Genomic DNA, 141,837 nt, shown 5'->3' with positions numbered 1-141,837 from the left:
TAAACATACCACTGCAACAATAAGGAAGCTCTACTGCATTGACCATGCTTACCCTAATTTGTAGGATAAACCCTTACACCATTGAATAGTGCACCAGATTGCAACAACAAACTCAGTAAGCTTATGAAAGATCGTGTGAGTAAACTCAAACAACCAAAACAGAGAGACAAGGTTAAGTCATCTCAACCTAAACAATCGATAAGCATATGTCACAACATCAATTTTCAATTTCTCAACATTCAATAGCATGCATTAGCAAGTCCACTCCTGACTAAAATGTATATGCTCAGACTTCAATTTAGCATTCAATTTCACGATCATAGTCAAACAAAACCACTTCAAGATATGTTTGAAATCATTTTAACGCTCAAAGGCGAATTACAAAATCACACTAGCCAAAATCATAGTAATGCAACCCAAGGAAGCAACTAATCGCAAGAAATCCACCCTTTCACTTAAGGAAGCAACTCATGCAAGAAACTAACGTTTTGATTTCTTTCAAAAATGTCACAAAGGAAAGCAACAAAAGCTTGATTCTTTTCAAAACACGTTAAAAAGAAAAGCAACTAAAATCTTGATTTCTTTCAAAAACGTCACAAAGGAAAACAACTAAAATCTTGATTCCTTTCAAATACGTCACAAAGGAAAACAACTAAAACCTTGATTCATTTCAAATAAGTCACAAAGGAAAACGACTAAAATATTGATTCCTTTCAAAACATGTCACAAAGGAAGCAACTAAAATTTTGATTCCTTTCAAAAATGTCACAAAGGAAAACAACTAAAACCTTGATTCATTTCAAATCATACTCATGAGTTGAAAGCAACCATGCACCGTTACTCCCCATGAGATATCCTGGCAGACAGACTAGAGCTCTAACTGAATCCTAACCGTTAACCTGGCCAAAGGCCTAGTTACTCGATTTTCTTGCCTTAGGTCACAAAGTGACCTCAATCCTCAGGCCTTTCTGGCTCTCGGAGTAAAACATTTAAATAAGTAGTGCAGACTCAAAAATGTTACACAAATCTAGATAAAAGATGTCACATGCTTTGTCACCATTAATGATTCCTGATACAAGACAAAAACATTTAAATAAGTCCCCCAAGACTCAGAAATGTTACCCAAATCTAAATCAAAGATTTCACACGCTTTGTCACCATTTGTGATCTCTGCTACAAAGACCAAAACATTTAAAGAGGTCACACAGGACCCGAAAATGTTACATCAATCTCAATATTTTTCAAAACAATAGAAATCATCATTTCACAATATATTGTTTCCTGAAAAGTAGCACCTCAAGACAATAATATGAACAAAATCATGCATATTGTTTTCATCACACATCAAATCCACAATGATACATATATTTCACGTAAATATATCTAGACATGGTCATTCACTTAGGAATGCCACTAATACCATCTACAGTCACAGTTAAATAAATAAGTCAAGACGATAAGGTAACTTCGTGCGTAAATGAACATTGTGAGATTTACTCACATCTGAATCTCGCTGCGTCTTCACACACAAATTGACATAAGCACTAATCGCCGCAATCCGTTCAACACAACTCCGTCACGTACCTAATCACATCAAGGTCACATCTTAATACCACGAGGTACGAAAGCATCTAAGCTTCGAAACACACAAAATAAAGCCCAAAATCTACGTCAATCGAGACGAAACTTCATCTGAGACTACTCAAAGTCTCCGGAACACTCCTACAGTAGATATGTCGAAACGACAAGTCGATCCAACGGTCGGATCCTCACGGATCTAAAACTGAACGAACAAAACTACAAAAACCTTTTAATGCTCAAACGATTGCCAAATGATACAAACCATATATCAAAATGCTCGTATCGACGAGTAGATGATAACGGAGTAAGGATTTGCTACACAAGCTGCACATAAGCCCCACGTGGTGCAGTGTCAACCTCAGAATGACGTCAATCCAACCGTCCAGAATGAAGATCTAGGTGAGAGAAGCAACTTTCATACCTGGGGCTAAGGCCAGTTCGACCTAGATCGGCCGGGATCAAGATCGAAGGCTAGATCGGCAAAATCGATCGTCGAGATTCAAAGTGTGATTCCGGTCACCTCCGATCGAATCGCTCAACAAGGGTACTATAGATGTAAAGAGGGTGCAAAGCTCTACCAAACTCAACCAGTTTCAAGCTGAACCACCATCGGAAAACAGAGAAGTTGTTGGTCCGCTGTCGCCGACTTCCCTTGCTTCGATCTGCCGTTTCTGGTGCAAGTCAATGCCGGAGAGTGACGGAAAAAGGAGGAGGAAGGCCAGACGAATCGATCTGGACGGGTGGCGTCGCTAGATGTCGCCGATATCGGGAGATATCGCCTGTTCGGATCGAGTCACCTGGATTTCAGCCGTAGTTAGGGTTTCGGCCGAGAAAGAAAATGAAGGGAAAAGTTTCCCAAATTGGAAATAATGATATTTTTCAGGAAAAACTCTATTTATAGGAAAATCTTCAAAAATATAAATAACTTTCATTGACTATAACTTTCTCATACGAACTCCAATTTATGTGTGCCACTTATCTACGAACTCGCATCGACGCGCTCTACAACTTTCGTGAAGGAAGTTTTAGGAGAAATTCAATGGATAAAAAGTCAACCCTCGAGCTCCCTAAAACAACGCATTCCGAGTAATTATTTGTCCGAAAATAATTCCACTTTACCCCCAAACCACGTAATCGTCCTAACAACCCACTTAATAATTTTTGGAAAATTATCAGAAATTAGTAACGAATTTCTGGGATATTACAAGCCTTCCTTAACTGCTAAAGCTAAGTATCCAGTTGCTAACTTTGTGTTATAGGTTGTCCAAACCTTATGCCTCATTTATGAATCAAATATTCTCTATATCTGTGACTAACAAAGTGTAGGAAGCCATGGAAGACTCGAAGTGGGCCAAGGTAATGGATAAGAAAATGGAGGCATTGAAGAAGAATCACACCTGGGAACTGGTCCCACTTCCACGTACATGGGAAGAAGCCTGTTGGATATAGATGGATTTACACTGCGGAACATAATGCAGATGGCACCATAAGCATATATAAGACAAGGTTGGTGGCTAAGGGGTTCACTCAGACATATGGGATTGACTATGATGAGACTTTTGCTTCTGTAGCCAAGATGAATATTGTCCGAGTATTATTCTCACTTGCAACAAATCTGAATTGGCCTCTCCATCAGTTTGATTCAAGAATGCCTTTCTTAATGGAGAGCTTACTGAAGAAGTGCACATGAACTTGCCTCTTGATTATGTACTTGACATAACACGTAATGTTGTGTGTAGATTGAAGAAGTCCCTTTATGGACTCAAATAGTCTCCCTAAGTGTGGTTCGGTAGATTTACTGAGTCTATGAGACGCTTTAGTTATAAGCAGAGTAATTTAGATCACACCTTGATCATAAAACACCAAAAGGGGAAGATAACTGTGCTCATCATATATGGACGATATGGTTATTACAAGGGATGATTTGGCAGAAATTTGAAGCCTTGAGAAGAAGTTAGCGTCAGAATTTAAGATGAAGAATTTGGGCGACTTGAAATATTTTTTGGGGATTGAGGTAGCCAATGGGAGAGATGGCATCTTATTATGTTAAAGCAAGTACATACGTACTTGATCTCTTGGCAGAAACGGGCATGTTGGATTGTTGTCCAATTGATACTCCGATAGAGCAAAATCACAAACTAGTAGAATATCCTGATCAGGTTCCAATTGATATACCTCGGTACCAAAGCTTAGTGGGATGTCTGATTTACTTATCACACAATAGACCTGATGTTGCTTATGCAGTAAGTGTTGTTAGTCAGTTTATGCATAATCCAAGTGAAAGGCACATGGATGCTATATATAGTAAGAATTTTGAGGTACCTGGAAAAGGGTTAATGTTCTCTTAACATCAACACCTTGATGTTAGTGGTTACACAGATGCATATTGGGCTAGTTGTATCACTGACAGGAAGTCTACATCTGGTTACAGAGGTATGGCACATGGAGTGTGTGAGCTCTTGTGGCTTCGTAATTTGCTACCAGATTTGGGTTTTCAACTCAAGTTGATCTGCTATGCAACTATTTTGTGACAATCAACCAAGCTATAATCGAAAACTCTCATAATCCTCTGCAATATGATTAAACAAAGCATGTGGAATTTGATCAATATTTCATTAAGGAGAAGTTGGATGCGAAATTGATCACCTTTCCTTTTAGTTCCACCTGAAGAACAATTAGCAAGTATACTTACAAAAACAATATCTAGCAAGTTGTTCTATGACTCACTAGGCAAGTTGGGTCTTCGAGATATTTATGTCCCAACTTGAGGGGGAGTATTGACTTGTGAGTCATTATTAGAATTATTAGGAGAATATATGTATTTAGTAGTTACATTATAGAAATAGGTTTCCTATATTTGGTTGTACTAACTTGTAGTACCATTGGTTGTGTAGTACTTTAGTTTAGGGTTGTATATACACCCCTAACACAATTGTGAATAATACATCAAAAAATTCTCTCACGAATATTTCTCTTCTCTAATTCAATATTTGGCTCCCTCCACTTAATTAATAAATCATAGAATCAAGAAAATTTTCCAAAAGATATTAAATAAAATTGTATGATATTGTTCCACGAAGATAGAGAGCTTGATTGCTGATCCCTTAGAATCAAGAAGATATAAGCATAAAAAAAATTAGAGGATTCAGAGCACCGACGTGCACTTGCACGAACATGAATGAGTAGTTGAATTACATCAAATATAATATTTGATTACTAAAAATATTATTGATTATAAATATCAGGAGTTAAGATTCTTTTATATGTATATCACTTGCACCATTGGTGCATAGAAGAATTTTTATAAAAAAAAAAAAAAAATAGAAGAATTTTTATAAAAAAAAAATGATGGAGGCCATGTATGATCACTATCATGTATATACCTAATTAATTAAGCATTAATTAACCAATGAGTTCCTATACATTAATTTGACACTTCCTATTGGCTGCAGCAAGAATGTTGGATTTGTATGGTCTGTTCCATCATCAGGAGTCCCTGCTCTGATTTCGACTTCTTTGGCTGGGCTCCTCCTCCTTTTATGACGACTGTAATCCCTCTCATCTCTCGATTCATGTTTTATTTGAGGTTTGAATGGGATATTTGGAAGTATTTGCTAGGTTTAATTAAACACGTTAAATATAAACGGATTGTTCGATATATTTAGTTTTGTTAGGTTCAAGATTCTAAAATCACGATGACTAAAAGTCTAAAACTTAGTAAGAACCAAAACCGATGTTTTGTTCCTTGCCTGGTCGATCCTGCTTTATTTTGTCGTGTCATTTCTAGTTTTATGTCGTCGATCTGTACGCTGCTTCCTCTCTTATCTTCATCAGCCAACTAGAAATGGGTTTTGAGCAAAGATGCATATAAGTGCCACAAATTGTATGAGAGCTGGCTGGACCGCTGGATCGACCTAACGATTACCATCGTAGGTTGCATATATCTATGTGATCTCTAAAACCGGCGAGAAGCCAAGCTCGTTGAGGGAGTAACAGTTGTGAATTTAACAAGTTGGTACTGTCTGAGTATGGTCTCGATCAAACGTGTTTCATTACCTCTCTCTATCTCTCTCTCTGTCTGACGGCGAAGAAATTCTACGGCGCGTAAATAAAAATGTCGCAGTCGGCACACTACAGCTTGCATATATTCTGATGGGTGTGTGTTTTCCGTGCTTTGAGGAGGTGACTTGTGGATTTTGGTTTAGGTTTTGACGGGTTTCCTTCCATGTTACGGCCAGTACAGTTGTGGTGATCTCGTTTAGTTTCTTTTTCTGCGTTATCGTTGCAATATGGTAGGGGTTCAATATCCGTAATAATTCTACATGAATTGAACATACATGCATGGGAAAGACTTTATTTTTTATTATTTTTTTAAGGGATTGAAAGGAAGAAATCTTCATTAAGAAAACATACAACAAGCCATGCTATCATGGGAGAGTGATGCACAGTTGTGATTTTTGTTGGGAATACTGCAAGGTAGGTGGGGATTTGCAGTTGAAGGTGAGTTTGTCGCCTTCAATTAATGCGTACCAACACCAAGGAATTCGCTTAATTATGTTGCATGCAGAGCATACTGTATCGTTGGGAGAGTAACAGTTGTGAGTTTAGTTGGTATTTTTTATCCATGTGCGTACCACTTGAACGTTTATCGTCAAGGTGAACGAGGCTATGTGATTGTACCCCGATAGAAATGATGGTGTTCCTCTGATGTCTCCAATCCAGCCAGATAGGCGAAACAACCAGTAGCAGTACTGTTCTCGCTCATTAAACCGGAAAAAGTTAGGAATTTGATATGGGATGCGTTCCATCTGTTATAGATGAGGAGCCATGTGTTCCAAATTCAATATAAGTGAGACTGTACGTCAAGACTTGTGGAACGATCAACAAATTCATCTTGGTTTTAAGTATCAAATTAGTCTAGAAACTTGGGAATAGGCTGAAAATCATGTGAAAGATGTTGGTGCTCCTAATTAGGAAAAGCCTAAAATGAGTTTCAGGGACCGATTGCTGGCGGATACCCGTTCGTCATTCTTTCTAAACCTAGCTACTCGAACATAGTCCACAATTACTTGACGATCAGTGACACCAAAAGCAGTATACTCGATGGCCAATTGTTGGGAAAGTAAAGTTAGAACTATGCCCATTCCCAGCCCCGGGCTGTGTTAGGTTCACGGACTAGACTAAGAATTATGTATCTAAAGTGCACTAAGAAGCCAAAATCCTTCTCCACTATAGCAAACCTTGAAGTGCATATAGCACTCTTCATGTCACGCCCCTGATTTTTAACAACAATAAAAATCTATATATATAATCTCATAATTATACATGCGTGAACGTTCAGTCATCAATACAAATACCTGGAACATCTTTCCCTTAAAACAAGTATATACTGATGCCATGAACTAATCCAAGTTAATATACACTCGCTCTACAAAGTTATATATTACACAAATTTACAAATTAAATTGTCATCACAAAATAAAACGTAAATGCTCCTCAGAGCTTACTACATAGCGGAAGTCATACACTGGCAAAGCCAACAAAATTTGCTTCCTACCCGTTCTGCTGCCAACAAGCTACCTCAGCTTCAGCCACGGATTTCCTGACCTGCAGGATTAACCTCTACACCGTTTGAATGGTGCACTGGGGTTGCCAAACAACAAACCCGGTAAGCTTTTGCAAGCCCATATGAGTAACTCATGAACATCAATCAACAACTCACATCAATCTACTTAAGGAACACATGCAACCATGATTCCTTCTAACATTCCTTATCCTTTCCACAGAAAGGACAACATGAGTCACCGCCGTGACAATGTTCTATTTGCTAACTTAACCATCAAGTAGCAATTCAAGTCACATCTAGACAATTAAAGAAGAATACCATCGGAACTCTCCTTTAAACTACATACCTATGAGTCTCCAGCAACCTCGACCGTTACTCCCATAAGCTATCATGGCAGACAGACTAGAGCTCTATTGAAATCGAAATCACTCGTCCTACCAAGGACGTGATTACCTATTTCATGTCTTAGTCACCATCTGCGACCTGTCACCATCTGTGACATATGATTTCAGACCCCGTCTGATCATGAAATCAAACATCAAGGTCGCCATCTACAACCTGTCACCATCTGTGTCATATGATCTTTAGACCCCGTCTGGTCTCAAAGTCAAACGTTAAGTAAGTCACACCTGACTTAAAACGTTACAAATATCTAATTTCGACTTTCCTATCCCTGCTCACCATCTGTGACCCTTGGTACAAAGACCAATACATTTAAATGAGTCACGCTTGACTCAAAAATGTAACATCAAACTCAATACATTTCAACAATAGAAAACATCTTTTTCCACAATATTGTTTCCATGAAAAGTCACATTCAACAATAATAAAAGCATCATCATGCATATTATTCAACAAATACCATCCACAAGAATATATATATTTCGCGTAAATATATATATACGTAGTCACTCGCTCAGGAATGCCTACTAATACCAACTATAGTTTGCAGTTAATTAATTAACGCCAAAACAATAATGGTACTTTTGTTCATAAAGATCCGTGTGAGATTTACTCACCTCGAAATTCCTGCGGCGTCTTCAATGCAGAATAAGTAGTCAAACCACAGAATAACCGTCCAAATACTTCGTCAAGTACCTAATCACATACGGTTTCCACTTAGTAATGATTCACATTTGATTTAAGTCCGAAACCCCTGTTTTGAACTAAAATCCCCAAAGTGGCGCCAATCGAGGCGAAATCACATCCAATACCTCCCAAGGTCTCTGGAACACTTCCACGATCGATGTGTCCAAACCACAAGTCGATCGGATACTCAAATCCTCACAGATCGAATAAATTCACCGATATGAAACGGTAAAAATCATAACAAATCCATTCGAACTCCAAAATTTGCATATTATATATCGAAACGCTCGTATTGACGAGTAGAAGACATATAATACCAGAAACAATCCCATACATGGCTGAAACACCGCCGAAACGCCGCCACATACGAAGGCGCACCGCCGCCGGCCAAAACTCATTATTTCACAAAACTTCCAACATCAAAAAGCTTCATCTAAGCATGCTTGTGGATTTTCATAACTAGCTCGAAGTCAGAAAACAAGCATAAAGGGTCGAAAACTACCTCACAAGCCATGAACAGTAATCCAATCTGAGTTGAACCGATTTCCACGTAAACCGATCGAAACAAACACCATAGATCGATCAAGGAGCCTCCCACGAACCCAAAGATGGAAGCCTGAAGCCTTGACGTCGCCGGAACTGTGTTTTCCGGTCGGGTCCGAAAACACTAGGCTGCACCACCTTTCTCCGTCACACACAGTAAGAATCGACGTTAGAGAGTACCACAGGGAGAGCGCACGGAGGAGGCGAACTGATCTGGGCTCGTTTCACCGGAAGAGGTCGCCGGAGCTGTAAGTTCTGACCGGGTCGGAATACTGGGTTCGGGTCGGGTCAGCAGGATATTTTCATTTCTGAAGGGGTCGACCGAGAGAGAAGAGAGAGAAGGGAAAGGGTTTCCGGAAAAGGAAAGGGAAAAATGAAATAAAATTACAGATTTTCCCCATTTATACTAAAATGGAAACTTCTTCCAATAGCCATAACTTCCTCATACGAACTCCGATTTATGCGTTCCGCATGTCCACGAACTCGTATCGACGCGCTCTACAACTTTCGTGAAGGAGGTTTTCCAATAATCCCAACATATAAAAAGTCAAACTTCACACGACCCCTTAAACTGTGAAATTCAAATAATTATACGTACAAAACCCATTCCACTCCACATACAACCTACGAATAAAGTACAATAACAAATATTCGTACAACTGGTCCATTATAAATTACCAAAATTAAATAACAGAAAACCAGGTCATCACACTTCAACTGCCGGCTTGAGATCTCTAGGTTTGGAAAACTCCCAAAGAGGCGACTGCAAATGATGCTGTTTGGCTCCAATTTTGTTACAGCTGGTCAACAGTCTCTTTTATGCGTGGGCGTGCCAGCACCGTTCGGGTGCGGTCGTCGGGGGTGTCCCTTGACCTGACTTCTATCAAGCGATTGTAGACGAGGAGAGCACCAACCTCGTTGTGGGATTCTTTGTGCCTCGTGGTGAGGACTTTGCTGAAGTTTCTTCTTGTTCACAAGTAGATACTCAATATTGCAGATTGAGCAGAGCGAAATCACCGGGAAGTATTGAGATCTTGCTAAAGCGTGACTTTAGCTTGGCTGGGTTGCTAGGGCGTTACCCTTGCTTGGCTGGTTCTGTAACCGTTGTGGTCGTGGCACTACCGTCGGCTCCCGAGGAGACTAGGACCGAAGCACGTTGACAGAGGGTTTGGTGGCACTGAAAGTCGGCTTCTGAGAAGACTAGGACTAGGAGTGTGATCACCGATAAGAGAAAGAGAAGGAGAGGAGTTGCTCTAGAGAGAACTTAGATCATCTTAGAGATGTTGTTGAATTGTGTTGTTTTTCTTTTGGTCGCGGCACTACCGTCGGCTCCCGAGGAGACTAGGACCGAAGTACGTTGACAGAGGGTTTGGTGGCACTGAAAGTCGGCTTCTGAGAAGACTAGGACTTAAAGTGTGATCACCTATAAGAGAAAGAGAAGGAAAGGAGTTGCTCTTAGAGAGGTTGCTCTAGAGAGAACTTAGATCATCTTAGAGATGTTTTGATTGAATTGTGTTGTTTTTCTTTTGGTCGCGGCACTACCGTCGGCTCCCGAGGAGACTAGGACCGAAGTACGTTGACAGAGGGTTTGGTGGCACTGAAAGTCGGCTTCTGAGAAGACTAGGACTAGGAGTGTGATCACCGATAAGAGAAAGAGAAGGAGAGGAGTTGCTCTTAGAGAGGTTGCTCTAGAGAGAACTTAGATCATCTTAGAGATGTTTTGAATTGTGTTGTTCTTTGGATACTTGTTGTAGCCTCTATATATAGGCTACCAAGCAACACTATTTGGCCTTAAACAACTCATAATGGGTTAGGTTTTAGCACTTACACATTAATGGAATGTTAGGTTTAAGCACTTAAAACACTAATGAAATGTTAGGTTTAAGCACTTAAACACTAATGGAATGTTAGGTTTAAGCACTTACTGCTCCAATTTTGCTGCAGCTATATCTCCACCAAGAACTCAAAATGGGCCTTCGACTTCTTCATATCAAATGATCCACAATGAGTGTATATCATTGTGACAAATGTTCAGAGCTTTCTTCCATGTGGTTGGGCCGAAAATGCTGCTGGACCTCTTACAGGTCCAGTTTTCCAGTTTTGCTTCTGTAGAAAATTGGACTGATTGTTTGAAGGCCTTCCACTCAAAACTAGCTCCGGCACTCTTCATAAGAAATGATTCTTGGGCTGTCTAGAATGGATCTGCAGAGTTTCAGCTCATTTCGAGTTCATTTGGTCAGTCTGCCACCCTTCCTTCCTTGTTTAGCTCGGTTTTTCCTAGCCGAAGTAGGAAAATGTGCTAAAGTTGATTTTTCATGCTTCCATAGTAGGCTTTATTTAGCCTCTAAATATATATTTCTAACTTGTCGACAATATATAGCTTGAGCCACTGACTTTGGCTCAATTTCTCCAAGACGTGCCTTGTCAGGCAAAAATGCTCATTTTGGGTCCAAACAGATGCGTAACATCATCTTCAAACAACCTCCACCGCGGTGCGGCCACTAAAGAATTGCTTAGGCACTAAATAGTTGTATATATACGCTTATTCGCTTAATAAAAGAATGATTTTCATTCAGCGTTACATTAATAAAGAAAGATGTGTCTAAAGTGCATGCAAGCTACAGACGCTGTGGCGGGGATATGTCACATGTGATTTTTCGTCATCCCTATAAAGCGCAAAAGATCACAAATCGGTCTATATGAACATGTTTTCAGTGCAATGATAATTCTGAATCCATTTTTTGCGCCTTGTATAGAGTTGTCTGCAGGTTGCAAAGCTTGGCATGCATTATCCAAGTTTTTAATCTATTATGTTTTGATAACAATAATAATTTTGGAGGAGGTCGAAATAGAAATTTGGCAAGGCATGCATTCACAAGCCCCAAGCTTTAAATAACATCAGTACCTTTGGGCGGCCACTAGGGTTTCTCAATGTTTGATGGAAACCAATCTTGATGGTGCATCAATAGGATAATTTAAGGGTGCTTGTTGTTGTTGCTGCTGCTGCTGGGCTTGGTGGCTTGGGGTGTCCACTAGGGTTTCTCAATGTTGGGCCTTTTGGGCTCCTAAAGTTATTTTAGGATTTTAGGTTTTTTAGGGCTTTATTTTTTAGTTTAGTTTTGGGTCTACAATCTTTTTGTTAAAAAAGATGATGGGCCTGTTTTTTTCTTCTTTTGAGGGGGAAAGATCGACAAGAAACTGGTAACTATTATTTTGGAATTATTTAGTTTTTTATTTTTTCCCTTAATTAAAAGAATAACAGTTATAAATGGTCCCTGTGATTTGGGTGATACTCGATATTAACCTTATAGTTTCAAAATGTTTAATTTTACCCTTGTGATTTGCGAAATTGATCAAAGTTAGTCCAAAAGTTAATTTTAACAAAAACTTTGTCATGTGCAAGTCATGTATAAGGATAAGTTTGTCATCTCAATAAAATAAAATAAAATAAAGATAATAAAAAATTCTAAAAAAATAAAACGAAAACAAAATAAATTAGAAAATTTATGGGAAATGAAATTAAAAATAAATAAAAACCAGAATTCCATAACCTCCTATTTGTTTAGTTTCATTTTTCAAATACTATTTAATTTAATTTCTTTTACTATTTTAAATTGAAATGACAAATTTATCCTTACACATGAGGGGTTTTTGTCAAAAATAATATTTGGACCAATATTAATTAATTTCGCAAACCACAGGGATAAAATTAAATATTTTTAAACCACAAGGTTAATTTTGAACATCGCTCCAAACGACTATTTATAACTTTTACCCTAATTAAAAATGATAGGGTGTGCTAGGGGTGTGTTGAGTAGTATGCTTGTGTGAAGGATATGCAAGTGTAGTGTGCTCTATGTAATTGCTTCTTCTGACGGCACTATAGGCAAACTGTTATTATACTGCTTGCTGAAATTAATAAATAGATGACATTTTCAACCAAAAAAAAAACATTATAATAATGCTTTCAACTATATAATTTCAACTATCTAGGATCAATCTGAAATAGTATATTCCTGACCTGAGTCACATTTCTCTCCTCCTCTCCGTTCCCCGTGTCGTAGACGGATACTCCCTCTTCTTCGATGAGGTAGGCAGTTAGGCACTCATATACACTTGACATGCAGTGCCACTAATTTGGGAAAATCTTCAATTGCATTACAGAATATGTTGATACCAATCATATATGTTGAGTGTCTGTTTAAATAATGATGGACTTGGCGTTAAGATCCATGAAATCTCAACTAAAATTGGCTTCTTGCAGATCATGTCCAGGGAGGAATCTGGGAAATGGTTTGGAGAGGAGGGTCCTCGTATTAGCAAATTTGCTTTTGCAATTGCCGTTTTTGTTATGTGGGGTTATTAATGGTGTCAAAACTGGTCTCGTCTACTTGATTCTTGTTAATGCAATTGGGTTTTCCATAGTATAAACTGTTTTGCTATTCTATATTTCTATTATTGATTTGAGACCATGGATTGGCCTTTGTTGCTGTGATATATTGATCTAAAGTTGGTAAAGTAATATTGAAAAAAATAAATTTTATATAAATATATACTATAAAAAAAAAAAAAAAAAAAAATACAAAACCGCCTAGGTGTCATCTAGGCACCTGCCCGCCCGACTAGCGCCTAGCGATTTTTAGAACTTTGGTTATAGTCAGTAAAAGGTTAAAATTAAATAATTAAACTCAAGGGCCTAATACCGTCGCAGCTTTACTCATGAGAGGCATGCAAGACGTAAGGCTCTAGAGATTTTTTCCTACAATTAATCCTACCTTTCTTGGAGACTTTTGGTTTGTTTTTGACACTTAGCCAACACTTGAAGTCGGTAAATAAAGTAAGGAGCCGACCAGTTGTATAATCCTAGAATAGTTGTGATTAAACAACTGGTGTGCCTCACACTTAGAAATGTGTAAATTAGCTATCTCTAAACAATTTGAGTTAAATCTGCATAATTCAAGCTTAAGAGAAGTTCGTTACTACTATATCTTCGACAGCTCGCCAGCTCGGTATGGACATCTCATCCCGAACAAAGCCGATTCTCTATCACTGAGCAACCCATTACATGACTCGATAGGGTAGACCTTGATGGGAAGAAAGGCTTGACGGGATCCATGGAATTAAACCTCGAACCAACCGATCCATCAAGTACAAGGACAACAAATGTAATTTTCCATTATTGCAATTTGGCATTAGAAGGACTTCTTTTTCTACAGAAAATCCATAATGAGCCAATTTGAGTCAGACTCGAAGACTCACATCCACGGCTTTCACTTTTCACAAGAAAACCGAAACCGAAAACCTCGAAAAGCGTCAAACGCCGGTAGGCGCGTGGGCTATCACGCACAAGTAAACAAAAACAAAAACCAAGTAAATTGTCCAATTTGCCCCCCTTCTCTCTCTTTGTGCCAAATCTATTATTTATGGTAAATTTTTATTTTTATTTTTCTTTTATATACTTGGATGCCACTTTTCCTCTCTCTCTCTCTCTCTCTCTCTCTCTCTCCATCAAAATTCTGCTGTAAATCTCTCGGGAGATAAAAATAGAGTCTTTGGCTCTGTTGTGAATATGAAGGACGACCCAGAAGAGAAAGCTTCAGGCATGCACTCTGCATTTTCAGGTTTTCGTCTTTTTTTCGTTTTCCTTGTGAAAAATTTGTGGTGGGATTTATATTTCTCTTCTGCAATTGATTCTGGTGTTTTATTATTTACTCTGTGATTGTTTGTGTTTAAGGACAATGTCACTGATTTTTTTAACTGTTCTGCATCTCTGTTTTGGCTCCATTCGTTTCTTGTGTGTGATTTCCTTTTAACCCTTTTGTTTTTATGAGAGTTTTGTTGCTGTGATTCACAATGTGTGTTGCCAAGTGCGTGAAAATTTCTGGGTTTTGGTTGTTTATTTTGATAATGTATCATGTTGGGGATTCGGGTTATCTGTATGTATCTGGGGTTTTGGGGTTGTTGTGGTTTTTGATGTAACCAGACTTGGGTGTTGGTGACTCCATAGAGTGAGACATTGTTTGTATTGGTTATGGTTTATACACAAGGGAAAAGAGTAAGGTGACTAATGGCAACTTCCCGCATTGCGTATTGCGATTTTGGGATCATTCACCCCTCGAGAGACAAGACTGGTTTATACAACTGTATTTTTCTCTTGGTGAATGATAACTGGTTTTAGTGGGATGGTAATTTGATTAGAATAAGGTCTGTTTCTTCGACTATACATTTTGAGTGATGAAGTTTAGGTTTATATGGGAGGGGGTGACTGAAATAGTGGGTGTTCATCAGTTTCAATTTGCTACTGACCGATTTGTGCTAGTATACATATATGATTTCTATGTTAGGAAGAAACAATATATTTGTGGGGCTGGGATTTTTTACCCACCTATATGAAAAATAAAGAACAATATGTTTGGCCCCTATGGAGATGTCTACCAAGTGCAACGGCGTATCTCAGTTCCTTGTATCATGTTTTTTTACCCCTATTTCAGAACAGTTTTACTTCTGTATTCAGTTTATGTTACCAGGCGTGTGAGACTTTCTATTTTAATTGCTTATTTGCATAATGGTATCATGTTTGTGATTCAGGTTATCTGTATCTGTTCTTTTTTTCTTTTTCCCTTTCAATCTTGTTGGTTGCTCCAAGAAGCATATAGGGAGTCATTGTTCGTTTATTGGTTATGATTTATATGTATGGGAAGAGAGTACGGTGCCTATTGAATTGATGAAAATGCACATTGCCTATTGGGATCATTGACCCCTCAAGAGACAAGACTGGCCTATAGAACTTTGTCTTTTCATGTAGAATAGTTACTCATTGGTCGTGATACAATTAATGTTCGTGTAACAAGTTCTTTTTCTTCGACAAGTCTTATAAAGTTCATGATCTTAACGGCGTCTTGAAAGAAGTGTAGTTTATATAGGATAATAGGAGGGTGACCGACCAATTTATGTATTTTGTTATGAAGGAACAACATGTTCGTGGGGCTTTGGATCTCTAGAGGTAAAGAGTATATAGTTATTTGCCCACACACTTGGCTAGAGTTGAGACGGTTATCCCCATTTACTTCCATTTAAAGACAACATCTCCGGTCTCTACGAGCACAGCATGGTGGAAAAGTCTACCAAGGTCCAAGGTCTTATCTCATGTACAAGCCTGGCTCGTGGTCCAAAGAGTTTAGAATTACCTATTAATAGAAAAAACATGCGAATGAATTTCATGATCTAGAAGAGAACAATTAGAGAAAACCTAATGAGTAGTTCTTCCTCAGCAGACTTACATGAGCCTTATCCTTAAGTAATTGTCACAGCATGGATCTTCCAGAGTTGTGCATGCTCTATTATGGTGTATGTTTGTTGCTTAATATGAAAAGCCAGGAATATAAACTTGAATTGTATAATTTCCTTTACAAATTTCTTGAGTTTCCTATGTTCAACTTCATCTATTTCTTTACTTATAAGACCTCCCAAATTCAATTTTCAATTGTTTTTTTTTTTTTTTTTTTTTTCTCCTTTCCCTCAGGTTTTGTGCTGGACCCTGAAAAATGTAGCAGGCTAAGTTTGGGAGAGAAGAGAGAACTAGTCCATGAGATTGCCCAATGGACAAAAGAAGCTCCAGAGATGCTTAGTTCCTTTAGCCGTAAGGAGCTTGTTGAAATGATCTGTGCCGAACTGGGTGAGGAAAGGAAGTACAGAGGATATACGAAACCTAGACTGATAGATCGCCTGCTAAAGTCAGTTTCTGAGAAATCAAAGAGTAATACTAACAGTAATCCTGAATTTTCTCCAGTCAAAGTAGAAATTGGAAAGAAAAGGAAACAGAGCACAGAAGCTTCCTTTCAACCATTCACTGACCAAGGTCGTGTTTCCATGGTGACTAGTAAAGAAGAACATGCTAAATTCCAACTTTGTCAGAATGCAGCATGCAGAGCTCCCTTAAGTTCAGAGCAATCTTTTTGCAAGAGATGTTCTTGCTGTATCTGCCATCTTTTTGATGATAACAAGGATCCTAGTCTATGGTTGACTTGTGACTCTGACACTGTTGATGAGAATGGTCCATGTGGAATGTCATGCCATCTGGAATGTGCTCTCAAACATGAAAGAGCTGGGATTGTGAAGAATGGTTGCTGTCGCCAGTTGGATGGAAGCTTCTATTGCATTGCTTGTGGAAAGGTCAATGATTTATTGAGGTAATTATTATTTCTTAAGCACCTGTGGATGTTTAAATCTCACTCAATTACATACTTTTTAGATGCATAGGCAATGTATCGAGTGGTACTAGGTCTGGTCTGAACTGACCAGACCTAGAAAATCAAGCAGCTATTCATCAACTTTTGCAGTCGTCTTTGTGTGTCTGTGAACGCATGCAGACACATAGGTACTTGTACTGCAACATTGATTCCACATTGCTCAAGCACAGAATCTCTACAAGTTACTGAAACATGTCTAACTATGTACTGTCATGCCTTCAGATAGATATCCAAACTAGGATCATAGATATTCAACATCTTAACATACATGATGATGTCCAAAATGCATACCCAAGAGTGTCTGACAATGAATCTCCATTTCAGGGAGACAAAGGTGTTACTAACTTAAGTTTGTCTTTGTTTTGCGGAAATGAAGGAAAATAAAGTAAATTTGGGTGAAATTATATTTATGCCGTGGTTGTTTGACCTTAACTGATCATAGGAATGACATCTCAGATATTAACTTGAATTATTTTCTCCAGCCACAGATGGCAAGCATTTAGGTTATGATAATGCATTTGAAACAATTTAGAAAGAAACATTTTAGTTATGTCAACCTTTCTTAGGAAGTCAGCCTATCTATCTTTTAAGTGCTAATCTTTCTTTATTGTTATAAAAACTTCTATTAAATATCAGAATGAAATAATAATTATAAGCCATTTGTGAAGCATATCAGTTTCAATCTCGAACAACCTACCCAACTTAAACTGCTGTTAGCAGCAAGTTTTGACTGTGGCTAATTGGATGGTTGGCTTTGTGCAGAACGTGGAGAAAACAATTAGTGATTGCCAAGGAAGCTAGAAGAGTTGATGCACTGTGTCTAAGGGTTTCTTTATCTCACAAAATTCTTTTGCATACCAAGAAATACCAAAAATTGCAGAACATTGTAGAAACTGCCATAAAAAGCCTGAACGATGAAGTAGGGCCGCTAGAACAGGTTTGTGGAAAGATGGCACGTGGAATTGTTAACAGGCTCTCTTGTGGTGCTGATGTTCAGAAACTGTGCGTTTCTGCAGTTGAATCTTTTGACTCGATGTTTTCTGATCCTTGTTCTGTCCATATGGAAAAGAAAGAACTACCAAGTAAGTTTTTTTTGTTCTAAATTTTTGTTTTCTTGTTTTTGGTAATATTCAAGTCCTCCTCCACATCTGCAGCATCTAGGTTGACCACAGCATCAACAAATTGATTCGGGTACATTTGACTACTGTATAATATGCAAACTACTGGTTGGTAGCATAACCATAGTTAAGTTATAACTAATTGAGATAGGGTGAGAGTACTAGAAATTCTGCTAGCTTAAGGAGAAGAAGAATCAATGTCATTTGGGTTTTAGTTTGAGCCTCCACATGCTGTCAAACAAAATGATTTCTCAGATTTCCAATTCAATTTACATGTATTGTTCATTGTTGCTGCTTATTAAATTCTGTTCCACCAGCTTGCCGCATCCAGTTTGAAGAGTCATCCCCTTCTTCCGTCATCATTGTGCTAGAATATGAGGATCATCTTTTTAACAATTTCTTAGGCTGCCGGCTGTGGCATCGCAAGTCTGATGAGAAGGATTATCCAGACCAACCTTCTTTCATTGTTTTAAGGCCAGAGAAGAAATTTGCTATTGCTGATCTGCATCCTGCAACTGAATATTTCTGCAAGGTATCTTTGTTTAGCAACACACAGACATTGGGTGTTTGGGAAGCTAAATGGGTGACGCCTGCATTGTATGATAGCTCTGTCGCATTAGAGAAACAGACAGGGGAAGAGAATACAGTAATTGGTCAAATTCTTTCCCAAGAAGAATCAACCAATAGTAGTGACATCAAAGGAGATCATCCTGTGAAGTTTCAGTCATCAAATGGGATCAACAAGAACCAGAATAAAGGGCTCTACGCACCGCCTCGTTCAATGGAAACTGCTTCATTGATCAAAGAAGCAGTGTCTCCATTGACACCTTGCAAATCCAATGGAATATGTAAAGCACCGAGCATCAAATGTACAAAGCGAGTGGAGGAAAGTGATTATGAATATTCGGTGAGGGCAATCAAATGGTTAGAGCATGAGGGTCACATAGATGAAGATTTCAGAGTAAAGTTTCTAACTTGGTTCAGCCTGAAAGCTACTATGCAAGAGCGGAGAGTGGTCAGAGTGTATGTGGACACTTTCATTGATGATCCGTCAAGCTTGGCTGGGCAGCTCATCCATACCTTTGTGGAAGAGATTTGTTTTCAGCCAAAAGAATACCAGTTTCTCAGCCTGGGCCTTACACAAGGTTGTGCCATCAAATTTTGAATAGGGAGTTCGTTTTTATCCAGAAAATTAGTGGATAGGACATGGTTTAGAAATGTAGGTTTTTCAGATGGAAACGTAGTCATCTAACTGATCATAGAAAAGAGTTCGCTCTTTGATTTTCATTTCTCTTTTGTTAAGGTTAGGATTAGAGGTTAAATTGCATAATCATCAAGTTTTCTCTATTTTAATTTTTTAACATTTAAATGGAAGGCAAAATGATATAGTGCTTTGATACTCTCCACCTGTGTTTTGGTCAGAGGTTTCACAACTACCGTCTGCAAAACAGCTTCGTGAAATTTTGAGAACCCGCCCAAAATTTTGGTATTTTAAGTTTTTAACAATTGAAACTTTGTTATTTTGCCAAAGAGTTGATTATATATGACAGTTCTATGGAGGTAACTCAGGTGGGTTGATTGACTTCATTTACTATCTTTAAATTGCTCACCTTCCTCACAGTTGTAAGCGCAAACATCACATTGTATACAGAGAAAAGAAACCAGTTTCTAAGTAACTTTAAGGGGCACTGGGTTGCAAAAGCGCAACCGGGTTTTTCCAGTACAATGTTGAACATAAAGATAAAATTGAGAACTCCAACTGCAAATTGATCCTCCATTACAGCCTTGACTGAAAAAGCATGCCATCTAAAATACTAGCACGCCATGTTATAACAAGTTCCAAAAGCCAGCAGTTAGTTTCTAAGAAAAAGTTACAAGCCTTTTGATCCATCCAATATCCAGACTATTGACAAGTGAATGCACAGTGAGAAATCTGATTCCAGAATTGAGTGAATTGCGGTATAGTATTGACACTGGATGATGGGAATGAGATGGCCAAGTACTTCCCAACACTGAATTTATGTTCAACCCTTCTGAATGTAGCTTTGCATTTTTCTGATAGGTGCATTGTACAGCATTCCTGGAACTCAGGGCCAATTGCTACGAGGTTGATGCCTCATTAATAGTTTCATTCAATGAGGCAGCCAAGTATTCTGCCAAGTTTGGCTGTGGAGTGGACCTGTTTGAACCTTCTGAAACGCTTGCTTTATTTTTGTTACCATTGAAGGGAGTATCTACCCCCTTCCGGATAACAGGTGGCAGAGCTTTCCATGTAACAGGTGACAAACCTTTCCATGGATCTTCTTCAACCATGGAAGCATTGTAAAACTGTTCTGGACCCAATGGACGACCATCAGAACCCCGCCCACGTCCACCTCGCCATCCTGACCCAGAGCGCCCCCTACCTCTACCTGAACTTGATCTAGGACTATGACTACCTCCATGTACTGAATGAGGGCTTGGACTATGACTGACCCAGTGCCCCCTACCTTGCCGAGTATTGGAACCAAACCCAGGGCTTCTAGGTGGTCCAAATCCAGGGCTTCCTTGTGGCCCAAATCCAGGGCTTCCTGGTGGTCCAAATCCTGGGCTTCCTGGTGGTCCAAATCCCGAGCTTCCCGGTGGCCCAAATCCTGGGTTTCCCGGTGGCCCAAATCCGGGGCTTCCCGGAGGTCCAAATCCGGGGTTTCCTGGTGGCCCAAATCCGGGGCTACCTGGTGGTCTAAATCCGGGGCTACCTGGTGGTCTAAATCTAGGGCCAGGAAAACTGCTTTCTCTTGAGGGATCAGGAGGGAAATTATAACTCGCCGGACCTTGAGCTCCATTCCAGACTTCAGGTGGATTTGTATGATGCATGACAAAAGGTCTCACCATTCCTGTGGGATTTCTCTGAGGAACAAAGTTTTGTTGGTACATTCTCTGGTCTGGTGAGTAATTGCTCTGAAACTGATGAGGTGGAGGAGGCATTTCAGGGTTCCTTGGTCTTCCTAAATCATCATTCAAAGAACCAAAATCAAGAGGAAAGCAAAGACTAAAAAACAAAAAAAAGATAAAAGGACAGGTAACAAAGAGGAACTCTCAGTGTCGAGTACTTTGGCATGAAGCATTCCAAGCATGCATCACATATTACAAGATGACACTTCTTCTGTTCGAATAAGTTAAATGACACTTGCAACGGAATGAAATTCCAACAAGCGCAATAAAACTTTTTCCAGCACACATAATGACAAAACAATCCATCATGTTACCCATAGTTTCCAGTTTGCCAAAGGTCTCCAAGAAGAGCTTAGAAACAATTTAGTTTCACTTTTTAAACCACTTTCTTATACACAAAAGAATACAAGAACTTATTCTCTATATCCCACACTAATACAGTTCATTAAATTTGAAAAACAAAATCAAATGAGGCAACCATGTATGATTATATGACAGCCAGCAGAAAGCAAAACGTTTTTAACATAATACAGTACCTGAAAGTGGTGGAGGAAACCTTCGCATAGGAAGACCACCAGTATCTGAATGTTTGAAACTATTTGACGCAATCTGATCACCAACTTTACATCGCTTAGTGTCTGAAGAGAAGCCCGCCATAGGGTCTGTATAAAAACCAAACCTCGAAGGAGCACAGGGCTCCTCCTGCACCACATTCACATTATCATCAGCCAGAGGATTGGAAAGGTAACCGGGTACATCTGAACTTGTATCATTATGAGAAGCTTCAGCTTCTAGGCGCATTGCTCTTAGTCGTTCCTTTCTCTTCTCTGAAGTCTCCATCTAACCTGAACACTTAAACATTGTCACAAATCCATTTGAATAAAGATTTACTTATCGATTTCAAACCTTTTCACTTTCTTTCAAGCAAAGCTATACGCGGTCAAAAAAACACATTTCAGCCTCAACCTACTTGAACAATACTTGAATTCAAAAAAGAAAATACCTTCAAGAAACATCTAACACTACAACATTTTAAGAAAATTCCCAATTAACTTAACATTAAGAACCCCAAAACCCTCATCAATTTCGTCATTAAATTGTAAAATTCCAAAAGTATTATTAACCCTATCCCTAAATTTTGTAACTTGACTCATTCCCCCTCTTAATATGCTTCACCTAAGCTTGATTCCCATGACCCGCATAGCCCTAACCCTATGTTCGACATGGAAATCGTCACAAAATAACAGTAAAAGTAAGGAATTAGCAACAAAAATAAAACAGTAAAATGTAGAAGCCAAAAAGTTTTCAAATTACAAGTAGAAGCTTGGTATATACTGGAATCGAACATTGCAACAAAATTAATCTCAGGAAAAAAAAAAAAAAAAGTAGAATCGTAAAGATTAATGTGGAGTTAAACCCTAGTAGAGATAAGAGGGAGAAAAGAGAGTACCTGACGAGTTCTGGGCGAAGTTCTTGAGCTTGATCGTTGGGTACAGAGAGGAGAGAGGAGAGAGGAGGAGGAGATGTTTTCTGCAAATTCTGAAACTTTGAGTCTTGGATTTAACCTAAACTGGGCTCTGGGACGATGAAGTCTTGTCAAAATAGGATATGTTGGGCCGGGTTGAGTTGACTTGGGCCCATTTTGTAAAATGAATTTGTAATTCACAACAAAACTGTATTTTCATGGATGGAGCTATAGAATTTTGATGTCAAAACTTCACTAAAATATTAGTTTTCTATAATGTCCTTTACAATAATTATTAAAAAATTCATAATAAATCATTTAAATGAAAACTTAAAAAACATAAATATATAAAATTGAAGAAGTTAGTATAAGAAATCTTTTCCCGTTTTTATTATTTTCAACAATAATACATGCATCGCACGGGTATGAAGTTAGTACCTTTAAAATGAGATTTCTAAGTGAATTTATAAATTGACGGTTGGATGCTTATGTGTTGAAGTAGTAATGCTTCAACGAAAATTTGGACTACTTGTCAGTTATTGATTTAAAAGTCCTTGTACTGTTGTACAGTTCTAATTTTAAACTACTCAATCCTCGTAGTCTTTTTAAAGTCCTCACTAGAGACTCTCTCATACTTAATGAAAAATAAAAAATTTACCCACTTTTTTTGTAACTTAGAGACATGTAACTGAACGGCAATAGAGAACAATAAACTTGATTATGATTGTAGAATTGTGTAAAGATAAAAACCAATGCTCCAACCAAATATGTGTGTGTGTGTGTATGTGGATGAGAGCGATGGACACATTGATTGATCACAAAGTCGAAAGTGCCAAAACTTGTATAACACATTACAAAATTGGACAAGTTAAGGGTACGTGTACGGTAGCATGATCCAAATGAAGATTCTAGTACAAATTACAAACTTTACATCTACCAGGGCCACTTGGCAAGGTATGGAGGGTAAAATGGGTCAAAGAATGGTCGACTAATTATCAATTCTTTTGGTCTTGTCGAATTGTTTGTCTTTTTTTTTTTTTTTAATTAAACCGAAATCGGGGGACAATATCATTAAACTCAATCTAGGTTCTTATTGTAATCTGGGGTTTAGGCTCAATGTCCCCCCCTTGTCTTCGACAGTTTCATTTATGGAGGCTTGAGGGCAGCCACACCGGCCCTTATTTCAAAAAAAAAAAAAAAAAAAAAATGGTCATTACATATTTCATTCGCTGCCATCACAGACAAGAAAATGTGTTATAAACTTTTTAGCTTTTTTTTGTTGAAGGGATAAGCTTTCTAGTTATAGTTATATGTAAATTACATTGAAAAATTAATATTTACAAGATATTTATGCCTGTGAAATTGATAATCTTTCTATCCATATACAAATCACTTTGTTAGTAATTTCAAAATTTTCTCCATTAAAAATGTACAAAATAAATCTAAGACTAATTAATTCAATAAAGTTTGACTCTTTTGGGTTCTTGATCGAGTTTGACTCTATTTTTTTTTTCTTTTTATTGCCAATGAGTTTGACATTTTCTTAAGACTCCTGTCTCCTCACTCTGTGTACTACAGTCAATTAGCAAATGTTGCACCATGTCCTTGTGTACTTTTGCAGCTAGCCTCAACCTTACGTCATTTTCAGTTTTTCACAGTAAGGTCAAGATTTTTTTTTTTTTTTCTGGTCAAGATTAAATTCTAATATTCCTTGTTTGTTTTTCATTACTGAAAAATAAAAATGGGAAGTGAAATCTACATTTTCTAATTTGTAATCCACATTGCCTCTTTCTTTCTTTAGTCAAAATTCTTATAAAAGACAAAATTTAAGTTACCAAAAAAAAATAAACATAGAGTGTGGATTGTAAAATAAGAAGTACAAATTTCACTTCCCATAAAAATTGAATCTTTCTACAAATGGCTTTGTGCTGTTTTTAGAATTAGGGTTCATAAATTAGGGCAAAATATGAAATACATTACTCTTTTTTTTTCTTTTTTTTTTTTGTGTAAACTGAGGTCAGCCCTTTATTGAAATTGAAAGATTACAATGAGATGATGCAAAAATACATCAATAACCAAAATAAACAATACGAAAGGAAAAGATGCAAAAATTGCATAAGAATATAAAGAAGAATAAATAAGGCAAGAGTAACAGCGTCGAAATGCATGATTGATTTTACACTACTGATTACAGCCGTGTAGTGAATTGAGTAGTCGGTGGTTTGACTACCCATGCAAATCCAATGCACAAATTGATAAAAGTCAATTTGGCGCAGAATTGAGGGCACTCTTCCACCTAAAGATCGAAGCCGGCCAAGGGTGTGAAATACATTACTCATGTTTTTCCTCCAAATTTGGTCAATCAGGAAAAAAGTAATTTCCAAAACAGAGAAAACAACTCTAAGCTGTATTCCAAATATGCATAATCTAGAAGGTCCAAAAAGTAATAAAAATAAAAAAGGGCGTTCATTTTAAGGAAACAGACACAAAGATCCTCCCTGTCCCTGTCCCCTAAAGAAACAAGACCCTCTTGGGAATTTGGGATAGAGTTTAGAATCTCTGAGAAATTTACCATATGAGCAAGTCTCTCTCATTGTATATATTTTCACAACACTGGGAGTGAAACTCAGAGCCATTTGGAAAATGGGTTTGGAGGAAAAGGTTACCAGAAGCATGCCCAGAAATTACTTAAAGAAATGGAAAGCTCGGAGGCCACTCACAATTTGCAAGCATGGCTTCTTTGACCTGAGTCATGTGTCTCCACTGGTCTTCATCTACCTGTTGAAAGAGTTTTGCTCTAGGGGTATGCTACTTTTTCCCCTCACTCTCTGATTTCACTGTCTGTAAGCACATTCTGTTTCTGCTGTGATGATGTCTTGAATTGAAATTTACTCACTTTTCTGATGCTTTAGTTGCCAATAGAGAACACTCAATACTGTGTGCTTTAGTTGTTCATAGAATTAAGCATGGGAGGGACTGGCTTTGTTGGCTTATACCAAAGATTTGATCTTTAATTTAGCTTGTTCTGCTTTTAATTCAGTACTGGTAGTCCTTTACTCAAATCACTAGTTTTTGGCTAGTTATAATCCAAATTGTCTTCTGGTTTGTGTTGTTAAGAATACATCTGTTAGGTCTATTGACTAGTTGTTCCACCAAACTTATGTCCTGGAGGCAGGTATAGGCATACAGAGGGTAGAAGCATTTAGGAGGTTAAGTATTCATATGACTACATGTTCAGTCTTACCATGCATCTAGTCTGTGTGTCTCTCAAATATTTGAAAGGCACTGTGGAAGATGAATGATTGCACAGTTCCATTGCAAATTTGAAGAATTTGTTATGAGATCTTAGTTCATGTGTAAGGTTTCCAGAATACTCTTGTTTCAGTCGATTTCCAAATGAAATGAGTTTCGTTATGCATGATGTCTTGTGTTTTTTGTTTGGCTAGTCTTTCTCTGAAGGCTAGGAGACTCATTTACCTAATTGCACTTCTTCGTGTCTGCTCTCTAGGTTTCACAGTATTCCATATTTAGTTCAAGTATAGAGAAGGAATCTTTCTACAAATACTTTGCCTAACTTTGAACACGTAATGATGTAACGGTCAGTATGGGATTTAAGCACTACATTTCTATTGCGGTGTGATGCAGTAGGATTACCAGTTCAGGAGTTCAAATTGGGACAAATATGAAATGCATGCCTCATGTATTTGGTCTATAAATGCACAACTCATGTTGTTTCGTTAATAAATGTAATCATTTCACCTGAAGAAAGAACAAAATATTTTCCTAAACAGAAATAACAATCACACAAGGCATTTATTAATGAAAAAAAAAAAAAACTATTTCTCTCCTTGAAATTGTTGCACGACAAAGGTCAGTGTCAGAACTTTCATGACCTTATTTACTCAATTTCAGCCTGTATTTTGGAGGTGATGATTCTTTCCTGTTTGTGTTTTTCTCATTGGTTCTTTCATCTAATAGGCAAATGTAAGGCAACAAAGAAGTTCCAAGCTCTTGAAGAACAGGTCCATATAGTGCTACACAATGACCCCCAACCTGGACGAGCTACTTTTGTTGTTCAGTGCCTCTATGTCTTACCTATAATTGGAGTGTACTCTCAAGGATTCAGTCATTTAATTATATCTGCTCTTTCTCGTTTCCTAAGAATAGAAGCTTCCATGGGGGACTCTCTGCAAGCAAAAGACCTTGCTGCCCAGTTATTTCTCGACATTGTTGGTGGATATGTCAACCATGATAACAGGATTGTTGAGAAGATATTTGAAGTTTTTGATGTTCAGTTGGAAAACATTGAGAAAGTAATGCGCCAGAATGCAAAGAATGATTGCATTTATGACATTGCAAAAAAATTTGTTGAGCAATATATAATTAACTTGATTGAGTCTGAATCATATATGACGGCTGTTAGTCTATTAAAGCACTTCTCTATCCGCCAGTTTGGGAAATCTTTTCTTCTTAGTATGATACGAAGCAAGCAATTTGAGGCAGCAGAAAAATGGGCAACATTCATTGGAAAGCCAATGTTATGTGTTCTTGTCCATGAGTACATTGACAGGGATATGCTAAAGAATGCTAAGGAGGTTATGCAGAAAAACAATTTCGTGCAGGATTTCCCTGATATTTATTGCAAGTATGAAGAGAGCTTGCTAAAGAAACTAGCAGATAAAGGATGCTGGGAGATGGCAGAAGCAAGGACAAACTGTAATAGGCATCTTCTTGAATATCTGGTTTCTTTAGCAATGGAGGCTGGTTGCTTAGAGAAGGTTGATGAATTATGTGATCGATACTCGCTCAAAGTGCCTGAGCCAAGTCTTCATTGTGTGCATCAGGATGAGGTGCTTGTAGAAGATATCATTTGTGTTGATAAAGTTGATGCTTCTAATGAAGCAACCTGTCAAATTGAGGAATCCAAAGTCGTAGGTCTTGATCATGAATGGAAAGTGTATTATGTAGAAGGAGGTACAAAAAATATGGTTTGTATCATGCCAGTTGCTTCAGGGAAGATGGAGGAAAAGGTTACTAGCAGAAGGCCCAGAAATTACTTAAAGAAGTGGAAATCTCAGAGGCCACTCACCGTTTCCAAGCATTGTTTTTCAGACCTGAAGTATATTTCTCCCCCGGTGTTCATCTACCTTTTCAAAGAGTGGTACTTTAGGGGTATGTTACTTTTCCTCATTCATTGTATTCACCGTCTTTAAGCTCATTCTGTTTCCTCTGTGATGTCTTGAATTGAATTGAGCTCATTTTTTTGATGCTTTAGTTGCCAAGAGTGAAAACTGTGTGCTTTAGTTGTTCATAGATATAAGCATGGGAAAGACTTGTCTTGTTACCTCTTACCAAAGATTTGGTTTTCAAGTTAGCTTCTGTTTGGAAAGCTTAGGCTCAAACAGCTTCTTGTGCTTTTAATTCTGTACTGGTAGACCACCTGATATGAAGGTCATTTACTCAGTTACTAACTTCTGCCTATTTATGTTCAAAATTATCTACTACTTTTTGAAGAATTGACATCTGTTAGCTGATCTAGCTGTTCCAAAAACTTACGTCCTTAAGGTGGTAGGCATACAGAGGTTAGATGCATTTAAAGATCTTTAAGTACTCGTGGAACTAAAATGTTCAGTCTTACTGAGTCTGTTCTCCAAATATTTTAAGGTACTGTCCCCTCATGAGAATGGTTGCACAATTACATTGCAAATGGAGTTGAAATTTGTTAAAAGACATTAATTATGGTGAACAAGTGTTGCAAGGTTTCCAGGATGCACTTGTTTCATCGATTTGCAAATAAAATTAGTTTCATTATGCATATCTCTTGTGTGTTCTTTCCGGCTAGTATTTCTCTGAAGGCTAGGAGTCTTAGCCTGATCAGGCACTGTTTGTGTTTCTTCCCTCTAGGTTTTGTTGCTTCCTTTTTTGTTTTCAAGCATTGAGAAGGATTTTCTACATAGTAATTTGCCTAACTTTGAAGACATAATGTTACAACGTCCATTATGGGCACCAAACACTAGATTTCTATTGCAGCGTGGCTGTAGGGTTACCAGTTTGGGGGTTCAAATATAGGAAAGATATGAAATTCATTTCTCACGTATTCGGTCATTTCTCAGTATGCATGTTTTTTTGTTAATAAATGCACTAATTATTACACTCTAATAAAGAATGAAGTATTTTCCAATATGAACATGACCATAAACTGTTTATAAAAGGAAAGAAAAAAAAGAAAGAGAGAGAGAAAAAAAAAAAGATCTTCCCTCAAAAACTGTCATGGGGTTGAAGCTGAGGTCAGAACTTAGAGTAACAAGATCATCAAATTTGGCACTTTTTTGTAGGCAATGCTGTTTTGGTTGCTGGGAGTCTAGTAGACAGGAAATGTCTTTCATTTTATTCTATCCTTTTAGACTGGAAGGCTGTTGTTTGTTGATGGTTATTGTTGGTTAGTTCTTGGGTAGTAGATTTTTTATGTTACTTTTCAGTTTTTCATCTCTAGTTGAGCTTTCTTCATGTATTATAGGAACCCTTTTTAGTTTTTAATTTATTTATTTTTATTCATACCTCTTGAAAGAGAATTTTTTTTAGAATTTTTTTTCTCAAGGTTAGGGGTATTATTAATATTCCCTCAATAATGAATTTCACCGTCTCCAAGTGCCATTCTGTTGTGATGTCTTCAATTGCAGATATCTCATTTTCTCCGGCTAATTTGGAAAGCAAATAAATAAGCTTTAAGAGTGCGAACATTGGTGAATCCACACCTATAGACGGATTTGCTCTTCACCTCTTGATGATTTAAACATGAAAATTTGATTGTGTCCCATACCATATATTTGCTTCTTAAATTAGCTGATAGTTTTGCTCCACATAATGGTGGTTTGCTTCTGTTTTGTTTTTTCCTTTTTTCATCATCAAGATTACTTAATTACAGTTTTTTTGTTGCAAGTTACCCAAAAAAAAAAAAAAAGTATTGAATTGAGACTTTGTTCAGGACCTTATTTTCTCAACTTTTCAGCGAGTGCTTTGGAGGTGCTGATTGTTTCCTGTTTGTTTGTTCTCTGATAGGCAAATGTAAGGCAATGAAGAAGTTCCAAGCTCTTGAAGAATGGGTCCATCTAGTACTGCAAAATGATCCCAAACCTGGACGAGCTACTTTTGTTGTTCAGTGCCTCTATATCTTGCATATATTTGGATTACACTCTGAAGGGTTTAGTCATTTAATTATATCTGCCCTCGGTCGCTTCCCAAAAATAGAAACTTCCATGGGGGACTCTTTGAAAGCCAAAGACCTTGCTGCCCAGTTCTTTCTTGACATTGTTAATGGCTTTGTCAACCATGATGAGAGGATAGTTGAGAAGATATTTGAGGTTTTTGATGTTCAGTTGGCAAACATAGAGAAAGTAATGCACCAGAGTGAAAAGAATGATTGCAGTTTTGACATGGCACAAAAGTTTGTTGAGCAATATATTTTTAAGTTGATAGAGTCTGAATCATATATGACTGCAGTTACTCTATTAGAGCACTTCTCTATCCGCCAGTTTGGCAAATCTTTTCTCCTCAGTATGATAGAAAGCAAGCAATTCAAAGCAGCGGACAAATGGGCAACGTTCATCGGAAATCCCATGTTATGTGTTCTTGTCCATGAGTACATCGACAGGAATATGCTAAAGAATGCTAAGGAGGTTATGCTGAAAAACAATTTCCAACAGGAATTCCCTGATGTTTATCACAAGTACAAAGAAAGATCACTAAAGAAACTAGCAATAAAAGGATGCTGGGACGTTGCAGAATCAAGGACAAAAGGTAATAGGCAACTTCTTGAATATCTGGTTTATTTAGCAATGGAGGCTGGTTACTCAGAGAAGGTTCATGAAATATGTGATCGATACTCACTGGAAGGTCTCCTCAATGTCAAAGTGCCTGAGCCAAGTCTTTGCTATTTGCGTCTCGATGAGCTGGCTGTAGAAGACATCATTTGGGTAGATCAAGTTGATGCTTTACATAACGCAGCCTGTCATATTGAAGAAGCCAAAGTCATAGGTCTTGATTGTGAATGGAGACCAAATTATGAAAAGGGAGGTGAAGAAAATAAAGTTTCTATCATGCAACTTGCTTCTGGGAAGGTGGTTTTCATCCTTGACTTGATCAAGTTATTTGAAGATGTGCCTGATGTCTTGGATGACTGCTTAACTCGCATTTTTCAGTCTCCTAAGATACTAAAACTTGGTTATGCTTTCGTCTATGATACAAGGCATCTAGCTGATTCATATGGAGAGCTAAACTGTTTCAATCACTATCAGATGCTTCTGGACATTCAGCATGTATTTAAAGAACAAGGGGGTGGTCTATCTGGGCTTGTACAGAAAATACTGGGAGTTGGTTTGAACAAGACAAGAAGGAACAGCAATTGGGAGCAACGGCCTTTGACGCCTAATCAGCTGGAATATGCAGCCATCGATGCAGCTGTACTGCTTCACATATTTGACCGTGTTTGCAGTCATTCTCAAACTGCTTATGGAGAAAGACTTGGAAAACTCGACTGGGAATCCTGCATCTGTCCCCGCTTGGATAACATCAAGAAGTCCAAAAAGGGACACCAGTGAGTTGTCAGAAGCTGAGGACAAAGGAGCATCAGCAATTTTCTTTTTATTGTAAGTGCATTAGCAATCTCATTTTTCTTTTCTTGTTCTTGCCTTTCAGTCTCCTCATGCCGCCAGTGAAATCACCGTGGACCACCTTGTGGACTTTAGAGATGATTAGACTCTAAAGGCAACATGCCAGGGCTCACATACACTGGCCGAGCATTAGCAATTTAGCTGTGTAGTTGAAATTTTCCTTTCCATTGCATTTGGCTATAATCACCTGTTTCCTTTCCATTTAGTTATGAAAGAGACTGTCTTATTGTTGGTTATGCCAAAAGTAAAACGTCTTAATTAGGAGTGTTTGAATTACCTGTCCAATGTGGTTTTTTTTTTCTAATGCCACTGAATATATCCAGTGGATCCTTACAAGTTTTACTTGTCAAGCTTGTGATACTAACAACCTCGCTAAAATTCTATTAATCTGCTAGCAAGTTTTGAAGTTGAGGAATAATTGGACTTTCAGATATATTAAATCTCATCCTACTCGAGTTGTTCTTCCTACTCGGTAGGTCTTGTTGTACCAAAATTACACCATGTGTTGAAATTAATTTTGATGGTTTTGTTTCATGAGGAATCAAGCTGCACTTAATTGGTTTTGTCATCAGATATGATCAAGTTCCTGATTTATATTGGAATCAGCACAAAAGCTGAGTTATAAGGGTTCTCTTTGCTGGGGTAATGCACTGATGTGGTTTGCTGAAAGGAAACCCAATGGATTGGCTTTCCCCTGGGCTTGGAAAATTAAAAATTCCCATGGAGTTCCCATTTGAGAGGAAAGTTATTAAGAAATTCTCAGTTTTCTTGTGAGGTAATCCTCCCATTCCATTTTTTCTTTGTCTAGAAAACTTGTTTCTATTCTTCTGTTTACCCAACATCGAAGAATTTTCCAATGCCTCAAATTCACGAACCAAACGAGTAAAGCTATTAATGAAGCTCTTTCGTGCACCGAGTTGTGGAATGTAACACAAAGTATTACCAAAGAGAAGCGTTCCATTCCTTAGCAGATCGAAGTCTCAGATATTTGTCATCGACATGCAACTTCTATTCTTGAGAAAAAGGACTTCAATTTAATTCATAAAATTTCGCTGTTATGATCAATCTCGAGGGCATGACAAAAGAAGTTAATGCTAAGTAATCTCACATTCGGCGATAAGATCTTATAATTGAAAATTAAAAAAAAATGAACTCAAACATAAATTTTCTTGTGACATCCCTAAGACAAAATAGAGGAATAAACGTATGCAACAAGTTGGGAAGGTAAAATCTAACGTTTCCATAAAGGAGTAGGCAATAATCTAAGGATTTCCTTTTCCAAGCAAATTTCTCCTTGATACTAAAGGAATGTATGTACTCCAAGGAGCTAAGGGCTATAAATAGGGGCCTCAATCACTGATTCCTTACAACACAAACTTGCAAGCACGCATTCACATCAACACTGCCTTTCACTTATTTGGGTGCTCTTTCCTATTATTATTATTTTTTCTCTTTTACATGATTCTCCAATAGCCTTCTGAAACATGGTTTTTCCAAACATGTCCTATGTGCCTAACTAGCAAATTTAAGACATTTCTCATCGACTTATTAAGATTAGGCTTTAATTTCTCAAAATATGCTTCCTATTTCAATTTACTTGCTGTACAATAAAAGCGGCTTCTCCTTTTTGTGTAGTTGAGCACTTGTTCGTCAAGTGTCTTTTCCTATACAAAGAAGCAATTGTGTTTTGGTTGGCATTCTTGATTCAAGTATTGAAGCAACTTTGCGTGTTTTGTTCTTTCTGATTTTATTTTTTTAAAATCTTTTTTCTTGTAAATAACAAAACCTTGTATCTCCCGATTTAATTAGACTATTTTGATTTTTTGAAAGAGGGAGCTGAGATGGCTAGTTGGGGGTTGAGAGAGATGCGAATCCTTATCCCTTGGGAGAGGGTGGGTGTAGATCTCTACAACGTCTCCATGAAAAGAGACTAGGCTCTAATGTGCCATACAATGTGTTTTCATTTTGAAGATGAATCAATTTTTGTTTTTTTAGAAAATTACATATAAGTAACAGACCAAAGATTGAAAAACAGAAAACCCACCTTTTGTAAGTTTTATACAAATAAGGACAAGGAGCCCGGGCCCAAAGAAAATAAAGCAGGCTTAATTCCTGGTGTTTCATCCGCAATTACAAATTTGAACAATTTTTTATTAATATTACAATGACGCCACTGTAGGATGGAATAACCCCAAAACAAAGGTCTGATGTGCAAAGTACCGTAAGCTGGCGATGAGCTCCCGCATCGTCTCCTCAAGGCATCAAAGAAGTCCGCCTCGTCCAAGCGCTCTTACGCCGGCGACAGGAACAGAGGGATGGCGGCGTCGCTGCTGATGATGATCGCCTCGTTTCGGATGATTCCGACTTGGTTGTGATCTGCGAGAAGCTCTGATTGGTTTCGATCAGTGAAGATCAACTGAATCGACGGCCAGGAACATCAAATTTCTGAAATCCGATGAGGAATTGGTCAGTTGCTGTTGATTTTGGGCTATCACTAATGTTTAGTTTGTGGTTGCAACTTGTTGTTAAGGATGAATTGAGAGGTTTTATGAGATGGGATATGGGATTTATGAGAATGAGAGTTTAATTGTTAGTTTGGCTATTTTCTGGGATTCAAAGAGTTCTGTTTTTAATAAGAAAAAGAAAAGTTGAATGAACTGTAGTTTTTTTTTGTTACAAAACGAACTGTAGTTTAGATTTGTAGATGAAGGAATATGATTTCTGAAAGCAGTTTAGTTTGCTGCATCAATTTAGTTTTGGATGATAGTTTGTCCTAAATAGTTTAGCTGCTTGTGTTTTTTTTTTTTTTTAATTTCGGTTAAGCACGTAATCTGCTAAATATGGGTTGAACTCGAGTCTGTGGTGTGATCTCATGTTCAAGTTTTAGGAGTAATTATTGGAGTCAGCTGTGGTTGATCAAAGGTCTTGTTATATGTTTACTGAGTCTTGTAATTTGAGACTTTGACACACTAACTTTGGCACATACAGTAGCAGCATAAATTATAGTCTTCAGCATCTCGTTTGTGCAGAGAAGCTGGAAATGATATTTGGGTTTGTTTGGTTTGTAGATAAGTCGGTTTTTTTCTGATGCTTACTTGAGTTTGCTTTTGCTTGTGGTGGGGTTATACTTAAAATGTGGTGTCACTTGTTGGGACTTCAGATAATAGCTGTTGGTTTGGAGTAGTTGTGCTTTTGCTTGTGATGGTGGTATTATAGTTGCATTTCAGATTTTTTTTGAAAGACTTGTTGTTCTCAGACAAAAGTAGTGCAGTAGTTGTGCTACTGTGTTCAGTTTATTGTTGTTATGTGCTACTGTGTTATTCTTGCATTTGTGCTACTGTGCTACTGTGTTATTGTTGTATTTGTTATGTGCTACTGTGCTACTGTGTTATTGTTGTTATGTGCTACTGTGTTCAATTGAAATTTCTTTCTGCAGTTTATTGTTGTTATGTGCTACTGTGTTCAGTTTATTGTTGTTATGTGCTACTGTGTGCAGTTTATTATTGTTATGTGCTACTGTGTGCAGTTTATTTGAAGTTTCTTTCTGCAGTTTATTATTGTTATGTGCTTCTGTGTGCAGTTTATTTGATGTTTATTTGTGCAGTTTATTATTGTTATGTGCTACTGTGTGCAGTTTATTTGAAGTTTCTTTCTGCAGTTTATTTTTGTTATGTGCTACTGTGTGCAGTTTATTTGATGTTTATTTGTGTGCATTTTATTTGAAGTTTATTTGTGTAGTTTATTATTGTTATGTACCTGCTACTGTGTTTAATTGAAGTTTCTTTCTGCAGTTTATTGTTATTATGTGCTACTGTGTAGTAGTAGAACTGAACGAGTATGAGTGCAGCGAGGGCAGTAGCAGGATTGGACAAGTGCAGTAGCAGAACTGGACGAGTATGAGTGCAGTAGCAGAAAACAAGTAGCAGAACTGGACGAGTATGAGTGCAGTAGCAGGATTGGACGAGTACAGTAGCAGGATTGGGCGATGACGAGTGCAGTAGCAGAACTGGACGAGTATGAGTGCAGTAGCAGGATTGGACGAATACAGTAGCAGGATTGGGCGATGACGAGTGCAGTAGCAGAAAACAAGTAGCAGAACTGGACGAGTATGAGTGCAGTAGCAGGATTAGATGATGAGATGAGAGTAGTAAGAGAGTGAGATTTTGTGAAGTAACATAAATGGATTATTATCAAGGAAATAAAAGTAACATAAAGAATTATTCTCAGAAAAAAAAAAAAGTAACATAAGGGAATTAGAAGTCAAAAGAAGTAGTTAAGGGTAAAAAAGTAAATTAACTCATGGCATGAGGCAAGTGGAGAGCAGATTGTCCTTACTTGTAAGATTTGATCTTTATAAAATGATTAGAAGTTAAAAGAAGTAGTTAAGGATAAAAAAGTAAATTAACTCATGACATGTGGCAAGTGGAGAGCACATTGTCCTTATTTGTAAGATTTAGTCCTTATATGTTTAATTCAATCTTTAGATGATTTATTTATAAAGTCATCTTTTGTCAATAACTTAAATGTAATTTGTTATTGTTTTTTTTCCAAAGATGGATCAATATTTTTTTGGGACAACTAGCCATATTAGCTTTCAAACTTCTAAAAAAGCCAAAAGTGACTGTGGCAAACGAGCCCGAGCACGATTAAGAGTGGGCCGTGCTGGCGGGCTGGGCCAAGGTAAATTGATGGGCCCGGCCCAGAATTTTACTCATATACAAGGGGTAGAATTGTAATAGACTAGAGGTATACAATACGGCGCGGCCGCGCGGGTCCTTCCTCAGAAAAAATTTAAAACCTCTCCCTCATTTCTCTTCCGTGGCGTACTGTTTCTCTCCTTCACGAACCCAAAAGGTGAGTGAGCTTCTCCAACTATCATCTTCGTCTCCTTTTGGAAACCCTAGCTCAGTTTATTGATCTAAATTATCACGCAGTAGCTACGTACTGGTTTAGTTAATTTGTTTCTTAATTTACACACTAGGTCGAGTTTGGATTTTCACACTCGGGTGGGATTATACTGTTTGTTTTTGAAGTAGCAAAGCCCTAACTTCGCTTCACTCCTTTGGATCATCAGTCCAGTTCTGATTTCTTTTGTTTCGAAAATTTAATTTCCGCTAGAACTAACTAATTAACAGCTTATTACAGAGAACCAATTGAATCAATGGCGGAGGCTAGTTCCCCAAATTACGATGACCTCAAGAACCATGTAATGAAGGTTTTTGAGGATGCGACCAAAGACTGTGAGGACAAGGACATGAAAAGAGTATTCGATTCGATTGGGGACTACGACTCCTTTAACAATTATGCGATTGAAATGTTCGGTGCTATGGAAAACTTGGGCCTCGGTGACGAAGCCAGAGAGCTGTTCAAGCCTCTCTCTGACCGAGCCGTACTGCGGGACGTGGCTGTCCACACTGTGGTCATTCGGGCATACGCTGTTGCCGGCAAGACCAAGGCTGTTCTCAAGGCCTACCAGCACATGATAGCCACTGGTATCGCTCCCTCATCCCTCACTTACACCATACTCATCAATGCACTTGTAGTAGACTATTCTGATTACAGTTTTGTTGGCTATGTGAAGAACTATATTCTAGAAATGTTGGATAAGGGGATGAAGCCTCATCCTATATGCTATTTGGGTCTGTTTGGAGTCCTTGGCTGCCGGGAGTCCGTGGAGAAGGCCACTGAGTTCCTTGTGCTGATAAATGCCAAGGGGTTGAGCCCCGAGTCCAATTATTTTAACATTGAAGAAGGCCACTTCAAAAAGGCAATCAAGGTGTACACTAATGTCAGCAATATAACAACTGACAAGGATGCGCAAAAGGTGTTCCGGAAGTGGCGCACCAACGCCCCTGGCCTCAAGAAAGAGTTAATGAAGATGATCAATGCTCTGGTGAAGGATGGCAAGCTAGATGAATCCATGGAGATGTATAGGGACATCATTGAGACAGGAAGAGAACCTTTTGTCCTACTCCACACCTGCGTTATTAAAGCCTATCTCAAGTCTGGCAAGACCAAGAGTGCTTTTGAGCTGTACCGGGGTATGTTAGCTGCAGGTGTTTCCCCCAACTCATACACTTACACAGTTTTAATCAAGGGACTCGCTGCTGACCCCAACTTCTTTGGAGAAGCCAAGAAGTGCTTGCTTGAAATGATGGACAGGGGGAAACGGCCCAATGCTGCTACCTACACTGCTGTGATAGAGCTATTTGCAAGGCAGGAGAGCAAGGCTGCTGAGGAGGAGGGTAAAGTGTTTGTGGAGGTCATGATGGGGAAGGGATTTGTGCCTAATGCAAAGGCAATGAGCGAGGTTTTAAAGGGCAGACCAACACCTGTAATTAGAAGGGTCATGAGTATAGTCCTTTCCAAGTTGAAGCACTGATGCTTTGCTTCATCAATGTTATTCAGCAGCTTTAGGATCATGACGTTTCATATATGGAGGAGCAGTGAGGGTAGAAGATCATGGTAGAAACGGTTTCAACATGGGATTTGTTGTTGTCATCTATGATTGTGATTGCTGACCTTGAAGTAGTCTGTTCTGCTAATTCCTGTAGTCTCTATGTCTCACATTCTGCATTTATATTTTTCCTTTTCAGCCACAATCTATTATCTGCTTTTTGACTGGTTGGGCATGAACAAAATATAGTCAAATACCAAAATTTCACAAGTTGCTTTACTTGCTGTGCAAAAACTTCTCTTTGGTACATCCAAATGGTTTTGGGGAAACAATCTGACATGTCAACTATGCTAGATTCACAGTTCTATATAACACGTAACAGATTGAGGGAACGAAAAGAAACTTGGAACTTGGAATTCAGCTGTTGTGCTTTATGAGCTCCTTGCAGCATTGTATTTTAATTGTTGGTGCCTTCTTCTCTTCCATTGAAACTTAACGACCTCATGAACTTACATTCTTCAAACATCTCTAGGGTCGCATAAGTCACTTTGGTAGTTTGCATTTCCATTTGAGTAGAAGAATAGCAATCCCAGTAAAGTAAAGATAATTATTTCAGTATGGATAAGTGAATTTTGAAGTTCTTTTTTTTTTTTTTGAAAGATTTGTGTTGTTTTACTTTACTATGAAAAATGTGAATAGTGTCCTGCTTCTGCTTCCTTTTCTCTAATCAATACAAGGTAACACATGCATTCACCTCATTCTTACTTGACTGTCTGAGAATATATGCAAGTTATTTCATTTGAGAATAGTAATGCTTACTATTAGATTACAGGTACATACATTTATTAAATTAGATTACAGGTACATAAATTTATTATATCAAATTAGATTACAGGTATATATATGTTTCCTTCATCCATTATGGTATGAATTTAACATTTTTTCCTGGAGATTTACCTCATGTATTAATACTAGTGTAGAGCTCTATGCTGTTTGTAGGATTCTGATGTCTTGTGGAATTGGAAAACCCTAATGAAGCAAAATTTACCAACACTAATTGTCACGCCCCGAATTTTGAATAACAAATTCAAATCCGAAACATGAATTAATACAACTCACATAAATACAACCTGAATTTTTTTCTCAAAACAACCACACCTCACATCGCTCGATATTACATAAACCAAATCTCAAATTTGTTTATTACAGCACACTCTCACCAAATTATATTGTAAGGCTCAAATGAGCATAACTCACCTCACAATTACAATTGCTGTAAAACTAAAACAAATTCTCTAACCCGCACGATCACCGTCCTGATTCTCCTGACCTGTAGGATTACCCGCTACACAATTTGAATAGTGTACCGGGATTGCAACAACACAAACCCGGTAAGCTTTTGACAGCCCGTATGAGTAAACAAGGAATTGCACGATTTTAAAGTAACAATTCAATTTCAGTATCTCTTAGCATAATAATTGAAGTGCACAACGTCACTTCAAGCATCAATCAACACACGTCTCATCATGACTACTCAAAAACAAACAACTGTTTACTCAATATATACTCACAGGCTTATGATTAAATATATTAATCATCCCATACCGTATATTATACTCACGTCTCAACATGACTACGCAAAAACAAACAACTGTTTACTCAATATATACTCACAGGCTTATGATTTATTTATATAAATCATCCCATGCAGTATATTATACTTACAGGCTTATGATTAATTATATTAATCACCCCATTCAGTATATCATACTTACAGGCTTATGATTAAATATATTAATCACCCCATTCAGTACGTATATCATACTTACAGGCTTATGATTAAATATATTAATCATCCCATTCAGTATGATGGCAGACAGACTAGAGCTCTAACTGTATCGTAAAGTGTCACCTGGGCCAAGGTTCACCTTACGAATGACTGCTTTCCTCAATTCACTCGACTCCTCATTTAATTCATCTCAACGACTCAACTATCGCACTTTACTCAATTACCCATTATCATAGACAACACAACATCTAAGATAAATCACATATTCCAAAGGGTAATGCTCAAAATATAACTCAGTAAATCACATCAATACTTCACCCGATGTCACACCATCCAATATATATTCCACGTAAATATATATATACGTAGTCACCCACACAAGAGTGACCACTAATACCAACTATAGTTCACATGCAATAAAATCTAGAAATTCATTTTTATAGTTTAAATACATTTTACTTACCTATGGACCGTAGTCGATCAAGTCCATATAATTTAAAACAAATATTTATTTTCATAAAACAATTTCCACAATTTCCCAATTAAATAAAATCACCGAATTTCGGTTCGTGAATGAACCATGTGCGATTTACTCACCTCGATATTCCCGCTGCGTCTTCAATTCAACACAATACACACCAAAACCGCTCACCCAAGGAAGACCGTCAATCACCTAATCAAACATGACCTTAACTTAGCCAACAACTCAAAAACATACTCAAACAACAATCCAACGGTCGGATCGAAATTAAATGATGATCCAACGGTCGGATCCTCACGGATCGCCTTTAGGATCACCCTCCAAAAATCATCACGAAGATCCAACGGTCAGATCTTCCTGAATCGTCCTTACTAACATCTTCACAAATTTATACGAAAATCCGACGGACGGATTCTCACGAATCGCCTCCCTAATCACTGTTTTGCATTTATACGAAGATCCAACGGTCGGATCTTCGCCCATGACCACACAAAGCCACTGGGACAGTCATAAGATCAACATATCAAAACTATAATTCCATCGGGCGGTCCGATCTTCACAGATCACAAATTGAACGATCGAAATCGTAAAATTCATAACTTAAACATACGATCTCTAAAAATTATGAATTATATCTGCAAACGATCGTATCGACACGTAGAACACAAAAATGGACAGAAACTGTCCTTAAGGTGGCCGGAGGTCGCCGGAAACCACCATCACAGTGGCGGCGCCGCCACCCATCCAAAGTCAAAATTTGACAAAACTCCCAACATCAAAGTCCTTCATCTCAACTCCAATTTCACTTTTCATAACTACACCAAAGTCAGATTATAAGCCAAAAGAGTCGAATTTTACCTCACAACATTTTCAGATCGGATGAACCCTAGTTTCCAAATCGTGCGAATTTGATCACCACAGCTCGATTTGATGCAACCCACCTTAGGATAAATGATCTACATCCTCAGGAGTGCAGAATCCCTTCAAGAAAAATGGCAAAAGGTGACCGGAGGAGGGAGAACAATAGTGGCGAAGTGAGGCGATTTCCAACTCGGCTGCACCATGTTCTTCGACTTGCAGAGACCACCACGATGGTTATTTCCCATCGATGTCTTCTTGAAAGTTTTAAAGGACTTCAGGGCGAACGAATTTTCTTTTGGAAGCAAGTCGATTAGAGGTCTGTGGAGGGAGATATGGCCGGACAAAGGAGAGCCCAGAAAACGGTGGGGGAAGAGCGATTTTGTCGTTGGCAGTCCCACTTCTCGGTCTCGATTCTTCTTCTCCAGCTCGTTTCAAGTTCGATTGGTTGCCCAGACTTCATGTATAGACCAAGGCGAGCAAAAGCCCTCCAAGAACTCGGCCAAAGGTGGCCGGAGTTGGGAGAACGATGGAGGCGAAAGGAGGAGGCGCGGCTGGGCTCGGGAGAGAACTGGGGAGGGATTTCTGGAATTCTGGAAATTCTGTCCTTGTTTGCAATTTCCGGAAATAGAAATGTATTTATACCAAAATGGAAATATCTTCAAAAATCCATAACTAATTCACACGAACTCCGATTTTCGCGTTCTACATATGCACGAGTTCGTATCGACGAGCTCTACGACTTTCATGAAGGAAATTTTCCCAAATTCCGTAAGCATAAAAAGTCAACTTTTCACTAGCCCCTAACTTATGTTCGTTTTCGAATAAAACTTGTTTGAACTAATTCCACCACTCCTCCAAGCTTCGTACTCGCTCCTACTATCGTGAAATCATTTCTAAAAATCCATGGAATTTAATTTGGATTTTTCGGGGTATTACACTAATGTATGGCTGTCTGGTTTATTTTGAAGTACCCATCTTATGGTTGTTAAATGTACTTGTTCTAATTCTTGGAAGAACACTTATGCTTCTGATATAATTCAGTTTGATAATATTTTAATTTTAATTTTTTTTTATCTCCTGCAGTATATTTGTAGCTGGTTCACTGCCGCCCATCATTATTAGTTTTAGTTTCTTGCAGCTGATTGTTCTGGACAGTAGTAGTTTTAATTGCTTTCATTTGGGCATGTAGATTGGGAAAGGTACATACAGCTTTGTACTCAGAGCATTTGAAGTGGGAGAATTTGTGCAGTTGAAGGATCCTCCCACTTTAAAAAATGCAGTTTTTGTTGTAGTATACATGATTATTGTTGTCATAGTTTATATGTCTATTTCATGTATAGGATATATATACTTGAGTATATAGAGAGATGCTTAAGTGTAAAGATAGGTATAGTGACCTATATGATAAGCTTTATGCCAAAGAGGAACAAGCATGGTTATCTCTATCATCACAGCCACAATGCCACATGAGAAAGCTAGAAATGGAGCTGTCATCCAAGTTGTATCATTTCTTTAAGCATTTCACACCTCAATTGTATTCCTATAAATACCTCCTTGAATGAGATGAATAAACACACTTGAATCTCCATTCTCTCTGCAACATTACTCTCTCTATCTCTCTGTTAATTTATGCTTGTCCTTAAACACGTTATCAGCACGAAATTGCTCTAGAATTAGAATCGAAATTGAAAAGAGTAGAGGGAGTTCAAAATCCGATCGAAGTCATTTTTCCAAACCAACAAAAAACCTCCAAACCCTAGCAAATATCAAAGCCCCTGATTCAAGAAGCTCAGAACCGGCCTCAGAATCTCAAGAACCGGCCGGAAACTACCTGAACCGGCCACCGGAAAATTTGGAGTGCTGCCGGACCGCTGCCGAGTCCTGCCGAGCAGCTGCGCAGAAGCTGCCGAGAAGCCCTGCCGAGTCCTGCCGAGATCTGCCGAGAAGCTGCCGAGCGAGTCCTGCCGAGACCTGCCGAGAAGCTGCCGAGCGCATCTGCCGAGACCTGCCGAGCAGCTGCGCAGAAGCTGTCGACAGCACCTGCCGAGAGCTGCCGAAAGAATCTGCCGAGCTGCTGCCGAAGACCTGCCGAGCCCCTGCCTAGCAGCTGCGCAGCAGCTGCCGAGACACCTGCCGAGCAGCTGCCGAGCTGCTGCCGAGCTGCTGCCGAGCAGCTGTCGACACATCTGTCGACAGATCTGTCGGGCACTTTTCCGGCGACTTTCGGGACACTTTTCCGGAGACTTTCCGGACACTTTTCCGGCGACTTTCGGGACACTTTTCCGGCGACTTTCCTGACACTTTTCCGGCGACTTTCGGGACACTTTTCCGGACACTTTTCCGGCGACTTTCCGGTGACTTTTCCGGCAACTTTTGGGCAACTTTTTCGGTCATTTCCGACAACACTATTTCAAGGTATTCTTTACTAAAAGTTCCCGCTTTTGAGTTTTTATTTATTTTTCTCCTCCTTTTTCTTTTTGGGAACTTACAATTAAAAAACGGAATTATAGAAATTCACGCTAAACGAACTAAGAGCGTTCGTAGTCAATGAACTAAGAGTGTTCATAATATTCGGACTAAGAGCGTCCGCAAGCATCGACTTATGACCCTATTAAACATCATTGTTTCGGTCTAATCCAAATATTCTTGGAAATTGATTTCTTGGTAGCATAGCTCGGAAATCTTATTGTTTTAGTTTTTCGTGGAAGTTTTAAACTCCGAAACTAATACATCTTTTTCTTCTTATATTTCAAGGATGTCGAATGAACCTAGACTCGAATTTCAAATCCTTGACTCAACTGGTTCGGATTACCATAGTTGGAAAACTGACGTTGAGAACCATCTCACATCAAAAGGGATATTGCCCATAATCCAGGAACCAAACGCGGGCCTTGTGTTCCAACGAACACCCATAAAGCATGCACAAGCAATTATCTTGATGCGACGCCATATGGACAAAGCACTCAGATTAGAGTATATGTCCATCAAAGATGCAAGGGACCTATGGGTAGCGCTAGAAGAGCGCTTTGATAATATCCAAGATTCCCTCCTCCCTGACTTGAAGGTTCAATGGAACAATATACGCTTCTCCGACTTCAAGTCTGTTGCTGAATACAATTCAGAAGCTCTTCGGCTAAAAGCCATGCTGAAGTTCTGTGGAAAACCTCTCACAGAAGAAGAGCTAATTGAGAAGACTCTCTCCACCTTCCCCGTCGCAGCAATTATACTATCAAAGCAATATCGCACTGAATTTAATGCTGGACGACTTACGAAGTTCAATGAGCTTATCAATATTTTGTCGGTGTTTGAGAAGCACGACAATATCCTTGTGAAGAATTATAATTCAAGGCTCGTAGGAACCAAAAGCGTTCATGAGGCAAATTATAATGCACCCAAGAAAGGGCGCAAGGAGCGGTACCCTACTAATAAGGGGCATGTATACCCTAATAACAGGGGACATGAAGGACGAACGGGTCCATATAACCGCCCCAACAAAGAAGGCAGCCGCAACTATAGTGCGGGCACACGTGGTGGTAACTACACACGTGGGAGAGGTGGATATAACAAAACCATGGGCCGTAACACTGTGGGCCGTGGAGGTCGCACCATACGCCGTGGTAGTAGCAGTAACAACCCGCCCAGGGAATATCCACAACGTGCACCACCTGCACCTCAAATCAAGGGAGGCAACCACAATGACATGTGTCATCGATGTGGTTCAACCGAGCATTGGTTTAGGCAATGCCAGGCAAGTACTCAACTAGCTGCACGCTACAAGGAGTACAGGGAAACATGGGAGCAAGAAGCCAACCTTGCTGAAAAAGAAGATGGTGAAGATATCACTCTCACCACTGAGGACTTCAAAGCTGCAGATAAAGAGCACGAGGATGCCGCAGACTTTGATTAGAATAGTCCTTTCTATTTTCCAAGAATGGCAAATGTGCCTTAGTCAAATGACAATTGTATTAAAACTCTTTCTCATGTGGCGCATCCAATGTAGTATGATGTCTAGGAAAGTAAATGAGATCGGGGTACTTAAGCGAGCCTCGCTCCACCAACATCTCTCTACTTTCCTGGTCATATTTCATTAGAGTTACCAAACGGATTGAGTAACTACAATTTGTCTAAAGTTTGATTTTATTATGGAATAGACTTTGGAAAACTTTGATGTAATCATTGGCTATTTTCCTTATTAATAAAGTGTTGTTAAATTCCGAACTTTATATAAAGAGCCAATAGTTTTCATGTGGAAACACATTGTGAGAATGGACAAGAATTCCTTTGCATTACCTCTAATGACTACGGACATTAACGAGTATTAGAGAAACTTATGTGTCACTCTAGTGGGTTGTATGCAACCACTATTCGAGCCATTGAATCAAACCATGTCATAAGAGATGACTTATGGGATTCCGACACATATAGGCTTTGGCAAGACCGTTTGGGATATCCAGGTCGTGATATGATGTTCCGTATATTAAAGACTTTACGAACATCTATTCCTCAAAACGAAAAGAAGTACGAACCAAAGATTGGTCCAAAGAGTTACTTCGTTTTGCAAAACTTGCTCTTTAGCAAAGATAGGATCGAGACCATCCTATGCAAAGGACACTAAATAAAATATACCATTCTTGCAAAGAATCCTTGCAAAGAATCCAAGGTGATATTTGTGGACCTATTCAACCAACTTGCGGACGTTTAAATATCTCATGATGTTGGTTGACACGCAAACACACTGATCACGTGTTGTGCTATTATCCACTCGTAAAAGCTACGTATGCTATACTCCTAGCACAAATCATATGACAACGGGCTCACCCCCCGTCATCCTTAGGTCAATTGGGTTTGCCTATGCTAGAGAGTTTACATCGAAGACTTTTGATGGTTATTGCAAAGGGACTGATGTTGGACATCACATTCCCATATACACGCCCAAAAGGTCTCGCGGACATAACTACGATGGTAGTTCAGACATTGGCGATGCGCACCAATCTTTTTATATCCGCTTGGGGTGATGCAATATCGCATACAACTATGCTAATTCCTCTATGACCTACCGCCACTCAATGTATTCCTGCGTTACAGCTACTGACTGGGTACAAATATTTTGTACTTACGCACATTCGAGTGAGCCATTTATGTGCCAATTGCGCCGCCACAGCGCCTATGGTAGGTCCTTAAAAACAAGTGAGCAACTTAGTTGGAATTGAGACTCCAACAATCGTCCGCCACTTAATGCCCTTGCAAGGCGATCTCCTTACCGTCTGATTTACGGATGTCACTTTGATGAGACAGTCTTCCCGTCGTCAGGGGGAGATAAGAACACGAATGTTCAGCAGGAACGACAGGAATTGTCGTGGTCTGTCCCCACTATGTCTCATCTCGATCCCTATTAAAGTGACGAGATCACACACATTTACTGCAAAAATGCCTGCAAGGAAGGACGTCCCTATAAGAGGACGTAGCGCCACCCTACACAGAGGTAGGCAAGGCGCCAACGCCATAGAAAGTGGCACTCTGGTGTTACAGACCATGGGCCCAGCTAGGATGCGTGGGAAGCCCGTGGACTCGAAGGATATTTTGGCATCCTTAGATCATCGACACTCAACATCCGTCTCATGAGTATCTTCTGGATTATGGTTATCGTTGGGGGACGCCTCAACGTCAGAACCTATTCTTGAGAATATAGAGCTCTATGAAAATTACACTAGTGTACATAAGACGTGGAATAGAAACTCCATCATAATTGATGATGTAGATGCGCATTTTGATGCGCATGAGTTTGTTGAGATTGATGATATCGAACCACGCTCCGTTGAAGCATGAATACCAACGTAGAGAAATTTGGCCTAAATGGAAAGATGTGATCCAGGTTAAACGAAGAGGAAGGTCTTTGAGCCAGTGATGCCAACACCTCCTTACATAAAACCTATTGACTAATGGGTCTTCGTTAGAAAGCGTGTTGAGAAAAAGAGATGGCAATCTCGCCTTATGGCGCAAGGCTTCTCACAGAAAGCCCTGGAATTGACTACGATGAGACATATTCTCTCGTAATGGATGTCATTGCACTCCACTACCCTGTCAGTTTGGTAGTTTCCAAATAACTGAACATGCAGCTTATAAATGTGGTCACTACGTATCTCTATGGGGATCTAGATACGGAATATACATGAAAATTCATAGTGAAACTTTAGTTACCCAAATCAAGTGGCTCTAGACCACGGAGCGCGTTTGCAATAGAATTGAAACGCTCACTAAAAGTGACTACTTGATTGGGAAGGGATATGCCCGCGCGTTTCCATAAACAAGTTTCGGATTCTATCGCGGTTTTCATGTTGGACATGATCTTCATTAGAAGCCCTTAAAGAGTTAAGGGAAACCGCTGAACACTTGAAATCTGAGTTTGAGATGAAGGATTTTTGGGGAACACGATTATGCCTCAATTTGGAACTTGAGCACCGTGTTGATAGATGCTTAGGCATTTTGACAAAGGTCAAGCCTTCAAGCACCCCATGATCGTTCGTAGTCTTGATCCTGAAAAGGATCCTCTTCGTCTGAAGGATGATCAGACGAAGATGTGCAAGAGGCAGAAGTGCGAATAGGCGCATTATTGTACTTAGCTCAATGCACAAGACTGGACATCTCGTTTTGACATAAACTTGTTAGCTAAAGGTATAGCTCTGCGCCAACGCGACACCATTAGATTGATATCTTTCGATACTTGAGATGTACGATCGATATGAGCTTATTCTATCCCTACAAAGAGATGATGGAATCAGACCCATCACACACCAGAAACGCCGCCAAACGCTGGCCTGTGTTTTCTATCCCTACCCCAAAACGACATAAGTGTTTTGGAAGGTTTTGCTGATATTGGGTATCTGTTGACCCATATAAAGGCCTTCCCAAACTGGTGAAGTGTTCACCATGGGTAAAGACCGCGATATCTTGAAGGTCTACAGAATAGACCTTAGTCGCTATATCTTCGAACAATGCAGAGATTATTGCTCTTCACGAAGTAGTTCGTGAATGTATATGGACTGGATCCATAGTTACGCATGTTCGAACAGTTGTGGTTTGAAGTCTACCACAGATGAGCCTACAAGCATTTAAGATAATGCTGCTTATTTTGAAACAAATGAAGCAAGACTGCATCAAAAGCGACAACATCAAGCATAAAATCAGCAATAACAGACTCTCCTCAAAGATAAATCAGAGGGGGAGATGTCTACATATATGGTCTCAAAACGTGAAGAGTGTGTTGTGCTCTTTTTCCCTTTCGACCGAGGTTATTTTTGTCCCACAAGGTTTTTATTACTCGGCAAGGTTTTTAATGAGGCAACGAGATAAGCACCACGTTTGGGAGACACAAAGAGATGTTGAAATCAGGGGGAGTATCCAGATGCATACCTACTTGACCATCATGTACTCTTTTTGTCCTTCGTCCAGGGTTATTTTGTCCCACTGGGTTTTGTTACCTGGCAAGGTTTTAACGAGGCACATCCTTAGCATGGTCGCCCCACTTATGCTACATCCTGAAGATGTTTTGATTCAACATATATGCGTTGTGCTCTTTTTCTCCTTCGACCAAGGTTGTTTTTTCCCACAGGGTTTTATTACTTGGCAAGGTTTTTAACGAGGCAATTTCGAAGCGCACGGCCTAGACAATACTATTGACATGAAATATCCAAGGGGGAGTGTTGTAGTATACATGATTATTGTTGTCATAGTTTATATGTCTATTTCATGTATAGGATATATATACTTGAGTATATAGAGAGATGCTTAAGTGTAAAGATAGGTATAGTGACCTATATGATAAGCTTTATGCCAAAGAGGAACAAGCATGGTTATCTCTATCATCACAGCCACAATGCCACATGAGAAAGCTAGAAATGGAGCTGTCATCCAAGTTGTATCATTTCTTTAAGCATTTCACACCTCAATTGTATTCCTATAAATACCTCCTTGAATGAGATGAATAAACACACTTGAATCTCCATTCTCTCTGCAACATTACTCTCTCTATCTCTCTGTTAATTTATGCTTGTCCTTAAACAGTTTTGATGATTTTTAACCAGAGAGTATTAGATTTATGGCCCCAGATATTATGGTTCTCTGTAAGCTTGATCATCCAAACATCAATTTGATGGGGAGGGAATATCATCTAGGTAGTAGCTGCTAAATATATCAAATCCAATGACATGCAGGTTAGGTTTTGCTTAATGTCATTAATAGGCATTTGCAGAAAAGTATGAACTTTACTAAAGCATTTTCTTTTCTCACCATACAGGTCAATGAATTTGGTTGAATTTGTTTCTGTGTAATTACATGTGGTTTAATCCGCAGTTGAGCATTGCCACTTAAATGGTTTATGCATCAGGTATTCTGCATCGAGACATCAGAGTGTCAAATGTTTCATTGGTATAACAAAATGATTTGGTATTTGCATCAGGTACTTTTTTTTTTTTTCCAACATTTGTTGAGTTTTTTGTTTGGTTACTGTCTTTGTAAATGCTCATAGTGATGTTTGTTTCTAACTGCGGATACTCGACCAAGACCCCAGAATGTAGGTGAGTCTCTAATCTTGAGACACTAGCTTCCCATTCCATTAGCATGAAATCAAGTGTTCAAGGAGATTGGATAAGATTGCTTCTCTAATCTTGGGAAACGATTATCATAGGTTCACCCTGCAATTGGCATTTCAAATATCTGGTTTTATTGAGTATCGACGGTTTTGAAAATCTAGAGAGGCTGGGGATTTGGAAGCAGGAGTTCAAGATTTGTTTCATGGCCTCATGCTTGCCTCTGATCGATCTTGGTTAAGAGCTGTAGAGGTGGAAGTCTGGAACCCAATTTGAGTTATGTTGTTTCTGTTGTTCAAACTCTCTTGTAAGTGACATCTTCTCTGTTGCCTTATATACAGCTACAAAGGGTTGTTGGGAAGGAATGAATTAGTCTCCTGTGTCTTCTGCGCCCCATACAGAAGCAGCAAATCTGTGTTGCTCCACTCCTAAATTTCCATTTTAGTTGAGCCTTTTGGGATCCATTGCTGCACTGCACCAGCAAGAAAAAAAAAGTATTGAATTTTTGGTAGTTTAGGTATGTCAAAGATATCATCAGACACACTTAAAAGTATAGAATCATTATAGAAGGATTGGACCATTGGTATACCTGACCTAGTGCAGTTGTGGCTATACTTGGGCTTCCGGTAGATATTAGAGATTCTAGAAGGGTCTGACTCGTGTTGTCTGAGTAAACCAGAGCTGCTATCCATCATTGGACATCTAGGAGATTGACAAGATGACATGTCCCTATCAGAAGCTAAGATCTTGTGGCTAATGGTTTGTATCTATAAATTTCTATTTACCGTCCCTTGTGTACCCCAAGGATGACACTAGTAAATAGCTGATCCAGCATCTTGTTGGGGACAATGCTGAAATTTTCTTACATTGCTCTGTGTGCACCAAAGACTTTATTTTGACAAGCTGGTTGAGATGTTTCTTAAATTCAAAAAAAAAAAAAAAAAAATTGTCTTAAATCAGCAGATAAAGATGGTGGCAAACTGATAGAGTGATGGTAAACATTTTTATGTTCTTCAAAAAGCTTCAGTTCCACATGCTAGAGAGATGTATAAATCGTCATTTCATTATCAACTAGAGTTTTTAGCCCTATGATTGCTCACATATATGGATAATAAGAAGTACAGTTTACTTGAACTGACATTTTTGGATGTATAATTTTCAGTTATCCTAATACTGCAATTTTCTGATCAACAAATTCCTGATCTTTTATCATGTCTATCTATTGCAGCTTTATGGTTGCACCGTACATTTGTACCCTGTGGTTTCCTCTATAGGCCTGCATTCAGTTGGTCCAAGAATCTATACATGCCAGGAAGTTATAAGAATTTGCCCTGAAAACTTGCGACCAAAAGTGGGGCTTATGGCGACATACCATCTTATATAAATTGCACTGGATAAGCTTTTTCCTCTGGGTTTGCACTAGCATCTAGTATCTAGAAAGATACAGTTTCCACTTCTCAAATTTTAGTTCTCTGGTTATTAAACTAATTTAACATTTCGTTTAGACATGACCTTTGTTTTTTTTTTTTTTTTGGCCCATGGTTTAGACATTAGTTGTGGACAATATATACTTGCTTTTCTGTAGAACACTACATTTTTAGGATACTTTGTCCAATACCAGTATACCACTATCATTTTGTTGCTGCTTGAATAATAAGACCTGGTGCTTATGGTTTAGTATCACATGTTTTGATCATGTAATTTGGGAATTGGGAGATTTCAACTGAAGTTCAATTATACTCTTTAATTTTGCAGATGATAACATCAGAAACAGCTTCTGCTACTGCACCGGTTCCTCCAGGTTTGTGATAGTTCAATCTAAAACAGTATTCAATTTCGACTTCATATTTAAGATAACCACCTGAAGTAGTTGAATATATAGTTTTAGTTGCATCTGATGCCAAAGGAATTGGGTTAGCATTTAATTACATCATTGAACTGTTTGGTTCTGGAAGAATATGGACAGTTGCCTTAAATATCTTGGCCTTCTTGCCATTACACAAACACCGGGTTATGCTTGCATAAATGATGCACTGATACTTGAGGAAGTTCAGCATATTGTATCATGTGGTATCCAGATATGGGATAGCGCGCTGCTCCTCTTGCCTATATCTCCTCTCCAATTCATTTATAGATCAATCTGTATCGAATTGTGAGTTGCTTTAGAGATAGGTGTGTCTCTTCCATTATTCTCAAGCTAGCTAGCTATGATCCGGTGTAACCATTGAAGACCAGTGCCTCCAGTCCGTAGCTTCTGATGAGCAGTTAATTGAGGAGGTTAAAGGGTCACTTAAACAATTCCATGCAATTTCTTGCAAGCTCTTTAGGCTCATTTATATGGCCGCCAGTCATATTGGTGAAGTCTATTAATAGATGGAGGGAGCGTCTCCGGCTTGGCTTCTACCTCTTCTCTATTATAATGTTGATGCACTCTAAGCAGATATTGTATTTTTGTTCATAACCTCGTTGATTAGTGCAATTCTACTGAAAATGATGAAGTATATATTTACTAGTATGCACAGTTCGATTCTATCAATTCAGAAAATACATGCATCGATATCCAAAAATTGTCTCTATGTCATATAACGGTAGAGTATGCAAGCACTCGATACAAAGTGTTCAATAAATTTTTAATCAAAAGAGGATAATCTTTATTGATGAACTATCTAGTACAAGAAGACAAGAAGTAGAAAAGAGTCCATCAAGTTTCGGAGGGACGCCTACTCCATGAAGCTTGTACTCCAGACAACAAGGCTGACTTAGCTATCTTATGAGCTACCTTATTCGATTTTGGATAAACATGAGAAAATAATGACCCTGCCTATAGTAAAAAAGTAGTATCATCAATAATCCATTAATCCTGCCAAAGTCGGAACTGTCATCGCCTTCACTCGCCAAATTTCACACTCCCCAAATTTATAATCTCATAAACATTGACCCACATGTTTCATAGCATGGCTTTCGGTTTCAATCCATGTTATGTGGCATTATTGGGGTCAGACCTGTAAATGGATCGGATTTTGATCTGTATCAGCTCTGAATCCATGGTTATTGAATGAGTTTGGATTGAAAATTTAATCCGTTGATTTGTTAATGGACCGGATTAGTACGTTAATCCGTTTATTTAATAGATCAAACACAGATTTAGGTTAGTCCGATCCGTTAATGATCCGGTCCATTTTTATAATAATGAAATATTATTTTTGTACTAATAAAATATTATTTTTCAGTATATTAAATATAAATTATTAAGAATACTTATTAATTTTATACATAAAATTAAGAAATATAACTTGAGAATAGGAATGTATTTGAAAGACGCAGCCGCTTCTCTCTTTCTAAACTAGGGTTAGGGTTTTCAACTACGTAGCCTCTCTCTCACGTCAATGGCAATTGATGCAATGACAGCCCGCTTGGCCTCCTTCCTAGCACTGGATGATGGCAAGAAACCGGTGGACCTGCGTCCATCCAAAGGATTGAGACAACCCGAAGCATTCATGGTGGTCGGGGAAGCTGCTCACGACTCGGGAATGTTCCCGTCGCTCTTTCCTTGACATGTTCCGATCTGCATGGAGGAACAATGGCAGACTAAGTGTTGAAGAGATCGGAGAAGATGACAGTGTTCTGTTCACATTCACAGATCCCTCTGATGTGGACAGGGTTTGGAAAGGAGGACCGTGGGGATACAACAGGGCTCCTATAGCCCTAGCGCCGTACGACTGTGTCAGTCCGGCAAGGGAGATACCACTGAAGAAATCATCTTACTGGATGACACTGCAAGGTAGGGCTGGGCACGGGCCGGGTAGAGCTAAAACTTTACTGGGCCCGGGACCGGCTAGTTTTTTACGGTTCGGGCCCAAAGCCCGTTTTGCAACCATCAGGGACCGGCCCGAGACCGGCCCGTTTTATTTCGGGCCGGGCTTCCGAGTTTTCGGGCCCAAATACCCATTTTCCATATATTTCCAAATTTTAGCATATTCAAAGTTCAATTCAAATCCATTAAGCTTTTTCAGTGCCTCCATTAATTTTGGCTGAATAAAGTTACCTTTTATTTTCCTTTTCTGGGCTTTAGCCTTTAATGCCTCCATTCACAGAGAAGAAAAAAAAAAAAAAGAGAAGAAGATCAGTAGCGTGCTAATTCCAAAACAACTGAACAACATAACAAAGTCAAAGAGTACCATGTTCATATAGCTATCAATGAACAACATAACTAATCAGATCTGATTTTTACAAAAAAAAAAAAAATGAAGATCAAATCAATTAACTGCTCCAAGCAAAGGACCACGGCGGGCAGGAGAGGAAGACCGGATCGTGGGAGCCATGGAAGTGGACGATCCAATTGGAGAGAGGAAGAGATTTTGGAAATCTGAGCGGGCCAAAGCGAAAGGTAAGGGATGAGTGAAGACAGGGCAATGAGATCGGTGAGATGGTAGCCGTGAGGAAGGTTCTGGATTTCAAATATGGGAAGTTTCAAAAGAAGAAGAGAGAAAGGGAGTTCTTGCAGTGAGAAGAAGAGAGAAATGGACTTCTCACCTTTGCGGCAAAGTGAGAAGAGAAGAGAGGAGAGAGAGTAGGTTTAGGAATTAATATTAGGGAGATGATTTGGTGTGGTGGAGATCTACATAGACCAACAATATAAAAATATGATGCCCTATTATATAGAGACATTTGTCTCGTTTAATGTAAAACGGGCCTAACGGACCTTTTCATATCTGAAAGTCCAGGCCCGGGCCTGAACCGTATTTTGAAAATTAAGGCCCAACTCGAACTGTTTTGATTAAAAAAAAAAATTGAGCCCGAACCGTACGGGTCGGGCCTTGACAGGCCGGTCCGGGTTTACTGGTTTTCAGGCTTAAATGCCCAGCCCTACTGCAAGGAGTACAGCTGGCATTCTGGTTGGAACGTATTATGCGCCTAATCGGAAGTACACTGGGCGAGTTCAAGGAGTTTGATCGTCCGGCTTTTCGGACCCCAGTCCTGCGAATTAGAGTCGAGATCGACTATGCAAAGCCTCTCTTGTTTAGTCGCCGTTTCAGTTCATGGTACAATTCTGGTACTACAAGTTGTTTGGCCGATGCGGCACCTGTGGCTTCGAGTACAAAATAAAAATTAGTTAAAAAGTGAAATCAAAACTTCACTTCATTTACCTTGAGCCTGAAGTTTCGAGCACCAAATTTGTTTGAACCTGAAGTTCAACATACAAAATCTTAGAACCAGCAGTTCTAATAGTAAAAAGTTCGAACCTGAAGCTTCAATTACACATGATTTATTTCAACTTTATGTTCATTTCGAACCAGAAGTTTCGAGTAAATTTTCATATGTCGATTGATACATTCTTTTTTATGCCTGCTTAAAGCATTCCACCTTAGAACCTGAAGTTCTAATTGTGCAGACTCGAGCCTTAAGTTTTGAGTGGATATATGGACAATTTATCGAAGAGTTTTAATCTTGGTCAACCTCAAACCTGAAGTTTTTGAGGGAATTATATTGACACAAATTTAAAAGTAAAGCATATATTTAACCGTTGGCTTATGACGAATGAGTATGAGTATACCCCAAAATTTGTGATCGTGACTTCTGTAATTAAAAGAGATCAGAACCTGTAGTTCCTTGATCCTTAATTACATGAGGACCTGAAGTTCCTCAATGATCATACTAACTAGATGAGCACATGAAATTTCTCACTTAAAAGTTATGATCATGAAGTTAAACTCGACATTTAGAGTACATCTTTTTTTTTTTTGGCCAGAAGCTCAAAATGAATTTGAAATGAACCTAAAGTTCATTATAAATTGGTCCTCCCAAGCCTAGTATAAAATGCCAAACTAGAAGTTTTGGATATATCTAAATTGCTCAAGACCTTGAAGTGTCATATATAATTGAGTAAACAATCAAGGCTTGGATGTGACCAAATGGATGTTCATGATTCGCTGAAATTATTGATATTTCGTACAATTAAGCTTATGTAACAAGCTTTTCTGATCCTAAAGACCTTAACAAATGGCTCCAGAAAAGCACATAATATTATTACCATAGATGTTCAATCTCGCACTATCATGGCCTCATTGTCTGGTGAGAAAGCCGATCGACATGGCTACACCAAAATGCCACCAGAAGTGGATCATGGCAAGAGAGAAATCATGATTCAATGCAAATACTGCCCTAGCATTCACACATGTGAGGAAATTGAGAAATGGGCGTGTGTCTATGGTATACTATATGGTGGATTTTTCTCAAGCCACTTTCAAAAAGGCATTGTTCAAATTAAATTGCATTGACTAATAAGAATATTGCGATTCATCACATATGTCTTATGTCTTTTGCTTACAATAAGCAAATTGAAAGCACTATTATGTTACTCCACTGATTTATTGTAACCTCTTGATTTTCCACTGAAACTAAATGTTTCTTAATCCGATTATCTAGGAACCTGATGTTCCTTAAGAGGTTTTTATAAATTGAAAAATTGAAACCTCAAGTTTCTTGGATCTCCAATTATATGAGGGCCTGAAGTCCCTCCTCTTTATGACTACACATTTATGTGTGTGAGGTTCTCCACATGATAAAGTTTTATGGATTGTAGTCTTCAACTCGAAATTTCGAGTATATCATTTTGGCCAGTAGTTCAAAATAAATTTGGTGCATTGCAATTGTTGATATTTCACAATTGATGTTTACTAAAGTTAAGGTAACACTCATATCAGGAGTTGTAGATCTTGTTTTGTGGCTCCGAATGAACTACTATCATGTTACCTAATTTGAAGTATTGTCCCACTAAGTTCCTCCAATGTGGTTAGAGAATACTATTTGCTCTCTCATGTCAAATTTGTATAGTAAATTGAGGCATATAATGTCATGAACCAGAAGTTCATTGAATCAAATACACTATTTTGGCATGTAAAGTTGCGTCATCTTTTGTCTACTATGTTGCGTGGAATCACTTACAAGTTTTGATGACTGCTAACCTACACACAAGGAAATTGTTTATTTATCGCATATTTGCGAGTTGTCACTTTAATGAGACAATCCTCCTGCCATGAGGGGGAGAAAGATTGTTCCTGAAGAACGACATGAATTGGTGTGAGATATTTATCCACCGTCTCATTTTGATTTTGGGAAATATCTAAGCTAGTGATTTGATAAAAGATCGATAGTGACAAAATTATATGCTAAATGCAAAGGCATATGCATGCTTGGGTTAAAGTCCCTAAAACCAACCATATTAGCACAAACAATCTAGACCCCATTTGATTTGTGGGATGCAAGTGTATCCAATTGACATGGTTATCCTGAAGAGAATGTCATTAAACAATATCACAGCTCTTAATATGGCTACACATACAGAGGGTGTAGGTACGCCATTAGGAAATGGCGTCTTAGTGATACAATAATAAATCAATATGGTTGATGCTAATGAACAAAACATTTTTGACCTAAAATTAAACTTGGTTTGGGTTCGCCACAAGCCAATGAACATCTTCACTCCAAAGAAAGTGATAGATTTTTGAACGCATCTTTTGAGCATGGTCAAAATAAGACAGTCTTCCCGCCATTAGGGGGATAAAAGACTACTGTCATTTGAATAACGGCGTGAATCACCAGGTCTAAAGTTTTAAGCTCCCAAAACAGGGAAGATTATACAAGCCCTATAAATGCTCATACACGAGATTATAAGTAAAAAGATCCACATTCGCTACATGACTCATCTATGAGAGATGATTGTCCTAGAAGCGATAATGTATGCCCCAGAAGTGGCATGGGTACCCAATATCAATAAGCTTATTATAGCTAATGCATGCATATAAGAATGTGTGGGATCTATGATTGTTGATCATCGATGATAATTTACATTTGGTAGCTACCAAAAATCTTTAAGGGCTGTATGGATGCTATACCACGTTTCATTATGAATGTCGACAAAGTATATTACTGGCCAAATTGGAAAGAGGCAATTCCAATGAAATTGAATATTTGAAACGTGATGAAATACTTGGACCCTACAAGTTACAAAAGGGTATTTATCAAAAGTGAAGATAAATCACTATGACACAATGTCTATTTATAGAGACATGAGATTGTGAACATCTTCCCTTATACGAATGAAAATTTTCTATAAATACAATGTTACATATAGCTGTTATATTGACGAGAGATTTATGGCACGTTGTCATCGTATATTATGAAGATCTTAAAGACACATTGCTAAAAGCAAAATCTCAAAAGTAAAGTGTCATTATAAGCGTATTGCTTATCAATCCTCAAGGGATTCAAATACATGAATGATTCAAATGCAAGTTCATGAAAGGTTGAAAGAGCCTGCAGCTCACTCATGGAATCAAAGCGTCTACAACTAGCTCATATGTACTCATTTCGTTCTAGTCAACGAGATCTAAATTGCCTTAATGAGTACTATGACGAGAATACTATCGAATTCGAATTATGGTTATTTTTGTCCCACTGGGTTTTTGTTACCTGACAAGGTTTTTAACGAGTCAACAATAAGCGCGTCCAATATCATCATTCATTGGTGGACATTCAAGGGGGAGTGTTGTAAATATTATTATCTATATGGCTGTCCACGTAAATACTCATTAGTTGTGTACTTTGATGTAAACCCTACATCTATATAAAGGAGGCTAATGAGACTGAATGAGATATACTTCTACTTCCTCCCAACTATTTTCTCTTCATCTTCTTCCTACTTTATAACAACAACCATTATTTTAATTTTAAAAATATTTGTTATTATAAACGGATCGAATAGGAAAACTGGATCGGGTATCTGTTAATCCGCTGAGTACGGATTTGGATTGAGTTATCAACGATCTGTCAGGTTATCGGATCGGATTGGGTTGACAATTTTTTTCTATTAAATAGATTCAAATTTAGGTCGATCCGCTCCAAATCCGGTCTATTTACAGGTCTAATTGGGGTAAACAAATATATTTGATTTTGTCATCGTCAGTAATTTGGTAAAAGAAAGTTAAAAAAAAAAAAAAAAAAAAGAGGAAGAAGAAGTGGGTGTTGCCATGAACCAAAAAATAAAAGAAGGGTTTAGCGGATACAAACAATAAGGCGCGGGTAAAGACCACTAAACACCGTCTAATATTTTTGAACTCTCATTTTCCTTTCTTGGCTGTTGGCAGTTGGCAGAGCTCCCTTCCTCGCAATTCATCAGAGAAAAAAGGTGAGTCAACTTCTCTTCTTCTTTCTTTTGGAAACCCTAGCTCAGCTTATTCATCTATGTTAATTTCTCAGACAGTATCTACTAGCTATGTTAATTTCCTTTTCTGCACTTAAATTTTAGTAAAGTTCTGATCTTTACACTCCGGCAGTGGTAAATTTAAGTTCCTTTCTGAAAGCTCTTGAGTTTTCAGTTCAAATTTAATTTTTGATGCAGTTCATGGATACATCTTTGTCTTTTCTACACTTAATTTTGGTAAAGTTTTGATTTTTATACTCCTGGTGATAAACTTCACTGATATGGGTCTCTTATCTGAGCTCTGGTTCTGTTGTTTCCCTTGCATTTGATTTTAATTTCTGCTACAGCTAACAATCAGATCAATGGCGGACTCTAGCTAGTTCCCCCAATTCTTTGTTTTCTTCAAATACAAAACCCTAACTTTACTGATTAAGGTCCTGATTTAAGCTTTTTTTTTTGTTGTTTCAAAGTTAAATTCTTGTTTAAATAAAAATTACAGGGAACAGTCAAATCAATGGCGGATACTAGTTCCCCCAATTCTGCTGCCGATGATGACCTAAAGAAACATGCAATGAGGGTTTTCAAGGAAGCGACCAAAGACTGTGCTGACATTGTCTTTGAAATAAAATTTGACATGATTCGGGACTACGAATCCCTTCATCAATGTGCGGTTGGTTTGTTCAAATCTATAGCAAATACCGGCCTGGTTGACTTCCCCGAAGAGCTTAAGGCTCTCTCTGAGGCGGCCATACTGTCCGATGTGGCTGTACACACCATTGTCATTGGGGAATACTTCACTGCACGAAAGACCAAGGCTGCTCTCAAGGCCTTTCAGCACATGATAGCCACTGGTGTCGCCCCCAAATCCTGCAGTTACAGCTTGCTCATCACGGCCCTTGCATTAGACTTTTCTGATCCCAATTTTCTTGTGAATGCCAAGAAGTACTTTATGGAAATGTTGGTTAAGGGATTCAAGCCCAATTCTGGGTCCTACATGTTAGTGTTGGATGCCATTTCCTGCCGGGAGTCGGAGGGGAAGGCCAGGGAGTTCCTTGACCAGATCAAAGCCAAGGGGTTTGTCCCTGCACGTAATCTTTATCAATTTGAAGTAGGCCACGCCATAGAAGCGATGAGTGCAATGAAGATGTATGATGATCTGGAGGACAGCATAACTGATGAGGACATGCAAAAGGTCTTCTCAGAGTGGCGCACCAACCACGATCTCCTCACCAAAGAGTCGATGAAGATGTACACGGCTTTGATAGAGGATGACAATGTAGAGCAGGTAATGGAGATCTTTAGGGTCAATGCTGAGAGGGGCATACTTCCCATTGTTGTAGTCCACACCTGTGTTATTGAAGCCTACTTCAGTTTTGGCAAGACCAAGGCTGCTCTGGAGGCATATCAGGGGATGTTAGCTGCTGGGGTTGCCCCAAATTGCTACACTTACACTGTTTTAATCAAGGGACTCACTGCTGACCCCAACTTCATTGGAGATGCCAAGAAGTGCTTGCTTGATATGATGGACAGGGGGATGAGGCCCAATGCTGCTACCTACACTGCAGTGTTAGAGGGTTTTGCAAGGAAGGAGGACAAGGCAGCTGAGGAGGAGGGAAAAGAGCTGGTGAAGGTGATGATTCGTAAGGGGCATGGGCCAAAGGCAAAGGCTATGATGGAGGTTTTGAAAGGCAGCCCAACACCTTTAATAAGAAGGGTCCTGGACATCACCTTTTCCAAGTTGAAGGCCTGATGCTTTTATTCATTGATGTTATGCCAGCAGCTTTAGGATTGAATGGTTTCATATATGGGGTAGGAGTAAGAGTAGGAAAACACCTCTAGGATTGAGTTTCAATAGGGGATTTGGTGCTGTTCTGTATCCTTGTGAATGTTGACATTGGAGTAGAAAAATCATGTAGGATTGAGTTTCACTGTGGTATTTGGTGATGTTCTCTATGATTATGACTATTGTCATCCAAGTATTTTGTGGTACTAATTCCGTTAATTTCGGTTTGTTTTGTCCAGGTGTTCTATTTTCATTTTTCTTTTTGTTTTTCTGTTTAACTTGATAGCCTCATGAAATTATCTGCTGTTGACTGGTTGGGGATGAGAAATGCTTCTCTGGTATATCCAAAAGGACAAAACAATCTGAAATTACAGAATGTGACTAAGAATCCTCTGCAGCTTTTGTGTATGTTTAATTCTTGGTGCATTCTTATCTTCCCACAAAACTTCATCTTCATCATTTGCTCATTTACTTTTACGGTTACATGAAGTCATATATGGTTGTTGTCATATCCATTTGAGTAGAAAGGAATAGCAATCCCTGTGGTGAAGTAAAGACGCTTATTTAAGTACGATAAGTTTCAAGTGTATTGTTCTTCTAATTGTAATTTTGCTTTACTTTGCAATCAGAAAGAAATTTCCTATGCTTGAGCTTCCTTCTGTATCTAGCTATATAAGGTAATATTCAGTCATTTTCTCTCTTATTTGACTGTTTGAACAAATGTATATTTTGCAGATTTCAATTTAATGACATAATCTAATATTGTTAGATTATGTGAATAATATAAGCTTAATACTATTAGGTTATGAGTCAGATTAGACCACAGCAGCCCGATAAATTTTTTCCTTCATCTATAATGGTTTTGAATTTAGCATTACTTACCTGGAGATTACCAGTGCTTGAGCTTATACATAAATTCTAGTTTGGAAATCACTAGGGAGTTCCTAGGATTTGAAGTCTCTACGGAATTGGAAAACGCTATAAAGCAAAGTGTATCTCTAGTAACTTGTGGCTATCTGGTTGAAATTCAAAGTTCCCAATTTTTTTTTTTTGGTTAATTGTGTTAGTGTTCAGTATCTTGCAAGAAGATTTGTGTTTCCGAGGTGATTCAGTTTGATGCTATGTTTTCTGTATGTCTGTGCGGTATACATGTAGCTGTTCAAACAACTTATTCTGCTGAATAACGGCTATTTTCAGGAAAAATCCTGCTGCGTGAGCACAAGATCCAGCATTAAGGAAATCAAGGATAGTGCATAACATCTTGCAGGAGGTGTGTGTGTGTGTGTGGAGGGAAGAAGCAAGATGCAAGATTCTGCAGGATGGACAAGATGATAATTGTAGTCAACCTTCTTGTAGAAACAATGGCTGTTACGTGTAGGACATAATCTAAAACTGGCATTAATTTACAAGTTTAGGGTATCACTTTTCTCTAGTCATCGTCATTGTTCTGGTGTGGAAATCAATAGTAGATTGTAGCCTATGAGATATATGATTGTACACGTCATATGCACCAATATTGTGCTTTTTCTAGTTAGGCCACTATGAATGATAATTGCGTATAGATGACAAATGTGTAATTCAGCTTACTTTATTAGATATTTTCTGCAGCAGTCTTCTGTTAGAAGCTACTGCCGAAAACATGGTATTCATATACCTCTAGTGGTAATTCAGCTGAGAAGTTTCTGATTTCTTGTCAGGACATTCTAGTAGTGGTATTCATATACCTCTTGCACAATGTTATTTGAAGGATAGGGGAATCACAGACAGCTCATTTTCTCATAGCTTATTTGCCAAGGGCAAGATGCAAAAAGGCCCATGTTGTGATCGACCATGTTAATTCTACATGAAAATATACGTCGAATATTCGAAGGAAAACTTCTTAAATCTTGTCCATTTTGTCAGAAATTGACCAATTTTGTTTTTTTGCACTAAAGGTATTAAAAAAAAATTAGAAAGAAATGTAAAAATGTTATAGTGGAATCACCTGGTGTGATAAAGTTAGTCGAGCAGCCTATGTCTAATGTTCGAGTCCCAACTCCTACCATCAATTTGTGGCCGATAGGTTTTGAGGGGCATTTGAGTTTGTGCATTTGCGTTGAGGTATTAGTCTGGCTTTGTTGAGATACAGTCGTGGACCTTGATCCAAATGCTAACCGGATGAGTGTGTTACTAACTCGCTAATATAAGTACATAACTGAGGTGGAATTTTTTTTATTTTTTTATTTTATAAATTTTTTAAAGAAAACCCATGACCTTTATAATATTGAAATTACAACTTACCAACAGATCATAACTCACCGATATGTAAACTCACTCCTGATAATAAAAAAATAAATAAAAAAATAAATAAAAGTGATAGTGGGATAAGATAAAGTGTGAGCGGGTATACAATACGGTGCGAGTCTTCTATTTTGTAATTTGAACTCCCATTCTCTCCTCTCCTCTCCCCTCCTCTCCTCCTCAAAAGTTTCCGGCAGAGCCGCAGAGCAATCGTCGCAAATCATCACTGAAAAAGGTGAGTCAGCTTCTTTCCTTATCTTCATCGTCTTCGTTTTGCGAAACCAAGCCCTGCTTATTGATCTAATGTCACGCCCCGAATTTTGAATAATAAATTCAAATCCGAAACATGAATAAACAATTAATACAAATAACGTTCTGAATTTTTTTTTTTTTCTCAGAAACAAACACACCACTCGCCACTCAACACAAAACTCGAAAAACCTCGAGTTAATTATTACAATTCACTCTTACAAAGTAAAATCGTAAAGCTCTAAATGAGCATAACAAACCTCACAATATAATGTTGTAATTCACATAACACTACTCTAAGCAGCCCGATCACCGTCCTGGTTCTCCTGACCTGTAGGATTACCCGCTACACAATTTGAATAGTGTACCGGGAGTTGCAACAACACAAAACCCGGTAAGCTTTTTACAGCCAGTATGAGTAAACAAGAAAGAACTGTTGATTTTAAATTACAATTCTTATAACTCAACAACACAACCAACAATCTCAACATCCACGACGCAAACGTCAACCAATTCAATATCACCACTTTGGTCCTATCACACAACACTATCACCACTTTGATCCCATCCCATAACACGTTAGAGCTCTAACTGCCTCGTTACCTCTGACACCTTGGCCTAGGGTCAAGCAACGGCAAAAATACTTCGGTTAACACTATAACCGTCGCGCTTTGGACATCCCCGTCCTCAGCACCATATACTTCGGTTAATAATAAACCGTCGCGCTTTGGACATCCCCGTCCTCAGCACACAACTTCGGTTAATAATAAACCGTCGCACCTTGGACATCCCCGTCCTCAGTACACAAACACTCCGGTTATCCTTAACCGTCGAACTTCGGACACCTCATCCTCAGAACCCTACATTCTCTAACTCTATACATCCTCCAATGTAAATCATGAATATTAACAAGAACTCATCAATCATGTTCATCACATATAAATATGGTAAGTCACATGTCAATTCATAATAATTTAATCTTCCCAATTCCACACTCTTCAATGTCACACCATTCACATATAATCACGTAAATATATATATACGTAATTATCCGCTCAGGGATAATCACTAATACCAACTATAGTTCACATGCAATAAAACCGAGAAATTCATTTGTATAGTAAAAATCATTTTACTTACCCATGGACCGTAGTTGATCAAGTCCATATGATTTTAAAACAAATATTTATTTCATCAATATTTTCACGCAATTACGACAAAATAAGGTAATTAAATTTATTCGGTTCGTAATATGAACCACGTGAGGTTTACTCACCTCTAATCCCGCTGCGTCTTCTTAACAGCTCAAAATACGATTCACAATCGTCCGCCAACTCAAACCGTCAATCACCTAATCAAACATGACCTTAACTTAGCCAATAACTCAAAAACATAATCAAACGACAATCCAACGGTCGGATTGAAATTAAATGATGATCCAACGGTCGGATCCTCACGGATCGCCTTCCTAATCACTGTTTTGCATTTATACGAAGATCCAACGGTCGGATCTTCGCCCATGACCACACAAAGCCACTGGGACAGTCATAAGATCATCATATCAAAACTACAAGTCCATCTGACGGTCCTAACTTCACAGATCACAAATCTAACGATCGAAATCGATCTAAACTTAAAAATTCATAACTTAATCATACGATATCCAAAAATTGCGTATAATATATCGAAATGATCGTATTGAAATATAAAATCTGAAAATGTACAGAAACCATATTTTTGATCCCCGGAGGTGGCCGGAAAGGGCCGCCGGAGTTAGTGGCAGAGCCGCCGCCGACCACCACCAATGGTGTCGGGGCCGGGCTGCTCTTCTTCCTCTCATCATGCTTAACAACTTTCATAACTAGCACGAAGTCTGAAAATGACCGGAAGGGGTCGAAAATTACCTTGAACAGTATGAAGGTGGCCGGAATTTTTCCAGAAACCGGCGAGAAACTGCAGAAAACGGCGAGCTCCAATTCGACGTAAAAACGTCAATTTAAGGCTTCGATTCCTTCTGAAGAGTTGTTAAGAAACTCAAGAAGAACTCACTGGTTCAAGAATCACAGAAAAATATGGTCTGTAGCTCGAGATATACCGATCGAAAGCTTCGGTGGTCGGAAAAATTCCAGAATTTTGCAGAATCCGGCAAGGCTCGATTTCGACGTCAAAGATTCAATTTCAGGCCTCGATGCCTTCTAGAGAGTTGTTAACAACATCAAGGGGAACCTACTGGAAAAAGAATCAATCAAAACGATGCACTACAGCTCGCGATATCTTGATCGAAAGTCTTCGTGGTCGGAAATTTTCCAGAATCCGGCGAGCTTGAATTCCGACGTAAAAACTTCAACCTCAGGCCTCGATCCCTTCTTGAGAGTTGTTAATAATCTCAAGGTGAACTCACCAGGCCAAGAATCACAAGAAAAGGTGGTCTATAACTCGAGAAAATCAGATTCGAAGGTGGTTTTCGAATTAAAGCCGGCCGAGCTCCGACGAACGTGAATCCGGTCACTCCAGGTGCGATCCTTCTAGGATGATGATCAGCATGTTGAGGTGAGTTCAGGGAGCTAAGGATCGTGAGTTTTGGTGGCCGGAATTAGGAGAAAACCGGCGTTGACTGTTTTTGGCTCAAACCTTGCAGCTCCGGTTTGCCGGATTTGAGGCCGTTCCGGGGAAAGTGGTCACGTCCAGTAGCTAGACGACGTCGAGGCGAAGCCGTGGACACCTCGAGAGCGGCTTGAGGTGGCCGGACGGTGGCGCTGCTGGCAGAGGAAGAACGCCCAGAAAGAAGAGAAAAAGGTCGGGGGAGAGGAGAGAGAAGAGAGAAAACCGGGGGAGAAAATAGAAAGAATAGGAAATTTTGGGATTTAAGAAAAATTCCAGAAATTCTCCATATTTATAGAAAAAAAATCCCGATTTTCAAATATTCATAACTTATTCATACAAACTCCGAATATTGCGTTCAACATACGCACGAGATCGTATCGACGAGCTCTACAACTTTCATGAAGAAAGTTTTCCCAAATTCTGTACGTATAAGAAGTCACTTTTTAAGACCCCCTAAATAACGTTCGTTTTCGAAATAAAATCGTTCGAACTAATTCCACAACTCCTTCAAGCTTCGTATTCGTGCCCACGCCTACGAAATCATTTCCAAAATGACATCGGACGTTAATTTGAATTTTTCGGGTATTACAATCTACCCTCCTTAAAGAAATTTCGTCCCGAAATTTAAGCGCAAGTCAATTCCTCTCGATTAAGGTTGACCTAACCATAGAATCTCCATCTTTTCCAAATCTGTAGTAATCTACAGAGCCTCAGCTCTTTGTATAAAAATACATTCCTATGGCCACTAAATCCTTTCATCACAAACGTAAACTCACACAACAACTGCTCAACAACACTCCACATCACATACACAAAATCGTCACATGGATCATCTCATAGATCCTCACATAGATCAACACTTTGTACTGGCATACAAGCACAGTAAACACTCCCACAAAGTGTTTCGCTACTCAATTAGCATCACGGTAAGTCTCTATAGTAAAACTCAAGCATGCACCATTCTACACAACAATAGAGATGCATCACTCAAAACAATTCGTCCCCAAAAGCATGCCAATAAAATATGTTACCCAGTGATGATGACTTGGGCTTGCTCAATCCTTGGGCTAAGCATTAGGGCTGGCCAATTGGGCCGAAGAAACCGAACCATCCACATTTCGAACCGGCCCGAACCAATTTGGGTTTAACATTTGGGCCTACCATTCGGGCCGAACAATTGGGCTTAACATTTGGGCTTACCAATCGGGCCGAACAATTGGGCTTACTATTTGGGCTTACTATTTGGGCCTACCAACTTCCAGCTCGGCTACGGTATGAAATTGTACATACCGTATATAAGTATGTATACCGTACAGACCGTATATACGTATGCATACCGTACAGACCGTATATACGTATGTATGCCGTACATACCGTATATACGTCCGTATATCAAGCATATACGAGATCCAAAAATATTTGTAAGAGGTAAGGTTCGAACTCCCGACCTCGAACACGAAGGTTTTGCTCCCAACCACTGAAGCAAGAGCTGCCTTCATTAATATATGCTCACGTGTTATATTTATTATGTCATAAGCGACATAAATAAAATAACGGGAGAGGCAAGGTTCGAACCTCTGACCTCTTGTACAAGAGCTTTGCTCTTCAACCACTAGAGCACCAGCTGCACTCGTTATTCTCCATGCAACTCCTTTTATTTATTCTATCATAAGCGATAGAATAAAAACAAACTGTCGGTACATTCCACGTGCCACGACACGTCGCTTTCGTGATTTACGGAAAGCAGATCCCTTTCGGCGAAAGCTGTCTGCCACAGCGTCTCGAGATTCGCTCGGTCCCCCTACACGCTCTCCACGCGCCCACAACTTTTCCGTGTTTTTGGGCGACTTTAATCCAACGCGTAGTTTGAATCTCTGAGATCGTCCATCCAACGGTGGAGATCTGCTCACCTTGTTCTATAAATAGGTGCATTCGGGGAATGAGACTATTCACACCAAAGAAAAGAAAATTTCCCCAGAGTTTTAGCCATCCTCTCTCAATTCTCTTCTTCCATCCGATAACTCAAATCTCTTCTTCCATTCTCACATTTTCTCAACCCTATCTTGTGCTCTATATAAACCTCCTTTTATCTCCTCCAGATTTTACTCGGTTTTGTCTAAGCGTGCAGTTTCAAATTCCTTCTCCTTCATCATGGTTCGAACCAAGATTACCGCTCGCATGAGCGTCAATCAACGCTGTGTTCTCTCTTTAGAAGAAGAGGGTCGTCAAGCGGCCGCTTGCGCTGGCCTCACTCGTCCTGGAGACCATCGTCCTATACGTGAGCGTAGCCGCAGTCCCCCTCCTCTGCCTCGTCGTTCTCCCAGACTATATCCCAGCGAGTCCTCTTCCTCCCTAGCTGCTCGTGCTCCTCGGCCTGTGGCCACCCTGGAAAGCTTGTCAGACTCAATTGATGCACTGCGTTCCTCCCTCCGTGATGGTATTATGGTGACGGATTGGCGAGTCACATGTATGATCGATTACATCACTGACATGAACCTCTCTTTGATCCGTTGCCACACCGCAATGAACAAGCTTGCTCAGGAGGTCAATAACATGCAGTGTCATCCTCCTGGGTTTCCTTGCAAGGAAGTTGTTGCGTCACTCCACAAGGACCCTCCTCCTGCGGCTGAAACCAGCAAAAGGGCTGCCACTCGTCCGCGCACCGCTCCTCATGTTCCTTGGGAAGATCTTGACTCAACCAGTAGTGACTCGCAGGACAGTGAAGAGGTCGATGATCAAGTCACCAAACTCAGGGAGGAGATTGCTGAGCTTTCCCAATCAAAGGGGAAGAAGTAAAAACAATTCATCTTTTAGTTATTGTATTTCTTTTTCTGCATTTTAACTTTCGTTGTACAATAACTTTATTTTGCTTTTGACTTGTAATAAGACTGAATGTATGTGGTAGTCTTTTCTTTAAAAACAACCAACAACGCCACCAAGAATCGAACCTTGGTCACCCATTGCTCTTTAAAAATTAGCCAGCTCTGCTGCACTCGTACTTCTAGTAATTCCTTGAAGTTTTCTAGATTAGTCTCCAACCTTACGTAAGACATATCTTGATTCACCAATCAATACTGGTAAAGCACCTAATATCTCACCCTAACTATACCCCCGTTCAAAATCCTATTCTCACAACATCTGTTCCAATGCATTGATAATACAACACTAGCACCCCTAGGGTTGCAAAACAACATTATCACCTCAGCTCATATGTCGACACAATGTCTCTTCACAATCAACCCTATCACAAGGTCGTATAAATTTTTCCATATGTCAAACCATACACAAAATCTATCATAGAGATATATCCCCAATAATCACTCTCAAAACGCAACTGTAAATCAAGTCACACAAAGGTCTAGCTAAAATCAAGGAATAATAAAGCTAAACACTTCCCAAGCTTTGCATACAACTTTTCTTTTCTTAGAATCTCCAGCACACACCATAGATGCTATTGCTACAGGTACCATACTTTTCCTCACATCGATAATAAACTCTACTACCCTCCTTATAGGTAACCTAAGTATCTCCCAAATTACATCACTACACTCAAAAATCAATATAGTCTTGAGAATTCTACCCCATAATCTCTCACACTCCTATCATCTTGAGTTAGTGAGATCAATTCTCATTCCAACTGCTCATATATTCTCAATTTATACTAATAACTCAATCTCACACAAGATTAGTATAGTTACCTCAAAGCCACTTTAAACACATCACCCATGCCAATTACCAAAACCCCACTAAGACATCTCGTTACAAAACAAGATATCTATTATTTGACATGTACATCTCATCCAAAAACATATGTACGTCCAACTTAAGAAGGCAAACTTTCTATCCATTAATACTCGTATCCACACTAGGTACGTGCATAGGTCCACACCATGCCTTCAACCAAACACTTCAACAATCAAAAGAACCTCATTTCCATAAAACAATTCTCACTGACTCAACAGAGTTAAATCCGAAGGTTTCCATTCCTTAAAGATTATAACTCGCGGCAACTGAACTCATTCTAATACGAACTTCCAAAACAACTTTAAGGTTCAATGTACTACCCCTTTCGAATATCCATCACCTAAGAAGTATAGTATGCTTGGCTAATACACGTATAGCACTTAAAACATGGCATGAGTCAAATACAAGTCCATATTAGCCAAGTCAATACTACAGGGAAGGTATTCACGTTCCTAAAACGACCTAGCGGCCTAAACAACTCCCAACACTCACGCATACCCAATGACTTAGCCAATACCGAAGAGCACACGATGGGGATCCGCTGCAGACGGGCCATCACTCGGAAAGTATTGACACATCACCAAATATGCACCTTACGCTCTGATACCAAACTGTCACGCCCCGAATTTTGAATAATAAATTCAAATCCGAAACATGAATAAACAATTAATACAAATAACGTTCTGAATTTTTTTTTTTTTCTCAGAAACAAACACACCACTCGCCACTCAACACAAAACTCGAAAAACCTCGAGTTAATTATTACAATTCACTCTTACAAAGTAAAATCGTAAAGCTCTAAATGAGCATAACAAACCTCACAATATAATGTTGTAATTCACATAACACTACTCTAAGCAGCCCGATCACCGTCCTGGTTCTCCTGACCTGTAGGATTACCCGCTACACAATTTGAATAGTGTACCGGGAGTTGCAACAACACAAAACCCGGTAAGCTTTTTACAGCCAGTATGAGTAAACAAGAAAGAACTGTTGATTTTAAATTACAATTCTTATAACTCAACAACACAACCAACAATCTCAACATCCACGACGCAAACGTCAACCAATTCAATATCACCACTTTGGTCCTATCACACAACACTATCACCACTTTGATCCCATCCCATAACACGTTAGAGCTCTAACTGCCTCGTTACCTCTGACACCTTGGCCTAGGGTCAAGCAACGGCAAAAATACTTCGGTTAACACTATAACCGTCGCGCTTTGGACATCCCCGTCCTCAGCACCATATACTTCGGTTAATAATAAACCGTCGCGCTTTGGACATCCCCGTCCTCAGCACACAACTTCGGTTAATAATAAACCGTCGCACCTTGGACATCCCCGTCCTCAGTACACAAACACTCCGGTTATCCTTAACCGTCGAACTTCGGACACCTCATCCTCAGAACCCTACATTCTCTAACTCTATACATCCTCCAATGTAAATCATGAATATTAACAAGAACTCATCAATCATGTTCATCACATATAAATATGGTAAGTCACATGTCAATTCATAATAATTTAATCTTCCCAATTCCACACTCTTCAATGTCACACCATTCACATATAATCACGTAAATATATATATACGTAATTATCCGCTCAGGGATAATCACTAATACCAACTATAGTTCACATGCAATAAAACCGAGAAATTCATTTGTATAGTAAAAATCATTTTACTTACCCATGGACCGTAGTTGATCAAGTCCATATGATTTTAAAACAAATATTTATTTCATCAATATTTTCACGCAATTACGACAAAATAAGGTAATTAAATTTATTCGGTTCGTAATATGAACCACGTGAGGTTTACTCACCTCTAATCCCGCTGCGTCTTCTTAACAGCTCAAAATACGATTCACAATCGTCCGCCAACTCAAACCGTCAATCACCTAATCAAACATGACCTTAACTTAGCCAATAACTCAAAAACATAATCAAACGACAATCCAACGGTCGGATTGAAATTAAATGATGATCCAACGGTCGGATCCTCACGGATCGCCTTCCTAATCACTGTTTTGCATTTATACGAAGATCCAACGGTCGGATCTTCGCCCATGACCACACAAAGCCACTGGGACAGTCATAAGATCATCATATCAAAACTACAAGTCCATCTGACGGTCCTAACTTCACAGATCACAAATCTAACGATCGAAATCGATCTAAACTTAAAAATTCATAACTTAATCATACGATATCCAAAAATTGCGTATAATATATCGAAATGATCGTATTGAAATATAAAATCTGAAAATGTACAGAAACCATATTTTTGATCCCCGGAGGTGGCCGGAAAGGGCCGCCGGAGTTAGTGGCAGAGCCGCCGCCGACCACCACCAATGGTGTCGGGGCCGGGCTGCTCTTCTTCCTCTCATCATGCTTAACAACTTTCATAACTAGCACGAAGTCTGAAAATGACCGGAAGGGGTCGAAAATTACCTTGAACAGTATGAAGGTGGCCGGAATTTTTCCAGAAACCGGCGAGAAACTGCAGAAAACGGCGAGCTCCAATTCGACGTAAAAACGTCAATTTAAGGCTTCGATTCCTTCTGAAGAGTTGTTAAGAAACTCAAGAAGAACTCACTGGTTCAAGAATCACAGAAAAATATGGTCTGTAGCTCGAGATATACCGATCGAAAGCTTCGGTGGTCGGAAAAATTCCAGAATTTTGCAGAATCCGGCAAGGCTCGATTTCGACGTCAAAGATTCAATTTCAGGCCTCGATGCCTTCTAGAGAGTTGTTAACAACATCAAGGGGAACCTACTGGAAAAAGAATCAATCAAAACGATGCACTACAGCTCGCGATATCTTGATCGAAAGTCTTCGTGGTCGGAAATTTTCCAGAATCCGGCGAGCTTGAATTCCGACGTAAAAACTTCAACCTCAGGCCTCGATCCCTTCTTGAGAGTTGTTAATAATCTCAAGGTGAACTCACCAGGCCAAGAATCACAAGAAAAGGTGGTCTATAACTCGAGAAAATCAGATTCGAAGGTGGTTTTCGAATTAAAGCCGGCCGAGCTCCGACGAACGTGAATCCGGTCACTCCAGGTGCGATCCTTCTAGGATGATGATCAGCATGTTGAGGTGAGTTCAGGGAGCTAAGGATCGTGAGTTTTGGTGGCCGGAATTAGGAGAAAACCGGCGTTGACTGTTTTTGGCTCAAACCTTGCAGCTCCGGTTTGCCGGATTTGAGGCCGTTCCGGGGAAAGTGGTCACGTCCAGTAGCTAGACGACGTCGAGGCGAAGCCGTGGACACCTCGAGAGCGGCTTGAGGTGGCCGGACGGTGGCGCTGCTGGCAGAGGAAGAACGCCCAGAAAGAAGAGAAAAAGGTCGGGGGAGAGGAGAGAGAAGAGAGAAAACCGGGGGAGAAAATAGAAAGAATAGGAAATTTTGGGATTTAAGAAAAATTCCAGAAATTCTCCATATTTATAGAAAAAAAATCCCGATTTTCAAATATTCATAACTTATTCATACAAACTCCGAATATTGCGTTCAACATACGCACGAGATCGTATCGACGAGCTCTACAACTTTCATGAAGAAAGTTTTCCCAAATTCTGTACGTATAAGAAGTCACTTTTTAAGACCCCCTAAATAACGTTCGTTTTCGAAATAAAATCGTTCGAACTAATTCCACAACTCCTTCAAGCTTCGTATTCGTGCCCACGCCTACGAAATCATTTCCAAAATGACATCGGACGTTAATTTGAATTTTTCGGGTATTACATCTAAATCTCACACCGTAGCTAACTAGTTAACTTAAATTCGTTTCAAACTGAAAACCTAACTCCATTTCACTGATATCAATCAAGTTTGATATTTTTGGATTCTATGGTGGTGTACTGTTTGTTCTTAAGTAGAAACCCTAACTTCACTTCACTTATTAGGATCTCTTAGCATCAAGTTGTGGTTTTTGTGGTGTCAAATTTAAGCTCTGCTAAAATCAATGGCTGATGATCTCAAGAGACATGTAATGAAGGTTTTCGAGGATGCGACCAAAGACTGTGTGGATAGAGAAGTGAAAGAACTATTCGGCATGATTCGGGACTACGATTCCCTCAATCGAAATGCGATTATCATGTTCAATTCCATGGCAAATCACGGCATGGTTCACGAAGCCAGAGAGCTCTTTAAGCCTGTCACTGAGCCGGCCACACTGCCGGAAGTGGCCGTATTCACATTCGTGATTTTGGTGTACGCCCATGCTGGCAAGACCAAGGCTGCTCTCAAGGTCTACCACCACATGTTATCCACTGGTGTCACTCCCACCGCCTACACTTACACTGTACTCATCACCGCATTTGGAAGAGACTCTTCGGGTTTCAATTTTGTTGGATATGCTAAGAAATTCTTTTTGGAAATGTTGGATAAGGGGATGAAACCCCTTTCTGCAACCTACATGATTGTGTTGGACCTCGTTGCCTACAGAGAACCGGTGGACAAGGCCAAGGAGTTCCTTGAGCAGATAGAAGCTAAGGGTTGGTTAAGCCCCGGCTCCAATGCTTATCAATTCAAAGAAGGTCACCTCACAGACGCAATGCAGGTAATCAAGATGTATTCTGATCTTGTCAACAACATCGTGGATGAGGATGTGCAAACATTCTTCCGCAAGTTGCGCACCTGCCCAGGTGGTGTCAACAAACGGTCGAGGAAGATGCAGAAGGCTTTGAAAGAGGATGGAAATGTAGACGAGAGCATAGAGATTTTTAGCACCATTCTTCAGACGGGCATGGAGCCCATGGTCCTACTCCACACCTCCGTTATTGAAGCCTACTTAAAGTTTGGCAAGACCAAGGGTGCCCTGGAGGCGTACTGGGGCATGTTCGCTGCTGGGGTGGCCCCCAACTCCTACACTTACACTGTTTTAATCAAGGGACTTACTTCTGACCCCAACTTTTTTGGAGATGCCAAGAAGTGCTTGCTAGAGATGATGGACAAGGGAAAGCGGCCCAATGATGCTACCTACACTGCAGTGATAGAGGGCTTTGCAAAGCAGGGGGGCAAGGCAGCTGAGGAGGAGGGAAAAGAGTTTGTGGCGGTATTGAGGGATAAGGGGTTCGTGCCTAATGCAAAGGCAATGAGGGATGTTTTAAAGGGCAGACCAACACCTGTTATCAGAAGAGTCATGAGTATTGTCCTTTCCACATTGAAGCAGTGATATTCTGCTTCATAGATGTTACACCAGCAGCTTTACGATTAGGAGGTTTCAGATATGGGGAAACTCATGTGTGATTGGGTTTCAATATTGGTGGATTTGGTACTGTTTTCTATGATATTGAAATAGCTGTAGTTTCTGTTTTTTTCTTTCCGGTGTTCTGCACTCGAATTCTTTTCTTAGCCACATGAAATTATCTGCTTTTGACAGGTTGGGCATGAAGAACTGCTTCTACTTAGGTTGATACAAAAAGAAAATAAAAAAGAAGTTGCTTCTACTTTGGTATATCCAATAGGATATATAACTTGACTCTTTTTTATTTTTTTTGGGGGCAAATAATTTGACATGTAGTTATGCTAGACTCATAGTTCAGAGATTAAAAAATTTGAAACTTCGAATTCACTACATTAGCTCCTGTGGTTTTGAATTCCTTGCAGTTTGTATTTTTACTTCTCACTGCATTATTGTCTTCACTTGAAACTCAACGACCTTACCTCCTAATTTGTGCAATTATTTTAAGGGTTACATTAGTTCATTTAATCGTTGGTATCTCCTTTTGAGTAGATAGGAATAGCAATCCTAGTGCTTGAAGTAAAGATGTTTAATTCATTCTAATAATGGGTTTGTTGACAACCATTTCTGAACTGTTCTACTAATCATGTTCTTACTTCCCTTCCAAATCAGAAAGAAATGTGCGCTAGTGCTCAAATTATATGAGGTAACATTCCTTCATTTTCTTTTGCTCTTATTGGACTGTTACAGAATTTAGGTAAGTTTTGCACATTTCGGTTTGTTGAACTAATAATCTAGTATTATTAGATTATCGATTAATAATAAATGCAGCTTCTTAATAGTTTTAAGTTTCTTCTATCAAATTAGACTTCAGGCAGATAAAAGTTTCCTTCATCCATTATGGTTTGGAATTTAACATAAGTTTCCTGGAGATTTACCTCTGCTCTCAAATGCTCACTATAGGGATTGTAGTTTAGACGCACAAGGTAGTTTCTAGGATTTTGATGCCTAACAGTATTGAAACAGCTAATAAACCAAAGTTTGTCAACAGTAACCTCTGACTTTCTAGTTGAATTTGAAGTATGAATCTTGCAAGAAGATTTGTGTTTTTGATGTAATCCATTTTGATACTAGTTTCTTTAGCTGTGCGGCAGACATGTAGCTGATTCATAGCACACTTGTTATTAATTTAATATTTCTTACAGTTTATGATTGTGACAAAGGACAACAGTTGTTTTTCATTTCTTTAATATGGCATTCATCATGAATGGGCAAGGTACATATAGCAGTGTTTTGAGAAGTTAAAACTGCGAGTATTCTTGCACTCGAGCTTTTTGACAATGTTCTACCAAATGTGTGAGGTTTATGGTATGATAAGCTAGGTTCATGTCCTAAGGACAAAAGCAAGTCTTCTATGTGGAAAGTCTCTTACATTGGTATTTGGTATGGTTTAGGTCTTTAGGAGAGTTGTGAGTTGAATGCAACCCAACGAGTTAGTACATTCTCTTTTGGTGCAGGAGCAAACTATCAGGAGCAAGCAGCTTTTACAATGAAAAATGGAAAAATGAGGAATTCAGTACTAGAACTGTAGTTTCAAATGGCTCGAAAAGCAAGTTTTGTAAAAGATTCGAGTAGCCTTCCTTTATTTCTCAAAGTTATGGTTGATACATGTTTGGAAGAATGGTAGATATATGGTCAGAGGCATTGGATAGACTTGATTAAGATGAGGATAGATACTTATAATGTGCTTGAAATAAGTTATGATGGATTCAGGGATAAAGAGAAGAGTGACCAGAAAGAACATTGGATGCAGAGAAGAAGATTGCATGTTTCTTCAGAGGCTTGTGAACCTGCCTTATAAAGAAATGCACTTGAAAGTTGATCCTTCTCAAATATGTGCAGCCCATTATTGTTTAAGATTTGAAACGCGAACTTTCTAGATGTGCACTTTGAATTATCCTTAAAAACTAACGGGTTTTGGAATGCCGTGAATGCCTTCTAGAATCCCTGCAATATTGTTTTCAACCAGATCAAGGGTGCCACATTTAATTACTCTGGATGAAAGTGTGAGGTTATATTAATTTACTTGCACTGGTATATTTTCCTTGCATTGGATTTGTCCCAAGTGGTTAAACAGTTGGTCTTGGCCTCAAAATGTTGGTAACTCTCATTCCTCAAACTTAGAAACCAGGCTCACTCAAAAATTGAAGGTAGATATCCTTTCCACCAATCTATTGTGTGGCCTTACCTTCTTGTTGGCTTTGTGAAACTGAATGTGGATGGCAGTAGTAGTAGTCTCTGCCCTGGGATGTCTGGTATTGGTCTAATTAGCACTTGGGGGATGTAATCAGGTCTTCTATCATTACTTGTCAGGTTTTGGGGATTGGCTTTGGGATTTGTTCCATGACCTCAGACTTACCTCTGATCTTGGTCATAGAGCTGTGCTGGTGGAACCTGACTTGAGTTCCATTGTTTCTGTTGTTCCAACTAACTAGGAAAAGGTGCATCTTCTCTATAGCCTGGTGCAAAGAGTTGTCGGGAAGGAATTGAACTAGTGTCCTGCCCCATACATAGGCAGAAAATCTGTGTTGCTGACTCTCCTGCATTTCATTTTATAAGAGCCTTTTGGGAACCACTGCTGCTCTGCACCAGTAAGAAAAAAAGTGTTTCATTTTTAAAGTTAGGTATAAGCACTGTAACATTGGCATACCTGATCTAGCACAGTTGTGGCTATACTAAGGCTTCCAGCATACATTAGACATTTTAAAGTGAATCCTTTGTAGGAGTAGACCTGAGCTGCTATCCATCTTTGAAGTTCAAAAGATATTTTGACAGGATTACATGTTCATTTCAGAAGCTAAGAGCATGTGGCTAATGGCATAATATCAATGCATTCAAATTTTTCCCTCCCTCATGGGCTCTGAGGATGGCACAAGTTAATAGCTGATGCAGCATCTTGATGAGGAAATCGTTAAGCTTTTCTCATATTGCTGGTTGAGATTTCTCTTAAATCAGTAGGTAAGGATGGTGGCAGACTGGCAGTAAATGTGGATTGTTTTGTTCCTAAAAAAGCTGCAGCTCCTCTTACTAGAGGTTGTATAAACGGTCATTTCCTTTTCAGCTAGATTTTTACCCCTATGAATTGCTCACATCAATAATAACACCACGTTGTAGTTCAACTGAGATTTTTTTGGTGTATACTTACCTTCGTTATCTTATCATCTGTGGTTTTCTCACCAAAATATTTCTGAATTTTTTTTGGTGTTTATTGCAGCTCTATTGCTTTACCGCACCTGGGGTTTTCTCTATAGGCCATGCATTTAATTGGAAGCAAACTTTGCATTCAATGTATAAAAGATAATCTTGTAACTTCCAGGATGTTATATGAATCTGCCTTGAGACCTTACAACCAAGATTGGAGCTTATGGCCACATTACTCTGTCATATGAATCTGCACTGGGTAAGCTGTCTTCTGGATTTGTTACACGCCTCTAGTATCTAGAAAGCTACAGATTTCATTTTGACAAACAGAATTGTTTTCTTTTCAACTTTTAATTCTCTGGTAATTGAACAATTGATTTAGACACGAGTGTTTTATTCTTATTTTATATTTTTGGTCTGTGATTGAGACTTGAGTGGTGGACACTTGTGCTACTTTCTAAATGACTATTTATATTTTTTTCACATGTTTTTATTTGTTATGTCCTCTGTTCAATACCACCATCAGTTTTTTGCTGCCTTAATAACAAGACTTGGTGCTCATGGGAACAACAGAAATAGCTTCTGCTACTGAAATCCAGATTTGTCATAGTTTGATGTAAAGTAGTATTCAATTTTGACTTCATTTTTAAGATCATATCCAAAGTTGAATAGAAAACATATAACCAAAGAAGTTAGGTTATTTTTTATTTCTTTCCTTGAACTTCTTGGTGCAGGAAGAATATGGACAGTTGGTTTAAATATTTTGGCCTCTCCCTATAACACTCATACACAGGGTCGTGATTGCATAAATGATACTCTGATAAATTAAGAAGTTTAGCATATTGTAGTTTGGCATCCCAAAATCGAGTTGTTTCGTCTCTGTATACAATTATGATATTCCCCTCCAGTCTTCTAAGCCGAATCCCTGTCTAATGGAGTCTTTCTTGTTGATGAGGAAACCACCACCACCTCCATCATTTGCTTAATTGCATAGCAGGAATACCTAATTAATTCCTCCCATTTCCAATTCTCTCAATCAGTAGCATTAATCTATATCTTGCTCTTGTTCTGTAATTAATAATCTTGGCTCCAGCTCAACTAGCAGCAGATCGTTTTGTACATGCTTAGTCTGGAAATAGCTAGAGAACACCTTAGAGAACTAGATTTGTTGATTTGGATCTTTAACTAAATGTATCGTTTGATTGCTCTTGTTTTGTTCTGTTTTATTTCGTCTTTATCTTGCTAGAAGTGTTCTGGAACTAGGCCTGTTAGACAATATTTCCTTCTCAGTCTATTGTATAGGTATGTCGAATCGAATCATAAACTAAATGCATGGATTGCTCGCTACAACATCCATGTGTTATGGCATCAGTCTATGAAGGCTAAGGCTGTATCCTTTCATAACGGACTATCTGTATTGTTTCTTTTACAGGCCTGTTTGATAAGCTAATTGCCTTGTTTCTTCTGCAAGCCGACCTCAAATGAGCCATAAAAACGAGACGGAGTCTGCTGTTGAATCAATAGATAAGTTCTTAGCAAACATATTCGATCAAGTCTCCCTTAAACATGTTGTATGTGAAGCAAAATTTATAGCTCTTGCAAATCTGAGGCATTTTTTAAGGGAAGACGACAAGTAATATATTAAATAAAATAGAGAAATACAATGCGTTGATATTAAAATACATCAAAATTAAATAAAGTAAAGAACATAACAAGATATATAAATTAAAAGGAAACAAAAACCGGACAATATACCAAAAGACATTGAACAATGGATTGTGAAGATCATTTAAACAGTATTTTACTCTAGTTATTTAATCTCAAAAAAATTGAAAATGACCAAAATCATTAACATTGGAAAAAGTTCACTAATTTGGGTCACCTTTTTTAACCCTAACATAGGTTATCGTCATAGTTTTAGGCCCACCTTTTTTTTAGTCATTTGTAATTTTGTTATTTCTAAACGGAAACGAGGGCTAACTTGAACAAAATAAAAAGACCAAAAAAAAATAATTGCAAATAACAAAAACAAGAGGGGGCCTAAAAGAAATGGAAACTATAAAATAGAAACCATTTCTCTTCGTTGGTACTGTTCTCTGCAGCAGAGCTACCGCCGGAGATTCATCGGAGGAAGGTGAGTGCTCTTCTCTTCTTCTTCTTCATCTTCAGTTATCGTCATTGTCTCCTTTTGAAACCCTAACACAGGTTATCGATCTGAATTCTCACAGTAGCTACTGCTTAATTTAATTTGTTTCTGCTTGAAAACCTAGCTAGCTTAGTTTCACTGAATTTTTCGTTTCTTTACACACTAGGTCATAATTCAACTTGGAAATTTCTACATTTTGGTGGTATTAAACTGTTTGTTTTCAAGTAGAAAACCCTAACTTCGCTTCACGTACTTATTTGGATCCTCAGTCAAGTTCTGATTTCTGTGGTTTGAAACTTTGATTTCTGCTGTAACTAAACTACTTAGAACAATCGGATCAATGGCGGAAACTAGTTCCCCCAATTCGTCTGCTGATGACCTCAAGAACCATGTAATGAAGATTTTCGAGGATGCAGCCAAAGACTGTGAGGACGAGTACTCGAAAAGAGAATTTGGCACCATTGGGAGGAGCTACGATTCCCTTAACGATTTTTCGATTAAGTTGTTCAATACTATGGCAGATACCGGCATCATTGACAGAGCTAGAGAGATGTTTAAGCCTGTCTCTGACCTGGGCATTCTTTCTCCAGTGGCTATCTTCACCATTGTGATTATGACCTACGCCGGTAATCGCAAGGCCAAGAGTGCTCTCAAGGTCGACCAACACATGATAGCCACTGGTGTCAACCCCGCCTGCTACACTTACGTTCAACTCATCTGTGTACTTGCAACAGACTTTTCCAATGTAAAGTTCCTTAGGTATGCCAAGAAGTATTTTCTTGAAATGTTGGATAAGGGGATGAAGCCCAATCCTACACCCTTCTGGAACATTATGGAGGCCATTGCCTACCGAGAGCCAGTGGAGAAGGCCAAGGAGTTCCTTGAGCAGGTAAAAGCCAAGGGGTTCATGCCTCCCGACAGTGGTTTTCACTACAAAGAAGCCTACCTCGCCAAAGGAATGCAAACACTGAACATGTATGCTAATCTTGTCCACAATGACACCATTGACAAGGATGTTAGAAATTACTTCTATATGTTGCGCACCTTTGTTGGCCATGCCGAAAAACTGCTGAACAAGATGTACAATGCTTTGGTAGAGGATGGAAATGTAGACGAGGCCACAGAGTTCTTTAACGAAGTTGAGGAGACGGGTATAGAGCCCATGGTTGTAATCCACACCGCTGTTATTGAAGCCTACCTCTCGTTTGGCAAGACCAAGGGTGCTCTGGAGGCATACCTGGCCATGTTAGCTGCTGGGGTTGCCCCCAACTCCTACACTTACACCGTTTTAATCAAGGGACTAAGTGTTGACCCCAACTTCTTTGGAGATGCCAAGAAGTATTTGCTTGAGATGATGGACAAGGGGAAGCGGCCCAATGCTGCTACCTTCACTGCGGTGATAGAGGGCTTTGCAAAGCAGGGGGACAAGGCAGCTGAGGAGGAGGGAAAAGAGTTTGTGCAGGTAATGCTGGATAAGGGGTTTGTGCCTAATGCGAAGGCAATGATGGAGGTTTTAAAGGGTAGACCAACAATGGTAATTAGAAGTGCCATGAGTATTGTCCTTTCCACCTTGAAGCAGTGATGCTTTGGTTCATGGATGTTATACCAGCAAGCTTTAGGATTAGGGGGCTTCATATATGGAGGAGCTAGTTAGAGTAGAAAACTGGATTTCAGTATAAATTTTGTGCTGTCCTCTATTGTTGTGAATGTTGACATTCAAGTATTCTGGTGCTAATATGAATTTAATGCTACACTTTTAACTGTGCGGTAGCCGTTGTTGATTCACAGCACACTTGCTATTAATTTTAATGTTTCTTATTCATTAATTTTTTGTCTTTTACAACAGTTGTTTTTCATTCCTATAATTTGTCATGCATTTAGATAGTGGATTGAGAAATCAGGACAAATGAAGTTGAAACTGGTAGTATTCTTGCGCTTGGGAAGTTTTGACAAAATTGCATTTTGATAGTTAGTGTGCCAGAGATGTTATCGGCACATGGCACATCTCAATAGCACAGAATCACTATATATGGACTGAAGCATTGGCACACCTAACGTAGTTATGCCGAATCCCTATCTATTGGAGTCTTTCTTGTTGATGACGAAATCACCACCACCTCCATCATTTTGCTCAATTGCATAGCAGGAACACCTTAATTCTTCCCATTTTCAATTCTCTCAATCAGTAGCATTACTCTATATCTTGCTCTTGTTTTGTAATCTTGGCTCCAGCGTCCTAGCAGCAGTTTTGTACATGCTTAGTCTGGAAATAGCTAGAGAATACCTCCAAGAACTAGATTAGTCATTAGTTGAATTGGATCTTTAACTAAATGTATTGCTTGATTGCTGCAACATCCATGTTCTATACTTGTTCTGTTATATTTTGTCTCTATCTTGCTTGAAGTATTCTGGAACTAGGTCTGTAACCTGTCTTAGTCTATTGTGTAGGTATGTCGAATCGAATCATCAACTAAATGCATTGATTGCTTGCTGCAACATCCATGTGTTATGGCATCAATCTATGAAGGCTAAGGCTGTATCCCTTCATAACTGACTATCTGTATTGTTTCTTTTACAGGCCTGTTTGATGAGCTAATTGCCTTGTTTCTTCTGAAGCCGAGCTCGAATAAGCTATTAAAATGAGAGGCACACAGGCTGTATCAAGCCAACTTACAGGCTTATAGATGTCTGATAATTGTATCATACCAAAGGAGCCCTGCCGTGACACACCATATGGCTATTGTATGATATCTAAACATTTCAAAGTTTCCCTCATGTACTCGGAGGACAACTACGAGTAGCTGATGCAGCATCTTGTTGAGGACAACGTTAAAATTCTCTCATGTTGCTGGTTCTCAATTCTTTGTACATCAAAACCTTTTTTCTTTTTTAACAAGCTGTTTTGAGATCTTTCTTGAATCAACAGGCAAGTTATTAGCAAACAAATTCAATCGAGTCTCCCTCAAACATGTATGAAGCGAAATTCACAGCTCTTGCAATCGACTCTAGCTACAATTCTACATTATCAGACTAGGCTCTCTACCAAAGTTGATTTACTTGGCTTTGGTCGTAAAATGAGCTTCTCCCTTAGTCCTTTTAGCTACTTGAGTAGTTGTTAGTTCAGTGTTTTATTTTTATAAAAAAAGACAATTGTGTTCGTTTGCAACTTTGCATTATTTTGATTCATTGATTTGAGACAATTTTAGTCCTTACGTACCGTAGATTTTGAATTTTTATACCTTTTGAGGTGAAAAAAAAATTAACTTGTTTCTCACATTGTCGTTAGATTATTTTCATTTTTTTTTTATCAAATAAACAACTAATCTATTGTGAGTTGAATTGACAACCTCCCACTTAACAACTAGTCTATTGTGAGTTGAACTGACAACCGCCCACCTATAAAAGAAAGACTTATGTCACTAGACTAAATGGTACTGTGCAGATTATTTTTATTTTCAAAGTCGATTAAATGGTTTTTTTTAAATCTGAAACCATAAGTGGACATACAAGACGGACATCCAAAACATTCCATAAATGGAGCACTCCTTATTTTTACCTAGCACACCAATCTGCTTCTACTAGTTCGACTAGTCAAGGAGAACCAACCTCCTAACAATACATTGACTGTGTCATACGGACTGATACCTAATGACGCTCTTGCCAAACCGTCCGCAACTTGATTGCCTCTTTTCCTGACATGCTTCCATGAGACCATCTCAAAACCTTGAAGATTGGTTAGATGTTGAAGTAAAAACACATTACAAATTGACCGTTTAGATAAGTAAAATCTTATTTGAGAATGACCAAAACTACGAACATTAAAAAAATGAGGGCTAAAATTGCAAAATTGAGAAGGGAAACACTAGGCAACTTGAACAAAATAGAAAGGCCCAAAATTGCAAAAGAGTGGTTTTAGTTGGACCTCCAAATTTGTTATTTAGACCTCTCATACTTAGTACACCTCTAATTTACTATTCTAAGAAAAGCTAAGTAGTCCTCCTTATTTTTACCAAAACGCCCTTGAACGTAAGATACAACAATCTGTTACTCTATATTTTTATCTCTATCTTCAACCACAAGAAGAAGAATGAATCAAAATCACATAATATTGCTCTCTTATGAGTATGTCTCTCCTCCACTAAAATTAATCAAAGGGTTGGTTCTCGATCTTGATATGTTATTGGAATCATTTTGAATTTGCTAAAAGAAAGATTTCAAGGGTTTTGCGTTGGAAGATTGAGTAATAATTATATCATAATACTCAATTAATTTAGTTTAAGAAAATTTCAAATCAGATTATTTTGAATTTACTTTTGTATTAAATGATGGGTCATATATAGAAATTATTATTTTTACTTAATTGTTTTAGGTAAATTATAAAACTATATAGACAATATAAGGAAATTTGGGAATTTTTTTTTAATTGAATGTTATATTTAGTTGGAGGAGGTAAGAAGAGTATTTATTTATTCTTTTTCTTCAATTTTCTCTCTTTATCCTTATTTGTCTTTTTATATAATCTGGACAAAGTCTATTAATAATTGAAAAAAGTTGGAGGTCTAAATATCAAATTTGGAGATCAATCTAGAACCACTATTGCAAAAAAAAAAAAAAAGGGTAATGGAAACTATAAAATATGCGCGGGTCGTTTATTTTTTCACATTTTTAAAATTTGAGCAAAGAAAAAAAAAATTAGAAACCATTTCTGTTCCTCGGTACTGTTCTCTCCCTCCAGAGCTACCGCCGGAGAATCATCGGAGGAAGGTGAGTGCTCCTCCTCTTCTTCTTCATCAGTTATCATCATCGTCTCCTTTTGAAACCCTAACACAGGTTATCGATCTGAATTCTCACACAGTAGCTACTGCTTAATTTAATTTGTTTCTAGTTGAAAACCTGGCTAGCTTAGCTTCACTGAATTTTCCGTTTCTTTTACGCTCTAGGTTTTAATTCAAGTTTGAATATTTACATTCCGGTGGTATTATACTGTTTGTTTTGAAGTAGAAAACCCAAACTTCACTTATTTGGGTCTGATTGCCTTTTCTTTTCTACACTAGATCCTCAGTCAAGTTCTGATTTTTGTGGTTTCAAACTTTGATTTCTGCTGCAACTAAACTACTTAGAACAATCGAAATCAATGGGGTACTGTAGTTCCCCCAATTCTTCTGCCGATGACCTCAAGAAACATGTAATGGAGGTTTTCGAGGAAGCCACCAAAGACTGTGAGGACGAGTACTTGACTAGAGTATTCGGCACGATTGCGGACTACAACTCCCTTAACGGTTGTGCAATTAAGTTGTTCGATGCTGTGGGAGGTATCGGCATCACTGACAAAGCCAAAGAGCTGTTTAAGCCTGTCTCTAACTTGGGCATTCTGTGTCCAGTGGCTATCTTCACCATGGTCATTATGATCTACTCTGATGCTCGGAATGCCAAGGGTGCTCTCAAGGTCTACCGTCACATGATAGCCACTGGTGTCACCCCTGTCTCCTTCACTTACACTATACTCATCTCCACACTTGCACAAGACTTTTCCGATGTAAAATTCCTTGGGTATGCCAAGAAGTATTTTCTTGAAATGTTGGATAAGGGGATGAAGCCCAATCCTACACCCTACATCAATGTTATGGATGCCATTGCCTACCGAGAGACCGAGGAGAAGGCCAAGGTGTTTCTTGAGCAGATAAAAGCCAAGGGGTTCGTCCCTCCCGAACATGGTTTTCAATACAAAGAAGGCCACTTCACCGAAACATTCCAGGCACTGAAGATGTATGCTCATCTTCTCTACAATGATGCCACTGACAAGGATGTTAAAGTGTTCTTCCGATTTATGCGCAACCACACTGGAACCCATAAGAAACTGGCGAACAAGATGTACAATGCTTTGGTAGAGGATGGAAATGTAAACGAGGCCTTAGAGTTTTATAACACAATTCAGGAGACAGGTGCAGAGCCCCTGATCCTAATCCACACTTCCGTTATTAAAACCTACCTCGAGTTTGGTAAGACCAGGAGTGCTCTGGAGGCGTACCTGGCCATGTTAGCTGCTGGGGTTGCCCCCAACTCCTACACTTGCACCGTTTTAATCAAGGGACTCAGTGCTGACCCCAACTTCTTAGGAGATGCCAAGTAGTTTTTGCTTGAGATGATGGACAAGGGGAAGTGGCCCAATGCTGCTACCTTCACTGCAGTGATAGAGGGCTTTGCAAAGCAGGAGAACAAGGCAGCTAAGGAGGAGGGAAAAGAGTTTGTGCAGCTAATGATCAATAAGGGGTTTGTTCCTAATGCGAAGGCTATGATGGACATTTTAAAGGGTAGACCAACACCTGTAATTAGAAGTGCCATGAGCATTGTTCTTTCCAGCTTGAAGCAGTGATGCTCTGGTTCATGGATGTTATACCAGCAAGCTTTAGGATTAGGAGGCTTCAGATATGTAGGAGCTAGTGAGAGTAGAAAACTGGATTTCAGTATAAATTTTGTACTGTTCTCTATTGTTGTGACTGTTGATATTCAAGTATCCCGGTGCTCATATGAAATTAATGCTACATTTTTAACTGTGCGGTAGGCGTTGTTGATTCACAGCACACTTGCTATTAATTTTAATGTTTCTTATACATTGATTTTTCATGCATGTAGATAGTGTATTGAGAAATCAGAACAAATGAGAAAGCAGTTTAAATTTTGTGGGAATGGGTTTCAAATTTCAATATGGGATTTTTTGCTGTTTTCTATGATATTGAAATATTTGCTGTTTCTGTTTCTTTTATTCTGGTTTTCTGCATGTCTTTTTATTATCTTCTTGCTCAGAATTATATTCTTTTGACAGGTTGGGCATGAAAAAAATGCTTCTTCTTTGTTATATCCAAAAGGAGAAACAGTTTGATATGTTAGCTGTGCTCGACTCACAGTTCTGAGATTAAAAAAAAAAGAAAAAAAGAAGATAACTATGTGGACCAAAATAACTTGAGACTTCAAGTTCACAATAGGACCTCCTGTGATTATGAATTCCCTGCAGTTTATATAATTCTCAGTGCACTGTTGTGTTCGCTTGAACCTTAATGATCTCATATCCCACTTGTGCAGTTATTAAGGGTTAAACGTCCTCATTTAATCACTGCCATTTCCTTTTGAGTAGAAAGGAATAGCAATCCAAAGTAAAGATGTTTATTTAAGTCTGATAGGGTTGTTGTCATCTCCGTTAGATACTGGTCATACTTTTGCTTCCTTCCAAATCAGAAAGAAAGGTGCACTGCTTTTGCTTATGAGGTAACATTCATTCATTATCTTTTGATCTAAGTTGACCTTTAGGAATTTAGGAAAGTTTTGCACATTTCCGTTTCATGATATAGTAATCCCTCATTATTTGGTTATCAAGTCAATAATAAATGCTGCTTTTTCTTAATAGTTTCAAGTTACTTGCATCAAATTAGACTTCAGGCGCATAAAAGTTTCTTCATCCATTATGGTTTTGAATTTAATATAAGTTTGCCTGGAATTTATCTGTGCTTGAGCCCTCAAACGCTCACTTGCAGCATTAGTTAGTTTCTAGAATTTTGATGCTTAACAGAGTCGTAATAGCCCTAATAAAGAGAAGTTTATCAACACTTTTGAGTTGAATTCAAAGTATGAATATTCTGTTTGTCAAATGTGCTAGTGTTCAATATCTTGCAAGAAGATTTGTGTCTTTGATGTAATTCAGTTTGATCCTAGTTTTTTTTTACTGTATGGTAGCTTCACAGAACACTTGTAACTAGTTTTATTATTGCTTACAGAGTTAGAGTTGACTGATTTTGGCAACAGTTGTTTTTTATTCCTTGAATTTGTCATGCATGTATATTAGGCAAGGTACATACAGCAGTGTATTGAGAAATCAGAACACATGAAGTTGAAACTGGGAGTATTCTTGCACTCGAGAAATTTTGAGAAACAAAAGTATTGTATTTGATAGTTAGGTGTGTGAGAGATGTCATTGCCACACTAAATGCACACAATCATGATAAGTGGACTGAAACATTGGCACAGGTAACACAGCTGTTGTAGTACAAGGCTTTCTGTAGAAATCAGAAATTTTACCAGTCTCCCTTTGTTCGCGTAAACCTGAGCTGCTAACGATCTTTGAACTTCTAAAGGATGTTTTGGCATGAATGCTAGTCTAATCCAGAAGCTGAGAAGCAGCGGCTAAAGGAATGATATCTCCTAATTTCAAGTTTTTCTCTCCCTCATATACTCCAAGGATGACTGTGAGTAAATAGATAATGATGCAGCATCTTGTTGTGCAGAACATTAAAATTTTCTCCATAGCTGGTGCTCAAATTCTTTGTACATGAAAAACTTTATTTTGCCTAATTTAGTTGAGATTTCTCCTACATCATTAGATATCTGGTGGCAGACTGGCAGTAAATATGAATTCTTTTGCCAACTTCATAGAAAGTTGCAGTTTTACATGCTACGGAGACGTAAATGATCATTTAAAGATTTTTCTTGTCTATCTCATATATTTCAATAATAACATTACTTTATATGTCTGCCGGTTCAAAATTTTCTTAATGATTATCAGTTTGATTGATAATCTGTAATAGTAATACATTCAATAGAAGTTTAAAAACTGAATAGTCGAGATGTTGATATGTGATCAGAAAGTGGGTGGATTTCACGAACGATCCCTTAAAATTGCTGTAAAAAGAAATCCATAACTAAGACCCTATATCTATGATTCTATACACATACCGTATGGCTATTGGTATTATATCTACACATTTCAAAGGTTCCTCCCTCATGTGTCAATGCGAGTAGTTAATGCATCGTCTTGTTGAGGACAACGTTAATGGTACCCAAATTCTTTGTACATTGAAACCCTTTATTTTGACAAGCTGTTTTGATATCTTTCTTGAATCAATGGATAAGTTGTTAACAAATAAAATTCGATTAAGGCTCCCTCAAAAATGTTGTATGTGAAGTGAAATTCACTATTCTTATAATCTGAGACATTTCTCATCGACTTCATAAATTATTAGACTAGGCTCTCTCTCAATATTGATTTACATAGCTTAGGTCGTAAAATGGGTTTCTTCCTTAGTCCCTTTAGACTAGTTGAGTCGTTGTCTTGTTGTTGTTGTTGTTTTTTTTATTGAATATATATATATTTTATTTTATTTCATGTTATTTTATTTTTGAGAGAATGTGGGTGTTGGGCTGACAATGGATCGTATCACGTCAAGATATTTGTCGTGTCACAAGAGACAAACTCAAACCTAGCCCATTTAATAATCGTATCGAAAATTTAAACCCAAACCCAACCTATTTATGAAATGGGTTACCCGTTTCCAACCCATTTAATAAATAGGTCGTGTCGTATTGGACAAAATGACCTATTTAAGGGTAAACATTGCGACCCATTTAACTAAAAAAATGCATAAATTGATTAAATTCACTAAAAACTCCTTAAGACGAAGATTATAAATAATTATATATAATTCTTAAATAATTAAATTCAATAATGATGAAGCAAAATATTTCAAATTGTCCAATCCTAGGATCAAATACTCCCAACGTCCAAAATTTCAGGAAGAAGTATAGTATAATCGGATTATACGAGTTCATTTTGTGTTGACAGGTTGACCCGTGGCCAATCTGTTTATTAAATGGGTCATGACGGGTTGACCCGCGGCCGACCCGCTTTTTAATTGTGCGGGTTCAACCCGCTTTATTTCGTGCGGGTTTCGAGTCGTGTTATCGGGTCGTGTCGGAATTGACAACCCTAGTGTCAATCCATTAAGAATGGTTCTAATTGGTGAGAGAGAGAGTGAAAATATAAAAATACCATTTGAAAAATGAATAATGACATAAGGTTAAAGGTGTTATTGAAGGCATGTACAATAATTGGGTTGGGTTTGTTAGTTTAGGTACTGATATGTTATTTATCTAAATTTAGGAACCTTAATTATCAGTGGTGAAAAGTTCAGGTACTGTTTCTAAAATTCTCCCTTTATAAAAAGACAATTTTGTTTGATTGCAACTTTGCATTATTAATTCATTGATTTGAGTCAATTTTAGTCCTAATGTACTGTAGGTATTGATATTTGGTATAATATTTGGTATTCCAAGTGTTTTCAAAACTATTAACTTGTTTCTCACGTTGTCGTTATATTATTTTCATTTTGAAAATCGGTTAGACGTGGAGTGCTAAAAGGACACCACAAGGGGGTCAATTTATTTGAGTTAGTTATTTAATCTCAATTTCACGAGAATGACCAGAATTATAAACATTGAAAAAAAAAAAAAAACGAGGGATAAAAAGGCAAAATTAGAACGGGAACACTAGGCAATTTGAACAAAATAGAAATAACAAAATTACAAATAACTAAAAAAAAGGTGGCCTAAAAATAAAGGGAACCTATAAAATACGGGCGCGGTTCGTTTATTTTTCACATATTTAAAATTTAAGCAAAGAAAAAAGAAAATAGAAACCATTTCTCTTCCTTGGTACTGTTCTCTGCTTCAGGAGCCAACGCCGGAGAATCATCGGGGGGAAGGTGAGTGCTCTTCTCTTCTTCTTCTTCTTCTTCATCAGTTATTTTGGAACCCTAACACTGGTTATCGATTTAACTTCTCACACAGTAGCTACTGCTTAATTTAATTTGTTTCTAGTTGAAAACCTAGCTACCTTCATATTTCTTCTGAATTTTTCGTTTCTTTTAGGCTCTAGGGCTTAATTCAAGTTTGAATATTTACATTCTGGTGATATTATACTGTTTGTTTTGAGGTAGAAAGCCCTAACTTTAGTTATTTGGGTCTCTTTGCCTATTCTCTTTTACACTAGAACCTCAGTCAAGTTTGTGGTTTTAAACTTTGATTTCTGCGGCAACTAAACTACTTAGAACAATCGGATCAATGGCGGAAACTAGTTCCCCCAATTCTTCTGCCGATGACCTCAAGAAACATGTAATGGATGTTTTCAAGGAAGCCACCAAAGACTGTGAGGACGAGTCCTTGAAAAGAATATTTGGCACCATTGGGAGGAGCTACGATTCCCTTAACGATTTTTCGATTGAGTTGTTCAATTCTATGGCAGATACCGGCATCATTGACAGAGCCAGAGAGATGTTTAAGCCCGTCTCTAACTTGGGCATTCTGTCTCCAGTGGCTGTCTTCACCATTGTGATTCTGATGTACGCCGGTAGTCGCAAGGCCAACAGTGCTCTCAAGGTCTACCAGCACATGATAGCCACTGGTGTCAACCCTGCCTGCTACACTTACGTCCAACTCATCTGTGTACTTGCAACAGATTTTTCCAATGTAAAGTTCCTTAGGTATGCAAAGAAGTATTTTCTTGAAATGTTGGATAAGGGGATGAAGCCCAATCCTACACCCTTCTGGAACATTATGAAGGCCATTGCCTACCGAGAGCCAGTGGAGAAGGCCAAGGAGTTTCTTGAGCAGATAAAGGCCAAGGGGTTCATGCCTCCCGACAGTGGTTTTCACTACAAAGAAGCCTACCTCGCCGAAGGAATGCAAACACTGAAGATGTATGCTAATCTTGTCCACAATGAGACCATCGACAAGGATGTTAGAAAGTACTTCTACGTGTTGCGCGCCTGCCCTGGCCATGCTGAAAAACTGGCGAGCAAGATGTACAGTGCTTTGGTAGATGATGGAAATGTAGATGAGGCCACAGAGTTCTTTAACGAAGTTGAGGAGACGGGTATAGAGCCCATGGTCCTAATCCACACCGCTGTTATTGAAGCCTATCTCTCGTTTGGCAAGACCAAGGGTGCTCTGGAGGCATACCTGGCCATGTTAGCTGCTGGGGTTGCCCCCAACTCCTACACTTACACCGTTTTAATCAATGGACTCAGTGCTGACCCCAACTTCTTAGGAGATGCCAAGAAGTATTTGCTTGAGATGATGGACAAGGGGAAGCGGCCCAATGCTGCTACATTCACTGCGGTGATAGAGGGCTTTGCAAAGCTGGAGGACAAGGCAGCTGAGGAGGAGGGAAAAGAGTTTGTGCAGGTAATGATGGATAAGGGGTTTGTTCCTAATGCGAAGGCTATGATGGGCGTTTTAAAGGGTAGACCAACACCTGTAATTAGAAGTGCCATGAGTATTGTTCTTTCCACCTTGAAGCAGTGATGCTCTGGTTCATGGATGTTATACCAATAAGCTTTAGGATTAGGAGGCTTCAGATATGTAGGAGCTAGTGAGAGTAGAAAACTGGATTTCAGTATAAATTTTGTGCTGCTCTGTTGTTGTGATTGTTGATATTCAAGTATCCTGGTGCTCATATGAGTTTAATGCTACATTTTTAACTATGCGGTAGGCGTCGTTGATTCACAGCACACTTGCTATTAATTTTAATGTTTCTTATACACTGATTTTTAGTCTTTTGCAGCAGTTGTTTTTCATTCCTTTAATTTTTCATGCATGTAGATAGTGTATTGAGAAATCATAACAAATGAGAAATCAGTATAAATTTTGTGGGAATGGGTTTCAATATGTTATTTTTGCTGTTTTCTATGATATCGAAATATTTGTAGTTTCTGTTTCTTTTATTCTGGTTGTCTGCATGTCTTTTTATTATCTTCTTGCTCAGATGTTATTATATTCTTTTGATAGGTTGGCATGAAAAAAATGCTTCTTCTTTGTTATATCCAAAAGCAGGAACAGTTTGATATGTTAGTTATGCTAGACTCAGAGTTTTGAGATTAAAAAATAATAGTAATAAATAAAAAATAAAAAAGATAACTATGTGTACCAAAATAACTTGAGACTTCAAGTTCACAATAGGACCTCCTGTGATTATGAATTCCCTGCAGTTTATGTAATTCTCAGTGTGCTGTTGTGTTCGCTTGAACCTTAACGATCTCATATCCCACTTGTGCAGTTATTAAGGTTTAAATGACCTCATTTAATCACTGCCATTTCCTTTTGAGTAGAAAGGAGTAGCAATCCGAAGTAAAGATGTTTATTTAAGTTTGATAGGGTTGTTGTCATCTCCATTAGATACTGGTCATAGTTTTGCTTCCTTCCAAATCAGAAAGAAAGGTGCACTGCTTTTGCTTATGAGGTAACATTCATTCATTATCTTTTGATCTTATTTGACCGTTAGGAATTTAGGAAAGTTTTGCACAATTCAGTTTCATGATATAGTAGTCCCTCATTATTTGGTTATCAAGTCAATAATAAATGCTGCTTTTCTTAATAGTTTCAAGTTACTTGCATCAAATTAGACTTCAGGCACATAAAAGTTTCTTCATCCATTATGGTTTTGAATTTAACATAAGTTTGCCTGGAATTTATCTCTGCTTGAGCCCTCAAACGCTCACTTGAAGCACTAGTTAGTTTCTAGAATTTTGATGCCTAACAAAGTCGTAATAGCCCTAATAAAGAGAAGTTTATCAACACTTTTGAGTTGAATTCCAAGTATGAATATTCTGTTTGTCAAATGTGCTAGGGTTCAATATCTTGCAAGAAGATTTGTCTTTGATGTAATTCAGTTTGATCCTAGTTTTTTTGACTGTATGGTAGCTTCACAGAACACTTGTAATTAGTTTTAATATTGCTTACAGAGTTAGAGTCGACTGATTTTGACAAGTATTTTTTTATTCCTTGAATTTGTCATGCATGTATATTAGGCAAGGTACATACAGCAGTGTATTGAGAAATCCAAACTCATGAAGTTGAAACTGGGAATGTTCTTGCACTCGAGAGATTTTGAGAAACAAAAGTATTGTATTTGATAGTTAGGTGTGTGAGAGATGTCATTCCCACACTAAATGCACAGAATTATGATAAGTGGACTGAAGCATTGGCACAAATTATACAGCTGTTGTAGTACAAGGCTTTCTGTAGAAATCTGAAATTTTACCAGTCTCGTTTTGTTTGAGTAAACCTGAGCTGCTAACGATCTTTGAACTTCTAAAAGATGTTTTGACATGAATACTAGTCTAATCCAGAAGCTGAGAAGCAGCGGCTAAATGAATGATATCTCTACATTTCAAGTTTTTCTCTCCCTCATATACTCTCAAGGATGACTGCGTAAATAGATAATGATGCAGCATCTTGTTGTGCAGAACATTAAAATTTTCTCCATTGCTTGTGCTCAAATTCTTTGTACATCAAAAACTTTATTTTGACAAGTTTAGTTGAGATTTCTCCAACATCATTAGATATCTGGTGGCAGACTGGCAAGTAAACATGGATTCATTTGCCCTTCATAGAAAGTTGCAGTTTTACATGCTACGGAGATGTAAATGACCATTTAATTTCCAGCTAGATTTTTCATGTCTATCTCACCTCGATAATAATATTACTTTATAGTTCTGCTGGTTCAAAATTTCTAAATGATTATTAAGTTGACTGAAAATTTGTAATAGTAATATATTCTTAGTAGCTTAAAAATTGAATGATCGAGATGTATGTGATCAGAAAGTGGGGAGGATCTCACAAGCGATCCCTTAAAATTGCTAAAAAAGAAATCCATAACTAAGACCCTGTATCTATACAAAGACATATGGCTATTGCTATGATATCTACCCATTTCGAAGCCTCCTCCCTCACGTGTCACTGTGAGTAGTTAATGCATCGTATTGTTGAGGACAACGTTAAGGGTACCCAAATTCTTTGTGCATCGAAACCCTTTATTTTGACAAGCTATTTTGATATCTTTCGTGAATCAATAGATAAGTTGTTAGCAAATAAAATTCGATTAAGGCTCCATCAAAAATGTTGTATGTGAAGCGAAATTCACTGTTCTTATTAATCTCAGACATTTCTCATCGACTCCATAAATTATTAGACTCGGCTCTCTCTCAATATTGGTTTACTCGGCTTTGGTGGTAAAATGGGCTTCTCACTCAGTCCCTTTAGGATAGTTGAGTGGTAGTCTTATTCTTTTCCTTTTTTTTTTTTTTAAGAGAATGTGGGTGTGTTTGCCTCAAAATCGTCTCGGCCGAAATTAGAGCTAAGGGACTTGTGATTGAATTGTCATTCTTGATATGCAGGCATGCCAACTTGCGGTCGAATGTCTGAATGAGGTTTTGATATGATTTGCACTTGTATTTGACTTCTTAACAAATGATTGTAGGCCGAGGAAGGAACCCTCTCGGTCGTTAGGTTCTAATGTCTTTGTTGCAAGGACTTCAGTTAGGCGTACAACCCTGACCAGGATCTTCAATCACGTTTACTTCTTGAGTGAATTCAAGGGTTCAGTGACAAGCGAGAGATATATCGGGTGAAGGTACTCGCAAATCATGGTGAAGACGAAGGTGAAGTGGACTCGGTTATCAAAGCGTTGTGAGGTGATGTGTATGTGAACAGCGAATCACATTGATCCAATCTGGACTGGCCGAAAGAGAACGACGGACGAGAATTATATGTTATGAACTACTCCTAAGTGCAAAAATTAAAGTGCATATAAAATAAAGAACAAGGAATTAAAGAACTTGAATGTAAAGTGCATATAAAATAAAGAAGAACAAGGAAGTAAAAAGCTTGAATGTAAAGTACTGAAATGAAAGTAAGAAACTAGAAATGAAAACAAGTTATTAGAGTTGAATTGCAAGGCAAAATACCTATGAAAGATAACAAGAGAAAAGTTTGAGTATAAGTTGTGTATTGATTTCTTTGTGTGGTGCAGGACCTTTTACAATGAATTACTGTTTAGACCCAAAATGAACATTTTGGCCTGACAAGGCATGTGTTGGAGAAATTGAGCCAATGTCAGTGGCTCAAGCTATATATTGTCGACAAGCTCGAAATATATATTTAGAGGCTAAATAAAGCCTACTATGGAAGCATGGAAGCATGAAAAGTTAACTTTAGCACATTTTCCTACTTCGGCTAGGAGAAACCGAGCTAAACAAGGAAGGAGGGGCGGCAGACTAACCAAACGAAATCTAAATGAGCTAAAACTTTCCAGATTAATTCTAGAAAGCCCAAGGATCATTTCTTATGAAGAGTGCCAGAGATTTTTTTGAGTGGAAGGCCTTCAAACAATCAGTCCAATTTTCTACAGAAGCAAAACTGAAAAACTGGACCTGTAAGAGGTCCAGCAGCATTTCCAGCCCAACCGCATGGAATAAAGCTCTGAAAATTTGTCAGGATGATCTACACTCATAGTGAAACATTTTTTATGAAGAAGTCGAAGGCTCAATCTGAAGTCTTGTTGGAGAAATAATTGAAGGAATAAAGAGGCAGAAACTGACCTAAAACCAGCTCAATATTCACATGTTCATGTTTCCTACCCACATGAAGAAAGCTAGATGCTTTTCTTTTTTTCCTTGGATATATTTTTCTACAACAATCTCTTTAATAGATCATCATCACTTCCATTTTTTTGCACCTTCATGCCTTGCTTTCATTTCATCATTTCATCATTTCTCTATCTTTTCCATATTTTACAAATCACTTTCATTATTTTTCTTCCATTCATCATTTCACTCTTCTTTTTCTTCCCTATATAAACACCTTCTCCTCTCATTCTAAGACACACATTCACAACACAACATCAAAACATCTCTAAGATGATCTAAGTTCTCTCTAGAGCAACCTCTCTAAGAGCAACTCCTCTCCTTCTCTTTCTCTTACTGGTGATCACACTCCTAGTCCTAGTCTTCTCAGAAGCCGACTTTCAGTGGCACCAAACCCTCTGTCAACGTACTTCGGTCCTAGTCTCCTCGAGAGCCGATTGTAGTACCACGACCAAACACCAACACAAACACATTCACAACATCAAAACATCTCTAAGTTGATCTAAGTTCTCTCTAGAGCAACCTCTCTAAGAGCAACTCCTCTCCTTCTCTTTCTCTTACCGGTGATCACACTCCTAGTCCCAGTCTTCTCAGAAGCCGACTTTCAGTGCCACCAAACCCTCTGTCAATGTGCTTCGGTCCTAGTCTCCTCGAGAGCCGATTGTAGTACCACGACCAAACACCAACACAGACACAGACACATTCACAACATCAAAACATCTCTAAGATGATCTAAGTTCTCTCTAGAGCAACCTCTCTAAGAGCAACTCCTTTCCTTCTCTTTCTCTTACCGGTGATCACACTCCTAGTCCTAGTCTTCTCAGAAGCCGACTTTCAGTGCCACCAAACCCTCTGTCAACGTACTTCGGTCCTAGTCTCCTCGAGAGCCGATTGTAGTACCACGACCAAACACCAACACATTCACATTCAACAACAACATCTCTAAGATGATCTAAGTTCTCTCTAGAGCAAACCTCTCTAAGAGCAACTCCTCTCCTTCTCTTTCTCTTACCGGTGATCACACTCCTAGTCCTAGTCTTCTCAGAAGCCGACTTTCAGTGTCACCAAACCCTCTGTCAACGTACTTCGGTCCTAGTCTCCTTGGGAGCCGACGGTAGTGCCACGACCACAACGGTTACGGAACCAGCCAAGCAAGGGTAACGCCCTAGCAACCCAGCCAAGCTAAAGTCACGCTTTAGCAAGATTTCAACACTTCCCGGTGATGTCGCTCTGCTCGATCTACAATATTGAGTATCGATTGTGTTAACAAGAAGAAACTTCAGCAAAGTCCTCACCACGAGGCAGAAAGAATCCCCACGACGAGGTTGGTGCTCTCCTCGTCTACAATCGCTTGATAGAAGTCAGGTCAAGGGACACCCCCGACGACCGCACCCGAACGGTGCTGGCACGCCCGCGCAAGAAAAGAGACTGTTGACCAGCTGCAGCAAAATTGGAGCCAAACAGTTACAAGGCACTATATATACATATCAAAATCCCTAGCTAACTTGTCCTCCAAGAAGTGGAAATTCAAGTAGAATTCATCTCCCTTTTCTAGATTGATTCATTCCTATTGTTATGATTTGGTTGATATCTGGAATCTTAACAATTGAAATCTATAATTGACTCGAACTCTTTCCTTGTGAGGATTCATTCCTTGAACGGACTCCTCGGCCGATGTCTGTCAATTGGGCTTGGCCAAGCACATTTAAACTCCTTCTTAGTCCATCTGTGTAGTCACTCATTTGAACTTGGATTTCCCAACCATGTAACCATGTGATCCACTTTCATCATCTTTTGGGTCGATCGACGCAAAATCTCAAATCTCGGTCGAGTGACCGAGAAACTCTTATTTCGATCAACACCTTCATTTTGGTCGTACAACCTAAACTCTATATTCTCGGTCAACCCAATTAATACTTATTTGGCTAATTTCCTCATCTCAGCTAAATGACCAATTAATTTCATTCTCGGCCGAATGATCAAGTAACTTCATTCTTGACCCTTAATTAATCTCGGCCAAAACTCTCTCTCATCCAAAAACTAAAGCTTAGTAGGTCGACGTGCAAAAAACAGGTGCAAACAGGGTGTCAATCCATTAATATTGAAAATGAACGTAATATTACAAAGAAACAGCTCATCCAAAACTTGGGCTGCGGCAAGATTGAGCTATCCTAGGGAGCCCTATGGGTGAAACCAAAATGAAACAAAATAATCAGGGAGAACCTAATATGCAATATTATCCTAAAGAATTAAGACCAAAGTAACTAGTAACTTGGCACTACTAGGGAGAGTTCCAAAATAGCTTAAGAGCTAACCCTAATTTATTCATAAAGCCCTAAGACCGCCCTACACAAAGGGGGCGTCCCCAGAGCACTTGTTAGACCTATCCCAAGAAAGCAGACAGACCCAAGTTCGCCATGCCCTTATTGATTCCAAAGAAACCCAAGTAATCAAAGCTCTAGGGTTGACAGCTTCTGCGCCCACTGCTGCAACCCTCGCTGCAGCATCTGCCTCTGCCACCACCCAATGATCTCACCCAAACAACGCTGACATCCTTAGTCAACCATGTCCAGAATGGCATCTCATCGCTCGGCAAGCCTAGCCAACCTAAATGGAGTGTAACTCCGGCCAACTACCTTTGCACCTTCCTCCATCCTCTAGATGGAGAGTCGCTCCGGCACTGTCCATGGTGTCTCTTGCATGGTGGATCGGTCACGCCTACCTCTTATTTCGTCCAATCCGCTCTGCAAAGGCTTGGGTTACAAGTGCGGTGATTAAAAGCCAACCCAAAGCCACTGACCCTCGGTCGTGTGAAACTCAAGGCCATCGTCCTCGTGACGCTAGACTTAAACACGCGCACAGCTATAGCATGCAATGTAATACCCGAGAACTTTATAAAGTACATATAATAACAAGATGCTTGATGATTTGAAATCAAGTATCAATTTATAAGGGGTTGATGAAAGTTCATGGTACAGCGAGTTCGGAGGAATTTTAGAATACTCGGATTACATATTATGAAAAAAAATAAGAAAAAAGAAGAAGAGAGAATTAAGTAATTAAGACTGGCATCACCGTGTTTGATTCTCATGAAGAACTCATTAGCTAAACCATGGGTTGATGAGGAAACGTTGAGGTACACACTCCATCCTTTTCAACTAGAAGGCGATATGCAAGAGTAGCGGCTCTGTTAAATTCCCCTGATCAAAGGTAAACTTGTTGAAATTCTGGTAATTTCAATTCGGGTTCGGGGTGTTACATGCAACCCGCCCCAAAAAACACCTTCAAGACCAGACCAATTGGCCGATTCCGGCCTGCCGCCGATGTATCAGCTAGCAACCGCTTCGCCGGAAACATCCTCTCGAAGAGGTAACGACGCCGCTTTACCTTTCACTGACAAATCCAGAACACCCTCCACAAAAAGAAAGGAAGGAAGGAGAAAGCCAAGGCCAACGCAAGACTCCAAATGGGGATGATGCCAGAACCGGCGACTCCGAAAGCCTACGATTCGCAAACAAAACTCAGACAGTTTGGCGTCCAAGCTAAACCATTGCAAAAGTCCTCATTTTTGAAGTTAAGTAGTTGTGAGTTCAATGTTTTATTTTTTATAAAAAGACATGCAATTGTGTTTGTTTGCAACTTTGCAGTATTGATTTATTGATTTGAGGCAACTTTAGTCCTTATGTACTGTAGGCATTGATATTTGATATAATATTTTCAGATTCCAAGTATTTTCGAAATTAGTGACTTGTTTCTCACATTGTCGTGAGATTATTTTCATTTTGAAAGTCAATTAGATGTGGAAGTAAAAATACACCACAAATTGACCATTTATTCGAGTTAGTTATTTAATCTCAATTCAGGAGAATGACCAGAATTATAAAACATTGAAAAAAAAAAACAAAAAACGAGGGATAAAAATGCAAAATTAGAAAGGGAACACTAGGCGATTTGAACAAAATAGAAATAACAAAATTACAAATAACTATAAAAAAGGTGGCCTAAAAATAAATCGAGCCTATAAAATACGGGGCGCGGGTCGTTTTATTTTTCACATTTTCAAAATTTGCGCAAAGAAAAAAGAAAAAAGAAGAAAATAGAAACCACTTCTGTTCCTTGGTACTGTTCTCTGTAGCAGAGCTACCGCCGGAGAACCATCGGAGGAAGGTGAGTGCTCTTCTTCTTCTTCTTCAGTTATCATCATTGTCTCCCTTTTGAAACCCTAACACAGGTTATCGATCTGCATTCTCACACACTAGCTACTGCTTAATTGAATTTGTTTCCAGTTATATTTCTTCTGAATTTTTCGTTTCTTTTAGGCTCTAGGGCTTAATTCAAGTTTGAATATTTACAGTCCGGTGATATTATACTATTTGTTTTGAAGTAGAAAACCCTAACTTTAGTTATTTGGGTCTCTTGGCCTTTTCTCTTTTACACTAGAACCTCAGTCAAGTTCTGATCTTTCTGGGTTTAAACTTTGATTAAACTACTTTGATTCTATGGCGGAAACTAGTTCCCCCAATTCTTCTGCTGATGACCTCAAGAACCATGTAATGAAGATTTTCGAGGAAGCCACCAAAGACTGTGAGGACGAGTGCTTGAAAAGAGTATTTGGCACCATTGGGAGGAGCTACGATTCCCTTAACGATTATTCGATTATGTTGTTCAATTCTATGGCAGATACCGGCATCATTGACAGAGCTAGAGAGATGTTTAAGCCTGTCTCTGACTTGGGCATTCTGTCTCCAGTGGCTGTCTTCACCATTGTGATTATGCTCTACGCCGGTGAGCGCAAGGCCAAGAGTGCTCTCAAGGTTTTCCAGCACATGATAGCCACTGGTGTCAACCCCGCCTGCTACACTTATGTTCAACTCATCACTGTACTTGCAACAGACTTTTCCAATGTAAAGTTCCTTAGGTATGCCAAGAAGTATTTTCTTGAAATGTTGGATAAGGGGATGAAGCCCAGTCCTACACCCTTCTGGAAGATTATGGAGGCCATTGCCTACCGAGAGCCAGTGGAGAAGGCCAAGGAGTTCCTTGAGCAGATAAAAGCCAAGGGGTTCGTGCCTTCCGACAGTGGTTTTCACTACAAAGAAGCCTACCTCGCCGAAGGAATGCAAACACTGAAGATGTATGCTGATCTTGTCCACAATGAGACCATTGACAAGGATGTTAGAAAGTACTTCTACGTGTTGCGCGCCTGCCCTGGCCACGCTGAAAAACTGGGGAGCATAATGTACAGTGCTTTGATAGATGATGGAAATATAGACGAGGCCACAGAGTTCTTTAACGAAGTTGAGGAGACGGGTATAGAGCCCATGGTCCTAATCTACACCGCTGTTATTGGAGTCTATCTCTCGTTTGGCAAGACCAAGGGTGCTCTGGAGGCATACCTGGCCATGTTAGCTGCTGGGGTTGCCCCCAACTCCTACACTTACACCGTTTTAATCAAGGGACTCAGTGCTGACCCCAACTTCTTTGGAGATGCCAAGAAGTATTTGCTCGAGATGATGGACAAGGGGAAGCGGCCCAATGCTGCTGCCTTCACTGCGGTGATAGAGGGCTTTGCAAAGCAGGAGGACAAGGCAGTTGAGGAGGAGGGAAAAGAGTTTGTGCAGGTAATGATGGATAAGGGGTTTGTGCCTAATGCGAAGGCAATGATGGAGGTTTTAAAGGGTAGACCAACATCGGTAATTAGAAGTGCCATGAGTATTGTCCTTTCCACCTTGAAGCAGTGATGCTCTGGTTCATGGATGTTATACCAGCAAACTTTAGGATTAGGAGGCTTCAGATATGGAGGAGCTAGTGAGAGTAGAAAAATGGTTTTCAGTATAAATTTTGTGCTGTTCTTTATTGTTGTGAATGTTGACATTCAAGTATTCTGGTGCTAATATGAATTTAATGCTACATCTGTAATTGTGCGGTAGGCGTTGTTGATTCACGCACGCTATTAATTTTAATGTTTTATTCATTGATTTTTAGTCTTTTACAACAGTTGTTTTTCATTCCTTTAATCTGTCATGCATGTAGATACTAGATAGTGTATTGAGAAATGAGAACAAATGAAATTGAAACAGGGAGTATTCTTGCATTGGGAAGTTTTGAAAAATAGAAGTATTGCATTTTGATAGTTAGCGTGCCAGAGATGTTATTGGCACACGGCACATCTTAATAGCACAGAATCACTATAGATGGACTGAAGCATTGGCACACCTAACGTAGTTATGGGTTGTCCATGTCTTTCAGTAGAACTTAGAAATTACACAAGAGTCTCCTTTTGTCCAAGTAAACCTGAGCAGCTATCAATCTTTGAACTTCTAAAAGATGTTTTGACATGAGTCCTAGTCTATTTCAGAAGCTGAGAACCTGTGGCTAAAGGAATAATATCTCTACGTTTCAGGTTTTTCTCCCCCTCGTATACTCCAAGGATGACTACGAGTATATATGTGATGCAGCATCTTTTTTAATTTGCACAACATTAAAAATTTCTCCTATTGCTGGTGCTCAAGTCTTTTGTACATCAAAAACTTTATTTTGACAAGTCCTTGTGATTTCTCCTAAATCATTAGAAATCTGTGGCAGACTGGCAGTAAACATGAAATTTTTATCCTTCAAAAGAAGCTGCAATTCCACATGCTACAGAGATCTAAATGGTCATTTCATTTTCAGCTAGATTTTTTTACATCCATGAATTTTTCATGTCGATAATGGTGTTTCTTTGTAGTCCTACTGCTGCAAAAAATTTAATTTAACTTCTGCAGATTTCTCGCGAAGAAGTTTGTGAACTTGTATCAGGTCATAGCTGCTTTATTGTTCTCTAGCTGCATTCAATTTGTACTTTGAACCAAACCTGCATATGCAACAGTGATAAAGATAATCTTGGAAATGCCAGGAAGTTATATGAATCTTCACTGAAAATATACGACCAAGATTGGATCTTATGGCGGCATTACCAATTTATGCAGACCATTGTAAGCTCTCCTCTGGCTTTTTACAAGTATCTAGTACCCAGAAAGCTACAGTTTCCAATTAAAAAAAAAAACAGAAATGTTTTCTTTTCAATTTTCAGTAATTCTCTGGTAGTTTTAACATTTGGTTTAGGACATGAAGTGTGAACTGTGGACAAGACGTGCTACGTCTTACTCTCTTATCAGTTATCCATATCATTTGGAGCTACTTTTTTATATACCACTAGTAATTTTTGTATACCAAATTACCAGCACTATCACTTTGTTGCTGCTTTGATAACAAGATTCATGTGCTTATGCTTTACTATATATGGCATTTTGTAATCATGTAATTTACTAGGAACATAATTATCCTCATTAAGTTTGCAGTTTTCAACAGAAACAGCTTCTGCTGCTGCACTTGTGACTAATAGTTTAATATATGAATGGTATTCAATTTAGGCTTGATAATTAAGATCATTACCCACGGTTGGATACAAAGCCGATTGTTTTAGACATTTTTAGTTGCATCCGGTGCCAAAGGAATTGTGCCAACTTTTGAAAGCCTGGAAAGGGACTTCCGGCCTTTTAATCCTTATTTAAAATCTACCTATTCCTTTCTACCTTTTCCTTAAAGGAATAGGATTTCTCACCATACCTCGTCATTCCTAGCAATTTACAAAATCTTTTCAAGTATTTTCTCCTTGATTCTCAGGAATAATTAGGTGCTAAGGCTTATAAATAGGGGCTTCATGACACTCAGTCTAACTCTGAATTTGTTGTTTCAAATTCATGCTACGTGCAACTAAACTACAGTGACGAATCAAATCAGTGGCAGACTCTACTTCCCCCAAGCAGCATGTAATGAAGGTTCTTAAGAAGGCGACCAAATACTGTGAGGACAAGGACCTGAAAGAATTGTTTGACACGGATATTGGGGACTACGACTCCCTTAACGAGTATGCGATTAAGGTGTTCGTCTGTTCGATGCTATGGCAAATGACACCCTCGCTGAGGAAGCCAAAGAGCTGTTTAAGCCTCGATCTGAGTGGGCCGTACTGCCTGACGCGGCCATCTATACAGTTGTCATTTGGGCCTGCATCTGTTCCAGCAAGATCAAGGCTGCTCACAACGTCTACCTGTATATGATAGCTAATGGTGTCGTTCCCACCTCCTGCACTTATATTATACTCATCAACACACTTGCAAATAACTCATCTTCTGATGTCAATTTTGTTTGGTATGCCAAGAAGTATTTTTTGGAAATGTTGGATAAGGGGATGACGCCTCCTTCATCTTCCTACATGGCCGTCTTCAAAGCCATTGCACGCCAGGAGCCGGTGGTGAAGGCCAAGGAGTTTCTTGAGCAGATACAAGCAAAGGGGTTCAGCCCTAAGTTGGACGTTCCTCTCTTTGATGTGACCTACATGGAAGAAGCAATGAAGGCATTGAAGATGTCTGACGTTCTTATCAACGCTACCCCTGACAAGAAGTTGCAAAAACTCTACCGTAAGTGGAGCACCACCCGCAAACCCCTCAGGGATGAGTTTCCGAAGATGTTCAAAGCCTTGAAAGCCGATGGCAATTATGACCAGGCCATGGAGCTCTATAGGCGCGGTTGGGATACAAACATAATTCCAGAGGTCGTACTTCACACCGGTGTTATTGAAGACTGTCTCGAGGCTGGCAATACCGAGTGTGCTCTGAAGGCTTACCGGACCATGTTAGCTACTGGGGTACTGTTTTAATTAAGGGACTCACTACTGACGCCAATTTCTGTGGGGATGCCAAGAAGTGCTTGCTTGAGATGATGGAGAGGGGGATGAGACCCAATGCTGCTACATACACTGCGGTGATTAAGGGATTTGCCAAGCAGGAGGACAAGGTAGCTGAGAAGGGGGCAAACAGTTGGTGGAGGTGATGATGGGCAAGGGGTTTGTGCCAAATGCAAAGGCCATGATGGAAGTTTTGAAGGGAAAACCAAAAACTGTAATAAGAAGGGTCATGGACATTGTCCTTTCAAAGTTGAAGTGATAATTTGCTTCATGGATATTATATTAGTAGCTCCTAATCTCGATACGGAGTAGGAAATCATGTAAGATTTGGTGCTGTTCTGATTCTGAATCATGACATCAAACTATTTTGTGGTGCTTATTCCTTTACCCACAATAAAGTAACTGCTGTTAACATGTTTGGCGCAAAGGAAAACAGTCTGAAATTGTAGTAAATTATGCTAGCTAGATTTACACAAAAACAACCTTAGAAGTGACTTGTTCTACTTTCAGCAAGCCAGAAAGGTGCTCTGGTTCTGTCTCCTTTTGTATCTACTCCACATAAGGTCATTCGTTTAACACTCTTATTTCTGTTTAATGTCTTATTATTAAATTGTAAGTCAATAATATTATTGCAGCTTCTTCTTAATAGTCTCAGTTTGTCCTATGCATTATGGATTTGACAAACATAACTTTCCTGGAGTCTGAATATTAATTTGCCTACATTCTAGTGTAGAAGCAGCAGGTAATTTATAGCATTTGGATGCCTCACGGGATTGGAAATCCTTAGCAAAGTTTATCTAGTGTTGTTGTTTCTGTTGTAAACAAACTTCACTTGTAAGAATTGAGCTCCGTTGTTCTGTTTGAAACGAAGATATATGTCATTGGCACATCTAGCACAATTAAGGTTCCACTGGAAATTGGACATTCTACAAGGGATTGATATGTCCGATGGTATGATATCCTTACCTTTCCATTTTTCGATTATGTGCTCTCATGACTACGAGTAAATAGCTGATGAAGCATTTTTTTAGGACAATTTTCAAATTTTAATATGTTTTCTCATCCCAAAGGAAAGATGACGCATTAGGTAAGGGTTGCCCAAGACTTAAGTCAAAAGGTGACTAGAGTAATTTTTGACCGTAATGATAGGAAATGCCCCGCCCCATCCCCTGGTGAGTGGTGACTCAAAGCAATACAAAATTACAAACTACACCAAATTCGATCAAGTGTTCCTCAAAACATGTTCTATGTGAAACGAACATGCAAATTCAAGACATTCTTTATTATGAAATTTGGTTTTTTTATTTTTTTATTTTTTATTTGATTAGATCAAACTCAATATTTGCTCCGCAAAAACAGGAGACAGAAACTAGGGTTTGGGAAACTCAGGGGATTGTTTAGCGCTGGTCCGGCGGCGCCTCCGCGTCGACCATGGCTTCTGGCCTCATTGAGGGATGGCGGGTGTTGCCAGACTGGTTCGTGGAGTCTCGTGGCTTCAGGTATTGCTTTTTCTTCATTGGTCTGGGCTCTGTATGATGCGTCTCTCCTCTCAGGCGGTAGCGCAGGCGTGGTTGATGGGCGATTGGCGATCGACGACGGTGCAAACATGGAGTAGGTGGCCAGCAACCAGATCGTGGCGGCGGCATGCCATGGATTGTATGGGGCTGGTTACTGATCTACATTGTGTCGATAGTCGGAGCCTTCGATGGTGGAGCTTTCAATGGTGGTTTCAGGCTCCCAAGCCGGTTGAAGCAAACAGGCGGCAGGGTACAGTTAATTTCTTCCTAGATTTTGGTTTGGGTCTGTGGTTTTGGTCTGGATCCCATCGAAAACCGGCAGGGGGTTTGGTGTGGATTGTTGCGTGGGTTGCAGTTCTTCGGCGAGACGAGCTCGAAGGGATTGATTTATGGTGGTGGTTTGCCGGTGGAACACCTGGAGGAAGAGAAGAGGAATGCAGCGGCTGGTTTGTGCTTTTGTTTAAGGTAGTTTTCTTGGTTAGGAATTTGGTTAGGTTTTTCTGGTCGTTAGTATGTCCCTACTCATTTGAGCTAGGGTTGGGTCAAGTTGAGGTGCCATGGATGTGGTGTCTTTCCTGGGGACGAATTGGTCTATTGTTGGTTTTATCTTATGGTCAATGTGCTGACGAGCGATCCTTGCACGTGATCTGGTACCTTTGGGACACGGTGTGGAAGAGGGCGTTGGTTTTTCTGGCGGTTGTCTATGAGGTAGTATCGATATTCTCGGGATTCTATGTAGCCCGAGAGGTTGGGCGATATAGGTGGTTAGGGGTTGGGCCCTTTCGGCTCATGGAGGTCATTCATGACGAACCCGTAACTGGTTTAGGTTTCAGGGAGGAGAGTGGGGAATTTTTGTCCACCACCGGTCTATCCCGTTTTATGTAATCTGGTTTATTTTAATAAAAGTTTCTTATTCTCAAAAAAAAAAACCTAGAAATATAACAATTAGTATTTCATTTTAGGCTTTTGTTTCGTACTTCTCAAATTTTTGTCTTTTTCTTCATTTTAGTTTAGAAAATAATTAAATTTGTCTTAAGAAAATAAATTTATTTTTCACGGTTAGTTAGATTGTTCTCACTCCTAATTTTGTGATTTCTTTCTACTTCAAAGTCACCTCTAAAGTGAGAACAATCTAACTGAAACTCTAGAAGCATTAGAGCAAAAAAAAAAAAAAAAAGAAGCAAAATTGGAAAGACCAAAATTGCAAATAGCTTTAAGAAAACAGTGTGTTGAAGACCTGGAGGGGGAAATCACAAACAATATCTCAAACTTTGGTACCTCAACTTTCATAACTATCAGATTGATACATAAACTTTATATTTTATTTTGTCACTTTAGTTCCAGCTGTTAATTCCTAAGTTAAATACTGTTGATGTCATAATTTGATTCGACAAATACTTTTGACTTTTCAACCCATTCCACGTAGGACGCATTGAAATGTCAAAGAGTCCACATAGAAAACATAAGTTTTTTCAGTCTTCAAAATCCATAAAACAAAAAGATTTCTCCATTGCATTTCTTCATATTGCTACCAAAATTCTTCATAGGTCCTGCACGCTTAAGCCTGGAGAAAGAGATTGCTTCAACTTGTTTGCCTTCTCGAAATCAAACACGCAAATGCTGTATGGGTACTTTGAGCACCGAACCTTGAACTTCATAGCATCCTTCATTCTCTTAAACGTACACGTCGTCCATCCTTCAATTCTTGTAGTAAGGAGGAAGTCCTTGATCTCATGAATTTGCTTCGCCATTGTGGTTGCTTGCTTGGACTCAAAGGCTGTGAAACTCGAGAGAGTATTCAATGCACTGATTTGCACTTGCACCAACAAAATTGGACGGCTGGATAACATCAAGTACCTTTTTTTGTTATTTAAAAAAAGTTGCCTATAAATATCAACGGCTCAAATATTCTGGAATTGCTGGTTCACTTGCATCGCTGGTACATAAAAGAATTTTTTTGTGAAACTCTCGACTCTAGTTGTTTTCCCTTGTCTAATTAACTCATTTGAAAACTGTAGTTTAATTAGATTAATATCAAGCTATGGTCTTGATTTATTTCACTTTAATAAGTATTTATTTTATTAAGATGAGTGGCAATTAATAGGGCATATTTTTTTAGTTTTCAAGATCTATTGAAAATCTATAACTAACTCTACAAACTTTTTTTTTTTAATGTGTGGGGTGTCAGTCCATTATAGTAAAGTAGGAAACATTACAAGATGACTCACCCGGACTCCGGGCAACGACAGAAAGAGCCATAAATGAATAAACTAAAGCAAGCCCTAGACTACCCAAACATAATGTATCCATAGGAATAAGCTCCAAGGATTCAAGTAACCTTGACACTACTAGGGAGGATCCGAACGCAGCCAAGACCCTTCCCCAATATTATTCTTAAAGCAGAGGCTCAAAGAAAAAAATGCTAGCTTAAATCTAAAAAAAACTAGATTAAAAATCCTAAAGAAGACAGTGCCTAACAAAGCAGACCCTGCCCTAGCCCAGCAACAGAGACCCAAGATGAGGCCCAACACATCAGCCGCAGACCATGAACCCGGCCAAACCCACCTGAATGCCCGCCGTCGTCCACCAACGCCACTTGCTTCCACCACGTCGATCCAGTCTAGAAGAGAATGAAGAAAACCAACGTCCTTCGAGTGCCAGCCAAACCGGAAAGAGCAGCGACCATACGACCAGGAGAAGACCACTGCGAAACCAGATGAGTCCGACATCCACCTCCTCCACCGCTCAAACCCAGCGTGCATGACCTCACCCATCATCTCACAAGCCACCAGATGCTCCAGATCGGACCTGATCCAGGGCGCTTATTTGCCCCCACTCTCACTACCCAACTTGAAAGGGGAGCAGATCAACAGGAGAGCAAGGAGACCCGTCCGACGACGACATCAAGGCGACGCGCCGTCGGACGGAGAGAAAAAGATAGGAGTGACGGCTGTTTCTCGGGAGAGAACGAGGGAACAACCCTAACTCTACAAACTTTATATCTAGGTCAATCCAATTCTAGACGACTCTTTAAGACGTCAACTAAACATTCTTTAGGAGAATGAATCTTTAAATACTCAAAGCTATTGGTACAAATTTTTAAAAATAGGTTACGATGTCAAATACTATACGAAAATGACTTGAACTCTTGCTCATGTCAATTGGTCACAAATCACAAACTTTTTATTTTTATTTTTTATGAACCTCAACGAAACGAGGAATATTTATTCAAAGAAAAAGAGTAAATTACAGAGAGGGAGAATACACCCCCCCCCCCCCCCCCCCCAGGAAGATTTGGTCCATATTACAAAAACTACGAATGATAGATGGAGCCAAATTCCACCAAACTAAACCTAAGCGAAATCATAACACGTTTGTTTCATTCATCAATTCTCTTTCCCTAACAATTAAATTCCTAATGCCTCTAACATCAACGTTGAATTGCCTGCAGTAGCCGTTTAACAATGAAAACCCACATTCCTCTGTTACCATCCCCTTCCTTGGTAAACAAACACAAGTTACTAAATCAATATTACCGGCAGAAAAAAGAAAAAAAAGGACACAAGAATGAAGAAAAAGGAGATCCGCTTTCAAGTAATATAAGCCAACACCTCTAACAGGTTGTTTGTTACTTAATTAGTTGCTAACTCAAATTTTGATGTTGCTACTAGTACCAGTACTGAAACAATATGATAACTGATTCAAGCAATAACATTTTCAAAACATATCATCGAATTAAACCCTAAGTCATAGAGATGACCGAAAAGGTGAGCTTATGGTTCAACATATCATTTAAACTGGGGAAAAATGCATGAACAGTATCTGGAGACTCTGAGAACTGTCAAAATGATACCTGAACTTTCAAACGTATCAATGTGATACTTGAACTTATATTTTCTTGTCAACGTAGTACCTACATCAACTTTCCGTCACGGCACCGTTAAATTTACCACGTGTGAGGCACGTGACATACAAAATGAAGGTAAAAAGACTGATTTGCCCTATAATTGACATTTAAAATGCACGAACAGTGTCTGGAGACTCTTAGGGCTGTCAAAATGATACCTGAACTTTCAAACGTATCAATGTGATACCTGGACTTATATTTTCTTGTCAACGTAGTACCTACATCAACTTTCCGTCTCGGCACCGTTAAATTTACCACGTGTGACTGTGTGAGGCACGTGAGGTACAAAATGAAGGTAAAAAGACTTATTTGCCCTATAACTGAAATTTTAAATATTTTTTTTGGTAAAAACATTTTAAATATTTTTTTTTTGGTAGAAAGATTGATTTACCTTTAATTTTTTTAATTAATTTTTTTCACCCCTCCACCTCTCGTCTTCTTCCTCTCCCCTCGATCAACCACTCTCTAAAAAGACTGGTTGTCCTCGCCAATTCCTCCCGCAACAACACCTCAGTACTCCTCTATTTCAGGCACACAGCGCTGACGCTGTTGACCTCGACGAAAGGATCGGCGGCGCACTTCATCGCCGATTTCAGATCTTTGACAAGCGAGGCTTCAAGAAGACTATGTCCTTCATTTTGGAGGATGAAATTGAAATTGAAATTGGGATTGAGATTGGGATTGGGATTGGGATTGGGATTGTGTGGGCCCCCGAAAATTTTGTTTAATTTTTAGAATGTAATTTTTCGCCAATAAGATTTTCGCAAGGTGATTTAAATGAAGAAATCGATTTTGGAAATTGTTTTGGTGTCAAGACCACCTATTGGGCCTTATGATTTAAGTTTGGGCCAGAGTCCTTCGTTTTGGGCCAGAAGGTTACAGAAGTTTAGTGAGGCGACAGTTTGTTGAATTTTCGAAGATGATAAATTGAGTTGTAACAAAGTTTTGGATTTTGGATTTTCACGAGATCGGGTTTGGGCCTAGGACGAAGTCGAGAAATAATTTAGGAAGTTCTCGATGAAAAACGAAGAAAAGAAAGATTACGAGCCCAAAAACGGAAAGCAGTAAGCTAGGAGAGTTCCGTAATTTGTCTTAAGGGTGAAACCGTCATTCCACACTCATGGGTATAAATAGGAAAAGTGGAAAACCCTAACATCTAAACTCTCATTTTCTCCCTCACTCTCGGCCGCACCCTCTCTCTCCCCGACCTCACTCTCTCATTCTCACCTTCTCCCTCTGCCAGCGCCGGAAACTCCATCTCCGGCCACCAGCTCTTGTTACCGCCACCACCAATCGACGCCGCACCCAAAACCGACCCAAGCCCGAGTCTCACCGTCGACATGCATCGCCTCCAGCCTCCGCACGGGTTCCTCGAAGCAGCGACGCCACTGCTCCTTGGCCTCCTCTGATTTCCGGTCATCACCTCACCACAACAACGCCGCCGCCTGACTCAGCAAGCAACGAGGAGCAAAACCCAGAAGTTCCGCCACCCACCGAAGCCAGGAAACGCTGTGCTAGCTCGCCGGAACTCGAGGTTCTGCATGTCTCCATTCTCCGATCTCCAGTCCGAAACGAGCCCAACCACCACCATACATGGAGTCAGCATCTCTCCCCTTGACCAAAACCCGATAACCCCGACCTCTAACTCTGACCAGAGCCTCCGCACGCACTACACGCGCCGGCGGCAGCACGTGAGCCACTGCAGCTCCGCCGCTCGTGTTGCCATACCCCCAGGTCGTCACGATTAGGTAATTTCGTCACACCTCCCTATACTTGAATCCTGTAGTTTGATTTGGACAGAAAACCCTAACTCTATCGTTTGAATTCCGGATTGTGTGAGGTTATGGATTTCTGCAGTTTTGAGAGTTTTGGAAACGAGGAAGCCACTGCGTCAGTTTTGATTACGACTGAAAGAGGGTAAGGAGTGCTCACAAGTTATGTTTTGAATACAAGTATTGGTGAAGAGATGGATTGTTAATTTTGTTATGCTCGTTAGGTGTTGAAACTGTTGTCGATGGTGGATTGCAGCAGCAACGACTTGATTCCCAATTTGGAAAAGAAGAATGGTAAGGGTCTGGGTATTTGGATATGATTTTGCTGTATATTGTGTGTACTCGGTGAAGTCATGGTTATGTGAAATATTAGAAACGAAAGTGGTACTTGTTGTTTGAGTTATGTTGGAAACTTGGAATGAATTGGCTTATTGAATAGAGGAGAATTGTCTTGAGAATTAAAAGGATGAATTTTTATCAACGTCGAAATGTAAAATAAGAATGGACCGGTTTTGGATAAGTGAATTAATAGTCCGTGAATAGAAATATTCCAAACCTACCATATCCTGGAATTATCGTATAATGAAATTATTCGGGAATGGTGGTTGCTATTTAATTACTTAGGGTTTAAACGCTAAATAAAATGAGGTCAAACCGGTTGACCGAAATTTTAATATGGGAAGAAGTGTGACCACCATATCCCGAATGAGCTTATTATGTTAAATGAATTGTTCGGGAATGGAAATTGCCATTTGTTTTCTTAAGGTAAAAAGGGTAAAGAAATGAAGGTGAAAGTGCTAAGTATAATTCAAATGCTATATCATTTGGATTTGGATTGTTTGGGAATGGATAATAGAATTTATCAACTAAAGGAGAATTCTATAAACACAAGTTCTAGATCATTGTTCGATTAAAGGATAATCCGATGGATTATAAGGAAATTAAGTAAATGTTTTGGTTGCTCGGTTAGTTGAGTTATAATGAAGTCAAGTTACTTATTGGTTTAATTTTATTATAAAGGACTGAGCATGTGCACTTGGATTTGGATAAAGGATCGAAAGTCGGGAACGAACCCGAATGTGGGCAAGCACTCCAATTCCAGGTAGGGTGAGCTGTCCCTTCCTTGTTAGAGGCTTTTCAGTATATGTGGAATGCTATACTATGATAGTATGTTGCCTGCAAGAACGTTTTTGGTTGTTCATTAGTCGATGCCTCGTGATACATGTGTTTTCAGAACTGATAATTGCAAATTGTGAAAACCGAGGCTAGACTTGCATGTTGAGATACTGTACCCTTGTATGTGTGTACTTGTGACCTGAAAGTGAATGGGACCTAGACGCGTAGATTCCTAGGGATCCCACGGTGTCGATAACCGTGAACCTCCGGAGGGGGCCGTGCTCCTATGTTTGTCGAGAAAAAGTGAGTATAGACAGTGAACCAGTCATAGGAGACTCAGGGCCAGGAAATGGACACTTTCGCTACTTGTAGTCGGAAGTACTACAGAGTAGTTGGCCGGTTCTCGTACTCAGGACGAACCAGGTCGGTCACTGACTTATCTTATTTTGGCCGGCAGGTAAGTATTTCGGAGCTCCAAGTGTGTGAAGCATACTGCACATGTTTTATGAAAAAAAAAACAAATGTTTGTGGTTGCCACTTTTCTTAAAGCATTTTTCGATAAACGTGCACAATATTATGTAGTAAATATTTTCAAGTATATTATTTTTCAAACCTAGCATGGTTGGGTCGGCCCCTACTGGGCATGCGAGGACGAAAGCTCACCCCTACTATAGTGTGCAGGTTTCGAGCATGTGGTCGGGGAGCGTACGAAGGAGGCATATGGCTCGGTTTGGCGCATTCTTCTTTGACTTATTTAAAAGAAGGTTTTGGCCCCTTGTTGGGTTTTGAAATCACTGGTTTAGTTACTTTTTATTTATTTATTTATTTCCTACTCATTTACAAAAAAATTCCGGGAGACCCGTAACCCTGGGGCGCGTCTCCCATACTTGTAGTTACTTAGTGATCTGTTTATTTTCCAAATTGGGCTCCGATCGCAAGCCCAAAACTCTTAGCCCATTTCGAATTCCGCTTTTGAAAATGTGTTGTTTGGTTGCTAGAATGACTTGTCCAAGAAAATGTTTTGTGAACCAACCAACTAAACCCAAAAGGCCTTGCGGTTTCGGGTTGATGAGTCATCGGGATGTCATGCGCGACATGTCGATTTCTCATTGGCTCGGGGTCGCGGCGCTGTGGGACCCCCCTCTCGGGTCACCACAGATTAGGATTGGGATTTGGATTTGGATTTGGATTGGATTCTCTGGAAACTTCGACGGTACTCAAAGCAGGACTTGAGATCGAGGAAGGAGGAGGGCGGAGAGATCATCTATATCATTACTTGCTGGTGTTTTTGTTGTAGTTAATAACTTGATATTAATGGATTTTGAGTTTGAGTTCGAGTTTTGGTGGAGGTGTGGGTGTGGGTGGTGACGAAAAATGAAATTCAGGGTTTCTGTAACGTCTTCTTGGTTCTTCTTCATTGCCCATTTCACAACAGGTCTGCATTGATGTTGTTGAGGCGATTTCAAAGGAGGAATGAAATTTTGTGTTAATTCGATCTAATACATCTGTGATTGTTTTGGTTGTTTTGCAATCCAAGTCTTCGTGCTTTCTCTGTTGGACTTGGAGGTGTTGAAGAGGCCATCGACCTCGCGGCGGAAGCTGATAAGGCAGCGGGTCTTCTCCTAGATCCAATGCTCGGCCTGCTTCTTCGGGGCGCGGATCTCGTGGTCCTCGCCGCAGCTGCTAGTGTTGCCACCAATTAAGGCAGACTTGGGAGTTGAATAGGGTTGAATGATTTTGCAAAAACAAGTTGGACTTGGTTTTGTGTTTTAGAAGTGAATCGAACAAGGGAGAAGCTTTGCTAAAAAAAATTATTTCTCATTCTTTTTTGTTCTTGGAGTTCCCAGATCTTTCATTTCTCTTTCAAAATGGGTTTGTCGAGTTTAAGAAGATGAACAAGAATGGGTTCAAGAACATGAACAATTGAGATTTCTTTTGTTTTTTTTTTTTTGCCTTTTTGCTGGGTTTGAGAAGATGAACATGTAGAAATGTTAGGTTCATACTTATCGGATTGAGATTTTTTCTTTTCTTTTTGAGAATATATTGGATTGATCTTGGTTAATAGAAAAAGCAAAAAAAATTAATAATCTTTTATTTTCAATATAATAAATTATTATGTTTTTATTTTCAATTTTAAATTTATTCATTTAGGATTTGATGGAGTGGAAAAGTCTTTTTTGCCCTCATTTTCGGCCTCACATGCGTCAGACGTGACTCGAATTGACGGAGCCATGACGGAAAGTTGATGTAGGTACTACGTTGACAAGAAAATATAAGTCTAGGTATCACATTGATACGTTTGAAAGTTCAGGTATCATTTTGACAGTCCTCAGAGTCTCCAGACACTGTTCATGCATTTTTCCCTTTAGGATTTGATGGAGTGGAAAAGTCTTTTTTGCCCTCATTTTCGGCCTCACATGCGTCACACATGACTCGAACTGACGGAGCCGTAACGGAAAGTTGATGTAGGTATTACGTTGACAAGAAAATATAAATCCAGGTATCACATTGATACGTTTGAAAGTTCAGGTATCATTTTGACAGTCCTCAGAGTCTCCAGACACTGTTCGTGCATTTTTCCCTTTAAACTGAGTGGCCAACTAGTGATTCTTCTTGTGCTTCTTCCTTTTTTTATGATATCCACCTTCACGTGGCTTTCCACAATTATCATCAGACAAGTGATTCTCATACCTTTTCACTGAAATACATTCGGCAGGACTTGCAAAGAATTTGGTGAACCTGCATAACAACACAAAATAAACATAATTTATCATATGTATGGCTCACTGTGTAATACCATCTGTGCTATCAATTCTCCGTACTTGTGTGTGGGTGTTTGCACATGGTCTTTAGAACATGTAACTTAAAGGCTCACATCAATTGTACAATGGTTTGATTGAAACTAAAGGCTTGCAGCACATGTAGCAAAAAATCGCAAGATAACGTATCAAACGTCTTGGTAAAAGTTGATTTTACCACTAGGTTAGCTCCAAAGAATTTGGAATCCAATAAAGCATTCTAAAGTCGTGATGATACAATCTGATATATTCATATCTGCAAGTCTGCAACAAAGGAATGTTGCTAAGGAGAGATGATACAAAATGTTACTGAAGACAAATGAAGAGCAAATATCTTCGCAATAATTATTTTTTTGTCTAAATCTTCAGAATAATTTTAAAAACAGAACTAATGAGAGCCATAAGATGAAATTGCTTGATTAATTTGTTCCACTCAGAATTAAAAGATGCCCACAACTGACTGTTAACAAAGAAATATTCCACTGCATTCACCACATATAGCTATAGAATACTCCATTAACATATACTATAGAATTTATCTATTCAAAAAAAATACTATATAATTTATAAATACTCCATTCACATATCACAATAGAGCTTCTCTCCACACTCCTTTTCTCTATATCAAAAAATCTCTCTCAGCATGAAACAAAATTTGGCTTTACAGTTAAGAAAAGGGCACAACGGTCAAGAAAAAAAGCAAAAACAGGTTAAGAATGAATTAGGTACTAGTCGTTTACCAGAAACTCTCATGGTCTAGTAGTTAGTGAGGATATGACCTCGTAATTAGGGCTGTCAATTCCGACACGACCCGATAACACGACTTGAAACCCGTACGAAATAAAGCGGGTTGAACCTGCACGATTAAAAAGCGGGTCGTCCGCGGGTCAACCCGCCATGACCCATTTAATAAACGGGTTGGCTGCGGGTCAATCCGTCAACACGAAGTGGACCCATATAACCCGATTATGCTATACTTCTTCTTGAAATTTTGGACGTTTGGAGTATTTGATTCTACGATTGGACAATTTGAAATATTTTACTTCATCATTATTTGATTTATTTATTTATGAATTATATATAATTATTTATATTCTTCGTCTTGTGGATTTTTTAATGAATTTATGCATTTTTTTTAGTTTATGGGTTGCAATGTTAATCCTTAAATGAGTCATTTGATCCAACACGACACGACCTATTTATTAAATGAGTTAAGCGGGTTAGAAACGGGTAACCCGTTTAACAAATAGGTTGGGTTTGAGTTTAAATTTTCGACACGATTATTAAATGGATTGAGTTTGGGTTTGTCTCTTGTGACACGACAAATACATTGACCTGACAAGAACCCGACACGACCCATTGACATCCCTACCCGTAATACTCAATTTTCATGACACCCTACTAAAGTTTGAATTTTAAAAACGAATCACCAAGTCAGGGAGTATTCACTGAACTTGTTATTTAATGTTCAGTGCAAAATTATTTTACGTTTTTTGACAACATCTTGTCAAATTTCACTCCATAACCTCTCTCTCTAATCTAGGTCGTCGATAAGGCAACATGCCCAATAGCATTCCCCACAACCCATTCACGTAATCCCTTCCCCCTCCCAAATCTTACCGCAACTCTTACCCCGTTCGATCAACGTACAAAGGCGGCGGGACAGTTGTGACATGTAGGGAGCATTTTTGGATTTTTTCCTAATAACATCAGTTATTTTGGATATAACTTAGAGAGTAATCGTGCCACATGTCACGACCTCCCCAATTTATTGAATTTTGACTTTTACCAATAACTCAAAATAAAAAGGCGTATTTTGGAATTTACTGAATTTTGTATTTTCTTTTGGACAAACTCACAAAAGTATTTTGGATTTTATAATATTCAGAAAAAACGACGGGGTGCCGTAGCAGTATATAATGACACAAATACGCGCCCGTCTTACATATAATAATACATAATTGTTGAAATTGGACAAAAAGAAAAAAAGCTCCCCCCATTTCTGTTCCTTGGTTGTCTCCTCTCAAGTTTCTGCAGAAGCTGCTATATCGCCAGAGAAAGGTGAGTGTTCTTCTGTTATCATCATCATCATCATCATCATCTCCTTTGCTAACACATTTTATTGCTTTAAATTCGGACTCAGTAGCTACTTAATTTGTTCTAAGTGGAAAGCATGATTGCCTGCCCTGACTTTTCCATTCTTGTTCTACACTCGGTTTTCAGTAAATTTCTGATTTTAGAGTAGCAGCAAAACCCTAAATTCACTTGGGCCTTTTTTTATTTTCTACTCGATCATTAGTCCAGTTCTAGGTTTTGGTTAAACTAAAGTGAAAGTGAAGGAACTAACAATCAAATTAAGCAATGGCGGAGACTGAAGTCAAGTGTGCGGATGACCTCGAGAAACATGTAATGAAGGTTTTCGAGGAGGCCACCAAAGACTGTGAGGACAAGGAATTAAATGAGATATTTGACATGATTAGGAACTATGACGACCTTAACGAGTATGCAATATCGGTGTTCAATTCCATGGCAAATGACAAGTTTATTGAGGTAGCTAGAGAGCTCTTTAAGCCTCGCTCTGAGTCTGAGTCGACTGCCGTACTGCCTGATGTGGCCATCTACACCGTTGTCATTTGGGCCTGCATCTCTGCCGGCAAGATCATGGCTGCTCACAGGGTCTACCACCACATGATAGCCAACGGTGTCGCCCCCACCTCCTGCACTTACATTATTCTCATCAACACACTTGCAACAAACTCATCTTCTGATGTCAGTTTTGTTGGGTATGCCAAGAAGTATTTTTTGGAAATGTTGGATAAGGGGATGACGCCTATTTCGTCCTCCTACATGGCCGTCTTCAAAGCCATTGCTCGCCAGGAGCCGGTGGAGAAGGCCAGGGAGTTCCTTGAGCAGATACAAACAAAGGGGTTCAGCCCTAAGTTGGATGTTCCTCACTTTGATGTGGCCTACATGGAAGAAGCAATGAATGCGTTGAAGATGTCTGATGTTCTTATCAACGCCACCACTGACAACAAGTTGCAAAAACTCTACCGTGAGTGGAGCACCACCCGCAAACCCCTCAGGGATGAGTTTCCGAAGATGTACAAAGCCTTGAAAGCCGATGGCAATGATGACCAGGCCATGGAGCTCTATAGGCGCGCTTGGGATACAAACATAATTCCAGAGGTCGTACTTCACACCGGTGTTATTGAAGACTGTCTCAAGGCTGGCAACACCGAGTGTGCTCTGAAGGCTTACAGGACCATGTTAGCTACTGGGGTTGCCCCAAACTCCTATACATACACTGTTTTAATCAAGGGACTCACTGCTGACCCCCACTTCGTTGAAGATGCCAAGAAGTGCTTGCTTGAGATGATGGACAAGGGAATGAGGCCCAATGCTGCTACCTACACTGCAGTCATAGAAGGTTTTGCAAGGCAAGAGGACAAGGAAGCTGAGGAGGAGGGTAAACAGTTCGTGGAGGTCATGATGGATAAGGGGCTTGAGCCAAACGTAAAGGCTATGATGGAGGTTTTAAAGGGAAGACCAAAAGGTGTTATAAGAAGGGTCATCAGCATTGTTCTTTCCAAGTTGAAGGGCTGATGCTTTGGTTCATCGATGTATGAGCTGCTTTAGGATTAGGATGTTTCAGATATGGGGTAGCTAGTAAGAGTAGGAAACTAGGAATTGATAAGCTCATAAATATACATGATTCTATATTAATTTCTTCATGTTTTCTTAGCTAGTTTTCCATCTATTTGAGTCATTTACTTTATTTTTATGTTTTGTAGGTGTTATGGAGCAAAGTAGAAGAAAAGAAGCCAAATCAGCAAATCTGCCTGTGCAGATCAGTCAACTTCAAAATAAAACTGAGAACAGCTCAGAGCGAGTGAGAAAGTGAGCTTTATATGGTTGGAAAGCCTTGGATGTCTAGTTTCCAGAACTTTTAACGGTTTGTCCATATCATTTTTGTACAAAAAGTTATGGCCGAATTAGTACAGAAAGGTCAGACATTCCGAGAATCTGAAGTGGCAGCACACCTAACTTGAAAAGTTGCAGCCATCCATCTTTGAAAAAGAAACACTTCCAGCTGCAATAACTAGTGCTAGGAGCAATATTTCCAGCTGCAATAACTAGTGCTAGGAGCAATATTTCCAGCTGCAATAACTAGTGCTAGGAGCACTATATGAAAGAAATATTTCCAGCTGCAATAACTAGTGCTAGGAGCAATATTTCCAGCTGCAATAACTAGTGCTAGGAGCACTATATGACTAGATAAATAGAGGGGAGAGCAGAACAGAGAACGGCAGAGAAGAGAGGGGAGAGCAGAAGAGAGAAAGAGACATTGAGTTTAGACTTATGTCTGCAGCACAAGAGGAGAAAGAACGACATCCTTTCTGCCATCATCCAGCTATCATCTCTTTCTTTTCTTTTCTTCTAGTTTTTGTTTTCATCATAACTATGTCTAGCTAAATACTTTTGTAGCTAGGGGCGATTTCAAAGCCCCGAACATGTTCAATTCATATTAATAATTCAGTTTTTGGTTTTCTATATTGTCAATTGAGTGTTTGATTCACCGTGTCTACAAGATGAATCTTTACTTATTTGCTTAGGTGCGCAACTAAATGAATAAGTTAGGATTCTAATGCTAGGAGTAACACTAGATTCGTATATGTCTTGTGTTCATTCCAATTGAGTAGCAAAATGTTTTCACGAATTACATGTGACATCAAACCATAGGTTTAGCAAGACTACCAACGTACTTGTGACCCTAGATTTATCCAAACCCTTTTCTTGCTTAATGATTTTGATATGTTAAACTTAGTGAGCTTGTGTCTAGGTTGCATATTCGAAAATAGATTAAGTGGTGAGCTTGTATTCACTTAACGAGGAACTAAGAAAGGGTAATGGGTTAACTCGAGCTTGTGAGTTAATTTCGGGTAAATTCAATTGAGAATTAGAATTCCATAACTGAGCTTTGATATGAATGAATATGTTCGGTGGTAGAGAATGAGTCCTTAGCTTTGTTTCTATTAACAGTTTTAGAATCTTATAAAATCTGTTTCTGTTTGATTAGCTTTCTGTGTTCAGTTTTACGTGAATTATTTCATATACCAAATCAACTCCGATTGTTCTGAAATTTTGTATAAGTATTATTCAATGTGTCTTTAGTGTCCTGTAAAATTTACAGAAAATTCCATCGAGTCTAGGTTAGTTGATTAATTTATTTTCGTTAACTGTTCAGTAGCATGGTTTAGAGTAGTTTGTGACTTTTGGTTAGCAGTTTAGGAACAATCTTCAGCGGGTAATGACCCTTGCTTGATCACTATATTACCAACGATGATGTTTGAGTGCAAGGTTTAAGTTGTGCATCTTTTAAGACGTGCCAGGAATCATGTAGAATTGAGTTTCAACAGGGGATTTAGTGCTGTTCTCTATCATTTTGAATGCTGACCATGAAGAACAAAATCATATAGGTTTCATGTGGTATTTGGTGCTTTCTCTCTGATGGTAAATGTTGACATCAAAGTATATTGTGGTGCTAATTCCTTTCCTTTAATTTATATTTCTTCTATTCTGCAATATTTACTTTCAGCCACATGAAAATATCTGCTGTTGGTAGGTTGGGCAAACAATCTGAAACTGGAATTACGCTAGATTTACAGTTTAGAACATAAAAATATATTTCTGATTGAGGAAACAAAAAGAAACTTGAAACTTGGATTTCAGTACAAGAGTTCCTGTGGTTGTGGCTTCTCTGCAGTTTGTAGTTTTAATTCCTTGTGCGTCCTTCTCTTCCTGTAACTTAACGACCTCTTCCCAGTAATGTGTTCGATTATTTTATTGGTTACATGACTTCATTTAGTTGTTGTCATCTTCATTTCAGTCAAAGGAATAATAATCCCAGTGGTTTAAGTAAAGTTGTCTGTTTAAGTCTGGTAAATGGGATTTGAAGTGAACTTTTTTACTTATTGTGTTTGTGCTTTACTTTGATACGAGAGAGTCTGTTTCTGTCTCCTTTTGTACCCAGTCCATTTAAGGTAAGATTTATTGATTTCCTTCTTCTCTTATTTGACCATTTGTAATTGAATTCAAAACCAATCGTTTGTTTGTTAACTGTGCAAGTGTTCAATATCTTGCAAGAAGGTTTGTGTAATTTGATTCTAGGCTTTTTACTATTTAATTTTCATAATATTTTTTTTTTATCTGTGTGGTATACCCATGGCTGATTCATTACCACACTTGTTAGTATTTTTAATATTCATTATTGTTGATTGTTTGACAACAATTGTTTTTAATACCTTTAAGTTTTGCATGTAGATTGGGCTAGGTAGGTATATTCAGAAGTCAAAACATATGCACGAAGTTGAAACTGGGGGTATTTTTGCATATAAGAGGATGTCTAACAATTTTCAATAATAAGTATTAAGTTGTACGTGGCTTGAGAAATTATGATTCTTTGTTGCTTGATCATCTGAAGATCGTGAGTTGGAGGGAATAATTCATCATGTTCATGGAGTAGCATAAACTCATAATTGACTAAACACTATCTTGCCGGGCTAGTAGCTGCTAATGACATCAAACTTAGTGACGTGCATGTTAGATGTGAGGATTTACAGAATACTATTAAGTTTGTGAAAGCTTTTCCTTTTCTCTGCCATACAAGTCAATAAGTCTGGTTGAATCTTTTTTATTCTGTTTAGATTAAATTTCATATGATGTAGCTATTGTGTTGTCGAGCACTGTCACTCAAGAGGTATATGGATCAGAATTATGCATCAAGACATCATGGGATCAGATGGTTTGGATTAATGAGGCATTCTAGAGTTGAGAGATTTTGGATTGGCGAATGTCGTTAACTCAAACAACAAGCAACCATTAACCAGTCACGTGGTGACCTTGTAGCATCCCCCCCTCCTGATTTTCTGATGGGAACAACACCTTATGGAGGATTTCTGAAGGGTTGGCTGTGTATATGCAGAACTTTTCTTGGGAAGCCTGTTTGTAAAGGAAAATGAGGTGATAATATTGTGAACTTTTTTAGTACTTACACCTGCTTGAACAATTCATGAAATGTGGTAGATATGATGCTTTCAACTTATAAATATTTGACAGCTGAACTTTTACATTACATATATACTCATCTTAGTGGTTGAACAGTTACAAAATTTTCAAGCTTTGTGGTTCTCCACCTGACGAACACTGGAAAACTTCAAAGCTTTCTCGTGCAATTAGTATTCTTATGAAAGTTCTTTAGGGAGAGGTGTATTCCCAGCGACTTCAGTGGACCTATTAGAAACTCTTCTTTCAGTAGCCCTAGCAAATGGGTTAGTAAGTGGTGATGAAATATGATCTTTGCCAAACTAGTGGCTCCATAGTCATCTTTTTCCAACTTAGTTTTGCATATATAGCAATCTGTTCCAACATTATGCTGATTTAATGTTCTATCATGGCTTACTGGAAGAAAGTTCGATCAGAATAAGGCCGTATGCTTGTGATCCATCAAAGTTGTAGAAGTCTCTGCCTAACAAAGAAATGGATGCTAACAGTTGTGAGGATGCACAAAGGTAAAGCTTGTTATTCGTGATTATTCAAATTGAGGCTGTGATTGAGAGATCTACAGGACTGCTACTAGATCATTTTGAGTGACCTGCGTACAAATATAGTTCCATGTCTGTCCGTGTGTGTGTGTTCTCTCTGTGTGTCTGTGTGCGCGCGCGACTGTGTGCTTGTGTTTCTGTTATAGAGGGAAGCAGCAAGAAGCTACCCAGGAAGATAAGAGATTCTCAAGCAGCTTTACATGTGCACAGTGGATTGATGCTTTGCTTCATCGTTTTTACGCCAGCAGCTCTAAGATTAGTTGGTTTCATATAGGGGAGTAGTGTGACTGCTGACATTAAAGTAGAAAATCATGTAGGATTGGGTTTCAATCCTGCAGTGCACCAGCAAGAAAAAAGTTATGAATGATCTCTGATCTTGGTTGTAAGATTATTAAGTTCTAAGGTAATATTTCCTCTTTTCAAGCTTTGCTATCTAGAAAACTACAACTTCCTTCTTACAGAACTTTTGTAGTTTTATTTCCTTCTTGATTTTTAGTTCCCTGTTAATGAACATTGGTTTAGCACATGAGTTGTGGACAGCAATTGTTTTTGGGTACTTCTCTCTGTAGTCTGTACCACTACCATTTTTTCTGTTACTTTCTTTACTACCACTTTCATTTTGTTGCTGCATTCGTTGCAAGAATTGTTGCTCATTGTTTAGTATCATGAAGGCGCCCCAAACCTCTTGAGACTTGGCTCAAATGCAATTTTCTTCCTCAGGCACATTCAAAGTAAATTTCGATGGCGTTGTTCATCAAAGTGGTGTTGCTGCTACTGGTTTCATTTTTGGATAATAGCTGCTATAGGTTTCATAATCAAAGATGATAATGGAAATTCTATTATCGCTGGTTTAAAATATGGTCGCACAAATGTTCCTCTGGTCGAGTCGTAGAGAGCACTGCCCTAAGAGAAGGTCTTTCTTATAAGCTAAAGGTCTTTCTTAAAGTACGATTGGGTGGTTGGATCAATCTAATAGTTTGACGGCCCTACTTAAAAATTTTCGGTGTAATGTTGATTGGTTCTTCAATATAATTCTTGTTAGGTTATCATCTTTTATAACGGTGAGGTTCTAATGAGGATTTCGTGAGGACTTTTAAATCAATAGTTTGATAACATATATATTATAAAATAAATATTTAAACTAAAATCAAAATCACTCATCGAATCGAATCGTTGATTTGAAAATCTTCATTAAAAAACCTCTTCTCTTATTATATTACTCCGTAATAATTACTCATTACGTTTTACAGTACGGCGCGGGTCTTTTGGTTTTTCTCATTTTAAAATTTGAAATTGTCCAAATTAAAGGAAAGGAACACTCCTCCATTTCTCCTCCTCTGTTTACTCTTCTCTCCTCAAGCGACCCCAAAATTCCTCAAGAGCAAACTGCCGGAAATCATCACCAGCAATCGCCGGAAACCGTCACAGAGAGGTGAGTGAGCTTCTCTTCTTCTGTTATCATCTTCGTCTCATTATAGAAACCCCAACACAAGTTATTGACCAAATTCTCTTGTAGAAGTAGCTACTGGTTAATCAGTCTGTATTCAATAGAAAACCCAATTTCATTAGCTACTGGTTTTGATCTTTACACTCCGGCGGTGGTAGATTAATGTTTGTTTCAAAGTAGAAAACCCTAATTGTACTCAGCTGATTTGGGTCTATTTCCTTTTCTCGAGCCAACAACCAAATCAATGGGGGACACCAAGGCTTGCCCCAATTCTTGTGCTGATGACCTCAAGAAACATGTAATGGAGGTTTTTGAGGAGGCCACCAAAGACTCTGAGGACTTTGTTCTGCCACTAAAATTTTCCAGGATTCGCAACTATGATGACCTTAACGAATATGCTATTCAATTATTCAGTTCTATGGCAAACGAGGACCTCCTCCGACCAGGGCATACTGCCAGACGTGGCTGTCCTCACCATTGTCATCGGGGAATATGCCATTGCTGGCGAGATCAAGGCTGCTCTCAAGGTCTACCAGCACATGTTAGCCATCGGTGTCTCCCCCACCTCCCACACTTACACTCTACTCATCATGGCCCTTGTAACAGACTCTTCCGATGTCAATTATGTTTGCCTCGCCAAGAAGTATTTTATGGAAATGTTGGATAAGGGATTGAAGCCCCATGATGTTTCCTATATCTCTGTCTTTGATGCCATTGCCCGCCGGGAGTCGGTGGAGAAGGCCAGGGAGTTCCTTGAGCAGATAAAAGCAAAGGGGTTCAGCCTTGAGTCCAATGTTTTCTACTTTGATGAAGCCCACCTCACAGAGGCGATGAAGATAACAAAGTTGCTCCATGATCTCGCCAACAACACGACTGACAAGGATATACAAAAGCTGTTCCGCAAGTGGTGCACCAGTGGACATGGCTTCCAGAAAGAGTCAATGAAGATGTACAAGGCTCTGGTGAAGGATGGTAATGCAGACGAAGCCATGGACCTTCTTATGTTGTTCATTAAGGGCATAAAACCGGCCGTCCTAATCCATACCTGCGTTATTGAGACCTACGTCAATGCTGGCAAGATCAAGGGTGCTCTTGAGGCTTACAAGGACATGTTAGCTGCTGGGGTTGCCCCAAACTCCAAAACTTACACATTTTTAATCAAGGGACTCACTGCTGACCCCAACTTCTTTGGAGATGCCAATAAGTTTTTGCTTGAGATGATGGATAAAGGGAAGCGGCCCAATGCTTCTACCTACACTGCAGTGATAGAGGGCTTTGCAAAGCAGCAGGACAAGGCAGCTGAGGAGGAGGGAAAAGAGTTGGTGGAGGTGATGATGGGTAAGGGGTTTGTGCCAAACGCAAAGGCTATGATGGAGGTTTTAAAGGGAAGACCAACAGCTGTGATAAGAAGGGTCATGAACATTGTCCTTTCTAAGTTGAAGGGCTGATGCATTGCTTCATTGATGTATTCCAGCAGTTTTGGATTGGGATGTTTCAAAAATGGGGTAGCTAATGAGCTTAGGTGATCATGTAGGATTGAGTTTCAATAGGGGATTTTGTGCTGTTCTATATCATTATGGCATGTTGACCTTGAAGTCTTTGGTGCTAATTCCTGCAGTTTAATCTGGTTCTGCATACATATTTTTCCTTTTTAGCCACACTATATTATCTGCTTTTGACTGGGTGGGGATCACAAAATGTATATCAATTTGCACAGGTTGCTTTTCTTGCTATGCAAAACCATGACTGATTAAGGGAACCAAAAGAAACGTGAAACTGGAACTCAGTGGTTCAAGTAAAGATGTATAGTTAATTCAGAAAAGTGGGCTTTGAAGTGAACTGTTCTACTAATGGTGTCTCCACTTCACTTTGACATGAGAAAGAAAATATTTCTGTTTCTGGCTTTCTGCCTCCTTTGTATGCACTCTATATGAGGTAACATTCATTCATTCATTCTGTTTTTCTCTCATTTGACCCTTTGGGAATATCTGTAAGTCTTACACATATCTTCTATTGTATTAGATGTTCAATGAATAGTAGTTTCAGTAATGATTATAAAATTAGATTACAGGAAAATACACATTTCCTTAATTCTCTTATGAACCCAAAATTATATCCATCGGCTTTACTTCATATTAATATCCTAGTTTAAATTACTATGAACTTTCTAGGATTTTGATGCCTTCTGGATTTGGGAATGTGCTGATAAAGTGAAGTTTACTAACAATTACATATGGTTGTCTGGTTTTAATGTTAACCATCTATTGTTTGTTAAGTGTACAAGTGTTCAAACTCTTGGAAGAAGAGTTTTGTTTTTGATGTACTTCAGTGTGATGTTAGTTTTTGATCTTTGTTGTATGTATGTAGCTGATTACTGCCCACTTGTTGTGATTAATTTTGAATTTGTTTACAGTTAACTGTTATGGGAAAACAGCCACTAATGACATTAGATTCAATGCCATCAAGGTTAGATAGAGGTTAGGCTAGTTTTGCTTAATGCCATTAATAGGCAGAAGTTATTGAACTTTGTCATAGCGTTCTCTTTCCTCTACCAATACAAGTCAATTAGGTTGAATCTTTTTGTCTGTGTGTCGAATAAATGTGATATGTGGCCCACTGCTATTATCTGTAGTCGAGATAGTCACTAAGAGAGTAAGAGGTATATGCATTGGGCTTTATTCAGTCACTAAGAGCTATATGTATTAGGCTTCATACGTCGACACATCGAGCTGTCAAATTTTTGGCATATTTAACAGCTTTCCTTGTAAGTGTCAATATTAATGGAGCTTTCAAACTGCCAATACTTGACCAAGACCCCGGACTTCAGTCGGGTCCCCAAATCTTGAGAGACTTCCCAATTCCATTAGAATAAAATCATGTGTTTAGGGATATTGGATAGGATTGGCTCAGTAGTAAAATTTTATCTGTAGCGATTGAAGGTCTCAAATACCTGGTTTTATTGACTCTGATAGGTTATAGAGTCTAGAGATACTTTGCCATTGCATCAGCATCATATTATCTGTGTAAGGAAATTGGATACAATTGGTTATTCTTTATGTTCTAGGTTTTTACTCCCAGTTGCAACTCTTCAGATCTGGTCTTTGGCCTCAAAATGTTTCCTACTTTCTTTCCTCAAACTAATTAACCAGCTTTCTACCAATCTACTATGTGGACTTATGTATTTATTTCCTGTTGGCTTTGTTTGAATGTAGATGGCAGTAGTGTCTTGGCCCTGGGTTGTCGGGTATTGGTTTAATTAGCACTAAAGGGGGTGTGATCAGTGATCATATCTTCTATTATTCCTTGTCAGGTTTTGGTGTGGGCTTTGGGATGTGTGCCATGGCCTCAGACTGGTCTCTGATCTTGGTTACAGAGCTGTGAGGTGGAATCTTCGTTTCTGTTCCTCCAACTCACTCGGAAGACTTGCATCCTCTCTAAAGTCTCATATACAGTTGCAAAGAGTTGTTGGGAAGGAGTTGAACTGCCCCCAGAAATTTGAGCCTCTCTTAAATCTTTGTTGCCAACTCTCTTGCGTTCCGTTTTATTTGACCCTTTTGGGACGCACTGTTGCATTGCACCAGCAAGAAAACATGTGTTGCCTTTTTGATAGTTAGGTATGCCAAAGATGTCACTGGCACACATGTACCTTAGTTATGGCTATACTTAGCTTCCACTAGAAATTAGAAATCTAACACAGGACTGATTTGTCCAACTAAACCCGAGTACTTACAAAATGGAGTCCATTCAGTCCCTTGTAGAAGAATTTTGATCGTAATTTTTCAGTGCAGATTTGTTTAACTTCATGGCTTTACTGCACTGTCATTTAATTGGAAGCAAACCTTGCATCCAGTGTTGTTAAATATAATCTTGTAAAGGTCAGGAAGTTATATAAATCTGCACTGAAAATTTATGACCAAGATTCTGTTGCGACATTACCATCTTATATGAATCGGCACTGGGTTAGCTTTCTTCTGGATAATCATAACTGTTTTCTAATTCATTTAAATTTTTGTAATCATCTGTGCTTTAGACATGGTTGTGTCAAGGCCTGTGCTACTTTTTTACTCGATCTCATACCATTGTCATTGTGCTACTTTTCTCTATACTGCTACTGTTTAATGCTACTTTATGTAATACCACTTTTATTCTTTTGCCACTATAATAACAAGACTTTGATGCATATGAAAGTTATTATCCTCTCTTTTCCCAATAAGTCGACGGCACTTCCTATTCTTTCTTAAAGCTTTATAAGCTTTTTTTATTATGACATGCTTTATCCTGTAATTTACTAAGAAATTTAGTCACACTCTTTAATTTTGCAGATGGGAACATCAGAAGCAGCCTCTGGTACTGCACTTGTTAGTCCAAATTTTTTTATAGCTAAATGTAAAATGGCATTCAACTTTGACATCACATATATAAGATCATTACCAAAGTAGTTACAAGCATATAGTTCTAGTTGCATATGATGGCAAATGAAGCTTTATTTCCATTCAACTTCTAAGTGCTGGAAATGGAAAGTAGCTTTAAATAGTCTGGCCTTTGCCCATTATATGGATATACATAAATGGCTTTAAGTTAAGTTGAATAAAGATTTAACGGATACATGGGATAGGCGCGGGAAAAAACCATTAAATATCTTGGTATCTTTTCACATATCAAAATTTGAACTCCCATTTCCCGTCCTTAGTGTACTGTTCTCTCTTCCACAGCAAAATACAGAGTTCAGTCCTACAGAGCTACCGTCGCAGATCATGATAGAAAGGTGAGGGAGCTTTCTTCCATTATCTTCATCATCTTCTTTTTGGAAACCCTAGCACTGGTTATTGATTTAATTCTTACACTAGTTCCTAGTTAAGTTAATTTATCAAAAGGAAAAGAAAACCCAACTTTATTTCACTGATATTTCCTTTCCTTATTTTCGACACTGCTGTTAGTAAAGTTCTGATTTTTACACTACGGTGGTGGTATATTTTTTGTTTAAAATTGAAACTCCTAACTTCATTTCACTAATTTTGGTGATTCGGTCTCATTCCTTATAATTCTACAACACCGGATCCTCAGTGAAGCTTTGGTTTTTGTTGTTTCTCTTGCCTTTAATATTAATTGTTGCTATAACTAAACTACAGCTAACAATCGAATCAATGGCGAACACTACTTCCTCCAATTCAAGTTAATTTGTTTCCAATAGAAGACCTAACTATGTTTCACTGATTTTTCCTTTCCTTTTATATGGTTCAAGTATAGTTCTGATTTTTACACTCCCGCTGTGGTAAAAGTTAGGGACTTCGACAATCATGATTCAATTAAGTAACAACCTTGATGCAGAACTGGAATTGGCATTAGTGATCTAGGAATTCATGATTGTGGTTACTTAATCAACAAGGAAAACCAATTTTCTTGTCAACACTGAAGAGAAGCTAGGTGAACATGATTTAGGAAGTAAGCCAGGCCTTTAGGACTGAGTTTCCTTTTTGTATGCTTATAAATACACTAGGACCAATCAATACATTATGAGATTGCCTACATAATCTACAGTGATTGATCAGAGAAGAAGGCTTAGAGGCTTAATGCAATACCAAAGAACTAAGAGGACATCACTAGGGTAGTACTTTATATTGAATGTTGTTTGCTTAATGCAATACCAAAGAACCAAGAGGACGTCACTAGGCTAGGGTAGTACTTTATATTGAATGCTGTTTGTTGAGTGATGCTGTTCTTGATGCATGATTATACAGGTATATATACATGTTTTAATATAGAAAACCCTATCTCCAGTCCATTGATTTAATGTTTGTTGTTTCAAATTTAGTTTCTTCTACAACTAAACTACAGGGAATAATCAATTAATGGCAGACACTAGTTCTCACAATTCTTATGCTGATGACCCCAAGAAACATGTGATGAAGGTCTTCCAGGATGAGGACAAGGACTCGAAAGAACAATTTGACATGATTCGGGACTACGATTCCATTAACAAATATGGGATTAAGATATTCAAATCTTTAGCCGATTCCTACCTTGATGATGCCTAACAGCTCCTTAAGGCTCTCGCTGAGGTAGCCAAACTCCCTGACATGGCCGTCTACACCATTGTCAATGGGGACTACTTCGCTGCCACAAGACCAAGGCTGCTCTTAAGGCCTTTCAGCACATGATAGCCACTGGAGTCGCCCCCACTTCCTGCACCTACACTATAATCTTCACAGCTCTTGCGTTACACCTCTCTGATGTCCATTTTGTTGGGTATGCCAAGATGCACTTTTATGGAAATCTTGGTTGCTCTATCTCACAGAAGCAATGGACTCGATGTAGATGTATGATGATTTTGAGAAAAGCATAACTGAATAATTTGCAAAACGTCTTCTGCAAGTGGAGCATCCACCCCAACTTCCTCTCCAAAGAGTCAAGGGAGATGTACACGTTTTTGCTGGAGGATGGCAATGTAGAGCTAGCCAAGGAGCATACTTCCCATGGTCCTATGATGGAAGGTTTAAAAGGCAGCACAGCTGTAGAAAGAAGGGTCCTGAACATTGTATTTCCAAGTTGAAGGGCTGAAGCTTTGCTTCGTCGAGGTTATGCCAGCAGCTTTAGGAATATATGGGGTAGCTGTGAGATAGGAAATTATGTAGGATTGGTTTTTCAATTGTTGGATTTGGTGCTGTACTAATCTTTTGTGAAATTGACATTGGAGAAGTGTGAATGCTAAAATTGAGGTAGAAAATCATGTAGGATTGAGTTTCAATGTTGATTTGGTACTGTTCTATCTGTTTGTTAATTTTGACATTGAAGGGTTGGGCATGAAGAGATGCTTCTCCTTTGGTATCTCCAAAAGGACAAACAACCTGTAATTGTTGTCATGCTAGATTTACATTTCCGAAATTGAAAAAAAAAAATTGAGGGAACAAAAGCAAACTTGAAACTCCGGAGTTTTTTTTTTTTTGGGCTAAAAATGAAACTCCGGAGTCTAGTACAAGGAATTCCTGAGGTTTTGAAGTGTCTGCAGTTTGTATTTTTAATTATTTGTGAATTTCAGCTGCCAAAAAAAATTTATTTGTGCATTCAGCATCATCATTAGTGAATGTAATTCAAAATTCTACTAAATTTATACTTACTGGAGCAACAACTTCAGTATATAAGGAACTCTTCTTGAACAGCAAAAGTGCCATCAAATTGATACCAATTCACATAACAATTTGAAAAGATTTAACATCTACAACAATCCTAGACTTGCACATGCACAGAGCAAACTAGTGACAGGAACAAATTAGCAGCTATCATGATTCGATCTAATATGCTTCATCAATTGAGCATATGGTTCCTTCATTACCAACCAAATAATATATATACCATCATTGGCTCCAAGGTCAGCTAGTAGCTGAGACAAAGATGACCACTCATATACTGTCAAGTACTGATCTTCAAAGTAGAATTTTAAGTTGTTAAACCCATCAGACTGGAAGTAGGCACAATCCATATGAATGACATAATTATCACCTGCAAGGTTAAATTTTTGATCTACATCATCCTGGGAGGGGGAGCTGCTGTTCCATACCAATACAGCCTTGCACCTCACTAATACCATCCCCTTTCAAGTTGATGCGATTCTGATCCAGTGTATATGTATCATATCTCCGGTTGGATTGGGCGGCAGCGCTGGCAATGATGATGATACAGAGGCAAGTGTATCCCCTCCACTATGTAATAATTAAGAAAAAGAAGCTGCTTAACACCATCAGCAGCTATATTGACAGCATTCACCATCAGTTATATACTCCAACACAATCAATATATCAATGATATAGATCTTCTGAAAATCACTAATAAAATAGTAGAGAAGTTTATAGCACCAGCACCCCTGATAATCCACGAGAGAATCTTCATTGAAACTAGTTAAAATGGGAAGGGCCGCTAAGGTATAAAACCAGCTTGGAGAGAAAATTGTTTCTACCCTTCATTATATCATCACTAGCATAAGCAGCAGCTGCACTGGCTTCATCATTAGGAACAAATGGACTCAGAATCACAAGAAATTACCTTAACAGGATCTGCATTCTCCATTAGACCATTAGCATCACTGGAGGACTGGATATTGGGAGAGCAGTGGCCACTATTAAGGCGATCAGTAGGAATAGAAAAAGTAGAAATATAAATCACTATAGTGCTCAAAGTATTTCAAGTAGCTAAACTACCTATGGCAGCTCTAGGATGATTACTAGAACCAGCATCAACAGCAGGGAGAGAAGTGAAATCAACACTGATTTCAGAGGTTTGGTTCCTATTTGACAAACTTTCAGAATTTTTGCTTTAAGGTACCTCTGACCCCTAATAGCTACTTTGTGCTTGCTGGGGTTCATTATCCTTTTTTTTCCTTGCACTAACTGAAAGTTGTCTAATCCTCTCATGTTACTGCTTCTGAGGTTATTAAGAATAACTTTAGCCTAGTAAAATATGGAAATGGTGCATATGTAAAGCTTCCTACATTGATCAGGTTGTTGTAAATGGTGCATGAACATTTGATATGCTTTTCTGATCTCATTTTGACAAGCTGACATACAAGCTAGCTTGGTTTTCCGGTGACATTCATTTATTTTCTTTGTTTTTAATCCTTGATCAGATTAATTCTATTGCTTGCGTTTTTTGTTCTTGGGTGGGTGAATGGTGATAGTTAAGTGTGGTGCTCAATTGCTAATTATACTTCCAGAAAAAGAAAAAAAAATAAAGAACAAAATAAGAGCTATCTAGAATTGATTGGGTTTAAGAGTAGGTTAATTCTGTTACAATGTTAGGGTTAGGGAGTTGATGGTGACAATGTAAACAATCACAGATATTCTGCTAGTGTATAAACGATGAATCAAAAACCAAAACATATGCGCAAGTACCGAAATTAAAAGAACGGAAATGTTATTAAAAGCCAATGTCTAAATTACAACAAAAGTTTTACACTTGCATAATCTACTAGAAAGGAAAAAAAAAATGAGAAAGATCAAGCACAGCAGCTTTTGATCTGGAGCAGCTAGAGTCCCTCTACAAGAAAATTCTGAAAACTGGTGTTTCACAAAGGCTTGTCCTGCGTACTGGAATAGTGATAAGACTCGGTGAAACCAAAAGGGACTGTGGTCTGACTTCAGTCTAAGGAACTGTTGAACAACACATCAGGAAACTCCTGCCACCATCAAATATATTGCATGCATGATTTGTCAAACCTCGCTTTCTTAAGGCTCCCATTAACCATACGTCTTCTTAAACCAGGCAGTCTGAGACGATGCAATAAACCCTAGGTGAATTAAGCAGTTTGAATCCATCCAGCAAGCAAGTCCAAATGCAACACATCCATATTTTACAGACGCATAATTGTTGACGTTTCCTACCAGCATTGAAGGAAGACTATGAAGAGAAAGAATATCATCCAAATGTACCCAAAGACCATTCCTGACCATAAACAGAAATATCCAATCCAAACCCTGATCATTAGAAACTACACCAGTGATAGCCTGATAAAAGGAGCAAGTGGTAGCAGTTTGACTCCACGAGAATCCCAAAGGATCCAAATACGTTCAGAGAATCCCAAAAGCATCAAAAATTCTATAAATTGCCACCAATTCTCTGCTCAAATAGACCTAACATATCAATTAAATAGAACTTCTGAAAATCACTAATAATACTAGAGGAAGTTTTAGCAACAGCATTCCAACATTCAGACTGGGAACGTCCAAGAGAAGACATGATTTCTACTTGAGTAAGAAAACTCCTTCAAAGCATCATCATTAGCATAAGCAGCTACACTCACAAATGACTCTCACAATCACAAGAAATCACCTTAACATATCTTCATCCTCATTTTTACCATCAGATTGGGAGGGCAGTGGCCACTAGTAAGGGAATAAGATGAAGGAAAAATATCAATCACCATACTGCAACTTTTAGGCGAATAGCCTATCTACCTATGGCACTTGTAGGGTTGCAGAGGTTGCAATAGTTTTTTTCAAGGCCTTCCCACCTTCTTCTTACCACCAGTGGTCTTGAGCATTAGACACAGGAGCAACAGTAGCTGAAGTAACGAAGTTGCCTTTAGACCCAACTGGATCAGGAAGAGAACTCTAATGGTTCCTTTTAAGCAGAACATTCCATGATCCGACTACCTCAGAATCCTTACAAGATTGAAGCACGTGAAATCTGGATCCAATAGCAATATTCGCTGCAGATGAAAGAGGCTTTTTTTTTCTTTTCTTTTTTCGCATAAAGGAGATGGTAGGTTGAATTGAAGTAGGATGAACTCTGTAGCTTCCCAGGCATGGGAACAATAGAAGCAACATTCTTCTTAATGCTTTTCCTTTTAATCAGAACATTCCATGATCCCAAAGCCCCAAACCAACCATATTAGCATCCTTCAGAATCTTCCCAACAGTAGTATAAGGTAAAGAGCTAGAGCTAGTAGGCGTAGGAACATCAACAACATTATCCATAGGAGTCACAGGCATCTCGGAATCATCATTCTCAACACACCATCTCTAACATGCCCAATTGACCAACATTTATAGCAAACTGGTGGAAGATTCTCATACTCAAGTTGGGTGTAATAATCCTCAACACACAAAATTCAGATTGTTCAGATCACTTTCAACACAGAAACTTGCATATTTACCTGGAACCTGTGAAGCCATATGACTGTCCAACCTCGCATGTTTCAGAGAATGAGCCCCTACGGAACGTATCCACATTGGCTTTGCACTAACTGTCAATATCTTCACAATACTAAACAAAGATATTTTTTGTTTTGTTTTTTTTTCTCTTTTGATTTTTCTAACAGTGCTAATAGAGAAGGAAAAGATAAAGTGAAATGACAGCAATGTATAACTTTCTAACTATTTGTTTGTAAGGTTCAAATCGAAAGCTAGTGTGATGAAAAAGAGAACAACTAATGATGTAGTAAATACTAATCTAGATTCTTACTCAATCTCTTCTGGTTGTCTCAAGAATGTACCCCAGCTTTGAAAACCATGATCTCTTGTTTGCTGGAAGTCTCTGCTGAATGACAAGAGAGGGTACAGAGCTCGAGAAAAAGGAAACAAAAAGAGGAAGATTTTGTCATCAATTTGGTATAAGAAACCACACATGAATGTTTAATTTGGTTAGACTAAAGGGACTACAATAACCCAATTCAATCAATGAGTATCTAAAATTAAATTTGCCTAAAAATGTGCACTAACTAGAGATTGGTTTCATAGCAAGAAACCCAATCAGAGAATAAACTACCTCAGAATGTGCGCACTAACTAACCGCAGTTGTCCTGGCGGCAGATAGATGAAGCTTGATGAGGGAAAATCGAAGCGGGGATTTCCTTTGGAATGACCAGAGTGGGACGTGGCTGCTAATCTTGTTGTTCATTTGTTGAGAACGAGAGGGAGAACCCAAGTCATCTCCAGTAATAGTTCTCCGCCTCTTTAGTCTTGGAATTTGACCAGATCTCTTCCTTTTCATCATCACATCAGAAACAAGATTAGATCTTTTCTTTTTGGGTATACAGAAAGCCAACAAGTCAGTCCTCCTCTTAGAAATAGAAAGATTGGACCTTTTCTTCTTGGGAATGAAGAAGGCCTTCTCCAGATGAGCGGCCAGCAAGCCTTTCTTCTTCAAAACCCTAAACTCCATCAACATCTGAATCGCAACAACTTCGCAAGATTTCACAGAAGAAGAAGAAGAAGCCCTTGTGTAGGAATCAGAGGCAGCAAGATCTGCAACCTCCGAGAGGAGATTCAACCCAGAATCGCCCATTGTTTCCGTCACAAATTCCAACACAGATCAATCCCTAAATTCCTTGTGGGTTGGGAATTAGGGTTTTCTGGGTTGGGGGAAATTGAAGCAGAGAGAGAGAAATGAGAATTAGGGTTTTCTGGGTTGGGGGGAATTAGGGATTTCTGGGTTGGGGGAAATTGAAGCAGAGAGAGAGAAATGGGAATTAGGGATTTCTGGGTTGGAGCAGAGAGAGAGAAAGAGAGAGAGTGAAGTGGGGAGTTAATATACAGGGAGAGAAATATGACCGTTATTTTGCCGCGTAAGGCAATTGACACGTTTTCTCGGCCAACTATCCCAGAAGTCAAACGGTCAACAATGAGTAAGGTAGTAAGGTTTTTTTAACACTACCCAAGTGATCACTCTTTGAACTTGATCATCTTGCTATCCAGATTTATAATAAATTAAAGCCTCTTCCTTTCATGTTATTTTCCTTGTTCCGATGAGAAGCAAGCATAGACATTTTCTTCTTAGGTATAATGAAGCCCAACAAGTTCGCCCTCTGATAGGAGCATAAAATGCGACAATTTATATTGTTTATTTTCACATATTTTGTTATGCTAATTTTCTTATTATATAGTTTTAACTTTGTTTTATTATTTTAGATGTCTTATGGAGCAAAGAACAAAATAAAGGAGATAAGTATGTGAGAAGCATATGCAATGTAACAAGAAGAGAAAACGCATATCCTAGGCATGTGCAAGGCACATGTGGTGCTGAAGATGGAAAACTAAAACCATGATTCAATATGAAAACTTGATTGAAGAAGGAAAACTCAAGAAGCAATTCCTGATGCAACTAGGGAATGATTTCGTGAATAATGGAGGAACCTAGAAGTTTGCTTCAATAATCCTACAAGTCCTATTAGGCTTATGTTTCAGGCTTTTATGATGCAATTAGATAAGGTGGTGTGCTTCCATTGGTCTTACTTATGCATCAATCAGAATACTTAAAGGAGACTTGGAATTCAAGAAGAATTCATGGAAGTAAAGCATATAAAAAGAACGTCTTTGTGCCATTGAACTTTGCCAAGAAGGGTTCATATATACCTTTGCCAAGAAGGGGTTTTGGCTTAGAAGAGTAATAGTATGCGGCTCGTTTGATTGATTCGACCCGAGTGTTTCAGCCGTGCTTAGTGGCTAATCTCTCTTAACAAGCAGTCCGTCGCCGTACCCTCGACGGCTCTTCAACCTAACCTCGACGGCTCTGTGTGATCTTCACTCTCTCTTTCTACAACATACACTTGTGCCCTAGCTCATCTGATAGGACCCGCCCCGAAATTCACCCTGAAATCCGAAATAGTCCTGCGGGGCCCACCTTAGGAGAAATCTTACTGAAAATTCAGCAGCACTTCCCCCTAAAAATGGACTACCCAACCTTGCAGAAAACAATTGAACATTTCTAATCATACAAATCGAGTTTCAACCCCTGTAGCCTAGCTACATGGTCTTCATAACCACAACCGCCCACCCACTGAAATATAACAGGGGTCACAGCCTCTCCGGTCTCTGTGAATTATAAATATAACAAATCATAACACATATTCAACACACATTCATTATACATGAATGTAATTCTCATCTTGCCATAGCATTAGTCGACCCCGATAATTCAAACCATACTTAGATATACACTTGATAAGTGGTCAAAAACACAGTTATATCTTCATAATTGCTTAGCTATTGAGTATTTTGTTGGCCTAAATTAATTTAATTATATCATATTCTTGATTTATTAGGTTTGGGACTTGGATGATGGAATTCGACAATTAAAGGCCCAAAAGAGTTGCTGTACTTGGAGGTGGACATGTTGACTTTATTGGTTAATTGCCTTGTATAATTATATATCTTTAAGGAGGGGATAAGTGTTCCGCGTAGGATTGAGAAAACGGGGGCGGGGGGATTTATTTCCCCTGCGGGGGTGCGGGGTTCCCCATTTTACATTTTTTTTTAAAATTTTTTTTTTTAAAAAAAATTAAGAACTATTATTTTTCAATCTCAAAAAACAGAAAACCTATACCTCCGTCTCATTCTTTCCCACCTTCAACGAGAAGAGCCGCCTCATTCTTGCCTATACCTCCGTCTCATGCTCTCATTCTTCTGGGTTTTCCCTTCTTTCTGGGCTTAAGGGTTCTTCTTCACTTGAACTGGTTTAGAGTATCTTCTTCACTTGAATGCATGGATGTTTTGGATTCTGAGAAATCGAGGAGTAAAGAAGTTAATATGAACATGTCAATGCCAAAGTTTGGAAGATGAGTTCGACAAAACCAGACCGACACTCGCTGACCCGTTTTCCCGCGACCGGGAACCCGACCCTTTCTCAATTTTCCGGCCACTTCCAAAAGTCGGATGGGTCTGGTTTGCTTCATCTAATTAGCACGCATCGGATCCTTGTTGTATCTTCTTCGAAAAGCCATCGACGGCGGCAGGAGGAATCTCAAAGGGTTGTCGGGTTTCCGATCAGATTTCCCAATTCCGGCCAATTCGCAGTGACTCACCGGTGTCAAAAGCTTCCTCTTGATCTCACACAACCTATCCATGGTGTTGGTTTGTCCAGATGATAAGGCAAGAGAGATAATTGAAGCCGGGAAGCTTCGGTTCTTCCGGCGGGTTCTCTGAGTTTTTCGGTGACTCAGACGGTGAACGGCGACAAATGAGGTATCAGAATCGATCCTCTCATCAAGCTCTGCCTCTACGTAAGCCTGAATTCGATATTTGATTTAGATCAAAGCAATTAAAATAGGATATGGTTGCGAGTTCACCGTTCATGGCGACGAGTTTGACCTCCTTTGCCACTTTCCGACCACGATTTGAGACTTTGAACATGATTTGGTTCTCTGGTAACTTAAGTAACTAAAATTGAAGAATTTGGATCCTTTGAAGCTACTGTGTTTGTTGAACAACTACTGTTGTTTGTTAAGCTTATTGCGTTGATTATAAGTTATAACAGCTGTTAATTGGTGCATTGGAGTAACATTTGAAGCATAATTGAGATAGAAATGGAGAAGTGTTGTTGACAACAAGAATTGGATAGTTGAGGTTTGAACTATGTGTGAGCAGTTGTGTTTTGGTGGAAAATGCATTTTGATTGAGATATCGCAAGTATGATGGTTTGAAAGGGAAAACTGAAAGTCAGGGTGTCCTTGGTAAATTTCGAGGACTTGATCGAGTTCTATTTTGATTTTGGAACAACTAATCTGAAGTGATACCCGACTGTCATTGGATTAAGGATTTGATACGAGAAATGAATGTGTACTAGCAATCCCACAAGTAAAGTAAAGGTCAACTCTCGAAGTTTGAAGATTGGTTTGACTCCGAAAGTCAAAGAAGTGGTTGTCAGATAAGGATTGGTGGACATTGACGAATGATTTAGCTATCAAGACACTGGTGTATCTAGAATTGCGAGTCGCAGTGTTATTATTCTTAAGTAACTTTGTAATAAAAGCTTCATATCTAAGTAGGGTTTCGGGAAACCTTTTCTATAAAATGTTAAAATAAATGGAAATCGATGAATTGTTTGCCATTGATTGAATTAAATATTGAATGCTATCGCTTTTTATAAAAGCATGTGTTGAGTTATTATATTATGAGCATTGATAGTCAAATTGTCATACGTAATGCATGGAGAGGCATTGTGAGTATTCATTTGAAAGTATTGTGGGTGGAAGGAAATGAGTAATATTGGTGTCCAGATGAATCAAAAGAGATTAATCATTTTTGTGTAGTTGAGTTTGGCGTCATGAGTCATTCAGGATCTATGATTAGTCCACAAGTGCACAAATCGAGAAAAATATTCCCCTTCAACCAAGAGTGTTTATAAAGCGATCTCATCAGGTTTCGGGTTTGAAGATCATGAGCAAGCAAGAAGACTAACAAAAGAGGAAACATTATGACCAAATAAAAATGAGAAATAGAACTAAAGCATATGATCCAAACTCGGCCCCACAGGATCAAATCCATCTGCATCCAGCCCCAGCCCACTGCTTCAGAGGAACCCCTACGCCAATAGGCCTCCAGCATCCGTACCCTTCTTCAATAGCAGCCACCGCGCAAGTCTTTCCGCTTTGGTCACCAAAGAGACCAGCCAGCCATCCCAGCAATCCATTCCATCATACTACCACCAAGCCATAAGGACACCGTTGGAAGATCCAACAGTAGCTGAAACATCCGTAGCCCACCACGCCACCCAGTCGCAAAACCGGAAGCCCTATAGTCACCAATTGTTGAAGTCGGCCACGCTGCACCAGCAAAGCCCGACCACCAACCTTGATCTCCACCTAAGGAACCTGCCATCTAGCCCCAATCACTAGGAGCATTGACATCTACTGCTGCCACACACCGCAGAAGAGTGAAATCCCGATCTGAAGCACCTTGGCCACAAGCACCACCATTCATAGGGAAGCCCACCCTGCCATCACCACCACCAACATCACTGCCGTATTCACAATCATGGGAGAGAGAAAGCCTCGCCCCAGCTGCACTTACAGTCCTGATCGGAGATGAAAAGAAGGTTTTTTTTTAGGGTTTTTGTCCATTTACCCCATTTTTAGAGACTTTTTTTCCCACTTACCCCATTAAGTTTTTTTAATTCGCTCTTACCCAAAATACTCTAAGGAGATCTTCCCTAATACCCCATTAATATATATTTTTTTTAATACCATTTACCCTCACCCCTTTGTTACTTAGAGAGAGAAAAAAAATGGAAGAGAGAAACCATAGGAGACTTCTCCAGAGCCCCGTCACCGGCCGCGGGAATCCGGCCAACTTTCGCCTGATTCCAGTCACCGGCCGCAGCTCACCAGACTTTTCTGAAAACCTCATCGGAAAAGTTTATTGCCCCAATAGACATCTATTACCCCCCAATAGAGGGGCAATAGTGGTCTATTGCCCCCCAATAGACGTCTATTGCCCCCCAATAGAACTTCTGATCTCCGGAATGGGAACTAATCTTCTTAAAATTAGACAAATAAAACTTTTGATTAAAAAAAAAAGAGGAGATTACATCAATTTAAAACGTCTATTGCCCCCATTAAAATATTTTTCTTTCTGTCCCCATTTTACCAAAAAAAAAGAAAAGATTTGGACACCCAAAAAATGCTTTGGGCACCTATAATTGATTTCATCACTTTCCAGTATCAGAAGAGCATTCAATGCACCAACTACTACGGTGCCTTTTGATCCAGAGCGA

The 141,837-nt window shown here is 39.0% G+C and overlaps 14 protein-coding genes and 1 long non-coding RNA gene across 16 annotated transcripts; 12 read left to right on the top strand and 3 right to left on the bottom strand.

The window, feature by feature from the left end:
• Nucleotides 1-14,262: 14,262 nt before the first annotated feature.
• LOC133745647 (VIN3-like protein 2) lies at nucleotides 14,263-19,577 on the top strand. Its single transcript, XM_062173751.1, has 4 exons — nucleotides 14,263-14,400; nucleotides 16,302-16,968; nucleotides 17,791-18,110; nucleotides 18,464-19,577. The coding sequence occupies exons 1-4, from the start codon at nucleotides 14,349-14,351 to the stop codon at nucleotides 19,309-19,311; spliced, it is 1,887 nt and encodes a 628-aa protein (XP_062029735.1). The 5' UTR covers nucleotides 14,263-14,348; the 3' UTR covers nucleotides 19,312-19,577.
• Nucleotides 19,578-19,811: 234 nt separating this feature from the next.
• Nucleotides 19,812-22,649, bottom strand: LOC133746175 (uncharacterized). Its single transcript, XM_062174338.1, has 3 exons — nucleotides 22,531-22,649; nucleotides 21,617-21,925; nucleotides 19,812-21,133 (listed from the first exon to the last, which is right to left on the bottom strand). The coding sequence occupies exons 2-3, from the start codon at nucleotides 21,918-21,920 to the stop codon at nucleotides 20,247-20,249; spliced, it is 1,191 nt and encodes a 396-aa protein (XP_062030322.1). The 5' UTR covers nucleotides 21,921-21,925; nucleotides 22,531-22,649; the 3' UTR covers nucleotides 19,812-20,246.
• A 2,403-nt stretch (nucleotides 22,650-25,052) lies between these two features.
• LOC133745111 (uncharacterized) lies at nucleotides 25,053-31,544 on the top strand. Its single transcript, XM_062173104.1, has 3 exons — nucleotides 25,053-25,348; nucleotides 26,524-27,717; nucleotides 29,605-31,544. Exons 1-3 carry the CDS (start codon nucleotides 25,189-25,191, stop codon nucleotides 31,140-31,142), a joined length of 2,892 nt encoding a protein of 963 aa, XP_062029088.1. The 5' UTR covers nucleotides 25,053-25,188; the 3' UTR covers nucleotides 31,143-31,544.
• A 4,831-nt stretch (nucleotides 31,545-36,375) lies between these two features.
• Nucleotides 36,376-37,596, top strand: LOC133744298 (putative pentatricopeptide repeat-containing protein At1g12700, mitochondrial). The gene has a single exon (XM_062172432.1). The coding sequence runs from the start codon at nucleotides 36,376-36,378 to the stop codon at nucleotides 37,594-37,596; it is 1,221 nt and encodes a 406-aa protein (XP_062028416.1).
• A 20,794-nt stretch (nucleotides 37,597-58,390) lies between these two features.
• On the top strand, nucleotides 58,391-60,540 carry LOC133746117 (pentatricopeptide repeat-containing protein At5g61990, mitochondrial-like). Its single transcript, XM_062174278.1, has 2 exons — nucleotides 58,391-58,514; nucleotides 59,029-60,540. The coding sequence occupies exon 2, from the start codon at nucleotides 59,044-59,046 to the stop codon at nucleotides 60,277-60,279; it is 1,236 nt and encodes a 411-aa protein (XP_062030262.1). The 5' UTR covers nucleotides 58,391-58,514; nucleotides 59,029-59,043; the 3' UTR covers nucleotides 60,280-60,540.
• Nucleotides 60,541-62,734: 2,194 nt separating this feature from the next.
• Nucleotides 62,735-74,762, top strand: LOC133706853 (putative pentatricopeptide repeat-containing protein At1g12700, mitochondrial). The gene is made up of 2 exons (XM_062132406.1): nucleotides 62,735-62,827; nucleotides 73,193-74,762. The coding sequence occupies exon 2, from the start codon at nucleotides 73,250-73,252 to the stop codon at nucleotides 74,369-74,371; it is 1,122 nt and encodes a 373-aa protein (XP_061988390.1). The 5' UTR covers nucleotides 62,735-62,827; nucleotides 73,193-73,249; the 3' UTR covers nucleotides 74,372-74,762.
• LOC133707200 (uncharacterized) lies at nucleotides 63,013-72,933 on the bottom strand. Its single transcript, XR_009844988.1, has 5 exons — nucleotides 71,651-72,933; nucleotides 71,023-71,097; nucleotides 64,746-70,092; nucleotides 64,118-64,192; nucleotides 63,013-63,187 (listed from the first exon to the last, which is right to left on the bottom strand). It is a non-coding gene; the product is annotated as an uncharacterized LOC133707200 (long non-coding RNA).
• Nucleotides 74,763-79,594: 4,832 nt separating the features above from the next.
• LOC133746084 (pentatricopeptide repeat-containing protein At5g65560-like) lies at nucleotides 79,595-82,292 on the top strand. Its single transcript, XM_062174250.1, has 2 exons — nucleotides 79,595-79,715; nucleotides 80,055-82,292. The coding sequence occupies exon 2, from the start codon at nucleotides 80,068-80,070 to the stop codon at nucleotides 81,307-81,309; it is 1,242 nt and encodes a 413-aa protein (XP_062030234.1). The 5' UTR covers nucleotides 79,595-79,715; nucleotides 80,055-80,067; the 3' UTR covers nucleotides 81,310-82,292.
• A 2,116-nt stretch (nucleotides 82,293-84,408) lies between these two features.
• On the top strand, nucleotides 84,409-86,438 carry LOC133745708 (pentatricopeptide repeat-containing protein At1g18900-like). 2 transcript variants are annotated; one of them, XM_062173826.1, is made up of 2 exons: nucleotides 84,409-84,491; nucleotides 84,782-86,438. In XM_062173826.1, the coding sequence occupies exon 2, from the start codon at nucleotides 84,862-84,864 to the stop codon at nucleotides 85,855-85,857; it is 996 nt and encodes a 331-aa protein (XP_062029810.1). In that variant the 5' UTR covers nucleotides 84,409-84,491; nucleotides 84,782-84,861; the 3' UTR covers nucleotides 85,858-86,438. The 2 variants fall into 2 exon arrangements, with proteins under 2 accessions (XP_062029810.1, XP_062029811.1); XM_062173827.1 differs by having other exon boundaries at nucleotides 84,411-84,491; nucleotides 84,848-86,438.
• Nucleotides 86,439-90,166: 3,728 nt separating this feature from the next.
• LOC133745533 (putative pentatricopeptide repeat-containing protein At1g12700, mitochondrial) lies at nucleotides 90,167-94,042 on the top strand. The gene is made up of 2 exons (XM_062173616.1): nucleotides 90,167-90,256; nucleotides 90,544-94,042. The coding sequence occupies exon 2, from the start codon at nucleotides 90,615-90,617 to the stop codon at nucleotides 91,854-91,856; it is 1,242 nt and encodes a 413-aa protein (XP_062029600.1). The 5' UTR covers nucleotides 90,167-90,256; nucleotides 90,544-90,614; the 3' UTR covers nucleotides 91,857-94,042.
• Nucleotides 94,043-100,473: 6,431 nt separating this feature from the next.
• On the top strand, nucleotides 100,474-101,715 carry LOC133744297 (protein Rf1, mitochondrial-like). Its single transcript, XM_062172431.1, has one exon. It carries the CDS (start codon nucleotides 100,474-100,476, stop codon nucleotides 101,713-101,715), a length of 1,242 nt encoding a protein of 413 aa, XP_062028415.1.
• A 2,201-nt stretch (nucleotides 101,716-103,916) lies between these two features.
• Nucleotides 103,917-104,672, top strand: LOC133744296 (pentatricopeptide repeat-containing protein At4g38150-like). The gene has a single exon (XM_062172430.1). It carries the CDS (start codon nucleotides 103,917-103,919, stop codon nucleotides 104,670-104,672), a length of 756 nt encoding a protein of 251 aa, XP_062028414.1.
• A 3,085-nt stretch (nucleotides 104,673-107,757) lies between these two features.
• Nucleotides 107,758-107,967, bottom strand: LOC133742315 (large ribosomal subunit protein eL38-like). The gene has a single exon (XM_062169982.1). The coding sequence runs from the start codon at nucleotides 107,965-107,967 to the stop codon at nucleotides 107,758-107,760; it is 210 nt and encodes a 69-aa protein (XP_062025966.1).
• A 10,203-nt stretch (nucleotides 107,968-118,170) lies between these two features.
• On the top strand, nucleotides 118,171-119,412 carry LOC133744294 (pentatricopeptide repeat-containing protein At5g65560-like). Its single transcript, XM_062172429.1, has one exon. The coding sequence runs from the start codon at nucleotides 118,171-118,173 to the stop codon at nucleotides 119,410-119,412; it is 1,242 nt and encodes a 413-aa protein (XP_062028413.1).
• A 5,822-nt stretch (nucleotides 119,413-125,234) lies between these two features.
• LOC133744293 (pentatricopeptide repeat-containing protein At1g06710, mitochondrial-like) lies at nucleotides 125,235-126,305 on the top strand. Its single transcript, XM_062172428.1, has one exon. It carries the CDS (start codon nucleotides 125,235-125,237, stop codon nucleotides 126,303-126,305), a length of 1,071 nt encoding a protein of 356 aa, XP_062028412.1.
• Nucleotides 126,306-141,837: the final 15,532 nt, after the last annotated feature.

The sequence above is a fragment of the Rosa rugosa genome, chromosome 4, assembly GCF_958449725.1.
Source record: "Rosa rugosa chromosome 4, drRosRugo1.1, whole genome shotgun sequence".
In the NCBI taxonomy this organism is placed as follows: Eukaryota; Viridiplantae; Streptophyta; class Magnoliopsida; order Rosales; family Rosaceae; genus Rosa; species Rosa rugosa.
The sequence above is the reverse complement of the archived record's forward strand: the minus strand, read 5'-3'. Positions and strand labels throughout refer to the sequence as shown.

Excerpts from the sequence above, each read along its gene's own strand:
- LOC133745647 (XM_062173751.1), top strand. The coding sequence starts at position 14,349 with ATGAAGGACGACCCAGAAGAGAAAGCTTCAGGCATGCACTCTGCATTT. Across the intron at positions 14,401-16,301 it reads CATGCACTCTGCATTTTCAG|GTTTTGTGCTGGACCCTGAA; the intron begins GTTTTCGTCTTT and ends CCTTTCCCTCAG. Across the intron at positions 18,111-18,463 it reads GGAAAAGAAAGAACTACCAA|CTTGCCGCATCCAGTTTGAA; the intron begins GTAAGTTTTTTT and ends CTGTTCCACCAG.
- LOC133746175 (XM_062174338.1), bottom strand. The coding sequence starts at position 21,920 with ATGGAGACTTCAGAGAAGAGAAAGGAACGACTAAGAGCAATGCGCCTA. Across the intron at positions 21,134-21,616 it reads GTTTCCTCCACCACTTTCAG|GAAGACCAAGGAACCCTGAA; the intron begins GTACTGTATTAT and ends ATGATGATTTAG.
- LOC133745111 (XM_062173104.1), top strand. The coding sequence starts at position 25,189 with ATGGGTTTGGAGGAAAAGGTTACCAGAAGCATGCCCAGAAATTACTTA. Across the intron at positions 25,349-26,523 it reads GAAAGAGTTTTGCTCTAGGG|GCAAATGTAAGGCAACAAAG; the intron begins GTATGCTACTTT and ends TTCATCTAATAG. Across the intron at positions 27,718-29,604 it reads CAAAGAGTGGTACTTTAGGG|GCAAATGTAAGGCAATGAAG; the intron begins GTATGTTACTTT and ends GTTCTCTGATAG.
- LOC133744298 (XM_062172432.1), top strand. The coding sequence starts at position 36,376 with ATGGCGGAGGCTAGTTCCCCAAATTACGATGACCTCAAGAACCATGTA.
- LOC133746117 (XM_062174278.1), top strand. The coding sequence starts at position 59,044 with ATGGCGGATACTAGTTCCCCCAATTCTGCTGCCGATGATGACCTAAAG.
- LOC133706853 (XM_062132406.1), top strand. The coding sequence starts at position 73,250 with ATGATTCGGGACTACGATTCCCTCAATCGAAATGCGATTATCATGTTC.
- LOC133746084 (XM_062174250.1), top strand. The coding sequence starts at position 80,068 with ATGGCGGAAACTAGTTCCCCCAATTCGTCTGCTGATGACCTCAAGAAC.
- LOC133745708 (XM_062173826.1), top strand. The coding sequence starts at position 84,862 with ATGGGGTACTGTAGTTCCCCCAATTCTTCTGCCGATGACCTCAAGAAA.
- LOC133745533 (XM_062173616.1), top strand. The coding sequence starts at position 90,615 with ATGGCGGAAACTAGTTCCCCCAATTCTTCTGCCGATGACCTCAAGAAA.
- LOC133744297 (XM_062172431.1), top strand. The coding sequence starts at position 100,474 with ATGGCGGAAACTAGTTCCCCCAATTCTTCTGCTGATGACCTCAAGAAC.
- LOC133744296 (XM_062172430.1), top strand. The coding sequence starts at position 103,917 with ATGGCAAATGACACCCTCGCTGAGGAAGCCAAAGAGCTGTTTAAGCCT.
- LOC133742315 (XM_062169982.1), bottom strand. The coding sequence starts at position 107,967 with ATGGCGAAGCAAATTCATGAGATCAAGGACTTCCTCCTTACTACAAGA.
- LOC133744294 (XM_062172429.1), top strand. The coding sequence starts at position 118,171 with ATGGCGGAGACTGAAGTCAAGTGTGCGGATGACCTCGAGAAACATGTA.
- LOC133744293 (XM_062172428.1), top strand. The coding sequence starts at position 125,235 with ATGATGACCTTAACGAATATGCTATTCAATTATTCAGTTCTATGGCAA.